This window comes from Phascolarctos cinereus, unplaced genomic scaffold, assembly GCF_003287225.1.
Source record: "Phascolarctos cinereus isolate Bilbo 61053 unplaced genomic scaffold, phaCin_HiC Scaffold_4;HRSCAF=312, whole genome shotgun sequence".
NCBI classification, from domain to species: domain Eukaryota; kingdom Metazoa; phylum Chordata; class Mammalia; order Diprotodontia; family Phascolarctidae; genus Phascolarctos; species Phascolarctos cinereus.
In genome coordinates, this window is record NW_027555847.1 from 640,247,613 (window position 1) to 640,391,791 (window position 144,179).

At 35.2% G+C, this 144,179-nt stretch overlaps 1 long non-coding RNA gene across 1 annotated transcript; it reads right to left on the reverse strand.

Annotated features, from left to right (window-relative positions):
• Positions 1-45,195: 45,195 nt before the first annotated feature.
• On the reverse strand, positions 45,196-118,264 carry LOC144456722 (uncharacterized). The gene is made up of 3 exons (XR_013485752.1): positions 118,096-118,264; positions 50,182-50,265; positions 45,196-46,116 (listed from the first exon to the last, which is right to left on the reverse strand). It is a non-coding gene; the product is annotated as an uncharacterized LOC144456722 (long non-coding RNA).
• Between the last annotated feature and the right edge of the window lie 25,915 nt (positions 118,265-144,179).

Below are 144,179 nucleotides of genomic sequence, written 5' to 3' on the forward strand. Positions count from 1 at the left end.
CTTGTCATGATTTGAGATGTGAGGTATCATTTTAATCCAATTTCTGTCAGATTGTCATTTAGTTTTTGTGTTTTTAAAAATCAAAATTTGAGTCTTTATCCAGGTAGCTGAGGTTGTTGGATTTGCTGAACACCAAGATAATGAGTTTATTTTATTAATCATGTTGTTACGTTATCTGTTTCACTCATCAACTTCTTTATTTTCTGACTAGTACTGAATTGTTTTGATGATTATTGATGATTATTGATATTTGTATAGTTTGAGACTAGTAAGGTTGGATCCATTTTTGGCCACATTTTTAAAGTAAAACTTTTTCTTAAGAATCTTGATCCTCCTTACCCTCCAGATGAGTTTCATAATTATTTTTTCCTCTAGGACTATAGAGTAATCTTTAGACAGTTAATTTCTGTGGCACTAAATACATTAATTTAGGTAGTATCATCATTCTTATTCTATCAGCTCAGTCTATCCATGAACAATTAATATTTCTCCTTTTATTTAATTCTACCTTTATTTCCTTAAACTGTATTCTGTAATTGCATTCCTATAGTTTTTGCATGTATCTTTGTAGCTAAATTCTGAAAGATTTCATACATTCTGTGATCATTTTAAGTGAAATTTATTTGTTGATCTCTCCCTGCTGGGTTGGATGAATAATATACCAAAAAAAAGTCATGATTTGTGTAGATATATTGTATTCCTTTCTATTTTGCTGCATTTACTACTTGTTTTTGATTAATTTTAGTTAACTTTGTCATTATACTTTGTAAAACTGATTATTAATTGCTTTTTGCTTATGCTTAGTCTATCATTTTTGGTATTTTCAATATAGTTAGCATTTCTAGCACTATATCAAACAGTAGATATGACAATGAATATTCTTTCTTTATCCTTGATTTTATTGGAAAGAACTCTAATTTATCTACATTACATATAATGCAAGATGTTGGCTTTTGATACATACTATTTACTGTGTTAGGGAATGGCTCATTTTCTTCTTGTACTTTAATGAGATTTGATGCTTTAGGGTCTACTTTCAGTTTACTTATTTTTGTTTTTAAATTATTATTAATCTTAGTAATCTTGATCATTTGACAATCGTTTTCAACAGACATGGATGCTATATTTTGTTAAGTGCTTTTTAATATTTTCTATTGATAGAATCATACAATTTTTAATTGTTTTTACTAATATGGTTAATTATACTTATTGTTTTCCTAATTTTAAATGGACCCTGCATTCCTGTTAAAAAACAAAAGCAAAAAAAAAAAATTAAAACAACATGGTCATAGAGCATAGCCTTAATGATACATTGCTGTACCCTCTTTTGGTTTAGGTATCAAGGACAAATTTGTACTAGAGAAGAAATTTAGTGTAACTCCTTATTTTTCCTATATTTTTGTGTAGTTTATACACTGGAATTAATTATTCTTTGATAAAACTTGCTTTTAAAATAATCAATTTCTATTCCTCATATCTGTTAGTTTGGGAGCTCTTTTAGGTTTAGTTAATTTCTTTTTCTGAGACAGTACTGTTTTAATTGTTTATTTCCCATCTGTTGATCTAGGAAATGTTGTGTGTGTGGTTTGTGTGTGTGTGTAACATATATGTATATGTATATACACATATACATATTCACATATCCATTTCATTAACTTGCTGATTTTATTGGCATATAGTTGGGCAAAATAGTTTCTAATAATATCCTACGTTTTTTCATTTGTTGGTTATTTTATTTATTTAAAACAAATTTTAGCTTAATTTATTAGTTCATTTTAAAATTTTATTAATCATTTTGATTTTTAGGAAATCTACTTCGGAGTGAAATTGGAGTTTCTTAAGTTGTTAATATTCTAGGTGTTTGTTACTGCTGCTCCTGGTGGTGGATACACAGTTCATTGATTTATTTCATTCTTTTGGTAATAAAAGTTTAGTGATATTAATTTTTCCTTAAGGATTACTTTTATTGTAACTCCCCAGAATGCTGTGCTGTCTTATTATTCTCATTAGCTTTAGTGAAATTATTTGCTTTCCTGTATTATTTTTATTATTATCTAATGATTTTCTGTTTTTTAACCCATTTTTAGGATTATCTCCAGCTAATTACTTTTTCAATAGTCATTTATTAATCATAATTTTATTACATCGTGGTCAGTAAATGATGTGTTCAATATTTCTACTTTCATGCATTAGTTCAGGATGTTTTGACTGTCCTAAATCATGGTCATTTTTTGTAAAAAGTACCATGCTTAGTTGTTCCTCTCTATTAATATTGAACAATTCCTAGTACTCTTTCACATCTAACATTGTAAATTTATTACAAAGGCTTACTTTTATTAATTCTTGCTTATTTTATGTTAGATATTTCTAGTTTAAATAGTGATACAAATAGTTCTCCTCATCTATTTTAGTTTTGCTATCTCCTTCCTATAACTTCCTATAACTGAATTTTTCCTTTACTGCCAATTATTGAAATTAATTGTCTATGGCACCCTTCAGTAAAATATACATTCTTTGTTTATTCCTTAATTAAGTCTATTTTTGTTGTTGCCTTACCTGAGGTATTGAATGTTTTACTTTTTTTTAAAGTCAGTTGAAGCATAACAGACTTTTCTTCAGCACCTTATTTAACCTTGTTTGCATCTTTATTTTTCAGGCTTATTTGTTGTAAACCACATATTTTTGTTATCTCTTCCCAAATCGAGGCTGCTTTCATTTTGATTTTATGGCTAAATTTATTTCATTCACATTGGATTCATAGTTCACAGTTTTGATAATAATAATTTTCCTCTATCCTATTCTCTTACAATTTTTTTTTTCCTGTCTTTGATCCCTGTTTCTCTTTATATAGAAGTGGCACATGGACAAGAAATGTACCCAGCCTCAAGGTGCCATGCTTAAGGAAAATAACTTCCACACTCTTGCCCCTTTTCTCTTCCCCTGACAGATCATGCTCATACATTTTTAATCTTTCCTTATTTTAAATCACTCTACCAATCCCCACTCCGAAATTAAGGTTTGTTTTTCTTATGGCTATTCCCTCCCCAGAGCTACCCTCTCTTATTCCTCCCTTTTCAGCCTTCCTCCTTCTTGTATCTTTGCTGAATCAAAGAGGGGTGTGTGTGTGTGTGTGTGTGTGTGTGTGTGTGTGTGAGAGAGAGAGAGACAGACAGAGAGAGAGACAGATAGAGAGAATAATTTTTTCTACCTACTTTTGAGCAGTTCAGATGAAAGTGAGGTAAAAGTGACACACTCCTCCATCCCTTATTCATTTGTATGGACATCTATTTTCATGGATCATATATGATTAGCTGCCCCTTCCCCCTTCCCATTTCTCCCTTTTTCCTTTCTAGTATATATTCCCACTTTCTTTACTTTATTAAGATCATGAAAACATGACAAAAATTCCTAAGGCCTTCCATCTTATTCAACTACAAATAGAGATTAACTGGCAGATAGAGATGAAATGATTTGCCCAAGGTCGTACAACTTGTTTGTGTCTGAGACCGTATTTGAACTTGTCTTCCTAAGTTAAGTCCAAAATCGTACCATGTAGCTGCTAACATAAATGTCTATTTTTATCTTTTGTTTGTTTGTTTGTTTCTAGCATTGTAGTTAGTTTTTCTGGGTGAATTATTCTTGGTTGTAAGCTTTATCTTTTCATTTTAGAATCTTGCATTCCATATTCTCTGCCACTTTTAATGGTAGCTGCTAAATCTTCCATGATCCTGCCATTCCTCAGTACTTAAAGTCTTTTTTTTTTTTTGCTGAATGTTTTTAGCTTTTTTTTTTCTTTGACAGTAGATTTGAATTTGAGCTATAGTGTTTGTAGAAATTTTCATTTCTGGGTTTTTTTCAGTAGGTAATTTTTCAATTTTTTTCAGTTTTACTTTTCTCTCTTCATTAAATATATCTGGTCTCTTTTCCTTCATTATCTATTTTTCAATTTTTTTCAGTGTTACTTTTCTCTGTTCATTAAACATGTCTAGTCACTTTTCTTTTATTATTTATTCAAATATTATAACCAGGATCTTTTTTAAGTCTTCGCTTTTAGATAGTCTAATGATTTTTTTTTTAAAGACTAGGTCTTTCCTTTTCATCTAGGTTGAAAATGTAGGGACTATGGAGGGTGTAGCCAAGATGGCGGAGTAAAAGCAGTAAATTACTTGAGCTCTTCCCCAAACCCCTCCAAATACCAGTAAAAAATGGCTCTAAACAAATTCTAAAGCAGCAGAACCCACTCAAAGACAAAGTGAAACAAATTTCCAGCCCAAGACAACCTGGATGGTTGATTGGAAATGTATACAGTGCTGGGCTGGGAGAGGAACACAGTTCAGTGTGGGTGCACTGGCCTCAGCGAACCTGGAGCAGGCCTCAGAGGACTGAATCACAGGCAGCTGTGGTGGTTTCCTGACTTTTCAACCCATGAATGCCAGAGACAACTTAGAAGGTCAGTAGGAAAAGTCTGTGTCTGCAGTGAGAGAGAAGAGAAGTCCCAGCCCCAGTCCCTAATCTTGGCTCTAGGGTATAGGGCTGCATCCTGAGCTTCTGGCCCACAGACTAAGGGGGAATCTAGTGGCTGATCAGAGGGGAATTGCAGGGATCTCTCTGCTAGTGCAGGATTCTCTTGTTTTGCCCATTCTTGGATCTGGGTCACAGTTCTGAGTAGCAGTCCTGGGGATAGGAGGAGGACTGGTGTGATGGAGCTTGTAGTGGTGGTAGAGATGGAATCCTCCTCACAATTCCAAGGCACAAAAGAGTGCTTGTGGTCACTCACAGACCAGAGTACAGGCAAGGAAAGGAGTAAATACCTTGCTCTTGATTGTACCACCTTGGAAAAACTGAAAATTTACAGGTCCCTAGAAGTTTTTCTGAAAACAGCTGCACAGAACCCCCGAAGCTTGGGACAGAACATTCTCCAAACTGGAAGCAGACCCCTGCCTTAACAAAGAGTTTATAATTCAAGTAATTGGCTGGGGTCATGAGCAAGCAGCACAAAAAGAGTCAGGCTATAGAATCTTACTTTGGTGACAAAGAAAATCAAAATATGCAACCAGAAGAAGACAACAAAGTCAAAGCTCCTACATCCAAAACCTCCAAGAAAAATATGAATTAGTCTGAGGCCATGGAAGAGCTCAGAAAGAATTTTGAGAAGCAAGAGAAGTAGAGGAAAAATTGAGAATGATGCAAAAAAATTATGAAAAACAAGTCAACAGCGTGACAACAGCCAAAAAGCCAATGAAGAGAATGGCTTAAAAAGCAAAATTGGCCAAATGGAAAAGGAAGTCCAACAGCTTACTGAAGGAAATACTTCCTTAAAAATTAGAATAGAGCAATTGAAAGCTAGTGACGTTATGAGAAATCAAGACACTGTAAAACAAATACAAAAGAATGAAAAAATAGAAGACAATGTGAAATATCTCATTGGAACTGACCTGGAAATTAGATCCAGGAGAGATAATTTAAAATTTATTGGACTATCTGAAAGCCATGATCAAAAAAAGAGCCTACATATCATCTTTCAACAAATTATCAAGGAAAACTGCCCTGATATTTTACAATCAGAAGGCAAAATAGAAATTGAAAGAATCCACTGATCACCTCCTGAAAGAGAACCCCACAGGAAAACTCCTAGGAATATTTTAGCCAAATTCTAGAGTTCCCAGGTCAAGGAGAAAATATTGCAAGCAGCCAGAAAGAAATAATTCAAGTATCATGGAAACACAATCAGGATAATGCAGGATTTAGCAGCTTCTTCATTAAAGGGCCATAGGGCTTGGAATATAATATTTTGGACGGTCAAGGAGGTAGGATTACAACCAAGAATCACCTACCCAGCAAAACTGAGCATAATCCTTCAGGGAAAAAAATGGATATTCAGTGAAATAGAGGACTTTCAAGTGTTCTTGATGAAAAGACCAGAGCTGAAGAGAAAATTTGACTTTCAAATACAGGACTCAAGTGGAACATGAAGAGGTAAACAGGAAAGAGAAATCATAAGAGACTTATTAAGATTGAACTGTTGACATTCTGCATGGAAAGATGATATTTATAACTCATGAGTCCTTTGTCAGGGTTAGAGTAGTTGGAGGGGAAAAATTACATGTATGTGTAGATAGATAGATGAAGAGAGAGAGAGAGAGAAAGAGAGAGAGAGAGAGAGACAGACAGACAGACAGATAGAGGGTGCGGGGCTAGTTGAAGATGAAGGGGTGATATTTGGAGAATAAAATAAAGGTGTGAGAGAGGATTATATGGAAAGAAGGAGAAAGGGAGAGGTAGAATGGGGTAAATTATCTCACATAAAACAGGCAAGAAAAGGCTTTTTAGTGGAGGGGAAACTGGGGAAGGTGAGAGGGAATGAGTGAATCTTATTCTCATCAGATTTGGCTTAAGGAGAGAATAACATACACACGCAATTGGGTATGGAAATCTATCTTATCCTACAGGAAAATGGGGGGGTAGGGGACAAGAAAGCAGGAGGATGATAGAGAGGAGGGCAGATTGGGGGAGAGAGTAATCAGAAGCAAACACTTCTGAGGAGGGACAGGGTCAAAAGAAACAATAGAACAAATGGGGTGTAGGATAGGATGAAGGGAAATGTGGTTAGTTTTTCACAACATGACTACTATGGAAGTGTTTTGCATGACTATACATATATAACCTATATTGAGTTGCTTGCCTTTTCAATGAGGGTGGGTGGGGAGGGAGAAAGGGAAAAAAATTGGAACCCAAAGTTTTAAAAACAAAAGTTAAAAAAAATTGTTTTCACATGCAACTGGGAAATAAGATATACAGGAAATGGAATATAGAAATCTATCCTGCCCTACAGGAAAATTGAAGGGAAAGGGGATAAGAGAAAGGGGGGAGAGATAGAAGGGAGGGAAGATTAGGAGAAGGGGTATTCAGAATGCATGCCATCTTGGGGTGAGGGCAGGGACTAGATGGGGAGAAAATTTGGAACTCAAGATCTTATGGAAGTGAACGTTGAAAACTAAAAATAAACAAATTAATTTAAAAAAAGATGAGATAGCAAAGAGTATTACTGCAATTTCCCTTTGTAGACCCCCATAATAGCTTCAGATACTGTGCATATCATACAAGAAAATCAATAGTATTTGAACCTCAACCCACAAATGGTATGAAATTATGGGATAAGAATATAAATGAAGTAGTTCAATATTAAAGATGAAACAGGTTTAGTAATCTGATCATTTTGTACCAACTTTTCTTGGCAGCTATGAAAAGGGACACATAATTTTAATGTAAAAAAGTACAAAATTATAATTCATGTTTCAATAATCCTACCTATTTCCTGTATAAATAAAAAGAAAATGTAAAGACTATACCTGGGCCCAACCCTACCATTGATCAGCCTGAGACCTTTGATGTGCTTTATTTCGCACCTGGGTCATTTTAAACCTCTTTAGCAACTAGGTGCTCCACCCCCACACACACTCCCAAATGCTCACCATATAGATGCCAAATTTAGTGCTGACACAAAGTAGGCATAGCACATAGCCACTCAGAGCTCCTGAGCTCAAATTCACCAGCCTTAGCCTCTGTAACAGTTGGGATTGCAAATACAAGATTTTACACATAGCTCCATTTGCTCATAAATGAATTCTCCTTCATCAGCTTTTCAGGTAATTTCTTTCTTATATGAGATATCTTACATATTCTTCTACATTAAAAAATCATTTGACATTCTTTTGATATTTCTTGTTGTCTCACGGAATCCTTAAATTCTGTTTTGTTCATTCTGATTTTTAAAGGGTCTATTATATTGTTACTGTTTTGCTCCCTTTTGCTAAGCTGTTAATTATTTTTTTAAGTCTTCCCTCTAATATTCTCATGTCTTTCCTCTTTCTTTCCTCTACCACTCAACTCTTTAAAACCCTCTTTATTTTTTTTCTATACATTTTTATTTATCATGTGGCCAGCTGTGCAATTTCCTTTGAGGCTTTGAATGTAAGTAATTTGGAATTATTCTCCTCTCCTGAGTTTGTGTCCTAAGCATCCCTGGCATCACAATAGTTGTTTTTGTTAGTTTGTTTATCTTTACTTCTATCCTTCTTACTAAATTGGGACTTTCATTAGGTTCTGTGTACTTCTGGTGGTCCTATTGTGGCCCTGCTTCAGGAAGCTGTAAATTTTCCACAAGTCCTAAGCAGTCAGATAAAGCACAATGTCTCATTCTTTTGTCTTTGATTCTTCTAATTCATTTTTTTTTTCACTTTGCAGCCTTAAGTTTGTGCAGCTAGGTGGCACCATAAATAGAGCACAAGGCCTGGAGTCAGGAAGACCTGAAATCAAATCTGGCTTCAGACATTTACTAGCAATATGACCCTGGGTAAATTTGCCTCATTTTCCTTATCTGTAGAATGAGCTGAAAAAGGTAATGGCAAATCACTCTACTATCTTTGCCAAGAAAACTCCAAATGGAGTCATAGAGAGTTGGACACTACTGAGATGACTGAACAGCAACAACAATGACTAGATTCTACTCAATGTCTGATACATAACTGATACTTAATAAATGTGTTATTTGTTAATTGATTCTTAACTTTGTCTTCATAAAATTATGTTATTTTAAGTATATTTTTACAGAGTTGTTATTGTTATGATTTGTGTATTATTTCCATTTCCTATTATGTCATATTATTTAGTGAGATAAAATACACAAATACAGTAGCTCTAACTGTAATTCATGATGAAATATACCATATTTGCTACACTGGTATATCTATTCCATTTTTCATCTATTTTCTGTTTACTCTCATGTTTCATTGATATGTGTTTTCAGTTATACATTTTAGATGGGATTTTTGCCAAGCTTTCTGCACATTCATTTTCAGTGCCTCTGATATTTACTTATATATTTATTTTTATTTATTAAACAAATCTGCTCTTTGTCGTCTTCCATCCCCCTTTCTAGTGTCCTGTAAATTAATACATATTATAAAGTTGTATTGCTTCTAGATGCCATATCCTTCTGCTTTGTAAATAAGTCAAATGTTTAATGGCTAAGGAAGTTTCTGGGTTATTTGGGCCTCCCTGTCGTGGAGGTTTTTAAATGAGTTAAACTTAGGCACTAAATGATTCTAATCAGGATTACTGTTGGACTCAATCTCATGTGTTTTATCATCCACAGCTTTTTTTTTAATAGGTCAGGTTGTATGTACTGTAATTGAATGCTGTGTCTTCTGATATTTAGCCTTTCTTCTAATGTTGGCTTGGTGTTGATTTTTCATATAAAAAGTAAATGGTCTAACAGAAAATTTATTGAGGTATTAGCATATTGCCTACTTCCTTTATCTATTGTCAGATAACCAGCTAAAACCAGCTCTGTCACCATGTTTTCATTGGAGGAGGGTTGCTCTCAAAGGAAGAATTCAATGTTAATTATACAAAGCTTCCCCACTTTAATAGACAACTTCTATTCCAATCCAGTCACAGGATTCTGAGCACCCTTTCCTACTTTGCTGCTACGAATTTACTGTGCAATGGTGAACCAAATATTTTGCTCATTATTATTATTATTCATATTTACATAGCCCTTCATGGTTCACAAAACACTTTCCTCATAATAAACCTCGGAGATGGTTATTACATATATTATATTCTTCATTTTAAAAGCACAGAATGTGAAGCTATAACAATAAGTAAGGTGCCCATGGTTACACAGCTAGTAATTGTCACAACCTAGTCTCTCATATCATTACTCTTTCTATCATAACTCGTTGTCACTAATTGTATATTAAGTAAATGTAATGTTTCAGAAGACTAACAAACAAAAATTGCTGTTTAAGGAAAGGCCTCTGTGGTAACTGTTTCAGCCACTTAAAAGAAAGTGGTTACTTTTCTGGTTACTGACTTCCCAAGTTGTCAAGTATCTGAGTTCTGAATGAATGGGGCATTTCTCTACATTTTAATGTGCATAGAATCCATTGTTCTTACAAACTTGCCATCCATCCATTTAACAAACAAACATTCACTATTTAAAATGTTTTTTGCTACTCCTGGGGGTAAGGGTATAGGATGGGTATAATTAGACATGGTATTTGCTAATGGAGATTACATTTTAGTGAAGAAGATAAGATGTGCACATATTATTTATCTCAAATATTTTAGTAGCCATGACGATATATGACAAATGCCAAAAATTATGAATGTCATATTATTTAAGAGGAAAAAAGTTCATTTCCAACCAGGAGATCAAGAAGAAGTTCCTGAAGAAAATGACACTTTAGCTGGGGTTTGAATCATGGAGTGGATTTTAATATGTGGAAACAGGAGCAAAGTGTTGTATGAAGCGGATAAGGTATTGAAGGCAGCAAATGATAAAAAAATGAGGATGGAAAAGTAAGGATGAATTTGGGCTCTAGTGTATACTCTAGATTGGAAGATAAATGAAGTCTGTAATTGGATGAAGTGTGTGCTAAGACTCTACTAGGTTGTGGAGGATCTTAGATTTATTGGGTAGGTAGAATGGGAATACATTGAAGTATTTTGAGTTGGGGTGGAGTGGGGTGGTATCATCAAAGCTATGTGTTAATGGGATAATTATAAGAGAGAGATGGGGAGAAAGGAGATATAGTAAGAGGCCATTACAATAATCTAGCAGAGGTGGTAAGGGCTTCAATTACTATGGCAGCTCATGGAAAGGAGGACTGATATTAAAGATAGATTATAAAAAGAAAATTAAAAGGACTTGGTCATCAATTGGGTATAATTTTGCTCACATATTTACTTTCTCATATTTTATCTCATTTTGATTTTCTCCACATGTTTTTATCTCTAGTATGTTGTGTTTTAGGAAGAAATAGTTATACTTTGGCCTAAATTTAAAAAGAGAAAAAAATATGAAAATCATAATGTTTTGTAAGCATCAGTCAGTTAGCATACTCAGTTCAGGCATGTCTGAAGTTTTAGGACCTTGGGCTTTTGCTGCAAATGCTCCCATGAGGAAAGGAAATGCTTCAGTCCCTTTGTGGCCACATAAGGAGCAGGCAGCTGAATCTGTGACCATTCTTCATCATTGCTATCACTTTAGTAGCAATATCAGAATCTTAGATTCTAACATCAACTGATTCTACAATATGATTCCCAACATATCTGATCCTGGTAACTACTTGGTGAAGAGGAACACAGATTCAGAGTCATTTACATTGATAAAATTTTTCTCCAGTATGGATTCATTTAGGTTCAGTAAGAATCAAATCCAACCGAAGTCTTTCCTACATTCATCACATTTGTAGGAATTCTCTTAAAGATATTTTATCTAATGTTGCTTAAGGATTACACTCGTATTGATGGTTTTCCCTTATTCACTACGTTCATAGGATTTATCATCATTATAAATGCTCTTATTTTGATCAAGACTTCTATGAAGACATCTTTCCAGGGTGATTAAACTGACTGAGCCACTAAAAGAGGCACAAAGAACACTCACAAGGGCATGGGAAACCAGCTGTAAGAAAGACATCACTTCCCCTTCCATTCATCAGAAGAAACCGTAGTCTGATGTCTCTGCCACAGTATACGCGCTCAGTTCTTTCACCTCTTGTGGAATGACAGGGGGCTCATTTCTCATTACCGTCAGGCTCCATTAGAAGAGAAAGAGTTGCTAGAGAAAAGAGTTGTTTGTAGGCCTATCTTTTGATTCTCAAACTCAAGGAACATTTGAATAACCTCCTAAACCATACTAGCCTGCTAAGCTGTGTGCCTATCTGCTAGCCTGTTACCCATATCCTTCCTCTTATTCTGTTGAATCCCTCCCTACTCTTTAAAATCCAACTTAAATGCCACCTCCTTCAGTATGTATTCCCTAATTCCCATTACAACCAATGTCCTTCTGACCTCAGACTTCTACACAGCACTTAATTTTTCACTATACACTATATAGCTTATGTAATAAATTATATATTATGGCTATCTACATATATGTCTTATCTATTCACTGCTACTAATCATAATAGCTAACATTTATATAATGACTACTGTGTTCCAGGCAGTATGCTAAGTTACTTTACAACTATTATTTCAGTTGCTCCTTATAATAATCCTGGGAGGTAGGAGCTATCATTATCCCCATTTTTACAAATGAGGCAACTGAAGCAAACAGAGTTTAGGTAACTTATACAAGGACACATAGCTGTGTGATTCAATATAGCATTAGAGTCTGGATTTGAACTCAGGTCTTCCTGAGACCAGGCTTATCCACCTTGCTGTCGTAAATTCCATGATTACAAGTTCAGTTTTATCTCACTTTGAACTTAGTATCTCTCTAAGCACCTAGGTCAGTGAACTGGATATATGGGGTAATTAATTAAATTTCTGGAGTTGAGTTACTTGAATTTTAAAGAAAATGTAACTCTACCTTCTGAAAGTTTTCTTTCATTTATGACTATTTTTTATAACTAAGAAAAAAAAGTGAAGTTTAATCTGATGTTTCAAAATCACAAGTTATTAAGAAGCTGCCTCCACAACAAGACAAAGGAACATATAATGCTGGAAAGCTTACTAATTTGCCATCAGTTTAAGAGAATAAACTTAATTAGCAGTGCAAATTAGCTGCCAAACCTTAATCTGTTGGCCCTGTAGATTTCTGGAGCTTTACTGTTGAGCAGTAGCTTCTGAGCATCAGTGTTATGCATTGAATTACAGAAGTCACTCTTTCATTAAGCACCTCTTACTTTAAGATGTTTTTAAAAAGCTGCTATTTTAACACAGAAGCAAATTAATAAATTTATTCATGAAAGTTAAATTTGTTCAAAATAAGTGTGCCACATTACATAAACAGATTCTAAAAATGCCAGGATGCTGAACAACCTTTTTTTTTTCCCTTTTTTTGTGCTAGATGTAATTTTTTTTTTTTATTTTGGTACAGGGAACAGAAATGCAGGTTAGAACCTTCCCTATAATTTATAGTCTTAAGAGAGTTGAGCAGAACACTCAGAGGTAAAGTGACTTACCCAAAGTAACATGCCAGGTCAGACTTAAACCTAGGTCTTCCTGTCTTCAAGGGTATCTTCTATCCACTAGATCATGCTAATTCTTATCAATGAAATTAATGATCATGACAATACTGGATTGTGATAATGATGATAGCTCATGTGTATGTAGCACTTCAAGCTTTTCAAAATACTTTTTCCTGGGAGTAACCTTGTGAGATTGGTAGTGTAAGTACCATTATTCTTGTTTTACAGGTGAAGAAACTTGGGCCCCAAAAGATAAAAGACAATCTCAAAATCACACAGGCTAAACAAGAGTTGAATCCTTGTCCTGTTACAACAAATCAAATCCTCTTTCCATTAAGGCATCCTGCTTCTCTTTGCAGTTACTGAATGTAAGTATAACTCTTTTCCTGGGGATAGGGAAGGGAAATAGACTTCCTTTTTAAATAAGTTTTTATGGATATCTTTTATTTTCACATGACCTAGATTTCCCCTTGTATTCTCCTTTACTCCTGACCCCTTAGAGCCAACTCTTAATTTTTTTTTTAAATCTTAATTTAATTTTTTGGTTACATTTTGAGTTCTAAACTGTTTCCCTTCCTCCTTACCCTTTACTAGAGAAGGCCACCATTTGTCACAGATTTACAAATACATGTAAAATCATACTATGCATACTTCTGTTTATCAGGTCTTTTCTGGAGGTGGATGGCATCTTAGGTCTTTATAACAGATCTCATTATTTATAGTGGTCAGAATAGCTTTGCTATTCACAATTATTCTTCAAAAAATATTGCTTTTACTGAGAACAACATTTTCTTGGTTCTGCTCATTTCACTTTTCATTATTTCATGCATGTTTTTCTAAAATCAACCAGCTCACCATTTCTTACAGCACAGTAGTATTCTATCTCAACCCTATACCACAATTTGTTTAGCCTCCTCCAATTGATGGGCATCCCTTCATTTTCCAGTTCTTTGCCACCACAAAGAGAGCTGTTAAAAATATTTTAGAACATGTGGGTACTTTTCCTTTTTCTATTATCACCTTGGGAAACAGACTTAATAATAGTATTGTTGGGTCAAAGGGTTTACGCAGTTTTATAATTCTGGGCATAATTCTAGATTGCTCTCCAAAAGGCTTAGATCAGTTCACAGTTCTACAAACAGTATATTAGCATCCCAATTTTTCCACATCCCTTCCAATGATTATAATTCTCCTCTTCTATGATTTTAGCCAATCTGGTAGGTGTGAAATGATATCTCAAAGTTGTTTTGATTTGCATTTCTATAATCAATGATTATTTATAGAATTTGTTTCATGTGGCTATATGTAGTTTTGATTTCTTTATCAAAAAACTTCCTGTTTTATATCCTTTCATGACATATTTTATAAATTTTATAAATTTATCTATATATTTGAGATATGAGACATATGTCTATAAAATTCATGGTTTTCTGCTTTCCTTATAATTGTGGCTATATTGGTTTTATTTGCATAAACCCTTTTTAATTTAATGCAATCAAAATTGTCAATTTTATATCTCACAATACTATCTCCTTTTTATTCATAAATTCTTCTCCTATCTATTAGTCTTATAGGTAATGTGTTCTATTTTCTTCTGATTTTCTATGATATCTCCCTTTATATCTAGGTCATGTATTTATTTGGACCTCTAGGTCATGTGTGTGATATTGGTCCATACCCAATTTCTGCCAGACTACTTTCCAGTTTTGTCAAAATTTTCTACCAAATAGTGCATTCTTATCCCAAAGGATTAAATTTTTACATTCAAATACAAGGTTACTATAGTCATTTAATACTGTGTATTGTATGTCTACTCTGTTCCACTGATTCACCTTTCTATTTCTTGACTAGTACTAGATATTTTTATAATTACTGCCTTATAATATAGTTTAATAATTGGTACTGCTAACCCTCCTTCCTTTACATTTTTTAAAAAAATAATTACTTTGATATTCTTGACTTTTTATTCTTCCAAATGAATTCACTATTATTTTAATAGCTCAATTAAATATTTTTGGTAATTTAATTGGGATTGCATTGAATTAATAGATTAGTTTAGGTAGAGTTCTTATTTTTATTGTATTGGCTGTATCCATCCATGAACAATTAGTATTTCTACAATTGTTTAAATCTGACTTGGTATAAAAATGTGTTTTATAATTATGTTCTTGTAGTCCCCGGGTTTGTCTTGGCAGGTATATTCCCAGATATTTTATAATGTCTAGAGTTATTTTTAAATGGGGTATCTCTTATCATCTCTTCTTATAGGATTTTGTTGGTGATATATAGAAATGCTGATGATTTGAGTGGGTTCATTTTATATCCAGCTACTCTGCTAAAATTATTATTTTCAACTATTTTTTTAGTTGAATCTCTAGGCTTTTCCAAGTATATTTCATATTGTCTACAAAAAGAGGTGGTTTTATTACCTCACTGAACATTCCGTTTCCTTCAATTTCTTTTTCTTCTCTTATTGCTATTGCTATCATTTCTAATACAATATTAAATAATATTGTCAATAATGGGCATCCTTGTTTCGCTCCTGATCTTATTGGGAAGGCATTAGTCTTGTGACCATTACAAATAATGCTTGTTGATGGTTTTAAGTAGATGGTGCTTATCATTTTAAGGAAAACAAATATTTATACCTATGTTTTCAAATGGTTTTAATAGGAAGGGAGTTGTATTTTATCAAAAGCTTTTTCTGCATCTAATCATATGATTTTGTTATTTTTGTCATAGACTTAATCAGTTAAGTTAATAGTTTTCCTTATGTTAGGCCATCTCTGTATTCCTGGTATAAATCCCACTTGGTCACAACCTATAATCTGTGTGATATATTTTTGTAGTATACTACCTAGTATTTAATTTAGGATTTTTGCATCCATATTCTTTAATGAGATTGGTCTATAATTTCCTTTCTCTATTTTTGCTTTTTCTGGTTTAGGTATCAGCACCATATTTGTTTTATAAAAGGAGTTTCTTCCTATCTTTATTTTTTCCTCGTATCCACTTAGTATTTATGACCAGATCTCCCACACCCCAGAAGGGTTTTCATTGGTCCTCATAATCAGATGTCCTACACTCTGCTTATCCAACATTTCATCACATTTCTTCCTTCCATACATTCTATGTATATGAAGTCAGGCTGAGGAATTAACCCCTTTAAACACCATCACCAACTCTACTACCAGCTCTATCATCTTCAACACAACCATCACCAAAATCAATGCAAACATGCATGCCTTATGCTTTCCACACTGCACCCCTTCTTAATCTGTCTCCCTAGAATGTCTTCTTTTCCTCAATTTGCCTATAAAATGGCTACCCATTATTCACAGATCAGCTCCAATACTACCAATATAATTCCAATACAATAGGGGAGGCTTCTCCTTGTTGCTTTATCATCAATCTAATGCACTTGTTTTAGATAGAAAGTTCTCTGTCTGTCTCTGTCTCTCTGTCTCTGTCCCTGTGTCTCTCTCTCTCTCTTTCTCTCTTCGAAATGGCTGTAGATATATGCCCATTATTTATGTGTCTATATAGCTGGTTGTTGTCTTTCGTTCTAGAAGAGGACCAAAATGGCATCACCATGCCAGAGTCCAAATGTGACGGATCAGATCAACACAAGCTCAGAATGTTCTACCACAGGTTATGCACAAATAGTCCATGTGAACATTTGGGGTAGATGTCTGTATATACGTGTACATGTATATATGCATGTGTGTATGTATGTGTATATGCATATCAGTTACTTGTGTAGACGTTACATTCCCCAATTGTGCTGTATGGCCCCTGAAGTTAGGGATCTTAGTTAAACTTGGACCTCACCCCAGTGCCTGTCACAGTCCTCCACATACTTAACCTCCACATACCTCCACATACTCCACAACTAAATATTTGGTTGTGTGGAATTGCATTATGGATCTCAACTGAATACCAGAAACATCATTCTCAAAAAGCTAGCTCTTCAGGCCTCTTCAAACCATTCCCCCCAAACAATACCTTAAGGGAAAATGTTCCCTTAAAATGATAAGTTGAATTGGGTATTATAGGGGTTGATGACAACAGTTTGACTGATCCCTGAAACCAGGAAGAGATTTCATAATTCTCCTATTGTCATAGTGTTGGTGACAGAGAAGATTCTATCATAATTATAGCGCAGTTGTTTTTTTTTTTATATATATAATGGGACCTCTCTGCCCATTATGGCATCTGAGACAGTCTCAGATTTGTGCTGAAAGGAACCGGGATGTACATCACTCCTGTCTGCACCATAGTTTTGTCCTTTTTGAAAAGAGGGTCTCACTGAAAGCCTGTCTTCCATTGCTGTCACTCTGGCTGCTGACGAGTGTTTGTAAGAAATGGCTCCCTAATGTATGTATGTGTACCTGTGTTATTCTTAGAATTTGTGAAAGTGAAAAGCGGAAAGCAGCTTTAGTGAGCATCTAGCCTAATTCCTTCGTTTGACAGATAAAAAGAATTTTTACTCAGAGGGGGTAAATAACTTTACTAAGATCACTCAGCTAATTAGTGTCATACTCATGGTAGAATTTGAGGGAACTTTACAACCCATCCAGTCCAACCTACAACCTATTGAAGGAATCTATTCTATAATACTTTTTGATAATTAGAAATTCAGTATGCCCTTGAACTTTCAATGACCTCAGTACTTCAGGAATCCAAGTCCATTATTGAATATCTCTAATTATAAGAAACTTCTCCTTAGATTGAGCTGAAATTCTCCTCCCTGTAACATCTACCTGTTTAATTCAGTTCAGTTTAATTTACTCCAATCTAATTCAATCCAATAAAAAGAACCACATTTGTTAGGCACTTACTACGTATACCTTTTATGTGTCCATTTGCCGTAGTTACAGTTGTTCTCTGAAGACAAGTATTTCTGATGCAATATTCCTTCTTCAAATGTTAAGACTGTTACATGCTAACAAAACTGCGTATTCCTTTTTTTTTTTTTTGCTTTTTAATGAGGCAATTGGGGTTAAGTGAGTTGCCCAGGGTCACACAACTGGTAAGTCTCAAGTGTCTGAGGCTAGATTTGAACTCAGGTCCTCCTGACTCCAAGGCCAGAGCTCTATACACTGGGTCACCTAGCTGCCCCAAAACCGCAGATTTTTTTTTTAGGCAATTGGGGTTAAGTGACTTGCCCAGGGATCTCAAGCAACAGCTAGTAAGTGTCAAGTGTTTGGTACGAGGCCAGATTTGAACTCAGGTCATACTGACTTCAGGGCCAGTGTTCTATCCACTGCTCCACCTAACTGCCCCCAAATTGCAGATTCTTAAAGATAGCTATCATGTGTTCCCTAAATCTCCTGTTTTCCAAGCAAAACATCCCTGCTTCCACCAACACCACCTCATATGACATTTATTTGACTTTCCCTTTCAGTTTCCATTGAACTTAGTCCTACTTATTAATGTGCTTTTTAAAAAAAAATGGCCATACTCCAAATGTAGCCTGACCAAAGCAGAGGACAGCAAGTCTATTAGCTCCTGCCTCTGGAAAGCACCTATATTAAGGTATCCTAATATTTTCCTGATATATATAATCCTAATAACAAAATCTTAATTTTCTTGTTGCTGTGACCCCCTTATATTGAGCTTGAAATCCTTTGCAAATGCTACTTATAATTAAACTCAATCCAGACAGGCAACATTGCAGCACACAAGTATAGAAACTCAAAAGGAACAAAATCCTGATGTAATTTTAAAACATCACCTGAAACCCACATGAACATGTTGTCATATGGCATGCCCTTTACCTGAAATTCTCTCCAACTCACTTTATCTGACTTCAGAGAAGGATCTCAGCTCGAAGATGAGTAATTTTTGATGCCTCATTCTGCTTTAATCCAAAGTCAATCAGATGCAAATCTTGTCAATTCTATGTGCACAATATCTTACCCTTCTATCCTATTCTCTCCATTCATATAGCTATGTCTTCTTACCTGGAATATTGCAATAACCTCAAAATTGGACCCCTTTTCCCATTCTCTCCCTCCTCAGTCCATCCTCTACAGAGATACCATCATAATCATCCCACAGTTCAAGTCCGATTATGTTATATACTTCCTCAAAAGTCATTAGTTTATTTCTCTTGCCTCTAGGATCAAATACAAGCTGTTCTGATTGGCATTTAAAGTCCTTAGCCTCTTTCCATCCTATTGTCCCAGACCCATTTCACATGGTTTCACTTCAGACATTTTTTTTTGTTCCAGTAAAACAGATTTCTTTGTTATGCTTTGAATTAAATATTTCACATTCTATCTCCAAGCCTCATGCCTTGAATGCATTTCCTCCTCCTCTCTGCTGCTTACACCTATAAGCTTCCTTCAAGGCTTCACTATGTCATCACCTCCTATGTGAAGTATTTGCCCCAATCAATCAATAAACAATCAGTTATTAAATAACCCTTTTATGTTAGGCTTTGTGCTAGGTGTCAGGGATATGAATTTTTAAAAAAAGTCACTCCAAAACAAAACTAAACAAAATAAAATCCCTCCTCTCCAGGTGCTTATATTCTATTGAGGAAGATTAATATAAGTCATATGTATATGCATATGTGTATATATATATATATATATGTATATGCATATACATATATAATACAATATATACACATATGTGTATAAACCTACAATAAACTCTTACATATAGAATAAAAACAAGAAAGTTGGGGAGAGTCTTTGTAGTTGGTAAGATGAGAGAAAGGTTCATATAGATGGTAGTGTTTCAGCCTGTCTTAAAGGAAGTGCAGATCTCTGAAACAGGTGCAGAGGGAATATATTCCAATTATGGGACCAAGTCAGTACAAAACCAGGGAGATCCGAAGTAAATATTATGACAAGCTAAGGTTTGTCCAGTTTAGCTGAATTATAGAGATTCTGGCTTTAATATATATGTATACACACACACACACACACACACACACACACACATATACATATATATATACACACACACATATATAAAACACACACATATGTATATATGTGTGTGTATATGTGTGTGTGTGTGTGTGTATATATATACATATATATATGTATATATATGTATATATATATATACATATATATGTATATTATATATACATATATATATATATATATATTTATATATATATATATATATATGTATAGGTATGTGTATATGGCCCTGTAATACATATGTATATAATTTTTGGATTTATATCACACTTAGTATCTACTATAGGATCTTACATGTAGAATGTCTTCAATATGGGATAAAAAAAATGTTTAACTGAACTAGAGAAAACAATCATAAAAACAATAACATCATGTCACAATGGGTATATATGCATGTTTCTATACACAAGCATACTTATATGGATATACAAGTATATGTACATATAATACATATGTACATATGCACATATATATATATAATTATATATATATATATATAGTATATTAATATAATTATATATTTATATTACGTTGTATATTATTATTATATATTACGTATATATAATATATATATATATTATATATATTATATATATATATATATATATATATATATATATATATATATGTATATATATATATATATATATATATATATATATATATATATATTATATATATATATATATATATATATACATATGTATACACAAACACATATGTATCAAAAGGAAAGCCTAAAATGGTGGTGTCAAACTCAAATAAAAATTGAACCATTTAAAGTGTCTACAAGGAAAGGTGCAGCTAGGGGGCACAGCAGGTAGGGCTCCATCCTTGTAGTCAGAAGGACATGAGTTCAAATCTGGTCTCAGACACTTGACACTTACTTTCTTTCTTAAGTGACCCTGGGCAAGTCACTTAACCTCAATTGCCTCACAAAAAAAAAAAAAAGAATAATTGAGGGCCACATAGAAACTTAGAAAACCACTTATTAAGATCATGTCTATTCTATCATTGTAAAATTTATTTTGTTAAATACTTCCACTTATCTTTTATTCAGATTTATCCACACTGAGGAGATTTGTGGACCAAAGTGCAGTTCATATATTTGATATCTCTGGCCTAAAGCAGAATTTTAAAATTGGTGATAGGTCTGCTTTCATTGAATAAATTAATTGAAGTAGATTATATGTGTATGTATTGAAGGAGACATGATAGTATGTGTGTTAATTTAATTGCAAAAGGTAATAAAAATAAGAGTCCAGAGATACTATGGTTGTAGGGAGGAATTGAAGCTTATAATCATAAAAGCTAGGCAAATCAGGAAATCTCTCTGCACATCAGTTGCCTCATGTATAAAATGAGAATAATGAAATCTTTCCATTCTACCTTGCAGCGTTGTTTTGAAAATTAAATTTTACATTTTATGAAAACACTTTGTTAAGTATATAATTCCATATAAATATAGGCCAAACAGTGACCTTGGGATATCAGAGTAGATAAAATATATTCATTTTCATGTAAGAAAATTTGGAGAAAAGTTTCTTCAGATTTTAAAGAATATCTTTTGAAAAATTAAAACAAACAACCCCCCCCAAATTTGGAAATCCTTGTTCATGTTGAACAGATAAATCAAGCATTATTGCAGGCATATTTTTTCAACGTCCTTCCTTCACAGGTGCAATAAGTGATAAATATTAATTACATATTAGAGCAGGAATTTTTAGCTCTACAAATGGAAACACTTCTTTATGCTGTAATTTTCCTCCATAAAATAGTTTCTACCACCTGATAATTACAATTTAGTTTACTTGAAACAAGCCAAATCTTGTGCTTTATCTCTCTATCCTTTTCAAATAAGAAAAAAATACTTCTTGCTTTATAAACAATTGGCTTTCAAATATAACAAGTAGCCAGTTCCATACTGTATCCCTCCATATCAGAAGGTTATGCATTCTCCATCAGCTGTTCTAGTTAGCAATCCTTATTTATTTATTTATTTATTTATTTTTACATACAGCTTGTACTCCTGGGTAGGTTTTCATGGAACTATCTATCCCTATATCTCTTCCCACCACTTCTTTTTTTTCCCCTCTCTTCTTTATTAGTTCACATCTGATTTTCTTATCTTTTCCCACTACGTCCCTACTTCCCCTCCCCCTTTTTCCATCTCATAATATAAAGGTGACTGCCAGTCTTTGAAGACTGTGCCAAGGGAGCACAATCTCTGGCAGGCAACATAAATTCAAAAGGTCTAAAGTATGGAAACAATGGAAGATTTAGGGGATCATGACCTCAGTCTTCAAGTACTTGAAGAATTTTCAAGACTAAAAAAGGAATAAATTTATTTTGCTGGTCTCTGAGACTAATGGGATGAACTTGCAAAGAAGTAGATTTTGATATATAGAAGGAAATCCAACAATTAGGATTTGGAAAATAAAATGGGTTGCCTTCTTAGGTAGTGAGATGAATTCATCATTGCTGGAAATTTTCACACAGCAGATACATTGCTAGTCATGGAGTCAAGAAGACTTGAATTCAAATCCAACCTCAGATACATACTAGTTGTCTGACCCTGGGCAAATCACTTAACCCATGGTTTTCTCATTTTTAAATGGAGAAAATAGGACAGAACCAAGAAGCAGAGAGAAGCCAGAAAGTTGCCTGAGCTCTCCCCACTTTCTCTAGGAAACAATGTTAAATCGAAACTCTAAACAGATTCCCAAGCAACAGTACATGCAAAAAGATGGAATGAAACAATTTTCTAGATTAAAATAACTTAGAAGGACACCAGGAAAGGACTTTCTCACTTGGATAAAAGGGGAAAGCAGCCCAGCATAGACGATGTCCAGACAAGTCAGCCAAAGGCTCTTAGCCACAGCTCAGATCAGCAACCAAGGCCTTTAGGTCCTGGCTCAGTAGGCCACTGGCATAGCAGGCCAGCTGTGAGGCCTCCAGGCCCAGCACCTAGGCAACAATAGGTGTGACTAAGCTGGCCCAGGCACCCCAGCACAGCTGCCAGCACCTAAAGCTTCAACACGTAAAACCAGTGACCAGACCCCAGGCCCCCAGCACAAGAAGCCCCAGGAGCACAGCTCAACTTTAAAAGTCATGAAATAAACCAACAACAACAAAAAAAAGAGCCTTAACTATAGAATGCTACTGTGGTGACAAAGGAAGATCAAAACACAAACTCAGAAGAGGAAAACATTATCAAAATGCCTACATGCAAAACCTCAAAGGGAAATATGAATTGATCTCAAGCCAAAAAAAAAAATCTTCTTGGAAGAGCTCAAAACAGGACTTTAAAAGTTAAATAAGAGAGTAGAAGAAAAATTGGGAAAAGAAATGAGAGGTATGTAAGAGAGTCAACAACTTAGAAAAAGGACAAAAATTGACTGAAGAAAACAATTAATTAAAAAAAATACAAATGGCTAAATAGAAAAAAAATCCACTGAGGAAAATCAACTCATTAAAAAGTAGAATTGACCAAATGGAAAGGTGATACAAAAGCTTACTCAAGAAAATAATTCCTTAAAAATAAGAATTGGGCAAGTGGAAGCTAATGACTCTACAAGACATCAAGAATAAGTCAAACAAAATCAAAAGAATGAAAAAATAGAAGAAAATGTAAAATACCTCATTGGAAAAAGAAGTGATCAGGAAAATAGATACAAAAAGATAATTTAAGAATTATTGGACTACATGAAAGCCACAATAAAAACAAAAGAGCCCTCACAGCATTTTTCAAGAAATTATCAAGGAAAAATACCTTGTTATCCTAGAACCAGCGGTAAAATAGCCATTGCAAGAATCCACCAATCACTTCCTGAAAGTGATCTCAAAATGAAAACTCCAAGGAAAGTTGTAGCCAAATTCCAGAATTATCAGGTCAAGGAGAAAATGCTGCAAGCAGCTAGAAAGAAACAATTCAAATACCAAGAAGTCACAGTCAGGATTACACAGGACTTAGCAGCTTCTACCTTAAAAGATTAGAGGGCTTGGAATATGGTATTCCAGAAGGCAAAAGAGCTTGGATTACAACAATCAACTACACAGCAAAACTGAGCATAATATTTCAGGGGAAAAGATGGAAATTCAATGAAATAGGAAAATTTCAAGCATTCCTGATGGAAAGATGAGAGCTGAATATAAAATTCAGTCATCAAATACAAGGCTCAAGAAAAGCATAAAAAGGTAAACAAGAAACAAACAAACAAAAAAAACATTTTATTCAATAAGGTTAAACAGTTTACATCCCTACACAGGAAGATACCTGTAACTCTTGAGAATTATATCTCTATTAGGACAGTTAGAAGGGGTATACATAGACAGAGGGTGTGAGTATAAGGTGTCTTTGATGTGATGATATAAAAAAGGGTTAAAAAAAAGGATTATACTGGGAGAAGAGAAAAAGGGGATGCAGAATGGAGTAAATTACAGCACATGAAGTGTCATAAAACACCTATTACAGTAGAGGGAAAGGGGGGAAGCATTATTTCAACCTTACTCTCATCAGATTTGGCTCAAAGAGGGAATAACATACACATTCAATTGGATATAGAAATTATCTTATCTTATAGGGAAATAGAGGAAAAGGGAAAGAAAAGGGAGAGGGGCTGATAAAAGAGAGGAAAATAGAAGGAGGCAGTGATCAGAAGCAAAACACTAATGAGGAAAGACAGGCTGAAAGAGAGAAAATTATAAAAAGGGAGGGAAAATAGGATGGAGGGAAATAAACAAGTTAATAACATTAACTATGAGTATGAACGGGACAAACTCTCCCATAAAACAGAAGTGGATAGCAAAGTGGATTAAAAATTAGAATCCTAGAATATGTTGTTTACAAGAAAGATATTTGAAGCAGAGAGATACACAAAGAGTAAAGGTAAAAGGCTGGAGTAGAATATATTATGCTTTAGCTGAAGTAAAAAAAAAACAGGGGTAGCAATCCTGATCTCAGACAAAGTAAATGCAAAAATAGATCTAAATGAAAAGAGATAAGGAAAGAAACTACATTTTGTTAAAAGGTACCATAGAAAATGAATTAATATTAATAGCAAACATATATGCATTGGTTGATACAGCATCCAAATCCTTAGAAGAGAAGCTAAGTGAGTTACAGGAATAAATGGACAGCAAAACTCTACTAGTGAGGAACCTCAGCTTCCCCCTTTCAGAACTAGATAAATCTAACCATGAAATAAACAAGAAAGAAGTTCAAGGAGGTGAACAGAATTTTAGAAAAGTTAGATATGATACACCCTGGAAAAAACTGAATGAAGGTAGGAAGTGGTACATTTTCTCAGTGGTTCACAGCAACTTCACAAAAAGTGACCATGTATTAGGGCATAAAAGCCTCACAATATAATGCAGAAAGGCAGAAATATTAAATGCATCCTTTTCAGATCATAATGCAATAAAAATTACATGTAATAAAGATCCATGGAAAGATAGACTAAAACTTAACTGGAAACTAAATAATCTAATTCTAAAGAGTGAGTCTCTCAACAACAAGTCATAGAAACAAAATATTTCTTCAAAGAGAATGACAATAATGAGGCAATGTACTAAAGTTATGGGATGCAGGCAAAGCAGTTCTTAGGGGAAATTTTATGTCTCTAGAGGCTTAACATGAATAAAATAGAGGAGATCAATGAATTGGGCATGCAACTAAAAAAGCTAGAAAAAGAACAAATTAAAAATCTCCAATTAAATAGCAAATTAGAAACACTGAAAACCAAAGGAGAGAGTAATAAAATAGAAAATAAGAAGACTATTGAACCAATAAATAAAACTAAGATCTGTTTTTATGGAAAAAAAACAATAGATAATCCTTTGGTTAATTTGATTTAAAAAAAAGAAAACCAAAATACCAGTACCAAAAATGAAAGAGTGAATTTACCACCAATGAAAAAGAAATTAAAACAATAATTAGGAGCTATTTTGCCAAACTATATGCCAATAAATCTCATAATCTAATTGAAATGGAGGAATGTTTATAAAAATATAAATTGCCCAGATTAACATAAGGGGAAATGAAATATTTAAATAACCCTATTTTAGAAAAAAAATATTTAACAAGCCAACAATGAACTCCCTAAAAAATAAACCCCGTGGCCAGTTAGATTTAAAAGTGAATTCTACCAAATATTTAAAGAACACGATTAATTCCAATACTATATAAACTATTTTGAAAAATAGGCATATAAGAGGTGCTACCAAATTATTTTTATGACACAAATATGCCACTGATACCTAAGCCAGGAAAAGCCAAAAGAAAGAAAATTTTATACCATTTTCCCTAATGAATATTGAGGTAAAAATTTTAAATAAATACTGGCTGAGACTGCAGCAATTTATCAGCATGATAATACATTATGACTAGCTAGGCTTTATACCAGGAATGCAGGACTGTTCAATATTAGGAAAACTACCAGCATAATTGACCATATCAGTGACAAATCTAACAGAAATCATACGATTATCTCAACAAATACAGATAAATGTTTTGACAAAATACAGCTCACATACCTATTAAAATACTAGAAAGCACAGGAATAAATGGAGTTTTCCTTGAAATGATAAGGAGTATCAATCTAAAACGATCAACAAACATTATATGTAATTGGAATAAGCTAGACATGTTCCCAATAAGATCAGGGATAAAATAAAGAATGCCCATTATCACCACTACTATTCAATATTCTACTAGAAATGTTAGCTTTAGCAACAAGAGAAGAAAAATAAATTGAAGGAATTAGACACCAAGGAAACAAAACTATCACTCTTTGCAAATGATATGATGGTCTAATTATTGAATCTTATATAATCAACTAAAATCTACTTGAAATAATTAATGACTTTAGAAAAGTTGCAAGATGTAAAATAAACCTCCATAAACCGTTGGCATTTCTATGTAATACTAACAATCTGAGTAGCAAGAGATAGAAAGAGAAATTCCATTCAAAATAACTATAGAGAATATAAAATATTTGGGAGTCTACTTGCCAAGAAAAACCCAGGAGTTATATGCACAGTTACAAAACACCTTTCATACAAAGTCAGATCTAAATAATTGGAAAAATATAAATTGCTCATGGGTAGGCTGAGTTAATATAATAAAAACTGAATCAAATTTATAAGAATTACAAGGCATTCCACAATTGATAAATTTTAAAAGGATAAGAACAGGCAGTTTTCAGATGAAGAAATTAAAGCTATCTATAGTCATATAAAAAAATGTTCTAAATCACTATTGATTAGAGAAATGCAAATTAAAAGAACTCTGAAGTACCAACTGATGCCTATCAGATTGACTAATATGACAAAAAGGAAAACGATAAATGTTGGAGAAGATGTGGGAAAGTTGGAACACTAATGCATTGTCGGTGAAGTTGTAAATGGATCCAATCATTCTGGAGAGCAACTTGGAACTACATCCAAAGGGCTATAAAATTATGTATACACTACTTTGATCCAGCAATACCAGAACTTGGTCTGTATCCTAAAGAGATCATAAAAAAGAGAAAAGGACCCACATGTTCAAAATATTTATAGTAACTCTTTTTGTGGTAGCAAAGAATTAGAAATTGAGGAGATGCTCATCAATTGGGGAATAGCTGAACGAGTTGTGACATATGAATGGAATGGAATACTATTGTACTATAAGAAATAATGAGCAGACAGATTTCTGAAAATCCTGGAAAGTCTTACATGAACTGATGCTGAGTGAAGTAAGCAGACCTAGGTACAAAGTAACAGCAACATTGTGTGATGATCAACTTTGATACACTTAGTTTTTCTCAACAAAACAATGATCTATGTTAATTCCAAAAGACTCATGATGGAAAATGCTAACTACATGCATAGAAAGAAGTATGGAGTCTGAATACAGATCAAAGCATACTATTTTCACTTTTTTTTCCTTTCTTGTGTTTTTTTCCCTTTTTGTTCTGATTCTTCTTTCACAACATGACTAATGTGGAAATATTTTAAATATGATTGTATATATATAACCCATATCAGATTGCTTGCTGTCTTGGGGAGAGGGGAAGGAAGGTAAGGAGGGAAAAAAAATTTGTATCTCAATCTTATGGTTGTCAAAGATAGTTTAAAACTACCTTTACATGTAATTGAAAATAAAATAAAATAAATAAAAAATTGTGAGGCTCAAATGCAATAATATTTGTAAAGCTCTTTGCACAATTAAAAGTTCCTTATAAATTATCATGATAATTATTTTTATTATTATTTAACAGTTGCAAGACTGTTCAACAAAAATATTGTCAAAGGGACTCCTGCTTCAGGTGGGTCTGGACTAGATAATTTCTAAGATAAATTTTCCTCTTAGGATTATATGATTTCTTTGAAGAGCCTTCTTCCTGCCTTCTTTTTTCCCTCTTTTTTTTTTGTCATTCCATTTGTGATCCAGAAACCATAAGCAACTGCAAATCCTTGCTCAGCAAAATTTTCTTTGAGAAATGAGTCCCAAAGGCACTTACTTCTAAAGACATTAAAAGTACCCGCAGACCCCAATGGAATCCTGTAAAGTCTTTGTCAACCTCCCCTTCTCTCCTCATTAAGCATTCTTTTCCTTGAGCTTTAACATTCAACCCAATTAAAGGTCATTTATGATTCACTTGGTTTTTTTCTGTTTTTTTTTCTCTTCATAATGGGTAACCTATTTACACCATTGTTCTTATGGGGAGACTGACTTCCGGTAATATCAACACTGAAAATTTATACATACACACATATACACATGTGTGAATATGCATATACATACACATACATGAATACATATATACAGACATAGACATATGCATGCATGCATTCACATACACACACACACACACACACACATATAACAGTCATCCATTCCACATCACAGGGGTTAGGGGCTTGCCACTCCCATCATCTGAAAAATCATAAAATTTTTTGGCCCTACCTTTGTACCAGAGAAGTCTAAATTATTATGGTATTAAAAGATGGAATATGTTGATATTACACAATACTATACATATCATTTATGTATTTGTGAGTTTCTAAACATTTTTTGTGTTGTCTGCTGGCCTTCACATGTTGTCTCTTGCTTCCACAAAACTCCCCCAAAATTCCCATTTAATTACTTATGCCGACATTTGATATATTAAAACTACAATGGCAAAAGTCACAATGTGGCAGGGATAGCTGTAGCTACAAATCTCATTTTGTGCATTTTCCCATTTGATCAATACAACAACCAATTCTGTGAGGTTAGAAATCACAAGGATTAGCATCCTTTTTTTATGGGAAAAAATTGCTAAACTTTGGAGATATTTATCAACTTCCAGGACACAATGACAAAGCTGGGATTTTAACTCAGATACAAATACTCCTTACACAATGCTCTTTCCATTAAACCTCAACAAATCATTGGCAGCTAGCTCACATATGAATCATAGGTTAGACAAGATAATACGTTTTGTTCATTTTGTCCAATCTATATTTGCAAATATGGAAAACCTGAGAGTTATAGGAACTAAATTATTTGTACATTAATGTTACACCCTGAGGTGATGATAAAGTCATTGGGCTATAGTCTTAAATCTAAAAGACACTGTAGAAGCCCATTTTAAAGATGAGAGAAGTTAGCCCCTCAGATGATAAGTAACTTTCTCACACAGGTGATGAATGTTAGATGCAAGACTAGAACCTCGTCTTCCTGGCTCCAAGGTAGGCTCTCTTTTTAATGTGTCATCGTGTCCCAATAAAGTCTAGTCAAAAATATTTGAAGAATGAAAGATACAGATATATAGCTCTAGTGATAATAACCAGCATTTATGTAATAGTGCTTTAGGGCTTACAAAGTGCTTTGCAAATATTATCTCATTTAATCTTCACTATATATATCTGGGAATGGTATATGTCATACATATTTAGTTTAAATACATTTATGCAAATATATTTAAATCTTGTCTTGAGCCATAACCATAATCCTACACATATTTCTGTTTGGACTGTGCAAGTCTTTGAGATGTTTGTAAAGTTGTCTCCTTATTTTATTTAACAGTTACTTTAAGGGCCTGAAAGAGTTAAGGAAGCTTCCAGAGATTCCACACCTACATCTGGGGAGTAGTACAATTGCTGAGGAGGAAAATCTAGTTTCATACATCTTCATCAAAACAAATACACATATATGGAGGCAATGAATCATGAATTACTCAGAGGGGGGAAAAATAACCTGAAAAAAAAATTCCCTATGGCATTTATTTCCTTTGAGTTCCTACTTTCTTTTTCTTCTGCTATGCAATCTAATTCATCTTTTGTATTTTATTATGGACTTCTGATAAGGCAAAATCCATTTTCCTTGTTTCTGCTGTCAGAAAGAGTTCCTGCCCTTTCCTTCTGACTCCTTTTTTTTTTAACTGAAAAGTTTCCTAATGCTTTTGAATTAATCCCAAGGCATGAGAGAAAGGGAAATGAAATTGGAAAAAGACAAAAAAAAAATGCTCATCAGCTTGGATGTAATGAAAACATCACTGGTCAAGGAGTCTGGAGACAAGGGTTTTCAGTCCTGTTTCTGTTAAGGTATGTGTCAGCATGACTAAATTACTTACTCTGTGCCACTTTAGGTTATTGTTGTTACTGTTATTTTTCAGTTAACAAAAATGTATTTTTTCTCCTCCTCCTCCTCCCCTTTAGTGGGGAGGAGGAGAAAAAAATGCCTTATAACAAAGGTATGTAGTCAAACACAACAAATTTCCACATTGACCATGTCCAAAAATGTGTGTAATTCTCCATCTTAATTCCATCATTTTGCTTGGCTCTCTTGACTCTCAAGAGGTAAGGTGTTCATCCTGGAGTCAGGAAGACCTGAATTCAAATCAGTCCTCAGACACTTACTAGCTGTGAGATCCTGGACAAGTAACTTAAGTTATGCCTCAGTTTCCTCAAGAGTAAAATAGCAATAATAACAGCACACAACTTGTAGGGGTCATTGTGAGGAGTACACAGTATCTTTAAATGCTGGACACATCATAGGCATTATATAATAAAAAGCTTATTCCATTCATTTTCTTTCTCTTCCCCTCCACTATGATATATGACTTTATAACATATCAAATTCTGTATTCCTTGTATTTTCCCCCTCCCCTCATTAGAATAAAAGCTCTTTGTGGTCAGGGAATGCGTAATTTTTCATCTGTGAATCACCGGCACCTGACATTTATTTACATCAAGTAGGTATTTATTGAATATTGGTTGATTTTGATCTTTATGTTCATTGGTCCTTTAAAGCATTAAAATTCAAATTTCAGTGGTTTGTTAGTAATATTATGTGTTCTAACATGTTATGTTCTAATATTCCTTATAACCCTGATAGTCTCTGATTCCATGTATCTACTTTTCCATTCCTCTTTGAAAATGAATACAGTTTTTGATTTTATAATGGAAAAATACCTAAGACTTTGAGTACATTTAAGCAACAGGCTTTGAGAATTGTATAACATGATATTATTCACATTTATAAATTAGAAGTACTAATAGAATGCACCTTTGAAAAAATCTTATTTCCCTACTGCATTGTACAAATTATATTCATCTTTTTTTTTGTTTGCTCGTTTGTTTTTTTTTCTGGAGACAATAATAAGACCATCTGCATCTAGAAACACATTAAGCTGGTAGAAACAAACAAAAAATGTATCACTGCTTGATTTATAACTTTTCATCCAATAATTAACCTGACTACAAGAAAAAGACAGATTTGCAAGCAAGGTCATTTGTTTGCCAGTGCAGAATAGCTGCCTCAAAGCTTGTACACACACACACACATACACACAATATGTATTACATATATACCTACATGTGTGAATATGTATGCATGTATATATACACATTCATGCATGTATATGTGTGTGTGTATGTCTTGACCCCAATTAACTCTGCTGTAGTGGAAAAAAGCAGTAGATTGAAAACTAGTCTGTAGATTTAGGCTTCAGCCTTAACTTTGTCCTGGCTCATTGTATGACATTGAATGATGACCAAAAAATGAAATAATAGTAATTTTGCCATTTTTCAAGAGCACTCTCATGATTTCTACACAGTCTTCCCTCTTTAGATCTCAGTTTCTTTATCCACATCAAGAAGGATGTGAAGCAAATAACCACAAAACATATCTTCTGAATTGGGATGTGTGGTTAATAAATTACTTACTAAACAAGTATATTTAGAGTCATCTAGGTGGTACAGCAAATAGAATGCTGGGCCGGGAGTCAGGAAGACCTGAGTTCAAATCTGACCTCAGGTACTTACCAGCTGTGCAACCCCACACAAGCTGCTTAATCTCTGTCACAGTTTCCTCACCTGTAAGATGGGGTTAATAACAGCACCAAATTCCCAGGGTTGTTGTTAGAATTTAATGAGACAGTATTTGTCATGCACCATGCACTTACTACCTCAATGCCTGGCACATAATAGGAACTTAAATTTCCTTTCTTTATTTCAATAATGTGCCTGAGAAAACAATGTGTGTGTGTGTGTGTGTGTGTGCGTGTGTGTGCACGTGTGTGCATGCGTACACTCTTTTGGGGACTGGGAGTGGAGGGCTTTCCTAATCCTTCTTAATCTTCATGCCTTCTCTCTAAGATCATCTCCGACTTACTCTCTATATGTCCTGATATACATATCTGTTTGTATGCTGTCTCTCTCATTAGATTATGAGCTCATTTAGAGAAAGGATTCTTTTATCTTTCTTTGTATTTTCAGTTCTTATCATGATGCCTGACACATTTGTAAGAGCTTTATAAATGCTACTTGACTGATTAGATGAAGATGCTATTTTTTCCAATTTTTGATTTTGAAATTGTTCATTCAATGTATCAATCTATTTTTTGTGCCTTGATAATTCAGCTTCTGCTGATGAGATAATCTTCTGTCTATGAACAGGGTATTTGATCTCTCCCTCTCTTTTCCGTTCTCTACAAAACAGCAATAATTCAAGTACAGCTCAGTTACTTCACCAAGATCTTGTTACCATATTTAAAGTTGAGAAACCAAAGACATTGAAAAACGAAGGCTAATCTTCCTTAGTCCAGAGGAAAGCAAAGAGGTTAATGTGAGTAAATAATCCATGGGGAAATCTGGCTTCCTCTCTTTAGAGAAAAAGAGGAGTTGGGGAAATTATGTATCTCATCCACTCTGTCCTGACAGCAGCCCTGTCACAATCACTTGCGCTGATTTTAGGTAAACTTCTTGGTCTGTCCTTCATAGCTCATAGCCTGCATCTCCTTCTTCAGATATTTTCTTAAATTTTCAACTAACTTGCTCAACCTCCTTTCAAATCTTCAGCTCTTTTCTCAAAGCTATGCGTGAAAATGCTGGACAGTCTACTTCACCATTGGTAACAGTTACTGCCTTCCTCAAGTCTTTATGATTTCCACTTGCTGGTATGGCTTGGGAACCACACTATGTAAAGAACAGTGGTTCTCCTTATTTCTGGCAGGATGGCCTTTAGAAACACCATAATACAATGGAAATCATAGTTCATTTGGAGACCTGGGTTTGAATAATAATTCTGTTCTTTGTTCTCTTTGTAATCACGGGCAAATCACTTAACTTTTGTGGACCTCAGTTTCTCTTCACAAAACAATGTTGGGGTTAGACTAGATGGCTTCTAAGGTCCCTTCCATTTCTGAATATGTGATCTTATGATTTTTTAACCTCCTTCTGTACTGTCTTGATTGGCTAGGTATGACAGCAAATGTCAACTAGATTGATCTACATTGAGTCTTTTGTTTATTTTTAGATAAATTAGAAAGCTGTTGACTAGTAGAGCCAGAAGTCCATCACTCTCTGTTGTTATCCAAATCACAGCTGCTTCCCATTCAGGAAAATGTGAAGATAAGCTAGAGTGAAGGGAGGAGACGCATTAAAGATATCAGATGGCTGTGTACCAGCATTCAAAAATGTGAAATTGTCTTCAGCTGACAGAATAAGGTAAATGCTCTTTGGTCAGGTTCAGAACTTTGCTTTGTTCCTGCATTATTGTTTCTGTCAATGCTCTTGAACATCAATATTCATTTACCACCCACAACTTTGCTGTATATATGGACATGGTCCTGAACTTCTGATACTTCATGGTTCTGGTTTAGTGTTTCCCTGTTGTTGACCTCATGTGGTACTTGAATCACAACCTGTGAGCCATCAATTAACAGCATTGAAAATTTCCAAAGTGCTTTGAGAAAATTTGAGCAATGGAAGATCATTTTTAATTAGGGAAAAAGGAATGATTCCCAGGGAAAATGACACTTGATCAAGGCTTTGAAGGAAGAAAAATATTTCAGTGGACAGGAATGAGGTTTCAGGTTTGAGATGATGAGGGTATAACCTGCACAGATGCTGTGGTAGAAGGGATTACGAGGGGAAAGCTCATATCCCTGTTTGGCTGGAACAAGCAGTATGTGAAGTAAAACACTGTGAAACAATGTTTGAGGAATACATTGTGGCATTTTAAAATCCAGGATAAGGAGCTTGTATTTTTCCCTATAGATAAGATGGACTCACCAAAGGTTTTTGAACAAGACAGTGTATGCTTTATAACTTTTGAAGATCTTCTGAAATCATCTTGACACTGATAAATCAGGTTTCTTGTAGTAAGGCAAATGTCCTCTCAGGTTACTAGAGATGTACTTGAATGGTTGGGTATGTCTAGTAAGGGTAGTAAGTATCTGAGGAAGAGTTTGAATTCAGGTTCTCCTAATTTGAAGTCTACTACTTAACCAGTGTGCCACCTAGTTGCCTAATCACAAATTATGATTCTCCAACCCTGGGAACTAGTTCATCTGAGCTTGGGTACGTGAACTCAACGACAGCATCCAGACCAGCTAGAAGTCTAGCTGGATACTTGGACGTGGATCTATGAGGGAGACTAAAGCTAGATTAGCTAGTCTTGAGACTAATTCCCTCTACTATACTACTGAAGTATATTGATCTTTTCTTAAGTCATTCTGCCTGATCTATTGCACTAATCAATTTATAAAACTTATTTGAGAGATAATGGATTTCTCTTCACTGGAAGTTTTCATGCAGCAATTGGGTAAACATGTCAGGAATGTGGTAGAGGGCATTCCTGATTCACATGCAAATTTGGCTGGCTGGCCTCTGAGGTACCTTCTGACTCTGAGGTTCTGTGATAGTATGTTTCTGCTAAGCTGGCCTGCTTGCTGTCACAAGGATGCATCTCATACTTGGGAGTTATTTTATTCATTGTTTTTGTGAACCCAATGTCTTGTACAGTGCCTGACACATAGAAAACAGTTAATATAAGCTTTTGGATAGATTGACGTTGTTCCTTTCTCCTGGAATCCCCTTCATCCTCAGACCTTACAGTTTTTCCATTGCCTTCCTTTAAGAATAGCTCAAATAACATTTCCTTCATAAAGGCTTCCCTAAGGGTACCTATCTTGACCTTCCTCCCATGACCTACTATAGGGCCTTGAATTTATAGAATTGTTGCATGTCCTTCATTTTCAAAGAGGACCAAAGACATCATGGGTGATATCTTGACTTGTGCATGAATTGGATTAAAGTGAGGCAGAGTTGCACAAAGTCATCAGCCCCACTCTCTCTTTAAAAGTCACTGAAGTCCAGTGGCAGGACAAAAGTCTAGAGGATAGGTGATGGCCTAGAATGCAGTGAATGACCTTGGCATCTTTGATGTCTGACCAAGATCTAAGTGCTCCACAGTGCCTGCTTCAGCTACCTTCATGGCTGTTGGAACAAATTGCTCTTATCCACCCATTCCACCAAGAGGATTTATGTGCTTGGGGTAGACACTTCATTAACTCACCATCAGGTTTGGGGCCCTGTCAGTTATGCTCACCTGGTTTAGCCTGTTTGTAACAAGGTTTACCAGGGTGTGGTTGCTGAGCATGCTATAGTTTCTTAGAGCCCTAGGTGAGAGTTGGATGACTGAAGGTACATCAGCAGGCCTGAAAGGGGCTTGGCAAGTCCTCATACCAGAGGTACAAATCCTCTATGAACACCCCGTACACCTTATACACTCCTGAGTATCCCTTAGGAGAATATAAGCTCCTCCAAGGCAGGTGCTCCTACACCCCATTACTTAGCTTAATACTTCAAATGTAGGAAGCACACTATTAATATTTATTGATTGTTGCCTGCTAAATAATCGTTGATGAGAACCAGAGTCTTGAATGAATCAGCAATATAAACTATAATGGAAATATTCATGATGGCAATGCGCAGGCTGCAGAACATTGAAAATAATGACTTCATGGGGAGTGATATAAAATATATTCTTGAAGGGATATATAGCTCCAAAATAGGTGGATTGCTCATACATTAAGAGAAATGGGCAACAGTTGGGCAGACCAAATGATGCTGACATATCAGAGTTACTAAAAGAAGAAGAAGAAATCCTCTAGTACATTAGATGGAGGTTCTATACAGAATTTATGTAAGATATGGATGACAATCACCTAGTTTGGGAAGTCATGGAAGGACTATAATATGTATCATTACAAAGAGAAGCTATACCGTGTAGATCTATCTAAATAACAATTCTTTCATCAATACTGAGTGGTTTCTAATTACCAGGAAAATCCGTAGTCTCCATTTTCCCATGCTACTCATATATCTGCTGGTTATTTTTATCTAATGGCAATAATTTGAAGGCTCTTTTATCTTAATTTAATACATGTAATCTCTGTTTATAACAGAGCCAGATGTATATTTTCAAGGGATATTTTAAAGAAAAGGCTCTTCCTTTTGTTAAACAAACAAGTTCCATATCCTTATTTTTAGAAATAGCAGCAACCCAGCAGTTGAACATCAGTAGTTAATGGGATGGGGAAGGCATGGACCACACTTTCTCTGGAATAACATAAAGTATCAACTTCTACATCATGTGTGGTCTTTCTTGTTATTCCATACCCCATTTGCTACTTTCCCCAAAAAAACTGGGGGTGGACAGTGTGGAAGGAGTACCTGACCTGGAGAGCTATCTTTTGCCACTGCTTATTTTTCTTACCTGATACAGCTTCAGTTACCCAGACATGAATCTGATCTCATGTGTCTGGCTAAATCACATATACTACTATTTAACTGACAGCTCCCCCTGCTTTATGGAATCTTCCTTGATCTCTCAGTTCTATGTTAATGTTTCATCTTAATACCTTGATATCTCAGTTCTAAGTTCTGTAAAATGAATAGGGTCGACTAAATGGCCTCTGAAATCCCTTCTAGCTCTAGAACTATAATCCTATGATATCTGGGAGTAGGATATGAGTATGTATGTATCTATCATCTGTCTGTCTATCTATCTATCTATCTATCTATCTATCTATCTATCTATCTATCTATCTATCTATCCCCAGCATCTATGACAGCTCTCTATAACACAGTAAATACTTAGTAAATGTTAATTAAGGTCAATTAAATTATTGGAGAAGTCAGTCCTATTGCAGAGAGGTAATAAATAAGATATTTAAACTGAAATCTCTCCATAAATAGAGGTTTGGAATTCATAGCTCTACCCTTCAATCAGGCTTTGGATGTAGAACTGGCAGCCAGGGGATAGGGCTTTAGATGCTCACATAATATGAGTGTCCTGTTCTCAAGTTAGCTTGAATATGCCGTATAGTTTTATCAATATCACTTGGTGCTGCTATTATCCCATTGCTAATTTCCACACTCCTCCATCAGATCTGTAGTCCTCTTCCTTTTGCTGGGTCACTAATATTATTTTGGTCATTTGTTACTATTCTTTCAGATAAGCTCCTACTGACAAACAAAAACAACAAACAAATTTTTATAGTACTTTCTGATTTGCAAAACAGTTTTTTTTCATTTGATCCTCAAAACAGCTCCATGAGGCAGCTTCTAATATTAACATACTTTACAAATAAAGAACTGCAACAGAGAAAAGTTATGCGACTTGCCCAGGGCCACGTGCTAATAAGCATATGAGGCTTGATTTAAACTCAAGACTTCCTGATTCTGAGTCCTGGATTTGCCATTTCTACTTGCCTTGGTCTATCTGCAAGATAGAGGTAATAACACTTTCATTTCTTCTCTCATAGAGTTGTTGTAAGGAAGCTAAAAAGTGCTATATAAGTGGGAAAGCGCTATAAATGTGAATTTACAATATAGTGAACTATAAATTAGTTGATTTATTCTCCTTCTGCTCTCACTGTGGGAGAAATTTTCCCAAATGATGAGTATATTTTGTTTTTAATCAGAGACAGAGCCAGGGGACCATCAAGATGGAAGCCTCCTTAATTATAGTTTTAGAGCCTGATTTTTTTTAAAACAATGTAATTATCTTAATAAATAACCATTATTTCCATGATGAATCATTTCATGAATAATTATACCACTAGAGAAACAAACAGATTAATGACCTGTTCCACAAAGGCAGAGCCCTCATACATCTAGATTTCTCTGTCAATTCCTGAAGTATGTAAGGGGTTTGATTGATGACCTGTTACCTTGCATTATGTCTTTGTGATTTGCATAGCACATCTCTTTATGCACAAAAGAAATAAAACAATAGGGTTACAGAATATTGGAATTGAGAGAGGCCTTAGAAGGCAGAATGTAAGAGCAGGATGAACCATAGAATCTTAGAGCTGGAAGGGATCTTGGAGACTATCTAGTCCAGAGGTAGAAAACCTGCAGCCTCAAGGCCACATATGGCCCTCTAGGTCCTGGAGTGCAGCCCTTTGACTGAATCCAAACTTCACAGGACGTATCCTTTAATTAAGAGGATTTGTTCTGTGAAGTTTGGATTCAGTCAAAGGGCCTAGAAGGCTACATGTGGCTTAAAGGCCACAATTTCCCCACCCATGATCTAGTCTAAGGTCTTTATTTTGAAGATAAGAAAAGAGAGATTAAGTGACTTGTCAATATTCATTCAATATTTATTGAACATCTATTAAATGACTTCTCTGTGCCAAGAACTGTGCTAGGAAAAGACAAAAAATAAAACAATTCTTGCCCTTGAAGACCTTAGATACTATTCTAGGAAAAGAATATGTTAAAAAAAAAGGGAATAGAAAATACATAAAATGTGTGTATGAGTGTGTTGAAAAGCAGAATTGGGTAATAGAGAAATGTGCTCAAAATTAAGAAGATCTAGCTTTTAGTCCTGAGTCTCAGCCTGAAGTATGTGGATGATTTCAGACAAGTTCCATAATCTTATAGTGACTTAGACCAGGTTATAAATTTCGAAGTTAAGTACTGGCTTGTGTTATTAGAGAGGTTTGCCTCATCTTGAGTTACTTGCAACAATGTAATAATAGGTCATCCACTCATCTTCCCCTTCCCCCTAAAAGGTGGAGGACGAAGAAAGAGAATTAGGAGGTAGCATTTGAGGTGAGCTCTTGAAGGAAGTTAGGGGTACAAAAAGAACACAGTGAAAGAGAGTATTCTAGAGACAGAGGATAGCCCATGCCAAAGCTTAAAGATGGGAGATATAATATAGTATATGGAAGATAGCACACAGGCCATTTTGGCTAGATTTTATAGTTGATTCAGTAGATTAGTAGCAGAGCTCCAGCTGGAATCCAGGCTTTCACTTCAAGCTCAGAGGTTACTTTACTTCAACAACTTAAAATAGTGTTCAGATGCCAAAGGCCTTTTAAAAACTGACCCCTTTATGTAAGGGTGAGATTTCTATGATATCCTCAGTGAATGTCAACATAGAAGGCCAGACTTCTCAACTGAATCAAGTGATGAAAGTTTGAAACTTACTTATTAGACATGAATACATCCTTAATTGACTGGGAGGAGTGAAGTGCTTTGATCATAAAATAAAGATAGATAATGTCACACACAGGAAATATCTTGTGATAAGCTGAAAATATCAAACATCTGGACCTATGTGCAATGCCAGTTCAGATTCAGGTAATCCAGTAGCAGACCAGAGTAGTGGTGAAATAATTTCAGCCAAATCCCTGAGAGGGACTAACTTGGAAGGAGAGGGACTAACTTGGAAGGAGAAAAGGTGAGGAAGAGCATCTCTGAGGACTCTATAAGTATGCCGACATTCAGATCCTCACCTAGAGCTATACCTAAATGGGGGTGGGGAGAGAGAGATACATGAGAAGTCCACAAAGGAGAAAATTGTTTTCAATAACTAGCAGCTGTGAGTTTATCTTTTGGACATGTGAATCCTCTTTAGATCACTCTACCCAAAGACCTTCCTGTTCAAGGGAACATATGTCCTCAGTATGAGGGGATGTTTCTCTCACAATTATCCAAAATAAACTTCCTTAATAAAAACTTTCTTTAAAAGTGTATTTGCCTCATCTGCCTGATGATCAGTGGAGTGAACTCTGCATAGGGGCTCATGGATGATAATATCAGAAAACCCCCTGGCCCTTAGAGGTCCCCCAAGAACACTGAAGGAAGAAGTAGTCAGTCACTACGTGATGCCCTTGTCTACCTATGTTAGAGGATGCAGGGAAGGTAGCCTCAGACAGTGTGTTACATTTATAGGAATTGAACAGTGAGGAATTTCTCAGTGGAAATCTCAGGGCTGTGTTGGGGAAACTGTTTTATATTTTATTTGTGATGGAAAGAGGGATAATTCTGTATTTATCATTATCATTGCTTTAATTTTATAATCAAGAGTTCTCGAGGAAAAGACTTCTCTCACATTATTATTTGTCATATAGTTTTCAGATTTTACAGCTAATAGTGAATCAGGCCCTTTTCCAAAATGAATTATGAGTCATAAACCTTTAGGGTAGCTATGGTGTTGCATTTTTGTGAAATCCATATTCGGAGTGGACATTTATTGGGTACATAACTATTATGAAGTGTTATCAGCATAGTGGTCTGTGGTTAGTTCACTTGCCAGCAATAAGGTTTAATTATCTCTTTTTCTGAAGAGATTTATTTTAGTTTTAGTCTTTTTAATCTCAGGTAAGCAAGGAATAATTTTTCAGTTAAAGTTACCAGGGTCATAAGGCTCAGTACAGAGATGTTAAGGGAAGTATAGATCTTGGTGAACTATACATATTAATATATAAATATTTAATAAATTTTTTATTGTTTTTTCAAAATGATTGTAAAGCAATTAGATGGCCTATAGGTTAAAACGGGCCCAATTCATCAAACCTTGTGATTATAGCATTGTGCATGATGACAGAGGTATTATTATTATTAGTTAATATTAATTGTACTATTATTTGTCCACTAAAGTTCCATTCTAATTCCTTATTGTGGCGTAGAAAGGCACAAATTGAAGAGGCATGCATTGACATTGATTATAGATTGCACAATTGTTGACTTGGAACAAGCCTACCTAAATTTAGCTATGCCTATCACCAAAGCCTAGCCCCTACATTTTTTGTAGCAACTCAAAAAGACCACCTATTAAGTTACACAGAGGACTTGTGATCTAAGTTGTGAGAAATATCAATGCCATTTAAATCATAGATCTTTTGAATCAATCATCAAATCACTAGTATTATTAGCAAGAGAGGTGATAAGTGATCATAGAGGCTTCAGAGTAGATCTTTAATAGAATAAAAATAATTTCCGGTATATTAGTAAATTTCTGGTCTTATCAATAGAGCTACACATTCTACCAATTCAGATTTCAACTTCTTAATTTGTGTAATTGTTATTCATGTTCTTTTTTAATTTTTTTTAATATTTTCTTTCCTTCAAAGTAGATCTATGAAGCACACTAGGACTTCCTATGATTCTTTAATGGTTTCAGAGGGATGCTAATATACTAGTCAGATTGCTTATCTGTTGTCTCTTACCTGACTGGCTCCACTCCTTTTCTGGCCATATGAGTCTTTAATGATATTGTTATGCTATTTCATTTGTGCATGTTATTAGGGATGACTTGGATATGAAATAAGAATAGTAAGAGGAGGAGGAAGAGCAGAAGGAGGAGTAGTGGTGGTAGTAGTAACAGTAGTATAGTAGTAGTAGTAGTAGTAGTAGTAGTAGTAGTAGTAGTAGTAAACTGGTGCCAGTGGATTTGTGAATAAAACAAAAACAAGAGAAATAAGGAAAAGACTGTACAGAACTTGAAATCTTTTGAGGTGTATAACAAGGTCCCAATTAGTATGAATAATAAATCCCCAAAAGTGTTTGAATATATTAAAACTCACTCTATTTTAAGTTAAAATATATAAGATATCATAATTGGTTCGAACCTAATGGAAATATGCAATATGAATTCTAATAATGCATCCAGTTCAGGAGATTCATGATTTAGTCTAATGGGAACCTAGGTGTGCAGCAGTAAATTTCCTAGCTTTAAGTGCTTTCTCCCCTTTCTCCCTAGTTTTTTCCCCCAAGTTTTATATATTACTTCAGCTCTTTTCCCTCTCTCTACTTCCCTAAACTCCAGACCCTACGTGTGGTTCTACCTACCTAGCAGCTAGTAAAGTCTTCAATTGTTAAGTGTCTGAAACTTTCTAAAGAAAACTTCTACTTCAAGGAATATCATCAGATATTTCAGACACGACTATGTTAGAATCCATAACATGTGCAATTAATTTTTTTACATCTTAAATACATTGAGTGGAAATACCAGGATAATTGTGATTGTTGGGAGATGTTCATCTCTGAAGGTGGGGTAGTTGGTTACCACATCTGCCCTAAGTACAACTCTGAAGACTGTTCACTGATTGCAGCTCTTTGACACCTATACTTGAAGAGATTCATGTAGAGTTTGTACAAAAATAATGCTAGCTAAAGTAATTAAGGGCATTATTGATCTGCCTACACTAGAAAACTTTTTACGTTTCAAAGACTAATTTCTTATAGAAATGCTACATTGAAGTAATATTCAATGGTATTCTCTTAGCTTTAATAGAGAGTTGGGGATAGAAACTGGACTTATGATTTCATTGGTATAGATCAAGCAGCTCCCTCTAATAATGAAATCACCATCTTCTCTACAACTTTTCTAATTTTAGAGAGTGTCTAGGTCATTAAAAATTTAAATGGCTTCCTTAGTGTAGTTAACCGAAAACAATATCAAAAGTTCATGAGATGTGTGTTTCAGCTGGATTTCTTACAAGAGAAAGGCATATGCATGTGAGAATTTGTGTGAAGACCAAGGAGCCCAGCAATGCAGGGAAAGCCAGGTATATAAGTTGCAAGGAGACAGGGTATTCAAAGGGAAGGGGAAATGGACTAATCCCTTCCTGAAGGGGAGGAGAAATTATGAATAAGTAAGAAGGCAAAAGCAGCATTCATTTACCTTGGGAACTGCTAAACTATGAAGATACACAGGTGTACTTATCTACAAGGGTCTCAGCTTCAGAAATAGTTTCTCAGCCTGGTGCAGACTGACTGGCACCTGTCTTGACTCCCAAGGACGCATGGGGACTCAAAAGGACACACACCAGCTTGTGGCGCAAACAAATTATGTTAGCTCAGAAGAGGCCTCATCCTTGACATATTTGGGGCCTCTTCCATATTCCAGATCCAGTATTTATGAAAAATGTGGCAACACAAAAAGATAAGTTCAGGGAATCCTGGGAGCTCCTCAATAGCGTCACATAGCAAGTAGACAGAAGAAGAACTTGAAAAGGGTCTTCCTGTTGCTAAGACAATTTCTCTATTCAGTATGTCACACTGTCTCTCAAATAATTAATATAAAGAAATATCTACTTGAAGAATACTTGTATATCTGTTATAGTAGAACTATATGTAGGCAATTCAATACTACATTGAATGGAGCACAGAACTTAGAGTACTGAAAACCTGGATTCAAAGTCATATCTCAGACATTTATTAGTAGTATGTGACCTGGGATGAAGCTGTTTACAAATGTTAACTACATTGGTAAAATGTAGATAATAGTACCACCAGCCTCCTAGAGTTGTTATGAGCAACAAACAAATTAACATATGCAATGTACTTTGCAAACTTAAAAGGCATATATAAATGCCAGATATCATTATAGAGAAAGTACATACAGATAAATTCCTCTCATTCAGATTTTTTGGAGGACTTGAAGATGACTCCAAGTTGTCAGGGCTAGGTAATTATAATATGGGCGTGGGCCTTAAACAGAATTAGGAAAGTTTAGAAGAAGGATTGATTTTGGAGGACAGATAATGAGTTCTGTTTTGGATATGTTGAATAGGAGATACCTATAGGAATATGGTTTTAAATGTCTGCTGGGCCATTCGTGATGTGTAATTGGAGCTTAGGTAAGAGACTGAGACTGGATATACGGATCTGGGAGTCCTCTATATAGAGGTAATAATTGAATCCATGAAAGGTAATGAAATCATCACAAAAGGGAGTTTAGAGAAATAAGTTCTTTTTAGAGAACTCCTTGGAAGCAATAAAGAAGAAGGAATTTGATGCAGATGAAAATATAAACATGCATATTGAAAAAATAAAGATCATGAGGTGTACAAGGACCTGGAAGGAAGCTTATGAAGAAATGTAGCCTCTCTAAGCAAACATTGGTACTCAGGAGGTAGAGGCAGGCAGAGATGCTGAAATGGAAATTGTGATGACAAAAAAAAGATCAACCTGTGGACTTTAGCCCAGCTACTACTACTGACAGCTATAGAAGAAGCAATGCAGTAGTAACCAAACAACATAGATATAATTCCAAAGTACTGAGTCATATGGACTGTTTAAGTTTGGTGAAGAAAACTGGCACCCGACAAAGAAAAGGTACAACCTCCTGAAAGGCAGCATGTGTCAACTCTGTTTTTCTACGGAGTAAAATAAAATCCTGTCCTATATATGATATATTGCTAACTTGAATGCTTTTAGAAGACCTTTTGAATTCTTTTGAGCAAAGTAAGACAAGACAGACACTGATGTTCCCGAGGCTTCTCTTGCTGGGAACATAAGCTAGAACTTGTCTTCCGTGGAACACAAGATGCTTTCATTAAGAATGTAAGGATTTCCATTTCAAGGTGGAAAGCATGAATAAGAGAGACACTCCCCCCAAAAATAAACCCAATTCCATCTTGTCAGAATCAGGCATGACAGATACATGAGCTACTCATAGACCAAATAATGTAATAAATTATTACTTCAAAAGATCCATGCTTTTCTTGTTTTGGTTTTACAGCTGAGGATCATCCCCCCCTCCATCTTTAGTAGAGTGGCTCCTTAATTTAGGGCCATGGTCTCCTCAAGAGCAATGAATGATTGCAAAGGATCTGTGGTTACTTCTGTGAACCAAATATTGTTATGTTTATTTGCATTTAGCTATAATAAAACATGTACTGCAACAATATAATAAATAAGCAAACACCTTCTCTAGATGGATTTAATATGCTTCATTCATATTTGCATTACTATTTTTCAAAGACATGTAGATGCTGCTATGATTCACACAATACAGATTTATTCATGAGTTGTTGAATCCAGAGAAACTTGTCAACTTTTTCCCCCACAAAAGATAATACCCATACAGCTGTTACCATGGCAGAGAGGGGAGATCTTAATTTGTTTAAGGAAAGAAAAAGAGTTTTACAAAGAGATACTCATACTTGAAAGTTGAGCAGAACCACTATTTTAGTAGATAATTTCCATAGATTTCTTTGGCCAGAAAAAAAAATACGTGTTGACCACTCAGGTAAAATATATAGTGGATTTCTCTGGGCTTAGGAAGAATGGTCCTCAGATAAAAGGCTATGGTTTGGATGAAACCTCCAGCATTTGGCTTCCCCAAGATTACCTCCATGCCAAGATGATGACCTCCTTATAATCCTTATAAATTCTAACTATCTTTTAAAGCCTAGCTAAAATGCCACCATGATCATGAAATATTTCCTCTTCTTCCCAGCCAGAAGTAATGATCCTCATCTAATTTCATAGCGCTCTATATTCTTGCATTTCTGTTTTCTGTTATATATTGTATGCTTTGAATTATATTTCTTGTAATGCATATCTTTTCAACATGGACTCTTTGTATCCATCAGCATATAGTACACTGGCTTACATATAACATGTCTAATAAACATTTGTTGAAGAAATGAATGAATAGTACATTTCTGTTTTTTTTTTCAGAAGTACGGTCTTTTGCCCTTACACTAGATATGTTAAGAGGCTTGACTATTGGGAGTTGCTCTTTCAATATTACTTAACTCAGGTGAGAGACAGCTTTAATAGCCGGTGGCACATTTTCTCCATCTCTTCTTCAGCCAGACACTTTTACAAGGGTTGAATGTAATCACCTGAGGCAAAGAAAGGAGCTTTCCTGGAGTTAATTACCACTTTAACATCAGAGAATAACCCTTGATACACTGCCAAATACAATTGTTGGGCCCAATTGAACTATGATGATATCTGGTTCCCAGACCCTCCTACCTGTAAGCATGGATTTAGAATCTCAATTGGTGTGGATAAAATTTAATGCAGCACAAAATATCTCTGAAGAAAAATGGTGCTATAAAACGTCCTTTTTGGTAGTGAGTCATTTTAGTGCAGGGCAGTATTTCCTAGGAGACAGGTCATTAAGGTTGTGCTTCACCCAGACTGTTGTTAAGCCCATTGTATCCCCTCTGGGGGATATGGGCTTGTGATTCCAAAGGATATTTCTGAGAAGCAGCCAAAGGACTGTGGGCGCCGGCTTTCTTTGGCTGTGGAAAGAATGTGGGGAGGGCTATAAGTAGGCTGTCTCTAGAATTAATAGACCATTGTGCATGGGGTGTGATTTTAGGAATACTCATCCACGGCCTGATGCAATCTTTGAAGATCCTTTGAGCTGTTCTGAATTTTTTTAAGGCATTATTTGAATGGAGCAAAAATCACACAGAATGATATGCATTAGTGAAAAGAATCACCAGAACAATAAGCTCATAGATATGATTTTTTGTATTTTTTTAAGATTAAATAAATCCTATGGTCTATATACAAAAAAAATTATAATTTAGTTTTTTGTAGTAGCAAATAAAATAGCAACAAAGTAGATTCTCATAAATTAGGGAATGAGTAAACAAATGTAGTACATGAATCCAATATAATGTTATTTTGTTCTTTAAGGAATAATGCAAAAAAATGCATTCAGAGAAGTATTGGAAGACATATATGAACATATATGAACATACATGAAGGAAAGTATGGAGAAACTATGGAGAAAGTCATTAGACTAAAGCTCTACTTACTACGTATGAATCTGGCACGTACTTATTTATATGCATGTTGTCACCCCTATTGTATTATTTGAGGGCAGTGACTTTCTTTTTCTTGGGGCAGGTTATTTTCTTGATTTCCCTAGCACTTAGCATAGTAATTAATAAATGCATAAATGCTTATTTATTGAAAATTATGAGAAATGGAATGCTATGAAATTATAATGACCGAAGTTGAACACAACAAATAGATATGAAAAGGCATTCACCCCCATCTCCGTAGTCTTTGAAGAGGTAAGGGACTATGTGTATAGGACCTCTCATGTAGCAATGGATTTTGTTGGCTAGTTTTCTTTATTTTTTTCTTCCTTTTCTTCCTTATTTATTTTAAGGGGTGACTTTCTGAAAGGTATTGGTTGCTGTTGGGTGGGTGGAGGGACAAAGTGGAAAATAAAACAAGATAACCATTTTTGAAAGAGAGAGAGAGAGGTCCAGTGATGCGGGCAAGATCCCATGGTCAGCGCATGAAAGAATATGGACTAGAACATGGTTACCCTCATCTCATGTTCTTTCTCAGTTATTTGAATAATCATCAAAATTATTTGAGTAATCAACATAAATATTTGCACTCTTGGTGATTTGTTTTGAAAGGTGTAGGGGGTGGAGTTAAAGAAACCATGAATACAAAAAAAAGTGTAGTCCTATTTCTTAGTTATTTTATTTCTGTAAACACCATATTCCCAGGTCAATTGTATGATTCCACATTGTCCTTTCTGTGTGAATCCCACATAACATATAGGACTGTACCTTGCATGTAGGAGGATTTTGATAGGTTTTTTGTTATATTTAGAACTGGAAGGGGTGTTAGAAATAATCTACTCCTTCGTCATTTAGCATACAGAAAAATGCTAACAATTGAATTTGCCCAATAGAATTACTGTAAGTAGCAAATTAGTTTATGAGGTAGTGTTTGGTAATGAGTACCCTGTCACTGGAGGTATTTTATGTGACTGAAGAGGACTACATATCAGTGCTTCTTGGCAATGTAGAAGCCATTGCTTTGGGATAATGGATTGGGATAATGGTGGCTAGATGGCCTCTAATGTTTATTTTCTCAGAGCATATGATAATATACATGTGACAGCATTCAGGAGAGATGATTGGCATGGAAAGCAAATGTTATAAAGTGTAATGTGTGCTTTAGTTTCATGATGGGTGGAGGGAATTATGAAACTATTACTAGTATGTAATTTATCATTATATGTTATGTAAATTTGATGCAGTTATTAAATGTAATTAACATTTGAAAACTAATTAATTATAATTATTTATACTTGCATAATTTAAATAATAATAAAACATATTAATAATGTCTTATTTTTGTTCCACTTTTCAATGGAGTGTTGTAACTGATTTATTATCCATCCTGGGTATCTAAACATATGATCCATCACCTTGGACTTCAAATTCCATTCTGTCCCTGTACTCATTCTGACCCTGCGGTCTTTTGACATACTGTCTCTGCTATTTGAAATGAATTCTCTCCCCAGCTCTACCTGTCACTTTGCCAGGATTCCTCCCCTTAACATATATCACATTCCCCTAATTATAATGTCTTTCCCTCTCTATTAGATTTTAAGCTCCTTGAGAGTAGTATCTCTTTTCCTATCTTTATATCTGTCTATAACATTATTTTATGCACTTATCATTATGTCCTTACCTTCACATTTATTGTTTATAAATATATTCTCTACCCATGCATTTATATTTACATCTTTGTATCCATATATTATAATATCTTGTATTGAGTATTCACTTAATACAAGTTTGTTTCCAAATACATAATTATAGTACATATATTTTAAAATGAAATTAATCTCAGATGTCATGTAATTCAGTATGTTCATTTTTACAGATAAACAGAATGAAGACTAGAGATATGGAAAGACCTGCCCAAGGTTATGCACCTATATGAGGATAAAGACTCACTCTAGCATTTCTGCAGTGCAGAGTAGTTGAAAGAACACCAAACTTTTGGTGAGAGACCTAAATACTTGTCCTTCCTCTGATATTTAATAGCTGGGAAACCCCAGGTAAAGTCAATGAACTTCCCTGAGATGGTCTCCTCATCTCTAATATGAAGATCATAATGCTGAGGAGGGAATATTTACCTATCAGGGTTTTTTGTGAAGCTTAAATGAATAAATACAGATAAAGTTCTTTGTAAAACAAAGTGCTATGTACTGGAAATACCGTCTGTTTTTGTTTTATTTGTAAGGGACTGAAATGTAAGTGTACATGTTCTGCATAATTTGCACACAAATGTGTTGGGGAAAAGGAAATCATATAATCCCAAGGACTCAAAGTAAATTAAAAAACAAATTTTTGTACCAGTTCATATTTTTTAAAACATGTTTTCATCAAACTGGTTTAAGTTTATTGTAACAATAGGATTCAGTTCATCTTGATCAATTTGAGATCCAGATAATTAGGACAACATATTGTGCTTTCGGGTTCGTGCTTTGGTTTAGTCTAAGTCACTGACTGCCATCTTCAAAGCACAAATTATTACTCCTCTTGATGAGAATCCAATGAGAAGAGCTACTATTGCTTTCTTCCAAGTGCAGAGGCATATTATAATAGAAAGCCATTGGGCTGGGAAATGGCAGAGGCTGATGTTCTAGGCCTATCTCTTTCTCCAACTGGATAGTTTACATTGTGAAATCAATTTGTTTATCCAGACCTCAGTTTTCTTACTTAATGAATAAAGATATTCTGTTAAGTCATGATGGATTGGATTGTTAGGTAGTGTAGCTATATTGGTCAAAGCTTTTATATTTGACCCTCAGATTCCATGTCTTAGTCCAAGGCTGTTAGAGTGAAAAACTAGGAAGTTGTATTAATGGATGGAGATTGCAGTAAGATGTCTTTCAATTGTGTAAGAAAGAATTTTCTAACAACTAAAGCTATTTAAAAAAATGGAATGGACTACCTTGAGAGATAGAGAATTTCTGTTATTTTACATCTTCAAACAAAAACAGAATGTTCATTTGGGTATACCACAGTGACAATCCCCACTCATATATTATTTCAGGAGGATGATCCCTGAAGTTGCTTCTAGCTCTGGGCATCTGTGATTCAAGAATGAACATTGCCTGTAGGACTCACCACTTTTATGAAGAAGCCTAGGGCTGTCATTTTCTTCTAAGGGATGGCTCCTCCTGTCAGGGAAGTCCTGAATAACCAGAGATCCTGGAAGAGGAAGTGTAAAAGTGTGGTAAGAAATCAGTTAGAGGATCTTGCAAAAGTCTCTAGTTTGCTCTGTCTCCACTTCTAGTAGCATCATCCAACTGTCTCTTTCTTCTAGAAACTTGGGGTCAAGAAGGAATGCCTGGTATGTTTCATGAAGCTTATTATGTATAAACTATAAGCTTTTCCTTTGCCATGCTATTGTATACTTAGTGTCTGGCAAACAACAAAAAAAATTAAGAAAAGAAGAGTATGGGAAATACAAAAAACAAATTCAGATAGGATATTTTCTGTATCTTTAAGTTTACTTTTTGTGTGCTTTTTGAGAATATGTACAACTGTACATATGTGTATGTATATATGTGTATATATATATGTAAGTATACATACATATATGCATGTGTGTATGTATATATATGTATATATATACACACATTTCTTTGTGTGTATATACACACACATAGGTATTTATATCATTTTATGCCACCTTTATTTACAAATGTTTCCTCCACCCTTTCTCTATGCAGGAAAACATCTTTGGTAAAGGAGAAAGAACACACACACACACAGATAGACAGACAGAGACAGAGACAAAGAGAAAGGATGGTGTAGCAAAATTATAAACATTAACTGAATCTAAAGCTATATGCAATAATTCTCACCCATAATTCTCCAATGCAGCAAAGAAGGTCATCTACTTGAGGGGCTACTTCATCATCATTATTATTAAGCGTTTAGATTCAATTGTTTTTCTTTTCCTTTCTATTCATGTTGTAGTCATTCTGTATATGTTTTTCCTGGTCCTGATTATTGTGCTTCATTATCAGTTTATATAAGTCATCCCATGCTTCTTTTAATTCTTTATTTTTCTTTCTGTTTCTTGCAATGGAGGAATAGTTCATTAAATGAATATTCCACAATTGGCTTAGCCATTCCTCAATCAATGGTCATCCACATTACTTTTAGTTCTTTCCTACAACAGAAAGTATAGCTTTGAACATTTTGGTATTGAGAGAAATGATTATTAATGACCAACGATTTGGAGAGATCCAGAATTTCCATCTTTTTCTAAAGTACTGATTTTTAAAAAGATCAGTTTCTCGAAGGACATTACTGATAATGAAATCGGACTAGTTCTTGTTCAAGAGAAGCCATTGTGTTCTGCTCAGACTTGGGTGGGGCATACATTCTTTGAATAGATTGCCCAAAGCTGTGGGTAATCTGGGTATAAAGACAGTGTCAATGTCCAAGGGTGGCATAATGTCACTCTCAGCCTCTCACTGTAGTATTCTTTCCTTCACTAATTGTTAATCAAGCAGAGTTGATTTTCACTCCTCTTCCAAAAGAACATATAAGCTCTGAGCCCACGGCCATGCTTGTCTTTGGTCTAAGAGAGGCAGCCAAATGACCATCCTTTTATTAATAAAGCCTTGTTAATCAAAGATTAAATTAAGTAGAACTATGTCTTGTGAACTTTTTTAATCACCATTATTATAAAAGAGACAATATTTTACCTCATCTTTAACTGACTTGGAATAAGTCAAAGATGGGTTATAGAAAAGTCAAAACTGATAAAAATGCAATGACAAAACATTTTTGTTTATCAAAAATGAAATATTAGATGAAAAATAAAACTATACGTATGTAAGCCAGCTCAACTGGATCTGGAAAGCTGATTGTTTAATTTTCAGTATGAATATTTACACCTCAGAAAGTATAAAACACTACAAAAAGCAGGGCATGATTATTATTTTGTTTATTGTAAATTTAATAAAGCAGTGGATAAAACATTAATAATATTCATCATAAGTTAATTAAACTTCAAAGCATTTCACGTACTTTTTTAAAAGAGTCAGTTATTAAACATTTACCATCATACCACTGGGTATGTGTGAAAATGCTTTGTGACTATAGAGTTCTCTACAGGCAAGGAATTGTCATTTTATGAAATTAATTTCTTATTGTGTTTATTATATGGGATTGTGTGCCCAAATAAAAGATAAACTATTTTTTTAAATTCCTGTAATTGAAGATAGAATTGAATAGCGTACTGAGTGTAGATCATAAACATAATTTTGAAGAAGTATGATAATGAAATCACTGGATTTTGAGAAAGGTGGTCTGGGTTTAAATAACACCTTGCCAATCATGCTACCCTGGGCAAGTTACATGTATGTGAGCTTCATTTCTCTCCAATGTAAAGGAAGGGTAACAATATAACTTCTCTTCCCCAGAGAGAAGCTTTGAAAATTGAATGAGATGATGGAGATAAAGTACTTTGTAATCACTAAGTATTCCATAAATGTGGGTTCTTACTGTATTTGTGTATAAAGAATGGAAAACTCTTATTTCATATGGCTGAGAATTCTATATCATACAATCACAGAATTTTAGTGCTGGGAATCTCAACTATAAAATGAATGATTTGGACTAAGGTCTTCTCTAAATTTTGAGCAAGAGAGAATATTAACATGTAGATTATTATAAATGGAAGGCAAGGTACTTCAGACATAGAATGTTAGGGACTTTGGGGGCAAGGTGGATGAAGAAGGGGAAATGAAAATTTCACTTACATGGAATTCTCCTGGGGTACAAGCTCCATTTATAAATGCATATTTGTGCCTGCTCTTTCACTTGTCTTTGAGGATTGCCTGGGGCAATGGCCGGGTTTAGCTACATAGTTAGAGTCAAAAAGACAAGATGTGTCCTAGGCAGGGCCTTGAACTGAGCTTTTCCAGACTATGAGACCTATTGTCAATTTACTACATTTCACTTCTTCTTATTAGAGACTTAGAATAAGCATTACTAAAATTGTAATGAAACTCAGCCTCTTTAATATAGAATGTTGAAACATTTGTATCAAAGATGCCCCCTTGTCAATCTGGTGAAGCCTACGAACCTCAGAATAATATATATGTGAGCAATTGACAATGTGTGACATACGGGTGTGTTTAATTCATAACTGAAGAAAAAGACAAATTTCAATTAGAGATTAGTTAATATAAAGATGTAATTTTAAAAAAATCTAAATTCATGGATCACCTGAAATATGTTCACGGACACTTTGTCTATGGACAAATTAGCCTGATGTAATCCAATACCCTACTTGATAAGATGAAGAAAGTGAGGCCTAGAGAGGTGAAAAGATAATGCATTAAGGTTTTGGTGCAATCAACATTTGAATGCAAGTTTCCTGCGAAACAAATTCCCATTTTGGACATATTGAACATATATGTATACACACACTTGTGCATCTATGTTGCATGTGTGTATATAAATAGCACACACCTATGTTTGCATGTAAACACATGTGTATACACATACACATGTTTACAGACACACACACAAAATACATATATTTATATATATATATATATATTTATTTATTTTCCATGTAGAATCTATCCTCCCCTTTTCAAGAGGTGGATAACATTTTTCATCATGGGCACTTCGAAATTATGATTGGTGATGGAATTTATTACATATAGCGTGATGTTTCTTAAAAAGAGAATACTTCTTGTGTCTTGGCATTTCCCTTTGCAAAACTGTAACACTACCTCTGCCTGATGATAGGTGCCCTTCTTCCTCTTTCTAGTGAGCTTCTGATGGATACGCAGTGGGCATCTAAAAGAGGGGCAAGAATAATCCTGCACACTTACTCCTCATTGTCCATCACTCTCTGATAGATGTCAACAGAAACGAAGTCCAGAGAAATCTCTCAGAAGTAAACACAGGCTTTGTCTTCTTGCAAAAGTTCTGTCTTCCTTCCTCACCCCAACAGGGAAATTTAGACTTCCCATCAAGGAACTTACAAGCCATTAGGAAAACTGTTTTTAGGGCATTAACAACCAGAGTTTCACAGATTAGTAATTAATTTTGAAAAATGAAATTATTGAAAGATTTTTTTGTATGAGGCATGTTTAGCTCCTGAAAGCTGCTGCTTTAAAAGTTAGCTAAGGTGGTGAAAGGGCATGCTTTGGCCCTTTTTCTTTGTCATAAAATGTCAGAGCAAAAGTGACCATAGAATACATAAGGTAAGAGCAGGATGGAACAATAAATATAGAATATTAACATATAGAATAATAATACCAGAAGTGAAAGGTGACATAGAACATTAGATGATAAAATGTTGCAACTAAAAAGGACTTGTAGAACTAGAATGTTAGAGCAGGAAGAACTCTTAGTGGCCTTCTAGTTTAATTAAATCTTTCATTTTACTGATCAAGAAAATGAGGTCCAAAGAGATTAAATTGATATGAACAAGATCCAGGTCTCCTGATATTCATTCAGTTCAGCATTCCTTCTATTATAGCATCTAGCTATCACTCTATTGTGTTTTGGAGGGGAAAGGGAATCAGAATGAAAATAAGATGATTTCTGTGTTGGGATTTTTTTTGAGAATGTTCATAATAGTACATCTGGATTTGAGTAAAATTTGAAGCCAGTTACTATCACAGTGAACTCCAAAGCAACTACACAATTAAAAACAAGTAAATTACTGAAATATATCAGTGCCCAATATGGCAAATAGTGATAGAGACCGTGGTTATTGGGTAAAGCTACACATGAATACCACTTATTCTGTGTCATAGACATTGGTTTGGTCATCCAACAGAAGGATCAGCTAGTGATCAAGATATATACTAAAAACTCTTGCTGATAAAATAATTCATTAATTAAACAGCAGCCCGCAGGTCTCTGCAGAAAGCAGAGGAATGAGCCAACATGTTATTTGGCATATCATCTCCTATGGATTCAATTATCATTTCTATGTTGATGATTCTAACATCTAATTATCCAACCTTTGGTTGACCTCTATTCTTGCATTTTCAAGTGCCTATTAGACATCTCAAACTGGGTGTTTCATTGTATTTTTCTTTAGGTGCAAAAATCCATAGCAAAATAGTCTGAACAATACTCTCTTCCTAAAACAATTACTTGTTAAGGAACATTAATTTCAAGGCTGTTTTCAAGCCATGGTAACTCCTTGGTCACTAGAAGTGTTTATTTATTTATTTATTTTCTGGCCTTGACTAGGTAGTGTGACTCCGAGGGCTCACTGGGTGAAAGGACAATGCAAGTGAAATATCTCACTCATGTCATGGTTTTCCTTAGCTCATCAACATCAACATCAACATCTCATCTTCCCCATGCTAGAGGAAATTTAAGCATGTGTATTTAGAATCGTTTAATCAGAATCATAAGAAACCATCAAGGTCATCTAGACCAATACCTTGCCAAATTCAGGAATCTCTTCTAAAACATTAATGAAAAGTAATCTTTAAAATGACTGGATAGTTATCTTCAAGTATCTCAAGAGCTAACATGAAGAAGAGAGATAATTACATTTATTCTTTTGGGCCTAGACCACAGAAGTATGAGCAGCGAAATGAAAGAGAGATTGCATCTGAGGAAAAATGTAAGGAAAAGCTTCTAAATCAGAAATATGTAAAATTTAATTCTGCTTAGAATATATTTATTAAATTTCACTACATACAGGATTCTGTGTGAGGGTTTAGAAATAAAATGATAATTTAAAAAAAAAACAATAAAGCCCTGCTCTTAAAGGATATCATACATTGGAATGTCTGAAAGTGGATTTGGCTACCTGCCATAGTAAGTACTGAATTCCTTGTGGGTAAACGTCTTTGGAAGAGGTGAGATGACTATCTTGTAAAGGGGATTTCTGATCACTTGTAGATTCTGTTTAAAGATCTCAGAAATCTCTTCCTCTTCTGACATTCAATGATTCTGTGTTCTATCCTCCCTTTCAACACCTCCAGATGAGAAACCCATGGCAATGTTATAGAGGTAGTTAGAATTCTCTTTCTTATCTGAATATATTAGAGATCATATTTTCCATTGGTACAGCTACAGTGTAGATGGCAAACTGTCTGTTGTTTGGACTTAGAAAAGTTAAGTAAATTGTCAAAGGCAGGATTTTGTATTGACCCATTCCCAACTCTCATTCCAGCACTCCATCTACTATGCCTTATGGATTCAAAATCTGTCTTTCTCTAAGACCCTCAGCATAGTCCATTCTTCCAAGTTCTTTCTTCCATGGAACATAAGAGAAATCCAATTATTCTATATCTAAGCCTTTCATGTATTTTAAGAGAATTTTTATGTTCCCTCTAAATTTTCCTTTCTTTCAAGTAAAGCTTCCATTGAATTATTTGAGAATTTGTCTCATTCTCATTTAAATTCTTAATTTGACATAAATTTCAATTCCATCAATAACTTCATCAGCCTTCACTGGGTAGATCACAAGATTTGATGTCAGCAACCCCTGAATTCAAAACTTGCCTCAGTTGCTTAGAAAGTGTTTGACCCAGGACAAGTTACTTAATCTCTAATAACTTATTGATCTATAAAATGATGGTAATAATAGCATGTTACTAACAAAGTTGTTCTTAGGATCAAGAGAGGTAGTATGTAAAATATTTTACAAACCCCAGATTGCTATTTAAGTATTGGTGATTGTTATTTCTGTTAGTGTTACTGTGGCCATCATTATCATCATGGACATCATCATCATCTTTGTTCTCCTGTGATGCAAAACACAAGACTAGATAAGATAAAAGAGTACAAATGTAATCTAATTAGTTCAGAGGACAGTAGACCTTACAATTTCTCAGTCTGTTTTCATTATACCAACTCACTATTTTTCTAGTAACAGGCATCCTTGAAATGATATGTTGAGGACTAATATTGAAAATATCAATTTCTCACTAATAGATTAAGCATAACTTTCCAAATAATGATAATAGCAATAATTACAGTGAGAGCCTTAATACCATATAAATGTTGAATTGGATCAGACTGCACAGGAGAATCCAATTTTCAATTTCTTCTGCCAAGAAAGAAACTGCAAACTGGTGGAGTTCAATATGTGACTGTAAGCTTAATGAGACAACTGATCATTGTCCTATAAAACAGATGCTGATGATGGTTCAAGACATCGTAATTAGCTCAGCACAGTAGGCTAACAATTGGTCTTTCCTGGACTTTTTACTCCTTTTCCTGCCTTCATAAACACTAAATCCACATCCCATAAGCACAAGTGACAAAATATAAATACTCTGTGTATGTTTAATGTTGTTCCCATAATCATACTGACTGGAAGCTTCATTTGAACAAGTCAGCACAATGCATCTGCCTGGCAATGTGATTAGCAGAGACCCTAGAGTATTATCCCGTGCATCACTCCACCTCACTAGACATCATTGACAGGTTTGTGTGTGAGTGCAAATGCTAGTCACAGCTGTTCTGGGAACTGGACAGGTATATGCTGCATTAGATAGAGGAACTTCCCAGATTAACCTGAATTTATACCACAAGGAATTGCTGGCTGCCTCACACAAGGAAAAAAAAAAGATAAAATAAAATAGTCAATGTAATTAAAGATACATGGTACTCCAGAGAGAATGAATAAAATTCAATGATAAAATGATAATATAGCTATAATTTCAGTGGTGTGAGTTCTGTCTGCACTGATGTAATTACAATTCCTCCATTAGTGAGTTTTCCCCCCTTAAATTCCTCTGCCCTCCCCAAACATATTTTCTGTTGGCCGGCCAACTTTCTGCTGAGGAAACATCCAAATATTTATCTATGCAAGTTCTCAGTCCATCACCGTGGCTCTGCTTCAAGCCATTCTATCTTAGTAAGATATACCAGAGATAAAGTTCCATTGACAAAGCCTTCAGAAACCAAGTAGTTACCCTCATGGATTGAAGATGAATTACATATTATTTTAATAGGATGCTGATAATGAGGGTGATGATAATAATAATAATTGTTATGTTATTAGCAACTCTTATTTCACTTCCTTATGATTATGATGTATTTATATGCATTATTTGCCTATCACCAACAAAACAGACTCCCCATTTTACAGATTAGTAATGGGCTTAAAGTGATTTGCCCAAGGTCCCATAGTCAGGACATGTACCCATATTCTTCTATTTCAAACTTTCACATTCTTTCACTTGACCATGACTTGTCTTGTAGAATTTTTAAGCTGCCCTCGTGTCCTACAACAATATCCTGTTTAAAAAGAAGGACCAACTAATAATGTGCTCTTGTAGATGACAGGCTAATGTTCAGTCTTTAAAGCTCCATCAATATGCTGTACACGTGAGAGGGTGGAGAGGAAATCTACTGGACTATGAAGGCAGGAGGGCAGCAGCCACTGCTAATATCCTTAGACATATTTGCCAACTTTCCCTCAACTCTTCAATTTCCTGCAGCCGGTAAATAAAATTGAGCAGAGCCAGAATGTCTGAATTGGTTCTGTTGTAAACTAGACCTTTATATTTAATTGCATGGGTGCTTGTCTTGGTAAGAGCAAAAGTGAAAAACAGGTAAGATATCTTCCTTGCAAAGAAGTATAGCTCATTGGATCCTTCTGCCTGGGTAGTATTGTCCTCTTTGTCTCTATGAATTAATAAATATGTGTAAATGTATGTGTACTCACATGCATGTGTGTGTGTGTTACAAAGGAAGCCTTTTTCTTCTAGCTGTTGTTAGAGATAGTACCCCTCCAGCTTTCAACCCTTCCCTCATATTTTCTTCTATTTTCTTAATTGTTTACAATTTGAGTTCCAGATTTTCTCCCTGTCTCCAGCCCCTCCCCAATTTTTGAGAAGGTAAGCAATATGATGTCCATTATATGTGAAGTCAATATTAATTGTTTACAATTGTATCCTGTAGTAAGTTGTAAGCTCCTTGAGGTCAGGGACTATTTTCCTTGCACAAATAGTGGGTACAGAAGATACCAGAAGGATAGGAGAATGATAGCATCGACATGATATCAGTGATAGTGACGTTCTGACCACTGCTTCTCAGTGCCACTTTGTTCTCTAGAACAATCCTGGGACATGTTAACAGTCCAGAGTTGCAAAACTGCTGTTACTGGAAATTTCAATCCAAAAATCTGTCTTAGGTCTGTTTTGCATGGTATGACTGAAGCAACTGATGCTCCAGGAATTCTGCTAATCCACTTGCCAGGAAAAGGGATCTCACTGATCTATTTAAGTGAAATTTCCAGTCAGAAGAGTTCTTCTTACTGTTGTGTTTTAATGCAAGGAGATAGAGCCTCAGGGATACAGTGAATAGAGTTGCATTACTTGATAATATTTTTGAAACATTCAGGCCTACCTAACACTTAGAAAATAATAGTGAGAAGGAATAAACAGTATTTTTATACAAAAAAATGAAAACACTGGACTCATATTTGGGGAGGGCCTGATACCAGGGCCTTATTAATTCAGGTTAGATATTGGGACAGAATCAGGCTCTCAGAAGTCATTGAACAGTAATCAAAAGGATGTTTACTAAGTCCAAATATAGTAAGAGCATGCAACAATGATAGAGAAGTACTTAATTTCAGTAGACACATTCATTGTCTCCATTTGGAAATTTGAAGGGTCTTTAGACATCCTTTGAGTTGTAAGAACACTACTCTATGTGAGTAAGACTTTTTATGACTTAGGTGACAAGGAAGTCATATCAGCATAGACAGTGACCAGTAAGAAGCTTTGTTAAGTCATATCTTGAGTGCCCTGTCACTAGGTGCCCTTGAGTGCCCCAGGCCCTACCCTTGGGCCAAAAATTTCTCAACTTTGTCACCGTTTAGTTACTAATATAGCCAATGAATAATGGGTAAGGAAGAGGAAAGAAGAGATTATTTTTCCTTTTAAAAATATTGATTTTCAACATTGATTTTATTTTGAGTTCCAAATTCTCTCCCTCTATCCTACTCTTACCCAACCCATTGAAAAGCAAGCAATATGATATTCACTATATACGTGAAGTCATGCAAAGCATAATTCCATATTAGCCGTGTTGCAAAAAAGCAAGAAAAATACAGTGAAAAAATTTATGCTTCAATCTGCACTCAGTTCATCAATTTTGTTCTTGATTGTGGGTAGCATTATTCATCATGAGTCCTTCAGAATTGTCGTGTGTCATTGTATTGATCAGAGTAGCTAAGTCTTTCATAGGTGATTATAATTACCCTATTATTGTTGCCATGTACATTGTTCTCCTGGTTCTGCTCACTTCACTTTGCATCAGTTCAAATAAATCTTCCTAGGATTTTCTAAAAACATTCCCTTTCTCACATCTGGAAAGCAAAATAGTATCCATCATAGTTATATATCACAACTTGTTCAGTTATTCTCCCATTGATAGGCACCAGGGGGAAAACTTTGAAAACAACTCTTATGTCCTTCTTATTTCTCCTACTCTCTAGGCCAAACATCCCCTGTTCTTTCAAGTAGTATGAGTTTGAGGCCCTTTAACCATTCTGAATGTCCTTTTCTTCATATTCATCCTGCTCTCCCTTCATCAATTACCTTTTGAAAATGTAATATCCCATGTTCCTAACATAGTCTGGCCGAGGAAGCACATAGTGAGACATTTGCCTTTCTGCTCTTAAACTCTTTGCCACAAATTTTACTTATTTTTAACTCTTATAATATACTACAGATTTTCTTAATTAAGTTAAACAAAACTTTATATGAGCAAAGTGTGCTCTAAATGCAGATAATACAAAAATATGAATAGAAAGTAGTTCTTGACCTCAAGCTTATAACTTACTACAGGATACAATTATAAACAATTAATATTGACTTCACATATAATGGATATCATAATGCTTACCTTCTCAATAACTTGGGATGGGCTGGAGGGAGGGAGAAAATCTGGAACTCAAATTGTAAACAACTAAAAAATAGAAGAAAATATGAGGAGAAAGAGAGTTGAAAACTGGAGGGGTGATATCTCTAACAATTTATGACAGGGACGCAATTCAGTTAAACTTGAGGATCTTTTGTCATAATAATGTTTTTAAGTGAAGAAAGTAAAATATATAGGATTACAAAGGAATACAATTATATTAGAATATAGATTATTATATATATTATTCATTATATTTTGTATTTAGAATATTAGAATACAGAATTAGAAAATAGTATTTTCAAAGTCACATTCTCCCAGATTAAGGATTCTTGGTGCTTTGATTTCCTACTGAAGTACCTACAATATTAGTGTACATTTCTTTCAATTCATTGGCAAGTTGAACAAAAAAGAAAAATGAAACAATAGTAGCAGCAGCAGAAACAATAACAAACAAAACAAAACATGTATGATTTCACCTCCCTGAACTTCAAACTCCTCATGTGTAATGTGTGCATAATAATATATGCAATCTCTAACATAGGTTTGCTATGGAGAAACCATCTTGCCCTTTTAAAGATGTTAGAGAAACTAGAACCATTAATATTATACCTAAATCATGTTAACCTACATTTAAAAGTTCACAGATTTATGGTTAATTATTATTGTCCCTACTTATACTCCATATATGCCTCTTCACCACCACCTACTAATTGTTCACTATGTACAGAAACTGTAGTGCAGTTAACCTTTTCTTCTGATGATCACAAATGAGACAGTTGCAAGTTTTGCAAGTATAAGACCTACAATGGAATCAAAATAAAGTATTTTTAGTTCAATTCAACAAATATTTACTAAGTGCCTATAAGACACCACACTAGTCTCTTAACGTATAAAGACAAAAATAGAACTGTTCTTGGCCTCAAAGATCTTACTTCCTACTGGATTGATGCAGCATACGAGGTAAGTAAATAGAAGCCACTTTTAGAGAGGACTGCAAAATGAGAGGGGGGTCAGAAATGTATCCTTATAGGAAATTAGATCTGATCTGAGCCAATCATTCTAAAAGGCAAAGGTGTGATGGGATGCCAAGTTTCTGAAAAGACCATGAAATCAGTTTGACTAGAATATAGCAAGTTTGAAAGGGAGATATTTGAAATAAGTCTGTAAAGGTCGGCGAAAATGCAAAGGGGAAAGGCTGTACAGGATGACTTGCACTTGGAAGAGCAACAATACATATGAATAAGTTGTTAAATATACTCAAGAAGAGTTAGCATGGCCTAGTGAATAAAAAGTTGTTCTTTCAGCAGGAAGACCTGAGTTTAAATCTTGTCTACCACATACTAATTGTGTGGCCATAAGAATCATATAAATTCTCTAAACTGATAGGTATTGGACTAGCTTATCTTTTAAATCCCTTCCTATTCCAAATCTGATGTTCCTATGAACTAAAATGAATGTAATAACAGTAGTGGTCACCCTATAGAGATTTTTATTGGCTAGTGCATCATGTGAGTGTTATTGCTAATTAGAGGACAAATGTTACTGTCTTATTTGTATTTGGGAAGCAGGGATTGTCCTCATATCAGTATCTTCATCCAGCTATCCTCTCCATATTTTTAAAATCTTTCTGTTTTCTTTTGTGTCCCCCATTTGGATGGAAGTTACATAAACTCCTTTTTTCCTTAAAGATTTATATTACCTTTATTTTGAATCACAGTTGTTGGAAAGAGCCATGGAAGAAGTAGACATTCTAGTACAGCACATCCAAGTAGTACCAGTCCTTGATTGGTGGTAGGGAAGAAATTTAGGAAAGTAATATTTAGTTGGGTGGTACATTTGTGCTATGGTCAGGTCCAAATGGCACTGTCACTCTTTAAAATTAATACTTTACCAACCTCAAGCATCTGTTATGTCTATGCATGTATGTGTTTTATATCAGAAAATTCTTAAGGTGTGCAGAGGAGGAAAACATTTCCCCTGCTTGGAGAAAAAAATGGAAAATGTCACACATTTTCATGTCATATGTCAAAGAATAATAGACTGTTAGAGCTAGAAGGAGTGTTAAAATTTAATGTGGTAGAACATACAATATCAAGACTGAAAATGACTTTGGCAAGTGACAGATCCAATCTCTTTATCTCACAGATAGTTCTTGCATTCTTATTGTTGAAGGTCTCACAATGACCCAGTGATAGCGCCAGGCTTCCAAAATAGATCATCTGACTCCCAGTCCAGTGTTGTATCATTAATGTGAAATAAAAGAGGTTTAAAGTGCTATGGTCCTGGTGTCCTGGGTCCTCAACATGTGCTTCACTTCCCAACTGGCTATCCCATTTAACTTCTCCATTTTCTCCAGAAACTCATCTTCCTACAAGAGCAAATCAATTCTGAAACTTCCATCTCCTTAGTATCTCTTGCACCTTGTGCTCCTCTCTCCCTTTGGTTGGAGAGGGTAGAGAGTAGATATTGGAGAACTCCACCCAGATTCTCTACTTAAGGAGGGGAACGAGGGCAGACACCTTCTCATTTCCCATCTGGCTGTGGGACTTGCTCTACTGGGTAGCCCCCCATTCCTCTCTTCCCTCATCACTTTTTAAAGTTTTATTTTTCATGCATTATCTTCCCCAATTAGATTGTGAGCTCTTTGAGACAAGGGATTGTCTTTTGCCTCTAATTTTGTCTCCAGTACTAAACATAATGCCTGGCAGATTGTAGGTGCTTGACTAACTCATTGCTTGTTCTGCTCTTTCATTTTCCCTGCTTCAGACCCATGATACTTTCTATATCCCTCCATTCATTGTTTTTGTTAAGGAAAATATAAAGGTATAGTAGATACTTCCTATTGAAGAAGCTATTATTGAGGACAGATGACAGGTTAGGGTTGCATCAAATTGTGTATATTATATGTACATATTGTATATACATATATGTGTGTATGCATGTATGTATATATGTGTATATATACATATGTGTGTGTGTGTGTGTGTGTATGTATACTTCTCACTTTATTGAAATAAATGGATCCAAGTATGATCACATCAATGTGGATGCTCCATATAATGTTACCGATAGTAACTCATTCATTCTTGAATATCCTATGAGAATTCTTTCACAAACTTAAAACAAGAGGTTCACCTAATATTCTCAGTGCCTTCATCATTTTCCCCTGATATTATAACACTACTAGTTAAGGATATAGCCTATCCACCTATCATTCCTTGACCTTACCCTGATATCACCCTATTTGTTTTCTTGGTCAAACATTTCTTTGGTGACATACTTACTCTGGTCCTTTTTCATTGTTCCTTATTTGTTGTGTTCTGCAATCTGCTCGTGCCTACCATTGGCCTCTCCCCATTGCCTTCTGAGTAACACATATGTTTCCTAATAAATATGAGAAAAAATAGTGTAGATATTTTAAAGCTACTACTCTCTGACCTATTTGAACAAATTGGTGATTATTAAAAATGTGTTGTGAATGGGATAAGTAACAGAATAGATTATAATAATTCTATACAGAAGCTTAAAAATGCAAATCAATTTTTACAGCAATGAAAACAAGATTATAAAAACCATCTTAGCATATCTTCATAGCTAAGAACAGATATATTAAAACCAAAGAAAATAATAGTTTGAAGATAAACTTATTTATAGCATAGTAGAGAGGATGATGGTGAAAGATTATGAGCAGAATTAATTCATAAAAAAGAGAAAAGCAATGGAAGAAAAAAAAATTTGAAGAAGTGCTATAAGACTCAACTAATCAAAATTATCCCAAAATCATTTAAGGATGCAGATGGAATGATTACAACAAATACAAAATAACTGAAAAGTTCTTTAATATATCTATGTCTACATCTGTGCATCTATATTTGTTTATATATATCTTTCTGTCTGTGTCTGTGTCTTTAACTATATCTAAGTAAGTTAAGATTGATCTAGATCTAGATAAATATGACCAATATCTAGAGACAGATATTTACATAAATATAGATATACATGTAGATATATATATATATATATAATAAATATCTTAAGATAGATCTACATCTACATATATACATAAATACATATAGACATATAAATATGTCCATATCTGACTATATATATCTAAATATATACATATATTACTATGAAGTTTAGTAGAGACATCAAACAAAATTTAACATCATAGTTAAATATATGCTTAAAGACTATATAGAACAAGATAAGAAACAGATGTATTTAAAAAAAATGTGTATGTAGCAGCAATTTTTTTTCTGAGACATTAAAATTTCCAGAATTCTGAGTGGCTGATTCGCAAGGTATATGAAGAAAGGGAAGATGTCAAAAGTAAGAAAAAATGTCTTAGAATGAATTAAAACTGAACAACAAAGTGATAAAATATAAAACTAACAACCTATATGTTTCCTTTCTAATCTATATACAATTTTTTTTCTCATCTAAAAACTCATCAAAGACAACCTTAATGAGAATAATAGTAAGAGATGAATAGGTTATTGTAAGTGATATTCCATAGTAGGTAACACCTTCCCTATCGCAAAATTGACAGAAAGATGAAGAAGACAACAAGATCCCACTTGGCTTATTGTTTGTTTAATAATAAAAATAAAGCTTTTAGTTTGGAAGAACAAACACTACCTTAAAAGTTCTTTTTCAATAAGACATAACCTAGATAAGTATCAACATTTTTGAAGGTTACAGAACAAAACCACTTTTTTTAATGTTTCAGTAAAGATAATATTCTTTAACAATAATCTGATCTTAATATCTAATGAGGCATTCATCAGAGAGATAGATATATGCTCACCAAAAGGGTTTTCTACCATTATGAAGGAGATTGAAGGAGAAGAACACTTTATAAAGGGAGTCTGTAGAAATTAGGTACTCCAGATTTTCCAAATCGTGCATGAAATCAGGTCTGGAGTCTTGCAGTATCTCCTTGACAAAATGGATAACCACTGCTCAGAATTTGGAAACAAATCATAAACAGAAGTACAAGTACATGAAGAATGCTTCCATTGTCCAGGTGGTAGCTTGCATTTACTTGGAAATTAAATATAACTCATTCATGGCAAATACAAAAGAGATCAGAACCAAAAATAATTTGTTTTTCTAAAAAGCAAAGAATAGGTTGGAAAGTCTTTGGTAAACTGTAAAGCCTTTTTAATAAGCCTAAACTTCTTCCCAAAACAAAGATGCTTCTATCATCATCATCATCTCATCATCATAATATGCTATGAGTGTTGAAGTATACCTATGAATCATAAATACCACAATTTACAAAAATTAAACATGAGTCAGGTTTATAAATATATGAGTATTTCTCAAACTCTGAAAAAGCATTCTTTTTAGTAATGGAATATTGACATAGAGAACCACAGATTCAGAATGCAGAGTGGAAAGACAGGTTGTCAGTCAACAATCATTTATTAAAGTTCAACTCTGTTCCAGGTATTCTGTGAAACCCTGGGGATGAAGAGAAAGTCAAAGGACAGTCGCTGACCTTTTTTTAGAATGCTCAAAATCCCGACCATATCTTTATATGTCACTAGCTTCCCTGCTTGGCTTGAATTCCACCATCATCATCATCATCATGCCCTCACTCCCCGTGTCCCACCCCAGGATAAGCTTGTTGCTAGGAGATTTACCAGAGTGGAGATTGCTCCAGTTTTTGGTGCCCATACATCATCAGTCCCCTCAGCTGCTTTTGGCCATTTAATTGTAGGACTGGAGTAAAGAGCAAAAAGCTCCTCTCATATCATCCTTTAGAGGGCTCAAAATCACAACCATCTCTTCATATGCCATCAGATGCTCTACTTGGTTTCAAGTCCACCATCATCAGGCCCTATGTAGGGTATCCTGTGGTGCCCCAAATTTCCTACCTCTCCTACTTTTCCTCTTCCTTTTGTATATTGTCTTACCCTGTTAAATTGTAAGCTCCTTGAGGGTAGGGGCTGTCTTTCTTTTTCTTAATTGTATCCCCAGCACCTAGCAGAGAGCCTGACACATAGTAGACAATTGATATTTATCATATCACATTGTATTTCATTGAGAAACAATATGTAAAGTTATAAATATACAAGATATATATATATATATATAGATATAGATATATATAGATATATATATAGTGTAAATTGGCTGTAATCTTAACAGAAAGGGACTAGCATTATGCATCATCAGAAAAAAAATACTTCTTGCAGAAGGTGGAATTTTTACTGACACTTGAAGCAAGCCAGGGAGGCCAGGAAGTAGGAGGGAGGGCATTTTAGGCAAGAGAGACAGCTAGTGAAAATTTACAGTCAGGAAACAGAGCATCTTGGGGAAGGAACAAGGGGGCCAATGTCATTCGATCGTGGAATATGTGAAGGGAAATAAATTCCAAGAGGACTGGAAAGGGAGGAAAAGGTCTTAAAAGTACAATTAGGCTAACCTCCTGTCCAGTGCAGAAACTGTCAGCACAACTTTCCTGTGGTTATCCTGTCTTTCCAGGAACAATATCAATAACACAGAACTCACTATCTAACAAAGAAGCCAATCTCAGTTTTTCATCAATATATTTTTTTACAATTTTTTTCCTTATATGAAACAGAAATGTGTGCCTTTGAGACTTCTACCCTGAGTTAAACAGCTATAAATCAAAAACAACCAAATCAACAGCTAGAGATCATCATGTTTTAATAAGATTGAGTTATGATGAAGATCTGATTATAATGTAAAAAATTATGCAAAGTAGTAAGGAACAAACATGATATGTGCTTATTGAATTAGACAGTGTAAATGATAAGTACTAGTAATAAAAAAGAATGTTCATTTCATATTCCTGGCATAATATGTTCATCATCTGGTTATTTATCATTCAAAATTATTGGAATATACTTCTCTGAATTTAATGTGCTAGATATATAAAAAAAACCACCTCATAAAGATAAGGCCAAGCCATTTACTTTCTCTAACTTCAGTTTCCCTATTTATTAAATATCCAAGTTGGCCTAGAATGATTTCTAAGGCAGTCCCTGCCTCAATAGACTACTTATTTTTGCACTATATATTTAGGGTCCATTTTTAGGTCATTATTATATGTTGTATATGAATCAATCAATCCGCAAACCATCAAGCATTTCTTAGATTGATTGATAAAAATTTATTAAGTGCCTATCATATGCCAGGCAATATGCTAAGCTCTGGAGACACAAAAAGAGGCAAGAATAATCCTTGCCTTCAAGGAGCTCACAATCTAATGGGTAAAATGATATGCAAACAAAAATATACAAAACAAACTTTTTACAGGATAAATAAGAAATAATTAACAGTGGGGAAGGCACTAGACTAAAGAGGGTATGGGAAAGGCTATTAGTAAAATGTGGGATTTTAGTTGGGATTTAAAGAAAGTCAAGGGAAGTCAGCAGTCAAAGCAGAAGAGAGAGAACATTTGAGGGATGAGGGCTGGGCTAGAGTAAATGCTTAGAGCTGAGAGATAAGAGTGATTTGTTTTGGAACAGCAAGAAAGGCCAGTGTCACTGGATGGAAGAGTATGTGGCAGGTTATAAAATAAATTTTAAAAACCTAAAAACTTAAAATTACAAAGTTAGGAGGGAGCTAGATTATGAAGGGCTTTGAATGGCAAACCAGATATTTTGCATTTAATGCTGGAGGCAATAGGAAATCACAGGAGTTTATTGAGTAGGGGAGTGATGTGACCATAACTGTTTTATAGAAAAGATATAAGCAGGGAGAGATTAAAGCCAGACAGATCCACCAGCAGGCTATTGCAATAGTCCAAGAGTGAGGTGATGAGGGCTTCATTAGAGTGGTAGCAATGTCAGAGAAGAGAATGTTATATGTTCAAGAGATGTTACTTAGGTAAAAATCAACATGCATTATTGAATACTTAGCATGTGCCAGTCTCTACAGTAAGGGCTGGGGATACAATAGCACATCTGAAACTGTCTCAGCCTCCAGGAGCTGATATTGTAAAGGCACAAACAATATACATGTGCTTGTATATGCACACATATGTGTTATGTGTATATATATGTGTATATATATATGTGTGTGTGTACATATGTGTGTACATATGCATATCTACATGTAAATACACCTATATATATGTGTATAAATATACATAAAACACACATACAAAGGAGATATAAAGTAACTTTAGAAGGGAAAGTACTTACAGCTAGAGGACCAGGAAATATCTCTTACAAATGGTAATGTCTGAAATGAGTCTTGGCAAGATCAAGGATTCCAAAAGTATGAGGTGATGAAGGAATTGTACTGCATGGGGGAAACAGAGTATGAAGATAGAGAGAGAGGAGATGGAGCCTCATGTATGAAGAGCAAGTAGGTCACTATATCTAGACCACGGTGTTCAAAGTAGAAATTAATGTGTAAGAAATAGGAGAACCATGTATGTATGTATGAATATGTATGGATATATATATGTATATATATACATATACATATATATACATGTATATATATACACAAATATATCCATGTTTAATTGTATCCTTCTGGGGGGGAGGAGTAGGAGAAAAGAACAAAGAAAAAGTGCACAGCAGAGAAGAAAAGAAAACTAACAAGGAAGCAAAGAAAAGATGGACAGCTCTCAACACAATGCATAGCATTTATTATATAGGCTTTCATGAAATGTAAATTTATTGCTATATATTTTGAATCCTCTCACATTCTGCTGTGCACATGACATATTTTTTTTCTTTCCTTCTTTTATATTTAAGTTTCAGTGTTTAAGTTCATAATGTGTTTCTTTTTCTTTTCTTATTGTATATTTAAGTTTCAGTAATATAAAAAAGGAAAAGAAAAGAAAAAAAGCAGGGAATATTTCAGGAGGAGATGAGGAATGGCAGTGTCAGAGACTTCCATGGAGGTCAAGAGGATAAGAACTGGAAAAAAGGATGTGAGATTTATTAATTAAGAGATCGTTCCTAACAATGGAGAAAGAAGGTTCAGCTGAATGATGACATCAGAAGCCAGATTGAAGAGGGTTCAGAAGAGAGGGACAAGGACGTAGAGGTACCAAATGTAATTGATGCTTCAATGGAATTTAGCTGAGCTCTAAGAGAGATAAAGGGTGATAGCTTGTGGAGAAGAAAGGCCCTACTTAAGCTTTTTTTCCCAAGAATTCTTTTTCTTCATTTGTTTAAGACAAATTTTCGAGCAATATGACACTAACCAGTAGATGGAGAGAAATTGAAGATTACAGTCATCTAGAATGATGGAGAATGGGGGTGAAGAGGAGAGTGTGGTGAAGAAGACAGAAAGGTACATGAAACTAGTAGGTTTGGCCTTTCTAAAGAAGACAGGTAATCTCTTCTTCAGAGATTGAAGTGAAGGAGGAGATAGAGGTCACAGGATATCTGAGAGGGGTCAGACAAGGAGAGATGGAAAAGAGAGAGTTTGTGGTAAATGTTCCAGGAAAATGTAAAAGAAACATAAGTAACTACTTGAAAGCTCCTGACAGTGCAATATCCAAACATTAATGATTATCTTTGAGTGTACTCATTTGAATATTTCCAAATCCATCTAACTGTAGTATCATCTCATCTGCATTGCTCCATTTTGTACAACAATAATATGAGATACCTTATGAATTACTTTGTTAAAATGTGCACACTCTATATCTACCACATCTCCCCCATATTCCAAAGTAGTAACCCTGTCAGAATAGGAAATAAGTTAATCTAACATGACACCACTTACTTTGTTTATCTATCCACCTCTTTAATAATTTCTAAACAGAAGAATCGTGGAGCGGTTGAATACGGAATTTGTAGGGGACATTGTCTTTGGTTCCAGGCCTCTGCACAGGTCAATCTTTAAAACACAAAGGGAATGACTGTCCCTAACTATCAAAAGTAGATCGTTTCATCATTGGTCAACTCTGATAGTTAGGAAGCTATTATACTGAGGGGAAATCTTTTCTACGACTTCCTTTCTTCATCTTATTCTCTCCTTGTGAGGCCACACAGAATAAGCCTTACTTTTGTGCTCGTATCAACTCTTAGATCATGATGACTTTCTTGATATGTGTTATTTGGTAATGACCTTGTCCCTTGGACCCAACATAGCCCTTTGTTTTGTATCTCTATTATACATGTATCACAAACTATTTTACCAAGGCCTATAGTTCTCTCTCTTTTTTAAAAAGTATACATTTATTTATCCTCCTAGAATATAAACTCTTTTAGGGACAGTGTCTTATGTCACTTTATCTCTCCTGGAGACTAGAACAGTGCATTGTAGACAATAGGTACATCTTTGTTGATTAATGGATTTTGTGAATGAATCATTTTTTAAAAAATAATAAACATTCATCACATATATTTGTTTGATTTAATTGCAATATGTGCCTCTTTATCCTCCAGAGTGCTGTGCAAATAATAGATGTTCAATAAATATTTGGTTCGTTGATCATACTTTTCTGCACCTCTGTATCCCTTACCACAATGCTTAGCATAGTAAATAATCACTGTTTGATTGAAACAAAGAGTACTTCATACATAATACCTGATTAATTGAAAAAATGTTTTCTTTCTAACAAACCAAGTAACTTCTTAAAATCAAATTCACCAATTCCTCCCGTGATATTGTAGGAAGAATGTTGGAACTAAAGTCAGAAGATCTGGTTTGGAAGTCTGTGTTTATACTACCTAAACATTGATAAGCAGGCCACTTAGCATCCTTCAGTTTGCATTTCCTCATCTGAAAATATGAGGGAGGTTGGTGAAGTATACTAGTTGGATTATATGTTATCCTCTCACTTGGAATAAAATGATAAAAATGTACTGCCTTAAAAATGCTAGCTTATGCCCCAAGCCTCTGTCTTTAATTTTTTTGAGGGGAGAAGGTGAATGGAAGAAGTTGCATTTTGCTTTGTTTAGATTTTTTTCTGCTAGCTCTTCCCTCGCATGTCTGGCTATAGAGAACACTTGGTAAAAGCCTAATAAATACTTATTCAGTGAATCTTGGAGAGCTTGTGAGTCAAGACACTTAGCAGATCCCAAAGGGCAATAAAGGTGCCAGGTGTTATTACAAGATTTACTTGTCTTTTTCAGATTATGATTTGTCGGCTTTTCTAGGAGAATAGGATTATTTAGGTCTGTCATTAGGGTCCTTTCTTCCTTTCTTTTTCTTTCCTTTTTTTTTCCTAACCTCCTTGATACTTCTACAACCATATGTTCTATGACATTCTTTTTAATTAGTGACAGATGGATGAAGAAATTTTAGATCCTAGACTTGATTTCATGCTGTTGTGGTATTTTTAAAGTGGCACAACATGCACAGTACTTGTCTCTTAATTTACTTTGGTTTCTCCTTAGTCTTTTCCTACCCCAGGTTTGTCACTCTATATTTCTGTGGTCAGCAGCCCTTCCAATTCAATTCATTGCACACAACAAAAGCCTTGTTCCTCCAATTTGAACCATGGACTGCACAGATGCTGAGACAGGATATGAAGATGAATGATACCCACTCCAAAGGAAACTTGAGATGCAGATAAATGTAACTACAATTTAGCACAGAACATGATGTGCCTTTCAAGACATAAAAGGGCTTTGAGTGATCACAGGAGGTGCCACTCATATCTAGTTGTAAGAGGGGGTCAGGCAGGTAGTTTCATGGAAAGGTGGCATTTAAGCTGGGTCAGGTAGGATGGGGAAGATTTGGGGAAGCTCCAATTTTGGAACAGGATATTCTGTATGGAATGAATAAAAGACCCCCCAAACATGTTCATTTTGACATAGGATTCCCATTCTTTCTCTGGGGAAATTATTTTATTCTGTCTAATCCTTGCCTCCCATTTTAGATGGCTTTGATATTTACTGTCAATTACAATATATCAACACACTGTTGTTCTATGAGTATATGAAAAACCTGTTAGTTAATGTTCATCACCAGTTTGCTGTACTTTTCTTTCTACTATGATTATAGATTGATTTCCAAGCAAGGACTTCAGTATTGCAAATATTGATGGTTATGTTCTTGGCTATGAGACAATTAGGTAGACTGAAGCAGGATTCAGGAAGTACTAAATTCAATTCTGGCCTCAGACATTTACTATCTCAGTGACCCTGGGCAAGTCAGTTAACTAGTTTGCCTCAGTTCCCTGAACTGTAAAATAGGGGTAATAATAGCATTTATCTTTCAGTGTTATTGTGAGGATAAAATGAGCTATTTGTGAGGTACTTGGCACAGTGCCTAGCACATAGGGAGTACTTAATAAATGCTACTTCCTTTCCTTCCTTCCTTCCTTCCTTCCTTCCTTCCTTTTCCTTCCTTCCTTCCTTCCTTCCTTCCTTCCTTCCTTCCTTCCTTCTTTCCTTTCTTCCTTCCTTCCTTCTTCTGCTGCTATTGTTGATGATATTATGCTAGCATTATTGCCATCAATGTTACTAACTCTGCTGCTGCCTTTAATATCACTACTACAAATACTCTATGGTCACTTCCACAGTTGTATTACAACCACTCCTGCTTTTCTACTAGCATTACTTCAAATGAAGTTTCCCATGTTGATATAATAATTATAGTTACAAATGTTGCTGAGGTTGCTATTATAACTAGAAATACTAATGCATATTCTGCAACCATCACAATTACTCTTGCTGTTGCTACTATTACTTCTACCATCACCACTGCTTTTACTATTGCTGCTACTACTACGTCATCATCATTGTCATTATTATCGCTATTATCATTATTATTACTGCTACAAAGCACCATACTGCTACCTCTACCAGCTACTGCTACTCTACTTTCTGATACTACTGTTGCTACTTTTTCTGTTGTTGCTAGTATTCTTATTTCCACTATAAATAATGCTATTTAATACTACTCCTACAACTACTATTACAAGTAGTTGTACTAATTTTTATACTAGTATTAATAATACAGCTTCTACTACTACTATAAGTCTTACTCAACTATGGATAATGCTACTGCAGAGTGCTATTTATATTACTATTACAATACCATAAATAGGGCTGCCAAGTTATACCATTCCAATACATCTGCTGCTAATTCTGCAAGTACCTCTACTATGAGTATTATTACTATATAGAGGCAACTGTACAGCATGGCAAAAAGATCACTGGACCTACAGTTATTAAGATCTGAGTTCAAATCCAGTCACAGATACTTTTTATCTATGTGACTATGGACAAATCTCTTAGTCGCTATCTGCCTGTCTCCTCTTTCGTAAAATACAATGAGAATAGCACCTATCTCCCAGTATGATTATAGGGATAAAATGAGATAATATCTGTATGGTGCTTTGTAATCTTTAAAGTATCATAGTAATGCTAGTTAATATTATTAATACCACTACTACTTTGCATAGCACTGCAAAGTCTGATAGTAATATTGTTTTTATGATAATAATACTGATAATAGGATATTAATCATAATATGATAGTAACAGTGACTAGTGTTACTAACACTTCAAACAGTGCAACCAGTTCTGATACCACTGCTATCGTCCTTACTGTTGTCATGATTACTACTATAGGTACTGCATCCAATGGTGATGGCCGTCACTGTTCCTATTAATACCACTATTATTACTCACATTACTATTTCTTTTGCTACTGCAAATTCTACAAATCTCCCCATTGCCATCAACCACTACAATAAAACTGTACCTGCTGCATATTTTGTTGCTGGTCCTCGTATTCCTAACAGGGTAAACTTCATCAGTGTCTGAGCTCTTTCTATTTATGTAGTTCATATCCCCTCTATCTTTAAGAAAACAGCTTTTATTTGTCCATTTTCCCTCCAACAATAACAACTTCTCAAAGTTATCACCTAGTTATTTATTTAGTGATCAGTGCCTATGAATTTTGCTAGATCAGTCTTCAGATGACAAATATGTCATCTGTCCATGACCCATATTCAAAGCTTTTCCCATTTATGGACCACAGTTAATAGTAGAACCTCAGAGCTGCTAGGATCACTTCCATTACTTCTATTTCAATATAAAGCCTTAGAGGAGGATTTTTATATGATATGGGAAAATGAATAAAGAAAGTAAATAGGAACCAAAAGGTCTAAACTCAATGTTTGGCTTATTGAATGACCCTGATCAAATCACTTAAACTTTTCAGGGTTTAATTTCCTCATTTTTTTTTTACCAAAATGGGTTGGCCTGGAAGTCCTTTAAAGTCCTTTCCAACTTACATTCTATGAGAAAACTATTACAGAACAGAGTATGATAGAATGATATATTTTTTTTTTTTGTAGTAAGAAGATCTTGGTTCAAATTTTTACTCTGCTACTTTCTACCCATGTGATTTTTAGGTAAGTCACTTAAGTTTGATGGGTGATAATTTCCTCACCTTAAAAATAAAAGAAATATGCCAGATTATATCTAAGGTCCCTTTCAGCTTAAATCTACGATTGTCCTGCTATTTAATATCTATGTGGTGAGTAATAATTTACAAAGCCCTTGACTTTCTTCATTTCATTTAATTCTGTTAGTTTGGTAGACAGTGCAATTTTTACCCATCAAACTTAATTGACTTACACAAAATCACATGGATAATAAGTAGCAGAGTCAAAATTTAAACCCAATTAATTTTTACAAAGACGTAATTACTGAAAAGACATATCTAGAACCAAAGTATAAAAAAATCCCTGCAAATTCAGGCACTTCTCTCAAATATTACTTTGGGCTTTAGGGAGAATGGGCTCAAATGTAAAGTAAATGATACAAAGCATTCACCATACCAATTTCATTTGCAAATGAAGCAAAATAAAATTAAAAAGAAATATGACTCATTTGTGACAAAACCCTATAAAGCATAGGCCTAAAAGTATATTTTAAAAATGTAATACACAAGTATCTATCTAAAAGTACATCTAGCATTATCTATGATGAGAAAACACCAGAAAATCTCCTAATAAAGATTAATGATGCAAAGATGTTCTCTTACCTAGCTGTAATATGACATAGTTCCAGAAAGGCTTGCAATAGCAATACTACAAATTGAAAAAAAAAAAGCATAAAAATTTACCAAAAGGATGCAAAAATTGTCTTTGCTGATGGCATGATAGTTTATTTAGAAAACCCTAGGGAATCAGCAAAGAAAATAATTGAAGCAATTAATACTTTTAGTATAATATCAGGTAATAAAGTAAAGCTGTAAACTTAATCGCATTTTATGCAGCCATTTAAAAAACACAAGAAGGAATAATAGAAAGGAAGTCCCAGTAAAAATTAAGACAAAAGATATAAAATACTTGAGGACAATCTGTCAAATCATACCCAAGAGCTTTGCAAATATAATTAGAAATTTCTCCTGAATAAAAAAAATCAATGAGTGAAAAATAAAAAATAAAAATGAAGGATGAAATGAAATAGTCGGAAAGATATTCAATACTAAAGGCTTAGGCATGCTAATATAATGAAAGTAACAATAATACTGGCATGCATTTATAAATTTAGTTCTTGCTGTAAACTAACAAGGGAATACTTTCTGAAGCTAGGCAAAATAATAGCAGAATTCACTAAATGAAGTTATATCTATCTATCTATCTATCTATCTATCTATCTATCTATCCATTCATCTATCTATCTATAATATCAAGGGAAATAAATGGGAAAACCAGGAATAAGGCAGAAAATAACACTTTCATATCTCAGTCTGTGTTAAAAAAATAAACAAACAATAATCATTGGCACTATTGATATTGGTTTAAAAAAAACAGACAAGTCAGTCAATGGAACAAACTGGACAAAAAGTAATCCAAAATTCTTAAACTCAATAACCCAAGATCTGATATAACCCCTAAAGAAATTACTTAGAAAATAACTTCCCATTTTTTAAGAGTTGCTGAGAAAATTAGAAAGCATTTGCTAGAAATTAGGTTTAGACCACACCTTATCCCATATACCAGAATAAACTCAAAATAGATAGCTGCATTTTAAATATCATACCATTAAAAATGGTGAGGGAGCTAGATACCAAACTATATACCTTGCACAGGCATATATCAGAAATGACTTCCTAATCCAAAGAAGATAGATATGATTATAAAATTAAAATAATTAATTTTTCTTGCATGATATTTAATAAAATATGAACCAATGTAGTGTGTGTGCATTAAGAAGAGAATTAAATTAGGAAAAGTGTAAATCAAAACAATTATGAAATTTAAACTACAAGCCAATTATTTTGGAAAGGTGATGAAAGATAATAGTAAATGTTGAAAGCAGTGTGGAAAGGCAGGTACTCCAATGTGCTGCTGGTAAATCTCTTGTTTCAAATGATCTGTTAAACAATTAACTATGAAAAAGAAAGTGTCCAAAATAGTTTTACCACTTGAATCCATTTTACTATTAGGCATATACTTCTAAGAGTTAATGACCCCCCCAAAAAAAAGCCCAATCTACACTAAAATATTTAATTTTCTTTTCAATAGTAGAAAAATAATTGGAAACAAATTAAATGCTCATTGATTAGGGAATGGCTAAACAATTTTTGGAATACTAATGTAATGAAATATTAGCTGTGGTAAAAATAAATTATGAATACAATTAATACAAAGGAAAATGGAAAGCATTACCCGAACTTTAAGCAAAATTGTGTAATGAGAACCAGGAAAACAATATATGCATATGAAAGGACTGGGAGGAAGGTATTAATTAAATGAATCAATAACCCAACCCCACTCAGAGCAGTTTAACTATCAAACATTCTTGATAACTTCATCAGGTGAGAAAAATCTCTATTTAATTATTCAATTAATCGTTAATCACCTCAGTCCACTTAAAGGAAGTATTTTAACCAACTGAAAATATTTCTAATAAATGAATAAACCAGTCAATGACACAGTATAAATGGAATGAAAAAGAACAACAAAACAATCTAAGGTGAAATCTATGCAAGTATAATGGTCAAGCTTGGTTACAAAGAAGAGATATGAGGAAGAAACTCTTCCTCACGCTTTTTTGGCAGTGGTGAGAAAGATTATGGGTAACACTGTATAAAATATTGGAATACTTCAATGTCATTTAGTTTTGCTGTTGCCCCCTCCCACACACACTTTTGTTGTTGTTGTTGTTACAGGTTATAGGTTCCAGGAAGATGAGGGGTAAGGTACACTCTGGGAAATGCAGTAAATGTGAAAAGAAATAAAAATATAAATGTGTAAACACACGTATACATATATACATAGCTATCCATAAGCACATACTGTGCATATAAGCAGTTGTACATCTATACACCTATGTGTGTACATGCAACATATGCATATTTGCTTATGTATACAGTGTGTACACATGTATGTGCAGACACATTGGTCTATATGTAACATGCGTGTTTATTTATGTGTGCATATATTGTACATGCATGTGTACATTGTATATCATATGCATGACATTTCCTCTCTCGTAGGTTACAATGCATACAAATGCATGCATACATGTTATATTTATATATATGAACACATGTAATGTGTTTGCATGAATATATACAACACATACATTGTACAATATATGCAATATATTTATGTATGTATAGTGTGTACATTTATGCATAATACATGTATACGTATATGAATATAAGTACACATACATATGCACATATATACATACACACAAACTTTGGAGGTCCAGTGATCTGTCTTGTATCCCACAGCAGCATAACTATTCAGTGCAAGAGCCTATACCAGAATCAAGATCTCTCTTTAGTATGTTAAGCATTTCCCCTCAATATGTTATGCTGCTTTTTACCTCTGGTAATAGGTAGAATAGTAATGATAATAATTCATATTATGTAACAAAAGCTAAAGTTTATGTAATATTTTAAGGTAGCAAAGCCCTTTAGAGTCAAATCCTCCCAACGATACTCTGAGGTAGTTGCTGTTCTGTCCTCCTTTTACAGATGACCTATTACAGGCTGCTGAGAGGTTAAATGATTTGTCCAGTTTCACAACGCTATTACATGCCTGAAGCAGGGTTTCAACCCAAGTATTCTTGGCACTTTATTATGACATTTAGAAGGGATATACATAGACAGAGGGGGTAAGTTTAAGTTGACCCATGTGTCTGCACATACATGTGTACACACTGTATACATAAACAAATATGCATTTGTTGCATGTACACAAATAGGTGTATAGATGTACAACTGCTTATATGCACAGTATGTGCTTATGGATAGCTATGTATAATATAGCACTTTATTCATTATACCACATACCATCACTCTGATGCTTTAAATTACTTGTCATATTAATGATAGCCACCATAGATGGCATCATCTGAGTATAATCCAGCAATCTATTAATCAATAAACATTTATTAAGTGTCTATTATATGTAAAAAAGAGGCAAAAGATAGTCCCTGCCTTAAAGGTGTAGAAAAATACATACATATATAGGCATATGCCTATATATGTATGTGAATATGTGTGTGTGTGTGTGTACACAGCTATATCTGTGTGTGTGTGTGTATGTGTGTGTGTGTGTGTGTGTGTGTGTGTGTGTAAACACAATAGAGTCAAAACACTAATTTTTTTGGGGGAGAGAATATGGAGATCAGGGAAACCTTCCTGTAAGAAATTTATCACTTGATCTAACTTAAAAGAAAGCAGGGCTTCTCAGATGTAGATGTGAGGAGGGAATACATTCTAGACAGGGGGTCAGCCAGGATGAAGACACAGACACAATTTAGGATGCTATGTATTCCAAAGACTGACTAAGCAAGCAAAGCTGGATGAAAGTACAAGGAGGGAAGTGAAATATAAGAAGGTAAGAAAAGCAGCAACTAGCCATGTTGTAAAGAGTCATTTGGACAATAAATATTTACTGCAGACTATGTGAACTGCGCAGTGCCAAGCACTGGAGGTACAAAGAAAGGTAAAAGCCCCTGCCCTGGAAGAGCTCAAAATTTAATGGGTTGAGGTGGGGAATAATTTGCAAATAACTATGTACAAACAACATGTATATAGGATTAATTGGAAATTGTAATAGGTCCAACTCTTTTTCTCCTGTGTCCACTCATTTATAAAAGGTTTGTGAAACTGTGCACCTTTAGAAATACTTTTGTAGCTTCCTTTTCAACAAACTGATATAGCAATAGCTGTGTGAGTCAGAGTTCCCAAGTTTTCTTATCTGCTATTTATCTATCTATATCTACATCTATATCATATATATGTATCTGTATCTATATATGTGTTACACATCTATATATGTAGACACACACAGGTATAGATAGATAGATAGATATAGATATGTCTATATCTTTTGACCACTGCCTCCCTCAGTCTACTCCCTTCTATCTGCCCCTCCCCTTTCTTTCCCTTTTCCCTTTCTACTTCTTCCCTTCCTTCTCTCCCCTCTTCCCTTTTCTTTCTTCTTTCCCCCTTCCCCTCCTACTGCTATATGGCAAGTTAGATTGCTATACCTAAGTATGTTATTCCTTCCTTGAGCCAAATCTGATGAGAGTAAAGTTCAAGCAATGCTCATCTCCCTCCCTTCTTTCCCTCTACTGTAATATGTCTTTGTGCCTCTTCGTGTGATGTAATTTACCCTTTTCTGCCTCCTCTTTTCCCATTACAAATTCTGTTTCACCACTTTATTAGTTTGGTTTTTTTATCATCACATCAATGTCAACTTAAACTTACCCTCTCTGTCTATATATATATATATCCCTTCTAAATGTCATAATGAAGATACAGTTCTCAAGAGTTACAAGTACCATCTTCCCATGTAGGGATGTGAACAGTTTACCCTTATTGAATAGTGTGTTTCTTTGTTTGTTTTTTTCCATTTCCTGTTTACCTTTTTATGCCTCTTGAGTCTTGTATTTGAAGATCAGATTTTCCATTGAGCTCTGGTCTTTCCATCAGGAAAGTCTGGAAGTCCCCTATTTCATTGAATATCCATCTCTTCCCCTGAAAGATTATGCTGGGTAGTTAATCCTTGGTTGTAATATAAGGAATGTATGGAATATCATATTCTAAGCTCTCCGATCTTTTAATGTAGAATCTGGAAGGTCCTGCATAATCCTGACTGTGATTCCATGATGTTTGAATTGTTTCTTTCTGGCCGCTTGCACAATTTTCTCCTTGAGCTGATAATTCTGGAATTTGGCTCTAATATTCCTTGGCATTTTCAATTTGGGATCTTTTTCAGGAGGTGATTGGTGGATTCTTTCAATGACTATTTTGCCCTCTGCTTCTAAAATATCAGGTTAGTCTTCCTTGATAATTTCTTGAAAGATGATGTCTAGGCTCTTTTTTTGATCATGGTTTTCAGGTAGGCCAATGATTCTTAAATTATCTCTCCTGGATCTATTTTTCCAGGTCAGTTGTTTTTCCAATGAGGTATTTTATATTTTCTTCTTTTTTTTTCATTCTTTTGATTTTGTTTGACTGATTCTTGATATCTCATAGAGTCATGAGGTTCCAATTGCCCAATTCTAATTGTTAATGAATGGTTTTCTTCTATTCGATTTTGTACCTCCTTTGCCATTTGGCCCATTTTACTTTTTAGGGAGTTCTCTTCAGTGAGTTTTAGTGCTTCCTTTTCCATTTGACCAATTCTAATTTTTAAGGAGTTGTTTTCTTCAGTGTACTCCCGCCCCCATTTTGTCTACTGTATTTTTAAAGGAATTGCTCAATTTTTCTTCTACCTCTCTTATTTGACTTGTAATATCCTTCTTGAGCTCTTCCAAGAAGGCTTTTTTGGCCTTGAGGCCAATTCATATTCCCCTCTGAGGTTTCAGATGTGGGTATATTGACAATGTTGTCCTCTCCTGAATTTGTGTTTTGATCTTCCCTGTCACCAAGATTCTTCTCTATGGTCATTGTTTTTCTATGTTGCTTTTTGCTCATGTTATTTGCCTTTTTTCTGTATTTTAAAGTTGATCTCTGCGTGTGGGGTATAGGGGGCACTGTTCCAGGCTTTTTGTGCTGGGGGTTAGGGACCTGGTTACTGGAATGATGAGGTGGGGCTTGCCACTGGCTTGCTGGGATGCATCCCTTCCTGTACTCATCCCCTTTAGCCACAGCAAGAGGGACCTTTCCTGAGCTAAAAAACTATTGTACCTCATCTTTCTACTGGCTGCACTAGTTCAAGATTTGTACTGGGGCAATAGCCTCTGGGTTTTTCAAGATCAATAAAGGAGGGTGAGAGCAATTTACTGCTTACTCTGCCATCTTGGTTCCCAGAAGTCAAAATGGTATGTCTATACCTGTGTGTGTGTGTGTGTGTGTGTGTGTGTGTGTGTGTGTGTGTGTAACATATATCAATATATAGTCTCAAAAGCAAATAAATTGGAAAAAGGAAGACAAGAAGCAAAACCCCTAGGTGGAGCTTCTTCAAAGAATCACCCTCTATCTCATGTTTTTTTAAATTTCTACCTTTATTATAAATATGTAGCCAGCAACAACCCTTTTTGGCCTTTGAGACACACCTTATCCAGATAATAATGACTGATGTATTTAATACATCTGAGAGTGATTTAACTCATTGTTGGCTCCAAATTCATTGATTTTCATCCCCTGCCTTCATTAATAAAATTGGCTACTTAAAAGGTATCAGCCACCATGGGTTTTCAATGAAATGTTGCCCTTACTGTGATATGATCAGCATCAGCAAGGTAAATTTTGGTAGGAGAGGGCATAGGAAAGAACCACTACCTGAACTGGGCACACGAATAGTTTAAGACATCATCTACCTTTTTAACTCCTAAAACACTTTCTTGAATTATGACTGAAAAAAATCACAGAGTAGGGGGACAGGAAGTAGTAAGGACCAGAATTGGATTAGAGATTTAAATAAGTTGGGTATTGGTGGCTTTGAATATACATACTTTTCCCCCTTAAATTTATTTAAACACTTATGGAATAGATATATGTAATGATGTTGGTGTTAGAATCAAAGATAATATTTGCTTTATAAAGTATAATATAAAGCTAACTGTATACACAGAGTAATATTATATAAGCAAATATAAGGTATACCACAGATAGAAAGCTCTAGAGCCATGAGAATATATGATATGACATCATTTATGATATTATGCTATGAGAAAATACTGGTTGAGAGAATTCCCATTGTTTGGCCATTGTTTGGTACCTTTTCAACCATTTAGTCTTACAGAATTGCCTAGAGTGACTTATCTAGAGTCACACAGCCAGTATATTTCAGAGGCTGAATTTGAATCCAGGTCTTCCTGGCTTCAAAATTGGCTCTCCAGCCATTATGTGTGGCTATGTCTTATGGGACCGCTTTAATTTCATAACTAGAATCATAGAATATAATAGCTGAAACAGAATGCAGAGGTGTGTTGGAGCTATTTGAACCAGGTCAGTCAGAAAATGCTGCATTTTATGACTTAATTTATTGTTTTGATGATTATCTACACTTAAGAAAGTGATATGGAAAATGTTAATAATTTAGATTAAACATAAGAGTGTCATACATACTCCCCCACCCCCAGAGATCTAGCTGTTAAACATTTGTCAAAACAACACAAGTTTATTCCCCCAAGAAAGAAACTGAGATCCAGTTAAAGTGATTTCTTTAAAGTCACACAAGCTAACACTGAAGTCCCAGGAGCTTTCCATTTTACTGTGATTCTTCTAGAGCTAAGAGTAGATCAGAGCATTAGAACTGGGTACAAAGGTCACTTCTCTCACTTGCTAATTGTGCTACCTTTAGTGAAGGCCCTTTGCTTTTTTTTGCACCCCAGTTTTCTCATTTGGAAAATGAGAATAACAGCCTATCTATTTGTTCATCTCACAGATTTGTGGCAACTAGCCATAAGAGGCTTGCGTATGTAAACTCCTTCAGAGCAACAAAGCAATATGGGGATATTAAATATTATTATATGAAAACTATGAAATTTAAAATAGAAATTAAACTTAATTTCTATACTTAAAATATACAGCACTCCAATAATGATTTAATGTATATCATAATAAGACTATATCACTATGCTAATTTATCTGTCCCATCTAAAAAAATATTTTTCTGATTTTTGAAGCAAATTTACTGAATTTACAAAGGTATCCATGGCATAGAGTAAATTAATTATTTTTTTAAGTACAATGAAATGAAATGGAATGATATTTATTATTATTTCTCATCTGTAAAATGGGGATGAGAATATTTTCAATGCATATTTCACTGAGGTGCTATGAAGCAACTGTTTTTCTTTTAAACTTAAAAACACTATAGAAATCCAAGCTTGTGCTAATATTTCTCTGAATGATTCTCTAAAGCTGTAATTTATTATATTGTTCTTAGATACATGTTCCAAATAATTCATTCTTTCATTCAATTCAGTTTTTATTTGATAAGAGCAAATATTCATCAAATGTCAGAAAAGACAATCCCTCCCATTCTCACATGTGTTTCTTCACAACTAATAGGTTTCTATAATTGGATTTAGCATTATGAAATGCTTCCTAGATATAAGGAATAGCGTATACGCTACTAGACAAAAGTAAGCAATCAATGTTCAATCTCTCTGCTGGCCTCTGGTACTAGTAAATGATCTATTCCTGCTGAGATCTTGATAGGTAACTGTTGTCTCTGGGCATCATAGAAGTTACTCCAGCAGCTGTAATGGCAGTTGTGGCAAAGGCTTCAAGAGATCATTGTGGGAGAGAGAGACAGAAGAAGAGAGAGGGGAGAGAGAGGGAGAGAGAGAGACAGACAGACAGACAGACAGACAGACAGACAGACAGAAAGAGACAGTGACAGAGAGAGACAGAGAGCAAGCCGTGGAAACAGTCACAGAGAGACAGAGATAGAATACTTACCATTCCCTAACCAGTCCATTTTCTATTACTACGTTTCAGAGCAGATATTGGACTAGAGAGATTACTAGAGAGATCCCTACCTTACAGTTACCTATTCCAATGAAATTAAAGTTTCTTCCACCTCCCCCCAAAATGTTTATGGGTTTCATTTCTCTTGCGGCATGCCAAAATCACAATAACTATTGACATTTATATAGGACTTTAAATTTTTCAAGATATTATAAATGTCATTTCATATGAGCCTCACAATAATCCGATACGGTATATAATACAGATATTTTCACCTCTCTTCATTGGGAAACTATATGGTCACATAATTAGTAAGTATCAGAGTTGGAATTTGAACTAAGTCTTCCTGACTTCAAATACAATACTCTGTACAACACACTATACTTTGTATTCTTTTTTTAAGTTAATTTATTTGTTTTTAGTTTTCAACATTCACTTACATAACATTTTGAGTTCCAAATTTTTTCCCCATCTTGTTCCTCCCCCCACCCCAAGATGGCAAGCATTCTGAATACCCCTTCCCCTAATCTGCTTTCCCTTCAATCTGTCCCCCTTCTCTTATCCCCTTTCCCTTCTATTTTCCTACAGGGCAGAATAGATTTCTTTATCCCATTGCCTGTATATCTCATTTCCCAGTAGCATGTGAAAACATTTTTTTAACATTTCTTTTTAAAATGTTGTTTTCCAAATTTTCTCTCTTCCTCTCTCCCCACCCACCCTCATTGAGAAGGCAAGCAACTCATTACCAGTTATACATTTGTAGTCATGCAAAACATTTCCATAGTAGTCATGTTATGAAAAACTAACTATATTTCCCTTCATGCTATCCTGCCCCCTGTTTATTCTGTTCTGTCTTTTGATCCTATCCCTCCTCAGAAGTATTTGCTTCTGATTACCCATCCCCCAATCTGTTCTCCCTCTATCATGCTCCTGCTCTCTTATCCCCTTCCCCCCTATTTTCTTGTAGGGTAAGATAGATTTCCATACCCAATTGAGTGTGTACATTATTCCCTCTTGCGCCAAATGCAATGAGAATAAGATTCATCCATTCCCTCTCACCTTCCCCTGTTTCCCCTCCACTGTAAAAGCCTTTTCTTGTCTGTTTTATGAGAGATAATTTACCCTATTCTATCTCTCCCTTTCTCCTTCTCCCAATATAATCCTCTCTCACCCCTTAATTTTATTCTCCAGATATTACCCCTTCATCTTCAACTCACCCTGTGCCCTCTACCTATCTATATATGTATGCATATATGTATATATGTATGTATGTATATGTATATATGTATGTGTGTGCACATATATACATACATACATATATACATACATATATATGTATATACATATATATATAATATATATAGAGAGAGAGAGAGAGAGAGAGAGAGAAGAGAGAGAGAGACATATAGACACACACACATACATATAATTGTTCCCCTCCAACTTCCCTAATACTGACAAAGGTCTTATGAGTTAAATATCATCTTTCCATGAAGGAATGTAAACATTTCAACTTTAATAAGTCTCTTATGATTTCTCTTTCCTGTTTACCTCTTCATGTTGTCTTGTATTTGAAAGTCAAATTTCTATTCAACTCTGGTCTTTTCATCAAGAATGCTTCAAAGTCTTCTATTTCACTGAATGACCATTTTTTCCCCTGAAGGATTATACTCAGTTTTTCTGGGTAGGTGATTCTTGGTTGTAATCCTATCTCCTTTGCCCTCTGGAATATTATATTCCATGCCCTCTAGTCCCTTAATGTAGAAGCTGCTAAATCGTGTGCTATCCTGATTATGTTTCCACAATACTTGAATTGTTTCTTTCTGGCTGCTTGCAATATTTTCTCCTTGACCTAGGAACTCTGGAATTTGGCTGCAATATTCCTAGGAGGTTTCCTTTAGGGATCTCTTTCAGGAGGTGATTGTGGATTCTTTCCATTTCTATTTTACCCTCTGGTTCTAGAATATCAGGGCAGTTTTCCTTGATAATTTCTTGAAAGTTGATGTCTAGGCTCTTTTCTAGATCATGGATTTCAGGTAGTCCAATAATTTTTAAGCTCTCTCTCCTGGATCTATTTTCAAGGTCAGTCATTTTTCCAAGGAGATATTTCATATTGGTTTTTTTTTTTTCATTCTTTTGGATTTGTTTTACAGTGTCTTAATTTCTCATAAAGTCCCTAACTTCCAAATATTCCATTCTAATTTTTAAGAATGTATTTTCTTCATTAAGCTTTTGGACTTCCTTTTCCATTTGCTCAATTTTGCTTTTTAGGGCATTCTTCTCCTTATTTGCTTTTCAATCCTCTTTTGCCATTTGGGTTAGTCTATTTTTTAAGATGTTATTTTCTTCAGTGTTCTTTTGGGTCTCCTTTAGCAAACTGTTGACTTGTTTTTCATGATTTTCTTGCATCACTCTCATGTTTCTTCCAAATTTTTCCTCTACTTATCTCATTTTGTTTTCAAAATCATTTTTGATCTCTTCCATGGCATAGGATTGATTCATATTTTTCTTGGAGGCTTTGGATATAGGAGCTTTGACTTTGTTGTCTTCTTCTGGTAGTATGTTTTAAACTTCTTGGTCACCAAAGAAAGATTCTATGGTCTGACTTTTTTTTTTACAGTTTGCTCATGTTCTCAGCCAGTTACCTTATTTTTAAACTCTTTGTTGAGGTAGAGGTATGCTTCCTGTGTGGAGAATATAATGTCCCAAGTTTCAGGGATTTTGTGCAGTTGTTTTCAGAGATACTTCTAGGGACCAGTAAATTTTTAGTTCCTCCAAGGTGGTATGACCAAGGGTGAGGTGTTTACTCCTTTCCTGCCCTGGACTCTGGTGTATGAGTAACCACAAGCACTCTTCTCTGACTTGGAACTATGAGGAAGATTCTCCCTGTACCACCATGCCCATTCTCCTCCTCACCTCAGTACCGCCACCTAGAACTGTGACCCCGATCCAAGCATGGCAAAGCAAAAGAATCTTGACTCAGCACCAGCAAAGAGATTCCTGCAATTCTCCTCTGAACAACCACTCAATTCTCCCTCAGTCTGTGGGCCAGGAGCTCCAGAAGCAGCCACCACTCTGGGACTAGGGCTGGGACCAAGCTTCTCTCTCACTGTGGTCACAGACCTTTCCTACTGACCTTCTAAGCTGTCTTTGGTGTTTGGGGGTTGAGAAGTCTGGAAACCACCAAAGCTGCCCATGATTCAGTCCCCTGAGGCCTGCTCCAAGTTCACTGAGGCCTGGTCTTTGCCTTCAGGGCCCAAGCTGAACTGAGCTCCTCTCCCAGCCTGGCACAATAGACAATTCCAATCAACCATCCAGGTTGTCTTAAATTGGAAATTTGTTTCACTCTGTCTTTTTGTGGGTGCTGCTGCTCTAGAATTTGATCAGAGCTATTTTTTACAGGTATTTGGAGGGGTCTGGGGGAGAGCTCAAGCAAGTCACTGCTTTTACTCTACCTTCTTGGCTCCACCCCTATACCTTGTACTCTTTTTTTTTTTGGTTAGGCAATGGGGTTAAGTGACTTGCCCAGAGTCACACAGTTAGTGCTATGTGTCTGAGGCTGGATTTGAACTCAGGTCCTCCTGAATCCAGGGCTGGTACTCTATCCACTGCACCACCTAGCTGCCCCCAATATCTTGTTCTCATAAGAGCCAAAAGATTTCAAAAGTGTGAGGTCATTTGTATACATATTTTGCTCTCTAAATAACTAGATAACTTGTTGCCTAGCTTCAACTAATTGCAAATCCCCTATTTGTAATGATCTTCTCCCTTGAATCTCTAATAGTAACTAGGACCTCTTCTCTTGTTATACTTCATATTGACATCATCAGCTCCCACTATAATCTTTATATAGATGACTCCCAGATCTATATATCTGGTCCTTGACCTCCATCCCTTCATCACTAACTACATATTAAAAATTTCAGACTAAGCAACATCCTGAATGAATATCTCAAATGTGACATGTCTAAAATGGAATTCATTTTTTTTTCCCAAAACCCACTACTTTTATTAAAGTCATTATTTCTTTTGCAGGTTATATGAGCATTTAAGCACCTTTTATGTGCCAAGCATTGTGCATCATTAACTCAATCATTAACTCAACATTATCCTTGACTTCCTGTTCTCTCTTATCCCAACCCACACAATCAGTTATAAAATCTTGCTGTGACTACTTCTAAACTCTTGCATCTGCTTAATTTTCTCACCTCATATAGTCACTGACCTAGTAGAGGTATTCCACACCCCTATCCTAGATTATTACAATTGTTCTCATTGCTTCTTCTCTCTTCAATCCATTCTATACACCAGATAGCTATCAAAATATTTTTCAATCAGCACATATTTTGACCATGTTATTCCCATTCTCAGTGAACTTTAGAGATTCCTTACTGCCTCTAGGATAAACTGTAATCTTCTCTTATTGGCTTTTAAAATCCTTTACTAGCTGGCCACATCCTATCTTCCAGGGTCTTAGTATACTACTCTCCTTCCAGAACTCTCCACTCTCATCAACTCTCTTCTCTATTGCTCATACAGGACATTCCATCTCCATGCCTTTGCACTGGATTACAATCCTTCCGCTCTTCCACCTGAAAGAGACTCTCCCTTCAATATTCAGCTTAAAGAATACCTTCTACATGAAACTTTTTCTGATCCCACCAAATGCTCATGACTCCATTCAAATACATACATACATATAGGTATATGTATATATGCATACACACATGCGTGTGTATATATATATATATATATATATACACACATATATATATTCATTCTCTTTTTATTTTTCTCAATATGCTCATAGATATTTCTGCTACCAGAGGTAGCTGGTTGCATAGTGACTAAAGCAAGGTGCAGAAGACCTAAGTTCAATATCATCCTCAGACACTTCCTAGCTGTGACCCTGAGCAAATCATATAACCTCTCTTTGCCTCAGTTTCCCTTCTTTAAAAAGGGAATAATAATAGCACCTACCTTACAAGGTTATTGTGAGGATCTAATGAGGTAATAATTGTAAAAAATGCTTGGTATAGAACCTCGCACATATCACTCACTCCATAATTGCTTCTCCACTTCCCCCCTTTCGTAAGAGAGTTAGCTGTTGAGAACAGAAACTATTTTATTCTTTTTTATTATGTTACTAGGAAATACCATATAGTAGGCTCTTAACATTTGTTTGCTTTTTATTTATTTATTTTGGCTAGGCAATGGGGTTAAGTGACTTGGCCAGGGTCACATAGCTAGTAGGTGTTATGTGTCTGAGGCCAAATTTGAACTCAGGTCCTCCTGAATCCAGGGCTGGTGCTCTATCCCCTGTGCCACCTAGCTGCTCCATTTATTTGCTTTTTAACTGTTGATTCATTATATCTTTCATATTCATTTCTTCACTTCAACACTTAGAATCACTAACTTTATCATTCAATATCCAAGTGTGACTATGGCCAAAAACTTCATTACTTTTTGCTCAACTTGTTGAAGAGGCTCTCCAAACAGGGTGGACCGTGACAAAAAAAAAAAAAACTGACAGTTTCTCCCTGAGTCATTTTTAGCCTGGTAAGACCAGGCCAAATGTGTATTCTGCTGTCAGAGTCTCCAAGTGATCTTGGGATTGCTTCCATGCCAGAATAAGGGATGGGAATAGGAATTACATGCTTAACTTGTATTATAGACATCTGGTTTTGTGTCTTATCCCCTTATGAGACACTGAGTATCATGATCCTAGCATTGAAATCGCTTCTCCCATCACAGTAGGCCTTAATAATGTTTATTGAACTGAATTGAATTGAAAGTGGGGAACAGAGGCTTGAGCAGAGAGTAAAGATTTCTTTGATTTACTGGAGCATACAATGTGATTCTGAGCTTCTGCACCTGTAATTATAGAGCAATTAGAAACAGCTAGTGGAGATTAGCAGTGAATAAAAGAACTGATAGGACACATTTCATTCTAATAAGGTATGGAAAAAGAAAAAAAAGTACTTGGAGTTTCATAGCTTGTATTTCATTTTATTTTTTGAGGGGAAACACTTTAGATCTATTAGATTCCCATAACACCTGGGCTGCTGTTGGTAGACCCCTTTCCAATTATCCCCATATGATACGGTTGCATTTGTACTTCACTCTCTCCCTTCCAACTCTATGTCATGTTCCACTTTTAGAATGTAAGTTCCTTGAAGTCAAAGACAGTCTTGCTTATGTTAATTTGTATCAAAAGCACTTATCACAATAGCTGCCACATAGTAAGATAAATAAGCATGCTTTTATTCGTTCATTCAATCAATCAACCAATCATTCATGTCCCTTTATGAGACACACTAGATGTCTCCCAATATAGAATATTTTGTAACTCAGATTCCATTTTTTGCTTTGTTTTGTTTTTTAATTTGGGTTGTGGCTGGACTGGTAGTATGACAAATCAAAATGAATCAATGAAAAAAAAATAATATGTGCTTACTATTTTCCAGACACTATGCTAATGAAAAATAAAGTAAATCTTTCACCTCAAGAAGCATACTTTCTAATAAGGGGAGACAAATATAGGAAACAGGTGGCTAGACAAGACTGTTCTAGTCTGGGAAATCACAGGAATATTGATTAGAGTCATAGGGCAGTCAATTGGCATCATAGCTAGAAGCAATGGCAGTGATGATTTGATTGTTGTTCCCAGAGCAAGAGAAAAGCTGTAAAGAAGAGTGAGGTATTTTTTTTTTAATCTTTCCATTCCATCCTTTATATCCCATTTCTGCAAATTCTTGCCCCTGCCCAGAGTGGAACCATCCCACAGTGTTTTGACAGGAGCAGAAGAGGTTGGGGCTATTTGGCCAAGGCTGGAATCCCCATGCTCTTCTGCCCAAAGCAAGGCAGGCTATGGGAGGGACAGTGTGCCACCCACTCACCCATCCCCATCAACAGAGCCATTCAAATCAGTCTCTCCCCAGAGTAAATGGCAGATAGTGCTGCTAGGTGTGATAGGGCCACAGGGAGGAGCCACGAAACCCCATCAGTATGTACAGAGAGATAGGAAAGGTAATGAATGAATGGATGAAGAGGGGAAGAGTTTAAAGATGAGTGGCTTATCTCTACGAAGGCACAGTCTCTGGAGAACAATTCAGATATTATAACAGCAGGGTAGCATGGGAAGAAGATGCCCACGATGAAGCATGATGAGGGGTGAGGGGCTGGCTAGATTTAGAGGTTATGTGACTTTGTGCTTATGTACAATAATCTGCTTGAGGCAGGGACTTTTTTCATTTTTCTCTATCTCCAGTGTTTAACATACTTCCTTCCAAAAAATAACAGTTACATCAAACTGTAAGGTTTACAAAACATTTCACAAACATCTCATTTTATCTTCACAACAACCTGAGGAGGTAGGTACAATTCTCATATCCATTTTATAGATAAAGAAATTGAAGCAAAGGTTATGCAAGTTGCCCAGAGTAATACAGTTAGTATGTATTTGAGGCTAGATTTAAAATCTAGTCTTCCTAACTCCAGGGCCAGCACTTTGTCTATATAGTCACTTTCTGATAATCAAGTCTTGATGATTGATAAATTAACACACTCACATAGCATGATGCCTGGCACATTATTGTTTTTGTTTAGTTGGTTAGTCATATCTGACTTCATGAACCTGTGGACCATATCAGGCCAATTATGTCCATTGAGTATTCTTAGAAAAGATGCTGGAGTAGTTTACCATTTCCTTCTCCAAAAGATCAAAGCAGACAAAGGTTAAGTGATTTACCCAGCGTCACATATCTGGTAAATATCTGACGCTGGGTTTGAACTCAGCTATTCCTGACTCCAGGGCCAGCATTCTATCCATTGAGCCATCTAGCTGCCCATCTGGTACAAAGCTGATGTTTAATAAATGTTTTTTGACTGACTCAGCAATCAGGACAATAGGTTTTGGAGGGAGTCCCAAAGAAAAGTGGCTTTTGATGTTCTAAGGAACAGTGTCTGTAAGGTATGTTAAAAGGTTCTAGTAGCAATAGAAACAGAAGCAACAGCAATAGTAGCATTGTGTAGAAAGAAAACAAGTCTCAAAATCAGGAAAACCTTGAGTTTGAGTTCCAGCCCCACCATTGTCTTTTTTATTTTGTCCTTCAGGATATTTGATTTTGGGTAAATCACTTCCCCTCTTTGATCTTCAATTTCCTTATGTATAAAAAGAGGCAATAATTCTTACACAAACTACCTCATGGGAAGGTTCCACCTCATATGGGAAAGACCAAATGAGAAAAGATGTTAAGGTCTCTGTGAAACATACAGTACCATACAAACAGACCCTTAATCACTGATATAGAGGTAACTTGGAATCAGAAAAATATGGGTTTCAATCACAGCTTTGGAAGTTACTAATCTTTGTGACCTTGGGCAAGTCACAACCTCCATAGAATTTCCTCGGGAAATTTCCTGTGCTATCCACTAGGTCACTAACAAGTTGTGAGTTAGGTTAGTGGAGATAGTTCCCACATCAGTAGTTCTCCACATTAATGAAATTTGCAGATATTCCAATGATCTTTGAAAGATCTTTACAGATCTTTGAACACAAAGTGTTCCACTAAACTAGAGACAAAACAAATGGGCCAATTTTCCAAAGACAGAAGTGAATGGGATCAAAACCACAGAGTAAAGATCTTGAGGCCAGACAAAATCCTAGAATGTGTGATAAAGAGATAATTAATGAATTTAACATCATATTGTCTCTATTCGGGCAGGGCCCATTAAGTAGTATACTGTTTAAAAAAATGAAGGAACTAGGACATAAAGATTGAACAACTTGCCCAGAATGACTAAGAGAAGCAGAAGCATGAAATGAATATGAAATAGAATCCAAACGTCTCAGTATTATTTACTAGATTATGGCAGCTGTGTGACCTTGGGAAAAATCACAACCCCTGCCTGCATCATCTTCCACTTGTGGAATAGTAGGGGTCTAGATTATCTGGTTTCTAGTAGTCCTTCCTGCTCTGGCGTTCTATTATTCTATCATACAATTTCTTTCCATGCAGAGGAGACACCACATGAAAAATTACACAAGTAAGAGAGTAGATTATATTATTGGTTATTTGGCTACAGCATATACTAGATGGGAGAATGTGCTGTGATACAGTACCGGGTATGTATACATATGGCAGCTAAGTGGCTCAGTGGATAGAGTGCCAGGCCTGGAGTCAGGAACACTGATCTTCCTGATTTGAAATTTGGCCTCCAGATATCTGAACCTTATGAAGTTTGAAAAGTTGTTAATCTTGAATGACCTGTTCAATTGGGAGGGAAGGACCAGGTGATAGAGAAAAGAAACTTGTTTGTGTCTCTCACATTCTCAAGAGTCTTTTACACCTATAGCTAGATTCAACCACCACTCAGATGATTTCCCTTGATCTAGCTTCATTTTATATGTTAACTTAAAATGTATTTGTTATTTCAGCCAATCAGAAAATATCTCCTGTGTGACTTTATCTGTCCTTTCCCAATGATCCAAGCACTTTATTCCTCTCAAATTGATTAGGACCTCATACCTACTTATACCTTTTATTTTTAAATTTTGTTTTACTGTTTCTTGATTTCATTGAAGTCATTAATTTAAACTTGTCCAATTCTAATTTTTAAGGAATTATTTTCTTCAGTGAACATTCGTACCTCCTTTTCCATTTAGCCAATTATACTTTTTAAGATATTTTCTTCAGTGAATTTTTGTACATTTTTTCCCCATTTTTGTGCTTCCCTTACCAAACTTTTGACTCTATTTTTAATAATTCTCTTGTGTCCCTCTCACTTTTTTTCTCAATTTTTATTCTCCTTATTTGATTTTTTAAATCCTTTTTGAGCTCTTCTAGGAATTCTGTTTGGGCCTGACACCAATCTACATTTTTCTTTGAGAATTCATATGTAATCTTTTTGACAGTTTTGTGCTTTTCTGAGTTCATGTTTTGATCTTCCCTGTCACCATAGCAACTTTATATAGTTGGTTTCTTTTTGTTTGCATGGTTTTTTTGTTTTGTTTTTATTCATTTCCAGCCTATTTCTTGACTTTTAATTTTATGTTAAAGTTGGGCTTTGCTCCTGATGTGGATGTGGCAATCTTTCCAGCTTCAAGTTTTTCCTGCTGCAGTCTTCAGAGCTAATTCTAAGCATAAGTAAATTTTCATTCTTTCAAGGCAATATGATCTAAGGAGATTTCTCCTGGACTGTAAGCACTCTTTCACACTCTGGACCTGTGACTAAGATCCCTGCTTCCCTGTGGCCACATCCTCTAGTGTTCTGGTGCCCCTCCTTAACCTGGGACTGTGACCTGGGTCTGTGAGCTGGATGTCCATATAGACAATACAACAGAGTCCTATACCCAGTGCCAGCACTTGGGCTAGGTGGGGCCTCACTGTTGCCTTGCTGTGGCAAAGCCTATTTCTGGTCACCTGCACTGGACTGTGTTACATTCTGACTTCAGTGACATACACTTTTCCTATCTAGCTACTAAGTTGTTTTGGGCTGGAAAATTGTTTCACCCCTTCCCTTTTGTCGGTTCTGCCATTTGAGAATTCATTTTAAAGCATTATTTTAAAGTTGTTTGGAGGGGACTTTGGAAGAACTGAAGAAAATTCCTGCCTCACTCCCCACTTCATCTCTGCCCCCTTATACTTTTTATTGTTTGGTTGATTTAATTGAGCTATCTAGTCCTTCAGTGATTAATTGGAAAGAATGTGGACCCTTACCCTTACAACAGTATAGTACAATAATTAGGAGGGATAGAAATTATGAAATAGGATAACATCTAGGAGGCTTTAAAATTGACCCAGATAGCTGGTAATGAGTGCCTATTCCAGTGTGTTGGAAGTCAGAAGAGAAAAGAAATATATAAAATAATATTCAAAGAAATAATGATTGTTATTTGTAACTATGAATCTGATTTTTAAAAAAGTTATGTTTATTATCTTGCTTAAGAAAATAAGGATTCACTTTAGAACCATTTCTATAAATTATTTTTACATATTTAAAAAAGCATATGGATTATCAGACTGTAGGAAGTCTATAGCTTATATGGTATTTTGTGTTGACACTTCTGATTTAAGACTGAAAATCCTGCTGTTTTGGAAATGCCCAATTGATATGTTGGACAACTAACAATAAATGCACATTTTTAACTAAAAAAAATAATTTGGAAACATGATTTTTGTAGAACACATCATTCTTTGATGAATCCAGATAAATAAGGGGTATGTGTGAGTGTGTGTGTGTGTATGCATGCACACATTCACATGTGCATATATGCACAATGCCCAAAGTAAGGTTTCAGGTTATAAATTCATACATTTTAAAGCTAGAATTCATGCTGGAGATTATTTTGTCCAATCTTCTCATGTTACAGTTAACAACTAATATTTCCATAACACTTAAAGGTTTTCAATGTGTTAATATCATTTAAATGTTACAACAACCCTGTGAGGTAGCTACTTAAGCAGTTATACATATATTTTATAATTGTGTTACATATTTTATAAATGGAGTTATATATTTCATATCTATATTTTATATAGATATTTTATAAATTGAGTTATATTTTTTATAAATGTGAAAGCTCAGGTTCAGATAAATTAAAATGACTTGCTCATTGTCACATGGCAAATTTCAGAAGTCTGATTTGAACCTATCTATTTAACTGTTTCTCAGATAAGGAAGCAGGAGCCTAGGGGAAAATGACCTTTAAAGGTCCTATAGTCACTTAGCTTATTGCATCACACTAAGGAGAAACACTCATGCCTGGTGAACTAAAGCTTTTGTCTTCCTACACCGTAAGTCTTCTGGGGGTAGATAAACTCACCCAGCAGAACAAAGAGTCATCATCCAGAGAATTGCCAAGCCATCCTGAAAATTGGAGATTTCCCTGGAGAAATTTTCTGCAGTAGAGAAATGAGGAGTTGCTAACGATTTCTAGTAGAAATTCAGTTTAGCTTTCTCATTGTTAGGTTAACTCTAAACAAAATGTACATTATTTTTTTTTTCTCTTTCAGGTCCGGCACAGACTAAGGTACTGGACTGTGTCTATGTCACCAACATCTTCAGGATGATGGAGTGGATGATTTGAATTCACTTGCCTAACAAGCATCCCACCATTCCTGCTGTTTAGAATATGGATTCTTAATTTTTATTTTTTTGGTCATGATTCCTTTTGGCAGTTTACTAAAACTTCTGAACACTTCTCAGAATAATGTATTTAAATAGAATTAAATAGCATTAAAATAAAATTGATTATACAAAAAAAATTAAAATAAGTCATATACCCTAGGTCAGAAACATTTGAGAACAGGAATCCAAAAGCCTGCAGATATTGTGCTGAATAAATAAAAAAAAAAAAAACTTCCTAAACTTGACACATCTCCTATGTCTAATCCCTCATCTCCATTAACATTCAAACTAGTGGTGTTCTATATGTATTTAGCAACTGACTAACAACACATCAACCATTTTTAAGTTAAATCTGTATTATTAACATTTTCCTATTACTCTTAAGTCTAGACAATCAAAACCTCAATAAATCAAATCCTTATTTCTGGAGGTTGCTGATTTCAAAGTTATAAATGTTCCCACAGAAAATTTAACAATTATCTTTCACCAGCTGGTTTAAGGTGACTCCAGAACACCCCTGATTCAAACTCTCTTCACCTTTCTGCTGAAATATTGTGTTAGCTTCCTAATTAGTCTGTTTCCATTCTTTCACCTCTTTAATGTAGTTTCTGCACAGCTGCCAAATTGATATTCTGAAAATTCAAATAATCCTATAGTACTTTTCTACTCACAAATTTTCAGTGGCTACTTATTCCTCCTTTGATAAAAGACACAATTTTTAAATTTGTCTTCGAAGCCCTTCATAATCTAGCTTCTACCTATCTCTCTGGCATCATTGTAGTTCACCCTTCCTTTTAGAAGAGGACCAATAGCATCCCAGGCGATGTCTTGACTTGAACGTAAATTGAATTTAAGCGAGGCAGAATTGCACAGTCATCAGCCTCACTCTCTTTTCCTGACTCATCCAATTCCAGTGGCAGGACAAAAGTCAAGACAAATGGTGATGGCCAAGGAAGCAGTACCAACATTTCTTTTTTTTATTTCCTATCACTCTCCTTCATTCAGTTTCAAGTGCAGTCAGAGGAGCCTCCTGGATGATCCTTCTACAGGACATAGTGGTCATGTATGTTTGAAAGGCACTTATTCCTTATCTCAGCCTCATAGATTTCCTATATTTCTTCAAAGTACTGGTCAAGTGATTCCTCCTATTGGAGCCATTTCCTGATGCCATCAGTTATTAGTGTTCTTACTGAAACTTCTTCACATTATTTTGTATAAACATTGTATTTTTATTTTTAACTCTGTAAATATTTTATACCCACCCCTCCTTCAACAATTAAATGTAAGCACCTTGAGGGCAGGAGTATTTTAATGCTTTCTTCGTAGGTCCAGTGGTAACACATGCCTTGCATGAAACAAATGCTTAATAAATACCTATTTGATTGATTGTTCCAATCTCTTAAAAAATCTTTTTTTTTTAAATTTTACATGAAGCACAGTGAAACTTCAGAGTTATTTTAACTTGGGTTTCACTTAGTATTATTGATTTGAAGTGGGTTTTCATACAGTCATTTGGGTTATAAATTTCCTTTTGAAAACTATTTGTTCATATCCATTGGAAAAAAAATGTCTACTGAGGAATGACTTATTCTATATTATATTTGTAAATCTTTCCTGTACATTCTTTATGTTCTTAAAAATCACTATTTTTTTTTTGGCTAGGCAATGGTGTTAAGTGACTTGCCCAGGGTCACACAGCTGCTATGTGTCTGAGGCTGGATTTCAACTCAGGTCCTCCTGAATCCAAGGCTGGTGCTCTATCCACTGCACCATCTAACTGCCCCCTTAAATCACTATTTTTACTTTTGTAATTTCATCCATCCTTTGTTGGCAAAAAATATTCTCCCCCTTGGTCTTTCTACAATTACGAAAAAAAATCTTATATATTTCTTTTTTGTTCTTTTTTTTTTTAAGTGTGACCTTTTATAGGTGTTACGTATGCATTTTGAGCTTATATACTGCACATGGTAAACAGTATTGGTCCAATCCTAGTTTCTGTCAAGTGTTTTCCAGTTACACTGAGCTTATCAAAAAGTAATTCTTTCCCCACTACTTTATGTTCTTGGTTTTGTTAAACTTGCAACTAATATTCACTCTTGTCTCTATTTCTTGATAATTTAAATTATTCTACATGAACTGTGAAGCAATGTTTGCTTTTTTTAAAAAAAACAAGAAACAAATAATTATGCTACCTCCAATTATTGAATAACTATCTTTTTCATGTTATCTATCTTTTACTTTAAATATAATATATGATACATATTCATTTAATATCGTTCTCAGTGGAGCAATGGATAGAGCACTGGGTCTGGGGTCAGGATGATTTGAGTTCAGATATAATCTCAGACACTAACTAATTGTGTGAATTTGGACAAGTCACTTAATCTCAGTTTTCTTAATTATAAAATGAAGGTCATAAGATCACTCACCTCACAGGGCAATGTAAGTTTCAAATTAGATGATATTTGTGAAGTTCTTAGCACAGTGCCTGCCACATAGCAGGTGGTAAGTAAATTCTTATTTCCTTACAATCCTCTTGGGGGAGAGGGAGGTAAGAGGAAAGAGCATTGCATACCTAAGACTCTTTTTTTGTTCGTTTTTGTTTGAAATAATCTGATCTGAGTCCCCACATAGCAATTACAGAAATTGCTGTCTTTATATAAATTATTTCCTTCCCACCCCTCCTCCTCCCCTACCCCACTTCCTCCTTCTTCTTCTTGTATTACTACTACTATTACTACTACTTCTTCTTTTTGTCTCTCACACATGCACTCTGTCTCTTGGTCTCTTTATCTCTCTGTCTCTCTGTTTCTGTCTTTCATCACACACACACACACACACACACACACACACACACACAGTCACATATCACACATACACTTCATTCCCCTTGTCTTTTGTTTGAGTGTAGTTTCTTTCCAGCACCAAATTCATCACTTCTTTTTGATGAGACATCATTTTAAAAAATACTCATTCACGTGTTTTACTTTATTCATTCTTTTTCTCTTCAATGATAGGTGTAGTTTATTTACTCTCTAGGTATTTCTCACATGTGTTATCTCTCTTTTGTTCTTTCATTTCTTTCCCACTTAATTTTGTTTCAATTCATTTAAAGAGAGAGAGAGAGAGAGAGAGAGAGAGAGAGAGAGAGAGAGAGAGAGAGAGCGAGAGCAAATAGTATGCTTTGATCTGCATTCTGATACCACAGTTCTTTTCCTGGATATGGACAGTATTTTCCAACACAAATCTTTAAGGCTTGTCTTAGATCCTTGCATCTCTAAGATCTAAGTCTATCAAAGTTAGTCATTGCACAATATTGCTGTTACTATGTACAATATCCTCCTGGTTCTGCTCACTTCAGCATCAGTTCATGTAAGTTTAGGTTTTTCTGAAGTCTGCTTGCTTGTCATTTCTTACAGCACTATGGTATTCCATTACATTCATATACCACAACTTGTTCAGCCATTCCCCAATTGATGGACACCTCTCAATTTCCAATTCTTTGCTGCTGTAAAAAGAGCTGCTATTAATGTTTTTGTACATGTGGGTCCTTTTCCCATTTTTATTATCTTTTTTGGGATGCAGGCCTAGTAGTGGTATTCCTGGATCAAAAGGTATGCACAGTTTTATAGCCCTTTGGGCATAGTTCCAAATGCTCTCCAGAACTGTTGGATCAGTTCACAACTGCATCAACAATGCATTGGTGTTCCAATTTTCCCATATCTTTCTCAACCTTTATAATTTTCATTTTCTGTCTTATTAGCCAATCTGATAAGTGTGAGATGGTACCTTAGAGTTGTTTTAATTTATATTTCTCTAATCAATAGTGATTTAGAGTATTTTTTCATATGACTATAGATAATTTTAATTTTTTCATCTGAAAACTACCTGTTCATATCCCTTGACTATTTATCAATTGGGAATATAAATTTGAGTCACTTCTCTATATATTTTAGAAATGAGGTATTTATCAGAAACACTGGCTATAATAATTGTTTCCCGGGGTTTTACTTTAATTCTAATCTTAGTTGTAATGACTTCGTGTAAAACCTTTTTAATTTAATGTAATCAAAATTATCTATTTTGCATTTCATAATGTTCTCTATCCCTAGTCTGGTCAAAATTCTTCCATTCTCCATAGATCTGACAGACAAACTCTTCCTTGTTATCCTAATTTGTTTATGGTTTCACCTTTTATGTTTAAATCATGTACCATTTTGATTTTAACTTGGTATAGGGTGTGAGATGTTGTTCTACGCCTAGTTTATGCTGTACTATTTTCCATTTCCCCCAGCAGTTTTTGTCAGACAGTAAGTTCTTAACCAAGAGGCTGTAGTTTTGGGATTTATCAAATAATATATTACAAAAGTCATTTACTACTATTTCTTGTGTACCTAATCTATTCCACTAATCCACTGCTCTTTCTTAGCCAGTACCAAATAGTTTTTGTGATTATCACTTTATAATACAGTTTTAGATTTGGTATGACTACGCTACCTTCCTTTGAATTTTTTTATTAATTCCCTTGAAATTCTTGACATTTTGTTCTTCCACATAAGTCATATTATTATTTCTTTCTAGCTCTGCAAAATAGTTCTTTGGTAGTTTGATTAGTATGGCATTGAATAAGTAAATTAATTTAGGTAGAATTGTAATTTTTATGATATCAGCTCAGCCGACCCATGAGTAAGTGATATTTGTTACTGTTGTTTAGATCTGAATTTATTTGGGTGAAAAGCATTTTGTAATTGTGTTCATATAGTCCATATAGTTCCTGGGTTTGTCTTGGCAAGCAGACTCCCAAATACTTTATATTGTCTATGGTTATTTTAAATGGAATTTCTCTATCTCTTGCTGCTGGGATTTGTTGGTAATATGTAGAAATACTGATGATTTATGTGGGTTTATTTTATATCCTGCAACTTTGCTAAAATTTTTACTTATTTCAAGTACCTTTTAGTTGATTATCTAGCATTTTCTAAGTATACCATCATATCATCTGCAAAGTGATAGTTTTGTTTCCTCACTGCCTATTCTAATTCCCTCAATTCCAATCTTGAATAATAATGGTGATAACAGACATCCTTGTTTCACCATTGATCTTATTGGAAAAGCTTCTAACTTATCTCCATCACATATAATGTTTGATGATAGTTTTAGATAAATAGCACTTAGCATTTTAAGGAAAACTCCATTTGTTCCTATGCTCTCTAGTGTGTTTATTTTCTCAAAAGCTTTTTCTGCATCTATTGAGATTATCATATAATTTCTGTTAGTTATGTTACTGATATGGTCAATTATGCTAATAGTTTTCCTAAAATCAAATCAGTCCTGCATTCCTGATATGAATCCCACCTTATCATAGTGTATTATCCTTCTGATAAATTGCTATAATCTCTTTATTAACATTTTATTTAAAAATTTTGCATCGATATTCATCAAGAAAATGGGTCTATAATTTTCTTTCTCTCTTTTAGCTCTTCTTGGTTCAAGAATCAGCACCATATTTCTGGCATAAAAGGAATTTTTTAGGACTCCATCTATTTTTCCAAATAGTTTATATAGTATTAGAATTAACTGCTCTTTAAATATTTGATAGAATTCACTTGGAAATCCAGCTGGCCTTGGAGATTTTTTCTTAGGCAGTTCATTGATGGGTTGTGCAATTTCTTTTTTCTAAAATGGGGCTATTTAAGTATGTTATTTTCTCTTCTGTTAATCTAGGCAATTTATATTTTTGAAAATATTCATCTTTTTCACTTAGATTATCAGATTTATTGATAAACAGTTGTGTAAAATAATTCCTAATGATTGTTTTATTTTCTGCTTCATTGGTGGTGAATTCACCCTTTTTTATTTTTGATATTGGTAATTTGGTTTTCCTATTTCTTTTCTTTAATCAAATCAACCAATGATTTATCTATTTTTTTCATAAAACCAAATTAGTTTTATTTATTAGTTCAATAGTTTTCTTACTTTCAATTTTATTGAACTTTTCTTTGAAATTCAGATTTTCTTATTTGGTATTTCATTGTGGATTTTTAATTTGTTCTTTTCCTAGATTTTTTTAGTTTCATGCTCAATTTGTTGATCTGCTTTTCTCTATTTTGTTCATATAAGCATTTAGAGATATAAAATTTCTCCTAAGAAGTGCTTTGGCTGCATCTCATAAATTTTGGTATATTGTCTCATTACTTCATTCTCTTTGATGAAATTATCCATTGTTTCTATGATTTCTTGTCTGACACACTTGTTCTTTAGGATTAGAATATTTAGTTTCCAATAATTTTTAATCTCTCTTTCCATGGTCTTTTATCATACATAATTTTTGTTGCACCATGATCTGAAAAGAATGCCTTTAATTGTGAGGTTTTTATGCCCTAATACACAGTAATTTTTTGTGTAGGTGCCATATACCACAGAGAAAAAGATATATTCCTTTCTATAACCATTCAATTTTCTTCAGAGCACTATCATATCTAACTTATCTAAAATTCTATTTACTTTCTTAACTTCTTTCTTGTGAATTTTGTGGTTAAATTTATCTAATTCTGAAAGGAAGAGGTTGAGGTTCCCCACTAGTATAGTTTTGCTCTCTATTTTGTCCTTTAACTCACTTAACTTCTCTAAATATTTGGGTGCTACATCACATGGTGCATGTATGTTCAATATTGATATTACTTCATTGTCTATGGTACCTTTTAGCAAAGTGTAGTTTCCTTCCTTATCTCTTTTAATTAGATCCATTTTTGCTGTTGCTTTGTCTGACATCAGGATTGCTACTCTTGCTTTTTAAATTTTTTAAAATTTATTTATTTTTAGTTTCCAACATTCACTTCCACAAGACTGAGTTCCAATTTTCCTCCCCATCTTGCCTCTCCCCCAAGATAGCATACATTCTGAATACCCTTTCCCCTAATCTGCCTCCCTCCTATCTCTCCCCACCTTCTCTTATCCCCTTCCCCTTCTATTTTCCTGTAGGGCAGGATAGATTTCTATACCCCAGTTCCTGTATTTCTTATTTCCCAGTTGCATGTGAAAACAATCTTTGACTTTTTTTTTAAAACTTTGGGTTCCAAATTTTCTTCCTTCAGCCCTCTCTACCCACCCTCATTGAAAAGGCAAGCAACAAGATACAGATTATACATGTGCAGCTTTGCAAAACACTTCCACAATAGTCATGTTGTAAAAAACTAACTATATTTCCCTTTATCCTATCCCACCCATTTATTCTATTCTCTCTTTTGACTCTGTCCCTCCTCAGAAGTGTTGGCTTCTGATTACCTCCTCTCCCAATCTGCCCTCCCCTTTATCACTCCCCTGCTCTCTTGTCCACTTCTCCCCCCATTTTCCTGTAGAGTAAGATAGATTTCCATACCCAATTGAGTATGTATGTTATTCCCACTTTAAGCCAAATCTGATGAAAATAAGATTCACTCATTCCTTCTCACCTTCCCCAGTTTCCTCTCCACTGTAAAAGCCTTTTCTTGTCTGTTTTATTTGAGATAATTTACCCCATTCTACCTCTCCCTTTCTCTTCCTAGTGTAATCCTCTCTCACCCTTAATTTTATTCTCCAGATATCATCCCTTCATCTTCAGTCCTCTGAGGCCTGCTCCAGGTTCATTGAGGCCTGTTTTGCCTGCACTCCCATGTCAAACTGCACTCTACTCCCTGCCGAGTGACATATACCTTTCATATCAACCATCCAGGCTGTCTTGGGCTGGAAATTTGTTTCATTCTGCCTTTTTGTGGGTTCTGCTGCTTTAGAATTTGTTTAGAGCCATTTTTACAGGTATTTGGAGGGATTTGGGGGAGAGTTTAAGCAAGTCACTGCTTTTACTCCACCATCTTCCAGTCATTTTTTTTCTTTAACTTCAGCTGAAGTATAATATATTCTGTTCCAGCCTTTTGCCTTTACTCTGTGTGTGTTTCTCTGCTTCACATGTCTTTCTTGTAAACAATATTTTGTAGGATTCTGATTTTTAATCTTGCCCCATGCTTCCTCACCAGTGTTTTGCTTCTGACAACTGATTCCCTCAATCTGTCCTTCCTGCTATCAGCCCTCACTCCCTTTTCTTTCCAATTTCCCCTCCTACTTCCCTATAGGGTAAGATAAATTTCTATACCCAACTGAGTGTGTAGGTTATTCCCTCTTTGAACTATATCTGATGAGAGTAAGGTTTAAACAATGCTCACCCTATTCCTTCTTTCCCTCTATTATATTAGGTTTTTTTGTATCTCTTCATGTGATGTAACTTGCCCTATTCTGCCTCCCCTTTTTCTCTTCTCCTAATACGATCCTTTTTTCACTCCTTAATTTTTTTTTATACATCATCACATCAGTTACCTTATAACCATACTATCTGTCTATGTATAACCTTTCTAATTGCCCTAATACAGATCCAGTTCTAAAAGATTACAAGTATCATCTTTCCATGGAGGGATGTAAAAAGTTTAACCTTACTGAATAACTTTTTTTCCCTCTCCTGTTTACCTTTTTCTGCTTCTCTTGAGTCTTGTATTTGAGGATCAAATTTTCTGTTCACATCTTTTTTTTTTTCTTCCAATCAGGAACATTTGAAAGTCCTCTATTTTACTGAGTGTCCAACTTTTCCCCTGAAAGATTATGCTCATTTTTCCTGGGTAAATTGACTCTTGGTTGTAATCAAGCTCTTTTGCCTTCCAGAATATAACAATCCAAGTCCCCTGATCCTTTAATGTAGAGGCTTCCAAATTCTGTGTAATCATGACTACAGCTCCTTTATGTTTGAATTTTTTTTTTCTTTCTGGCTTCTTGCAATATTTTCTCCTTTATCTAATAATGCTGGAATTTAGCTACAATATTTCTTGGAGTTCTCATTTTGGGATTTCTTTCAGGAAGTGATAGGTATATTCTTTCAATTACTGTTTTACCTTCTGGTTCTAGAATATAAGGGCAGGTTTTCTTGATAATTTCTTGAAAAATGCTGTCCAGGCGCGCTCTCTCTCTCTCTCTCTCTCTCTCTCTCTCTCTCGCTCTCTTGATCATGGCTTTCAGGTAGTCCAATAATTCTTAAATTATTTCTCCTGGATCTATGTTCTTTTTGCAGTGAGGTATTTCACAATTTATTCTATTGTTTTCATTCTTTTGTCTTTGTTTGACTGATTCTTGACGTCTCATAGAGTCATTAGCTTCCACTTACCCTATTCTAATTTTTAAGGAATTATTTTCTTGAGTTAGCTTTTGTCCCTCCTTTTCTGTTTTGACAATTATACTTTTTACGGAGTTCTTCTCTTCAGTGACTTTTTGTGCCTCCTTTTCCACTTGGTCAATTTTACTTTTTAAGGAGTTGTTTTCTCCAGTGGATTTTTTCCCCAAATTTGGCTTATTGTACTTTTTAAGAAATTATTTTCTTCAGTCAATTTTTGTACTTCCTTTTTCAAGCAGTTGACTCTCTTGCATACTTCTCATTTCTTTTCCCAAATTTTCTTCTACTTCTCTAATTTTATTTCTAAAATCCTTTTTGAGCTCTTCTAAGAAGGCTTTTTGTCTTGAGACTAATTCATATTCCTTTTTGAGGCTTCACATATATTTTGACATTGATGTTCTTTTCTGAGTTTGTTTGTATCTTCCCTGTCACCATAGCAGCTTTCTATGATCAAGTCTGTTTTCTTTACTTTTCTTTTCTTTTCTTTTCTTTTCTTTTCTTTTCTTTTCTTTTCTTTTCTTTTCTTTTCTTTTCTTTTCTTTTCTTTTCTTTCTTTTTTCTTTTCTTCTCTTTTCTTTTCTTTTCTTTTCTATCATTTTTAGTCTATTTCATGACTTCTAAAGTTGAGTCCTTCTCCTGGGACACAGGAGGCATTGTCCCAGGCTTTGTGTTTTGGGCCAAGGGTCTGGTCCCTGGATTTCTGTGCATGGGCCTCAGGTGCTAAAGGCTTGATCACTGCACTGGGGTGACCTGGCCTAGTCATGCCTGTTTTGCCCTCTGTCTCTGCCTACACTGGGCCTGGCGGCCTCACGGGTGGCCTGCTGTGTCACTGGCCTGCTGATCCAGGGCCAAAGGGCCTCAGGTATTGCTCTGTGCTGTTGCTAAGAGCCTGCTGTTAGCTTTTCCAGACACCATCCATACTAGGCTGCACTTTCCTTTTACCCAAGTGAGAGAGACCTTTCCTGAAGTCCTTCTAAGTTATCTTAAGCTAGAAAATTGTTTCACTCTTTTTTTGTAGGTTCTGTTGCTTGAAAATCTGTTTAGAGGCTTGATTAAATGTTCTTATCAGAGAGAAACTGGGGAGATTTCAGACGTCTTCCTAGCTATTCTCTATATCTTTGTTCTGCCTCTTTTGTTCTTTCAATGGCAAATAGAAAGTGAAACTTCTAAAAAATAAAGTCTTATTTCCTTAATTAATCAGTTCATTTTCATCCTATCAGTATCTGTTTAACTTTTCTAAACTTCTTTGATTTGATAAATTTCTATGTAAGATATCATGTTCATCTCTCCTTTCACTAGTTAAAATGAGTCTTTTTTTTATCATTTTCTGAAAATCCTTCCCCCCCTCATAACCACAAATGCATTTAGTGCTAGAAATTTTTGCTTAGTTTGTCAAGATACATAATTTGTATAAAATCTAATTTCTTTTTCTTTTGTATTTTTTCAATTTATTTTGTTCATTAGTAAAGCCTTCATGATTACGATTGTCAATAGGTGAAGAGCTTCTTCCTGACTATTGGTAACATTCTTTCTTTAATGTTGAAGTTTGCTGCATGATGGCACTATTTCTAAGTGAGTAAATTTAAGGTATCCTGATGATGGTGCAATTTAGTGTTTATTAGAGTGTCTTGTGCGTCCTTCATAATTTTCTTAACGATTTCTAAAAATGTGGTATCCAAGGATTTTTTTTTCCTTTTTATTCCCATCCCCCACTCCCACCCCCAACCAATAACATTCTGAGTTACAGAATCTTATAAGCTAAGTGGAAAATACTCCAAAGAACAACTAGTCAATTCCATTCCTAATAGCAAACAGCAAGGCATTAAATAACCATAAATCACCATGAAGAGATAACTTTAGAAGCTGTATATTTATCCCTTGAATCAATAAGAGACAAAGCAAGAAACTGGGTGAGGAATGATAAACCGTGACTCAATATAAATTTTAAAATTAAGCTCACTGAATCCTAGAGACAGACTCAAAGAGGAACGTAGCTTTTGATGGAATGAGAAGAACATGAACGGAGCTGGAGAAGGGGAAGCTAAAAGAAATGATATTGAGTAAGAAAAATGAATTGCAAGAAGCAATTAACAAAAAGAAAGGTGCTAGCACTTTGGAAGCAAGGATGTTTGAGCAAATTAGGAGCAAGACATTCTGGAAAGATGGAGTATTTCTGTAACCTTTGGAATACAGACCCCCAAGGAGGTAATCCTGTTTCTCCTTTATCCCATTGGACTCTCTCATAGAAGCCTAAAACCTTTCCCTCTATGTATATGGGAAATCTATTTGCTTTTCGTGTATATGTGTGTGTGTGTGTGTGTGTGTGTGTGTGTGTGTACGTGCATGCCCGTGTGTGTGCATCTGTGTATGTGTGTGTTGATGGAGGTAAACACAGTCACAGTAGAAGCAAATACATACACACACACACACACACACACACACACACACATATATATACATATATATATATATATATATATATATATATATATATATATATATATATTATATATATATTTTTTTTTTTTTTTTTTTTTTGCCAGAGACATTTTGTTTTTCGCCAGAAGCTCTGCCTCTGGCCAGAAGTTGAGACCTAACAAACAGGTGAAAAGAATTACACATTTCTACATCCTATGAAATTGCTTTTCAGAATACTGAAGGAATGTTTATGTAAGGACACCTATTTGACCAACAAGTCAATAGCAAGGAGAAAGAAAATTATGCATGGCTACAGGACCCTAACTCTGGCTCCCTACTCCCCAACTTTGATACTAGACATATAAACTATATATTTGATGAGATTGATAGTTCTATTACATGTATAGTTCTTTTCTCTTATGATTGACATAGGACATTACTGGACTCCATAGGCAAAGTAATGGTTTCCATCATATCTTCCATATCCAATAAATCCAATTATCATTTATTAAGCACCTATTATGTCCTAGGCACTGTGCTAAGCATTAAAAAATGCAGTTAGTTAAAAGAAAGACAGTCTTATATACTTGATAGCATGGAGCCTTAAAAGATTTTGGTACATTTTCACCTTTTCATAAAATATCATGCTGTACTTCAAAAGATAAAAGGACCTCCATAATGGCATGTCTTTAGCAAAAGATTTCAAGGAAAGGAAGAAGAAGAAGAAGAAGAAGAAGAAGAAGAAGAAGAAGAAGAAGAAGAAGAAGAAGAAGAAGAAGAAGAGGAAGAAGAAGAGGAAGAAGAAGAGGAAGAAGAAGAGGAATAAATAATGAATTTCTTTCAAGACTCTGTCTTAGGATATCCTAAACACTGAAACTTGTAAGTTCAATTTCCAGAAACTCTCTACCTAAGCTTTATATTTGCAATTATCACATAATTTGTTGATTTTTCTCCAGTGAATGTTTGCCAAATACTCCCCATCAAAGATTTCTTATGTATTAAATATTTATGACCAAGCTGTTACACCGAAAACTTGAGTATATACTTTACTTTTAGAATTAATTTATTTCTAATTTTTTAATGCAATGTAATTAGCTGAATTGCTCTTAGAATATAATCAGTTGTTATATATTTGAATAAGTTAATCATGTCTTTGTGGAAGTGTGACTGGTTTATAATTATCTCAGAGCCTGAAATTCACTGTTTATCTGAAAAGTAAGACTAAATCCAATTCCTAGTTAAGTAGACTGTGGGAAGGAATCATAAAATATGTCCTTATTTAGAAAGTTAATCCTGGTACTTTGAGTTCATAAGACTTCACATTATTTTTCTGCTTACTTTACAACAGAATTTTTATGGGCACCACATTTTAGGAATAACATCAGTGATGACTTAGTCCAGAGCAGGGTATGATGATGGGACCAGAGAACAGGCTGGACAAAGACTCACTGAAGGAACTGCTAGCTTAGCCTGGAGTAGAAAACCCTGACTTAGTGGTGTGCTCTCAAACATGTTGAAAGGTGTTTATGTGAATGAGAAATCAGAATTATTTTGCTTAGCTTCAGAAGAGAGGTATATTAACAATGGCTGCAAGTTCCAGAGAAACAAATTTCTGTTCAACTTAAGGAAAAAAGAAAGTGAAACTTCCTCGTAAATGTTGTTATTATTGTTGTTTAGTCATTTCAGTTGTTTCTGACTCTCTGACCCCAAGTGGGACTTTCTTGGCAAAGATGCCGGAGTGATTTGCCATTTCCTTCTACAGCTTATCTTCCAAATGAGGAAACTAAGGAAAACAGGGTTAAGTGACTTACCCAGGGTGACATGACTGGTAATTTTCTAAGGCCTGATATAAACTAAGGTCCTCCTGATTCTAGGCCCAGCTGTCTATCTACTGTACCACCTACCTGCACTCTTCCTATTAATTAAAGTTATCTAAAATCTTGAGTTGCTTCTAATTTCACAACCTATCTCCTATGTATCCCCTTCTTTCCACTCATACAATCAACACTCTAGTTTAGCCATTAATCACCTTTCCACTGTACTCTTGCCAAGCCTATTAATTGTTGCCTTTGCTTCAAGTCTCTTCCCACTTTAATAAATTTCTCACTCGTGTGCAAAGTGATTTTTCTAAAGCTTGATGTATCACACCAATCCCCCCCAAAGTAAACTCACATTATGTCTCCCTATTACATCCAGGAATAAATAAGACAATCTCTGGTGTTGAAATCCCATCAGGACACGACCCCTTCGTATTTTGCCAGACTTCCTTCACTTTATTCAATTCTACTTACCCTATAAACAAGCTATATTACTCTACTTCTTATCTCTGGCACATGACATGCCATCGCCCAACTCTGTGGCTTTGTTTTGGCTGATCTCCTTGCCTGGAATCCTCTCCCTCTACCTCCATGCTTTTTAAATCCCAAGGCTTCCTTCAAGACAGTTCCAATCCTTCATGGTGCAGATTTTTCTCAGATATTTAAGCCTTCATCCTTTTCTCTATTCTTGCCCAAAACAAAGAAGCAAACAAAATTCTTTGCAATCTACCCTTGAGTCATTGGTTGCCTGCATCTGACTCTTCATGACTCTGTGGATCCTGTCCATGGAGATTTCTTAGCAAAGATGCTCAAGTGATTTGCACATTTCCTTCTCAAGTAGATTAAGGCAGACAGAGGTTAAGTGATGTGCCCAGGGTTAAATAGCTACCAAGTGTCTGAAGCCAGGTTCGAACTCAGGTTTTTCTATCTCTGGGCCAAGGGCTCTATCCTTTGCACTACCTAGCTGCTTCTTGGACATCCAGACTGCTTCCTAGCTATTTCATGTAACTTCTCCAGTACCCACATTTTACTCCTCCTTCTTAGCTCCCCATTATGTTCTGTCTTCTCCCATTAGAATATAAAGTCCTTGAGGTCACTGTGTATCTTGCTTGCTTATACCTGAATCCCCAGAACTTACTACAATACCTGGCACATGTGCTCACTAAATGTGCTACCTACCTATCTACCTATGTAGGTGGAACAGTGGATAGAGAGCAGGGCCTGAAGTCAGAAAGACTTGAGTTCAAATCTAGCTTCAGATACATGCTAGTTGTATCACTTTGGGCAAGACACTCATCCTATGTTTACCTCAGTTTCTTCACCTGTAAAATGGAAATAATAACAGTACCTACCAGTGAGGCTCAAATTAGGTTAGAGTTATAAAGCTTGCACAAGTCACTTAAACTTAATTTGCCTCAGTTTCTTCAACTGTAAAATGGCAATAATAATAGTATCTACCTATGAGGCTCATAATATTTGTAATAATATTTGCAAAGTGCTTAGCATAATGCCTAGCATATGATAGGTTCTATATAAATGCTTGTTACCTTTGCCTATCTATTAATTTACACATCATCTTCTCCATTAAAATATATTTGACTTTTCTCAGTATCCAAAGTGCCTAGTATAGTAACTGGCCCATACTAAGTATTTGATAAGACAGCCAGGTAGCACAGTAGATTGAATGCCAGGCTAAAAGTCAAGAAGTTTGAATCTAGCCTGGCTGTATGAATCTAAGTATGTCACTTAACCTCTGTCAGTCTCAGGTTTTTTTTTGTTTGTTTTTGTTTTGTTTTTACTGATAAAATGGGAATAATAATAGCATGTACCTGCAGGGTTGTTGAGAGGATAAAATGGGATAATATTTGTAAAATGCTTTGCAATCTTTAAAGTGCAATATAAATGCTAGCTATTATTATTATAAATGTTTATGCACTATGCTTCAGTACATTATGTGTTCCCCATCAATGGAGGTTTTGTGACCACAAAATACTGAGGGAATATGTATGGTATAAATAGAAGAAGGGAATAATGCTGATGTATAGGTTTGATTATGTGACTTCTGCCATCACTTGAAACTCCAAGAAGGGGCCAGGATTCCCAAGATTCCCTTGGAAAGCAAATGAAAAAGATTTATTAGGTTAATAAGCTTGGGTCTATAATAATGTGGCTATTTTCTATATTACAGCTATATGGACAGATCTACACAGGAAACATAAAGTGGGCAATTAAGTCAATGCTGATTTGTCAATCACTCTAGCAGTGGGAACACTCTACCAGTGTTTTGAACTTTCTACAGTAAAACAATAACCAATGTTCATAAAGATGGGGTGGCATCCCTCCAAAATCATGTAGTACCTCCTTAATCAAAAAATATGTCATGGGGTTATTATTATTGTGATGGTATTATTCTTAATAGTGACATTATATTTATTTTCTCTCTTGAAACTCACAACAATCCTGTGAGGAAATTGTTATAATTATCATCATTTTACAAATGAGAGAACTGAAACTTAGGTAAAGTCACTTTCTCAGTCAAACCATGATTAAGTGCCTAAGACAGAATAAAAACCCAATCAATTGGATAATGGCTGAACAAGTTGTGGTATACAGTTGTGATGGAATACTACTATGTTATAAGAAATGATAAGCTCAATAATTTTTTAAAAACATGGAAAGACTTGCACAAAATAATGAAGAGTGAAATGAACAGAACCAAGAGAACATCATATACAGTAACAGCAATACTGTTAAGAACACCTTTGAGCGAATAAATTATTTTGGGTATTACAAATACCCAAATTAACTATAAAGGACACATGGAGAAAGATGCTATCTGCATCCAGAGAAAGAACTGATAAATAGAAGCATGTATGGAATAATTTTACATATGTATAGATCTATTTGTGTCTAATTGTAGCTATCTCTAGGGTGAGGGGAGGGGTGGGAAGAAAAAAAATACATTTATATGGTTTTGTTGTATATTTCAAAGGAATATCAAGCTGTGCATTGTAGGTGTGTCGTTTCCTGTGTAATTATCTTTTTTATTGTACTCTGTTGTGGAAATGCTTGTTTTATTCCATAAATTAAAAGTAAAATTTAAAAAAAAAACCTATCCTAATGCTAGCTCTAGTTTGCATTTTTTTTTATTAAGAAAGGGTAGTAAGTTCCTTATAATTATAAATATTTGAGCCAACTGTATGACTGCTTATTTTGTTTGTCAAAAAGGAGTTTCATGCTTCAGTTATAAGTTGTAATGTTAACTCTGGAAACTTTTACTACCCCTATATTCTCTGAGTTATACGCTAAATCCTTAAAAATTAGGAATACACACATACATACACACACACACATACACATATAAAATTCATTCATTCAGAAACATTTTTAATCTATTATGAAAATGACCTTGTGCTTTTTAATTCAAGGAACAATTAATGAAAAATTCTTTATTACAAACACACACACACACACACACACACACACACACACACATAACTGGACATAGCACATAGGAGATGTTTCACAAGCACTTACTGAATTGAAGTGATATGAAAGGAAGTCCTAGAATCCCAGGAGCATGGGATCATAGATTGAAAGTTAGGACCACCTCAGAGATTATCAAGTCCAGTTATCTCATCTGAAGGATAAAAAACTAAGGGAGGTCAAGAACACACTGGAGATTGAGTGATTTATTCAAGTAAATGTCATTGAATTGGAGTTCAGGGAATCTATTACCCAGAGGAATGCAAGGAATGCAGAGTTCTTTGTGGTAGGATGGTGTAATAGAAAAGAAGTTAGGAGACTCCTATATATTCCTGCCTTTGTTATCAACTATCTCTTTGACCTGGAGCAAATCAGATTAATTCTCAGTTTCCCCATTTTTTAAACAGAAAGAATACTCTTAGTCCCTCAGGATTATTTGGAAGATAAAAGAAAGAATGTATATGCAGGGACTGAGCAAAAAAGATATTAAATGAAAGAATGGTCTTATTATTTTAGATGCTGATAGTCACCTAGGATACCTTCCTCAATAAATGAGAAGAAACTACCTCCCCAACTTCCTTGAGGGTCTCCTGTCAGCATGGTTTATTGCAGGAGTTTGTGTTTGCAGATTCATTCAGAACTCCTTGCCACCATATCCTTGCATTTGACTCCTCTGCCTGAAATATACACTGCAGAGCTGTAGTAACAACCAAGCCAGGCCAGGTTCCCATTAAATTGCAGACTGACTTGTTAGGCACAGTGGAAGCTTTACTTCATGATGCTTTCCTTCCTTCTTCCCTTTTTTTATTTTAGCATGCTTTTTGTCACTTTCAATTATATTTATTTTCCCCATCACGCCATCCTTGTTTCAGAAGGCAAAAGGCATGCTGACATCTGCTGCTAATTCTGCAACTTCTCAGATCAGTTCTGAGAAGGAGCAGGCTCACTTCAGGCAATGACCCACATCAGCACCATTTCATCATTCTTTTTGAACTCCCCATGACTCTTCAGAGGAAGAGTCCTCTGGCTAAAGAATAATCTAGGCCTGGGACTCGAGAGGAACTTTCAAGATTTTTATTTTTTTATAGCTATCCAGCAATCTAAGTATCTTAATGATGTGAAGAGGAATTTGAGAATTTGAATCATAATATATTGGCTTTACTTTAGTGCTTTAAAGTTTGCAAACTTCTTGATGTGGGTTGTTACATTTCATCTTCAATAGGAGTCTATAAAGTAGGTCTTAAAGGTATTTTTATCCCCATTTTACAGATGAAGAAACTGAAAATCAAAGTTAAACATTTAGCTAACATCATATGGTTAGTAAATGACAGAGGAAGAAGTCAAATCAATCTTTCCTGGTCCCAGACACCAAACTTGTTCCATTACATGGTATTGCCACATACAAAAATAGATATACACTTGCATGTATATGACATGGTATATCATGAATGCATTTCAGGTATATGTATATAGGTCTATGATATGTGTGTATTTGCCTATGAATACATATACATAATTAAATTTGTATAAAATGTTATAGTTTACAAGATACTCTATCCATTTTCTAATTTTATCCTACATATTGATGAGCTAAAAAGAAAACATACTAAACCCAGACCAAAGAGGAAAAGACTAAGGAGTGGAGAGGGTCAGTGATTTGCCAGAAGTCACACAGACCTGCTAAGTGAAAGAGCTGAACGTTGAACCATGGCTTGTGATTCCAAATCCAGTACTCTTTCTACCATATTATTATGCTATATATTAAGAAGTGTGTGTACATGTTAACATGCACACACATATTAGACAGATAAATCTATTGAACACTAGTATTTTGTTAAAATACTAAAAGGAAAAAAAAGATATCTATATTACTTACCTCCACTGGCTGTTAGTTAATAATCATTTATTAAACAGCTAATATGTGCAAAGATATGTACTATGCTAAGTATTAGCGATAAAAATATGAAACAGTAAGCAGATCCCTAACTTTGAGACTAAGAATTTTATGATCTAATGGAGGAAGAGAACCCACAAAAGGGACCTGAAAAGTGGTGAGGAGAAAAAGAAAGAGGAGGAAATGATGAAGAACCAAAGTAGTTCAGTGGGGTAAGAATTGAAGAGATGACTGCCCTGAGGGGAGTCTTTAAATGGAGGTTTGGGGGGAAGCTCTTACCCCACTTTCCATTCAGAGGGGTCACAGTAGTCAACGGTAGGGATGAGATAGGAGTACTAAGTTTGAGCTGATCTTGCAGGAGGATAAGTTCTTATCACTCCTAAACCCTTTACAATTTGGCTTCTGATATTATCAGTCAATTGAAACTGCTCCCTACTAAAGTTATCAAGGATTTCTGAAGTCCTAATCTTATCATGGTTATTTCTCAGTCTTCATCCTTCTGGAATTTGTTGTTGTATTTAACTCTGTTAACCAACCTCTGTTCTTGGACAAACACTCTTTTGCATATTTTCATAACACAGCTCTCCTCTGGTTCTCTTCCTACCTGTCTTGCCACACCTCAGTCTTCTTTGATCAATCATAACCCATATCATACTGCTCCACTCCCCCCACCAGGGCTCTATCCTGGATCTTCATCTCTTCTCACTCTTTATTCCATCATTATTCTCTCATTTAGCAACTTCATTATCATCTCTATGCAAATTACTATCGGATTTATTTATTTATTTAGCCATTATTAGCTCCAAATTCATATTAACTAGTGTCTATTAGACATTCTAAAAATGTATGTAGACCTTTCAAACTCAGTATGTCCCAAACAGAACTCATTATGTCCCTGTTACCCCTCTTTCTGAATGCCTGTATTTTCTATAGAGGGCACCACCATTTTACTCATCTTACAGGTTTGAAATCTCAGAATTTTCTACAATTCCTTACTCTTCTTCACTACACAAATTCAATCAGTTGCTACATCTTATATTCCTATCACCACATTTCTCACATGCATCCCCCTCTCCTGACTTGTACAACTACCAAGTTAGTTCAGGGTTTCATTTCTTCTCATCTAGACCACTTCTGTGACTTCCTAATTGGTGCCCTGCTTCAAATTTCTCCATACTCAAATCCATCATCTACAAAGTCACCAAAGCGATTTGCCCGAAGTCCAGACCTTATGTCACTCCTCTCTTCAATAAACTTCCCTATAACTTCTAGGATAAAATCTAAAAATACTCCATTTGTCTTTAAAACCCTTTAAACCTTTCCCCAATCCACCTTTTCAGCAGTCTCATACACTGTACTTCTTATTATATTCTGAAGTATAGCTAAACTGGCTAGAAAACAATAAGTTGCTTCTCTTTTAGGTTATATTAAGCTGTAGGTTTTTATTTTAGCCTAAAAGTAATGTCAAAACCACAATTAACAATGCTTCATATTTAGACTTAAAATTCTGTAATTCATTAAGGTATTCAAAACCCATTTCCTACAACCAGAGGTGTGCTGGAGTCAGCTCTAACCTTCTTCCAAGCAATTGCCAAATTTTCAATGTGGGTATTTACATCTCAGAAAATGGCACCACAAGATAAATTAGTCTTGATTTATTGTTTGTTGACTGTCTAGACTTAAGAAAGTGCTAATAATGCATATTAAATACATTTATTTATTTTTGGTAAGTTTTTAAGTTTATTTTAAACTTAAATATAAAAAAAGAAAAAAATTGCTAGGTATACAGTAGAGTATGAGAGGATTCAATATAAAACAATAAATTTCCATTTCAAGAAAACCTATAATAAATAGTACACATGTTTTCAAAGCTGTCCAGCTTTTCTTTGCATACTTGTAGGTTTTCTTTTGTTGTCTGCTGTACACTTTCTACTTTATTTTTCCCTTCCCCCTTCCAGAAGGCTACAATTAAATGTGTGTGTATGTGTGTGTGTTTATGTATGTGTGTATGTACACATACATACATAGATGTCTATGCATACATATATACATAGACAGAATCCTTTGCTTACTCATTTTCATTTGTTTTATTTTGTTTTTAGCAGGTATTAGTTTACTCAAGTTCTAGTCTGAAGTATGGGGAATGATGCCCCAAGCCTCAGGTCCTTCTTATGTTACTTTCTGAGATCTGTCCCAGGCTCAACCTTGGACTCTCCCCTCTACTCCTAAGCCACAGCTAGAGCCCATTGGTCATGATGTTCTGTAAATGCTCTTGATTCTGCAGTGCCTCAGATGGCTAGGAATACAACTGTTCTCTCTGCCCTGGAACTGAACCCAGGGTTTCTGCTCTCTTGCAAGTGCCCACAGGCAGCAGCGTCCCCACCCCTCTGCTGCTGTACTCACCCGGTGTATGCTAGTTCCTTCTCCCGATCAGTTGCACCCCAGTCTAGTCAGTACAGTGGTTCTTGGCTTTCCTCGACCATGGAAGGTTCTTCAACTTTCTACTTCTCTGCCTCAGACCACCAAACTGTCTGGGAGATGAAAGTTTCTAAGACTGAGGCTGTTTCCCAAACCCAGCTGCCCCCCATCCTACCCCTCCCCCCTGCAGGAAGTTCCTTGATTCCACAGAGTTGGCCCTGGAGGTGTTTGCACTTCACTCTTACCTAACCTCCCCCGAGGTCAGGTCTTTCCTGGCGTCTTCTTAGGTTGTCTTAGGAGAACAAATGCTTTGCCCTGACTGTTGTTTATTTCTGCTGCTCTACATTCCCTCTGGGGCAACATTGGAGGAAATTTGGAGAGCTGAAAGTTTTCTGACCTATTCCTCCACCTTCCCAGAATCCTCTCCCTGCAAATTAAATTTTTAAAAACATATTCACATACCCCCCAAAGATCCTGATTGTTAAACATTCACTAGCACACCCTCATTTTCCTTTATAAACATTTGTTGAGTTCAACAGGATTGAAGTAGAAGGCTCAGAAAATAAAAGTATCACAAGACTGACTGTAGTCATACAGTATAATGTAATAAGTAATTACAACAATAATAAAATAACTGGCTTTTATGTAGAACTTTAAGGTTTGCTAAGTGCTTTATATCCATTATCAAATTTGATCCCTACAATACCTCTGTTGCTGCGCTATGTTTTTTTGTACAACACATTCTTTCCTCACCCCAATAGTTCTTCAAACATTATCATATAAACTCTTCCACTATTTCTGGATGGAGTGCGTCAATTTACTGCTCTCTGGCCCAACTCAACATCCCTGTAATTTTCTTGACCAAAATGTCCCTTGATGATTGCCACTCTCTTAACTGTGTTACTTTCCCTATTCTAATATCAGCTCCCTGAGGTCAGAGACTTTCATTGCTTTTTTATTTGGGTTTCCAGAAATCAGCACAGTTTCGGACATGTAGGATTTAATTTAAAAAAAAGAAGAACTTTTACAATTTAATAAATCCTTTAATTTTTTTCATTCAATTATTCATTAATTTATCCCTATATTAGATATGGCACTAAAATAATATAAAATTAATGTATAATTAAAAAGTCAGTGTTTCCAAATGACAGAGGCATAAAAAATAATATATTTTGAATCAATATAAGGAAGAACTTGACACACTTGGCATAGTGCTTTTCTGATACCTAGCATAAAAATAGAATGGATGCTAGGCCGTGTAATAGAAAGTTACAATAAATGATTGTTGCATTGAATAATAATAATAATAATAATAATAATAATAATAATAATAATGATCATTTATATAGTGTTTTGCAAATCCTGAAGGACTAGATAAATGATGATAAGAATGAGCAATAAGCAGCTTTTGAGAGGTAATGAGCTTCTTAGAAAACTAGCTAGCTGAGCAGTAGCTGGGTCAGATGCCAACATATTGAGAAATTATTAAGGTGGATCCATTGATTCATGGAAAAATCAATAAAAATAAAATAAACCAACCAACCAACCAATCAAAAGTAAAAAAAAAGAATTTGGAAAAAAAACCGCTCCGGGGGGGGGGGAAATTTACTATAAGAATCAACAATATGATGCTTTTTAGGTTATCTTGGAATTCTTGTTTGGTGAGTTATTTCATCAATCTATTTATTTCTAACTAATCTATGTATTTAAACATTTATGTTTATACTTACATATTCTATGTATAGCAGGTAACTATTGATACATGAGTATCAATAGATACATAGAATAGTTTATTACATGTATAGTTTATATATATGGTTTTAAATAAACTATAAAATACATATAGCCTTTAATAAAGACTCCTACACATGTATACATATGTGTATTTGTATTCACTTGTAAGATATGTGTATATATAAATAGGTATGCTGCACGTGTGTATAGATATAGATATATATATACATATATATACATATATATATAGAATTTAAGTTTATATAAGTATGTGTGTATAGTTGAATTGATTAATTATTTCTACATATCCTCAATAAGGCAGTGTCTGGGAACTATTCATACAACTCCCATGGTAGAGATTTAATTATTTCTTAAATTGACTCATTCCTCATTCATATAACTGTCAGCAAATTTGATACTACATGTAAACTGTTTGTAAAGATATTTTATTAATTATTATTAATCATATCACTGAGGCAGCTAGTTGGCACAGTGGAGAGAGTATCAGGACTAGAGTTGGGAATACTCATCTTCCTTAGTTGAAGTCTGGCTTCAGATACTTTCCAGCTGTGTGACCCTGGGCAAGTAACTTAATCCTGTTTGCCTCAGTTCCTCATCTATAAAAATAAGCAGGAGAAGGAAATGGCAATCTATTCTAGTATCTTTGCCAAGAAAACTCCAAATGAGGTCACAGAGTCAGACATGACATGACTGAAACAACTGAATGACAATGACAACAATAATAATGTTTAATTCAAGAATCTTATAATAGCACTTACTATTTCAAATCCTAGTGATGTGGTTTAGGGGTTCAGGGGGTCCTGGGACCCCAAAATCACAACACACTGGTCCTGTCTATAAGAATTCAACCAAGCCTTCTTTCAGCCAAAGACGAGGTTTATTAGAACATCTCATATTAGGCAGACCATTAACGAGTCTGAATATTAGTAAGCTATGGCTAGATTTTAAGAAGTCCAGCAGTGGCTAGATTTTAAGAATCCTAGGAGTGCTAGATTTTAGGAATCTGAGCAGTGGCTAGATTATAAGAATCTGAACATTGGCTGGATTTTAAGAATCTAAGCATCTTAATGGAGACAAGACGGACCTTATATATAGAAAGACTGTGGGAGGGACCTAGGAGTGGCCAGTAAATTGGGGTGAACAGAATTCCTGGGACCTAGACCTCCTGGCCAAAGGAGAAAGGAGCCTAGTTAGGATTAAGTGTGGGAAATGGCCAGGGGCCATGGGGAGGTAAGACAAGGGAGGGAAGATTGGGTGTAGCCACAGTGAAAGGCCAGTTGATGGGATTATAGCCTCAGGGGAAAGCCAGAGATTTTTGTCCACGTGGGAAAATCCAGGGTTTTTCCTTTCTGGGGTCTAGATCCCAACCCCATCATTAGCATCCAAATCCAGTCAAATCTAGTCCTTGTGGTTGGTGTGTATGGGTATATTTCTGTGTCTGCATATACATACATGTATACACATGCATACAGATAGTCATGAATATTTCTCAAGTACAATATTCTTAAATCCTAGCATTCAAATCTAGTCTTTGTGCTAGATAGGTATAGGGGAGTGTGTGTCTGTGTGTCTGTGTTTATGTGTGTATGTGCATGCACACATATATGTACGTTTCTTGATCTCTTGAATTTTCAGGTCCGGTATTTTTTCTGACATTTCCTACTGATCCTCCCCCCCCCATTTAATATCTAATGCTAACTGATGCAATCGTTTCTTTGCATGCATTTGTTGAATAAAAAATAAATAGAAATCAACAAACATAGTCCTTTCAAAATAAAAGAAACAAGACTGTGACAGGAAGAGCATTACTGTGAAAAAACACCAAATATGGAATTAGAGGAGCCTCTCTCTGAGTCCTGACTCTGGCTACATTTCTTGTGTGACCCTAGGAAAGTCACTGCTCCTCTCTGTACTTCTCTGGTTTCTCATTTGTGAGTCTGGGATAAAAATCCCTATACCATCTCCCTCTCAGGCTCTTTGTGAAGAAAGTGCTTTGTAAATTCTAAAATGTGGTAGAAATGTGAGTCATTTTTACAGCATTCAGGAATGAATTCCTTAAGATAATTCTTTCCCTATACGAAGGTGATTAAACACCTAAATGTTTTAGTAGCTCTTTGCTTTTTAAATATTTGTGAGTGTGATATTTTCTGCATATTGGGAAGGGCAATAAATGCCCAATAGCTTCTTTCCCATCTGGAAAATCTCAGTACAGCAATTAATACATCTTCCTAATACTTGTGGGGAAATGTTGTCTGAGGCAATATTTGCTTATTTATCTACTCTGTAGACTTTTAAAACCTTGCCCTTTTCTTAAACAGCCTCAGGGCACATGTACAATAAAGGATTCCATTAATTAAAATGCAGCAACTGCATTAATTAAACATTAGAATAAGATGAGGAAGGGAAAAAAGTAGCCATTTGACAACTTTGCTTCACTAATAAAGGTAAAAAAAATCTATCTGATATCTTTCCCACAATTAAATTGATTATGTGGGAAATCCCAAAAGCCTATCCCCTCCTACAAAGATAGGTGGAGGTCCCAGTCCCCCTAAGGGACTGAGAAGTGTTACCTGTACCTGGAAGTAATAAACCAGGATAGTCTCTCATATTGAGGCAGCGTTAGTGCTATGGTGCCTGAGTTCAAATCTAGTCTCAGACACTTACTAGCTATGCCATTCTGGATACGTCACTTAACCTTTGTTTGCCTCATTTGCCTCACCTGTAAAATGGAGATAATAAAAGAATCTAGTGGGGCTGTTGTGAGTAACAAAGGAGATAATATTAGTATTACATAATAAGTGTTTAGCAGACTGTCTGGCATATACTAGGTATTACATATATGTTTATTCACTTCTTCTCCCCTGGAGCTGGTCTTAAACAGGAAATACTACAACATAATGCACAACAGAACATAAAATGTAGGGCCTGGCTATGACATTGAAGATAATCTCCAATCTCTTCAATTTACAGAAGTTTTACTCCATTGTAAATGTGAATTTTTTTTAATGTATTATACATTCTTCTACTCTCTTAAATAGAAGATATTCAAAATAAGTGAATCATGTTAATGACTCAGAGTCATAATTATAAGGACAGCCATAAATAGAGCAATGGGGCTTTGCTCCAGGTCATCTGAATCAAATTAAGAGGGCACTGGATTTTGAGGTCATTGGCAGCACCTGCAATCTTTGTCAACAGAGATTAGCACCTAGTTAAGAGAAAAATTAGCTAAAAAAGGTGGCTTTCCAGTGAAAGCCTATTACCAGTTCACTGCCATATTGTCAGAAGGTCTTCAGTGAAATGCCCCAGGGATTTATGCCTGGTCTTTTGCTGTTTATACTTTATAGCAATGACTAGGATAAAGGCATAGGTGCTATATATAACAACAATGTTTTGCTTTGTTTTTCAAATGACTAAAAGGTGACAAGGATAACTATCACAGAGGATGAATGGCTAGGTGGGGCAGTGGATAGAGTGCTGGGCCTCGAGTCAGGAAGACCTGAGTTCAGATTTGATCTCCAGCACTTACTATCTGTTTTACCCTAGGCAAGTCACTTAACCTTGTTTGTTTCAGTTCCTAGTTTGTAAAATGAGTTGGGGAAGAAAATGGCAAATCATTCTAGTATTTTTGCCAAGAAAACCACCAAAATTTGAATACAATTAAAATAACTAAACAAAACATCACACAGATGACAGTATCAGGATTCTGAAAAGGAGTTTGATGGGCTAGATTATTGAGAGGGTAATCCTAACCCTAATCCTAAACAGAATAAAATGAAATCAAAATGATATCAATGAAAAATCTTACAGTTAGAATCTAGAATGTTTTTTTTTTCATAAATGTAACATATGGAGGTGTGGTCAGACAGCACTTGGTATGAAAAAGACTATGTTTTAAGGAACTGTAATCTTAATATGAGTCAATAATATGATATGATACTACAGGGTTTTGATCTTGTGCTCCATTAAAGGTGGCATAGCTTCTGAGAATAGGGAAGTAATATTCCTTCTGTGCTCCCAAAATCATAGAATCACAGAATCTGAGGGTTGTAAAGGACTCCAGAGGTCTTTACATCCCAAATGTGAAAGGAACCCAACTTACAACTTATCAATAAGTGGTCATTTTGTTTCTGTCTATAGGTGTCTGAGACAGAAAACTCAATGGCTCTTTGCGTAGCCTATTCCATTTGGGGGCAGCTCTAATTGTTAAGGTTTTGTTTGTTTGCTTGTTTGTTTTTGTTTTTGTTTTCTCTTGACATCGAGAATAAATTTGCCTCTTTAAAAGGCCCACCCATTGTTCTTGGTTTTGCCCTCTGGGGACATGCAAAAAAAATCCTTTCTCATCACAGATCTTCATGATAGTCTGATAGTGCTAACCTGCTTTCTTCCCAAAGTACTGTGATTTAGTCTTCTCCAAGCTAATTTAGCCCAGTTTTTTCAACTAAACATATGACACGGATTCGATGCCCTTCAAGATGATGGTTTGCATTTTCTAGATATTCTTTAGCTTATAAGTGCCCATAAACTATGGTACACAGAATTAAATCTAATAACCTTGATGCGATTTGATGTACAATGAGACTATCACATAGAGATTGACTATAATGAGACTACCACATTGTCCTATTCATGGAAGCTATGTGTGTCTCTTCTTAATATGGCCCAAGATTACATTAGGGTTTGTTTTTGGTTTTTTGTTTTTGTTTTTGTTTTTTTTAGAATCACACTGCTGATTCATGTCGAACTTTTTGTCCATTAACACTACTCCAGATCTTCTTCAAAAACAGCTAATGTTTACTCTTGCTTCTTCCATCTCACACTTATCAATATACTTTCGTTTTCTGACTTGTCATTTAGCATGTTAGCAGTCCTTCACAGCTTTGCACCATCTGCAAATGTGATAAGCATAAAATTTACACCTTTATCCAGGTCATTATTTTTGTTTTTAAGTTAAGGAACACAAGAACAATCACAGATCCCTGAGATCCTTCGTGGAAATTTCCTGCTACATTGACCTGGAAGTGTTGAGGTCTAGGGGTTTAAGAGTGCTGGGATCTCAAAATCAGAAAATGAGGGTTCTGCCTAAAAGAATTCTACCCAAGCCTTCTTTCAGCCAAAGACAAAGTTTATTAGAACATCTGTCATATTGGGCAGACTCTTAAGGAGTATGAACATTAGTGAGCTATTGGCTGGATTATAAGAATCTGAGCAGTGGCTAGATTTTAAGAATCTGAGCACCTTAATGGAAACAAGATGGACCTTATATACAGAAAGACTGGGAGAGATCTAGGAGTGGCCAAATAGTCTGCAGGGACTGTGAGGGAATAGAATACCAGGGACTTGGACCACATGGCCAAGGGAGAATGGAGCCTAGCTAGGATTAAGGGTGGAAAGTGGATGAGGGTCATAGGGAGGTAAGATAATGGAGGGCTAGGCTAGGTTAAGGGTAACAGAGAATTGGGAGATTGGGCATAGTCACAATGAAAGGCCAGTTGATAGGATTATGGCCTCAGGTGAATGCCAGAGCTTTGGCCATGTGGGAAAGTCCGGGGTTTTTCCTTTTTGGGGTCCAGATCCCATCCTCATCAGAAACATTAACAAATATTCTTTTATTGTGGTTATCTAAATAGTTCTGAATCCACTAATTGTATCATCATTTAATCCATATCTTTGCATCTTCTTAACAAGAATAATTCAAGATATTTTATCAAAGGTTTTCTAAAATCTCTGTAAACTATATCTATAACATTTCTCCCATCTCCTAGTATAGTCCTTCTATTTTTTTTAAAAAATGGAAATTAGGTCATGGCCTATTTTTGATGAAGCCATAAGCACTTTCTAGATGTTTGCCAATTATCTCTTTTATCATTTGTTCCTAGCAATCATCTGTTTACAAGCTATATTTTGGAGACTCTTCCCTTATTTGGGAAACAAGACAATATTTGTGTTCTCCAATTATTATGCCTTGTTCATTTTCTTTGGTCTTTGGGATACCGTTGACCATTGAATTTCCCTCATAACTACCATGGTTTGTACGTAGTTGTTTACATGCTGTTTCCTCTGTTAGACTGTGAGGTCCTCAAGGATAGAAATTATCTTTTGTCTTTCTTTGGAGTTTCAGCACCTAGCACAGTGCCTGCCACATGTTTGGTTTATTGATTGAATGACTAACTTTCCCAAAGTCATACAAGAAGTGTCAAAGCTAGGATTAGAAACCAGTTCTTTTGATTCCAAATCTAACTTGTCTAGTTATTTTCAAGGTCATCTAAAATTGTTACCATGTACATGGTTCTATAGAGGTATGGCTTTAAAGATGTGTTTTTACATTTCAAAAGAAATGCATTTTCACTGGGGTAGGGACTCTAAACTCTTTTGGTTCATCCCTCCTTAGGAAGATTGATGGCTTCTCAGCTCCTAAGGACTCTATCACTTTAATGCTTAATTCAAGGCAGATGTCTGAGTGGTATAACACACTGTAATCCAAAATTCCAAATTCAATGAGTAGTCTCAGGTCTTAGTAGGTTTCTTCAGTAAAGGTTTTCTAGTCATAGTTAGATGGTCACTTTTCAAGGGTGTAATGGTGAGGACTTCTGTCAGGTTGGATATGATGGGTTCTTATCTCATTGTAATTCTAAGAGTTTTTCTAGTTGTATCTTTATTTAGAGACATTGGCATGATAGGACTACAAATTTAAAGCTAGATGGTACCTTAGAAACTACCTAGTCCAATCATTTCATTCAACAGTTGAAAACCCATGACCAAGAGTGGTTAACTGACTTGTCCAAGATCACAAAGCTGAGAATTATTTGAACCAGATATTTTATTATTTCAATCCCAGATATGTTAAAGAACTATTAAGTGACTAGAAGAGGGCATACTCAAAGAATGCTTCTCAGTCTTAGAAAATAATTATCAAAGGAGGTTTTTTTATTTTTTGTTTTGTTTTCTTTTTGTAATAATTGTGCAATCTTCAAAGTGAACAACCTACATTTGGGTGAACAAGGAGTATGTTTGCTGTAGGGAAAAAAAGATCTTAATGTTTTATACTCTGTGATACAGTGAAAAAAAGTATTGAATTTTTACTCATAGGACTCGATTTAAAATCCGGCTTGGGCTACTTACTACCTGTTTGATATAATTTGATATTGTCACCATTTTGGTTTTCAGTTTCTTTTTCTGTAAAATAGGAGTGGGTGGGACTAGATGATGGTCTCTAAAATTTCTACTCCAAATTTTGATGCAAAGTATCTTTACAGACATGAAAAATGAAGACTGTTCTTGTCTTACCCACAATTAATTTTATTCCTTCACTGAAGCTGTCATAAGAACATAGATTTAGAACTCTAAGGGACCTATGAGGTCATGAAGTCCCGTTATTTTACAGATTCCAAGAGAGGTCAAGTGATTTGTCCTGAGTAGCACAGGTTATAAATGGCTGAGACAAGTTTTGAAGCTAGGTTTAGTGGCTTAAAAGTTCAAAATCCGGTGTTCTATCCATTAAACAACAGTGCCTCTCCTTCTTAAGCCTCTCTTTTCTTTTCCATGTTGCCAATAGTTCACTTGCTAGGGCATGTTCTATAGCCTATTCTATTCATTCCTTTAAAAAATTCAACTTGATAAAATATTTTGAAGAGAAGTGTTCCAGTTGATAGAGACAGTAAGAGATTCAGAAGGCAATTTTAGTCATAACATAGCCTACTGTCCTTACATTAATTATTGGAGCATCACAAATAGCCTTCATCTGTATATCCTCAAAAAAGGACTTGTTCAAATCACATTGCCTCCACAAAGTCTTTTTCTGGCTGTTAATAATATATCCTTTCTCTGAGTTACTATGTCATTTATTGTGAAGGCAGTTATGGAAGTAACACTTTGTAGTGAGAAAATCACAGAACTTAGATACTTAGTTTTGGTCCCAGTTTTAATACTCATATGGGACATCACAAAGTCACTTAACCTGGAGAAGAAGAAAACCTCAAACTAATTAAATTTATAGTTGAAAAAGAAATGAAAGTTCTTAATATCATAGCTAAAATAACTAGGTTACAAAGTTAAGCTACTAGATATTAATCACAAGATCAATTACCTATGCCAATTGACTCGAACATACTAGAATATAATAATAATAAATAGTAATAATAACTAACATTTATACAGCACTTACTTATGTGCCAAGCACTATACAAAGAACTTTGCAATTACTATCTCATTTCATCCTCACAATAGCCCTGGAATGTAGGATCTATTATTATCTCCATTTTTACAGATGAAGAAACCAATGCAAACAGAGGTTAAGGGGCTTGCCCAGGGTCGCATAGCTAATAACTGTCTGTGACCAGATTTGAACTCAGTTCTTTCTGACTCCTGATCTAGCACTCTATCTACTATGTCAGCTAGCTACTTCAGTAAACACACATTTATTAGGCACTTAGTATGTGCTAATCAAGGAGATAATTACTGGAAGTAAAAATGTAGACAAAAGAGATAATAGGCAAATAACTTTGTACGTGCAAGACTATATATGTATATGTGTATATACTTATATACACATACAAACACACACACTGTATATATCTTTTGAGCCACACCTGGGGGAAGGTACTAAGGTACTAGCTGTAGGAAGAAAGTAGACTAGGAAAGGCCTCCTGCAAAGGGAGAAATTTGAGCTGAGTCTTGAAGGAAGCTGGGAAATCAAAGAGGAAGAAAATTCCAGGCATGGGTATCAGCAAGTTTTTATCATCCTTTTCACTGGAATTGGGATACGGGGTGCTGGAGGAACAGCAAGAAGGCTAATCTAGCTAGACTAGACAGTACTATGGAAAGGATTAAATGGAAAGAGGAATGGAAATGTAGGAAAGGACCAGGTTATGAAGGGCTGTAAAAGGCAAACAATTCTCAATTTGATCCTAGAACTGATAGGAAGCCACTGGAGATTAGTAAGTCAGGAGTGGCATGGCCAAACTTGTGTTTTAGAAAGGTCATATTAGCTGAATGGGGAATGGACAGAACTGGAGAATTACTTGAGACAGAAAAACTAACCAACAGATCAGTGCAAAATTTCAGTTCTGAAATGATGATGATTTGTACCAGGGTGATGCCCATGTAAGTGGAGAAAACTGGAGGTAGATGAGAAATGTTGCAAGCCTTCACAACAGATGGGATGTATGTAGTGAGTACAAATGAGTAGTTAAGGATGACTCCTATATGTTTAAAGCATGAGGAATTTTGAAGATGGTGCTGCTTTCAACAATGATAGGGAAGTTTGGAAGACACAATGGCTTTGAGGTAAAGATACTAAATTCCCTTTTAGACACAATGAGTGTTAGATGTCTGCAGTTTGAGATCTCTAATAGGGAACTGTTGATTCTATAGGGATGGATAGATAGAAAGATAGATAAATAGACATATGGTTTAGATAAAGATATAGGTATAGATATGCCATTAGCTCTATCTATTCATATAATTGGTGGGAACTCTCGCATCCATCAAATTGTAGGACCATTTGGTCAATTGATTAGTGGTTATAATAGATTTGACTCCAAAACCATAGGATAGCATGGCTTAGTTAATTTGTTATGATAGCCTTTAAGCTTTAGCTTTGTTCATTGTAAAAATGGGTTTCTAATCATTGTCCTGCCTGCCTTATATGATATACAGTAAAGGTGAAATGTCATCCCAGATATAAAATTTCTTTATCGTTTAAAGAGATAAAGATTAGTGTCTACCACAAAATGCTGGTCTCGACTATAGACAGTTTTCTATTGTTGCCCAATATGCCCATTGGGTTAGTTTTGTTCCACCAACAGTGGCTAAGCAAAAGTTGACTCAAAATAGGGTCCATTCAGTAGCTTTTCACTTTTTCCACCCACGTAAACGAAACTGATCAAAGGTACTATCCAACTCAAATACCTGAGGTTCTAGGAATCTGTCTCAATGCAGTGATTTCACAGCGTCTCCCCATAGAAGTGATGCAGACTTTGAGAACCTCTAACCTTGCTTAAGCTATATGGGCTCTAGAGAACATAAAATAACAGAGACACAGGAGAGGCATAACATTCCATCAGCCTCATGGGTATCTATTATAGAAGGGTCAGGCTTGAGGATAAGAACCATCATTACAGAAAAGATAACATGGAAAAAGCAAGAGGAACTAAGCACCTGAGATTAAATTATACCTCAAATATTTACCAACTTTGTGATCTTGGACTAGTTGCTTAACATCTCAGCCTTCAGTGTCCTCATCTGTAAAATGGGCTAATAATAGATTGTTAGGAGGCTGCTGTGAGTTTATAAAGCTTATGGTTCTACATGATGCTAGCTATTAGCTGTTGAAAGCTAACAGAAGTGGGGGGAAAAGGGCAAGCCATCTAAATTAAGGCTATTCCAAAGAATCAATGCTTCTTCCTAACAAAAGAAATTGAGTCAAAAATTGATAACAAAGTTATTATGATACAATAGGTTCTATGAAATCCCCTGAAGTAATAATGTAATAATTCAAAGAACTCTAGAAAAGTTCAGAAGAACAGTAAAGGTAGCTAGCTATGTAGCTAGATAGATAGCTAGATAGACAAATTATAAATACATAAGGATATGATGTAGGAAGAAATTAATATCTTGAAAGGAAAGCATTAGAACAAGTGACAGAGCTTGTCAATACATTCCTGGAATACAAAATGACAGTATTATTAGCAAAAATAAAATGACAGGAGGAAATCAAACAAATTCGAAGACAAGAACACTGGAATAATACAAAATAATTCTATAAAATATGGATGTAGAATTGCAATTATTAAAGAAATAAAATAAGCAGGTTTTCTAGATGTGAGCTTAAAAAATACTAAAAATCATACTTAAGGATAGCATACAGGAAAATCGCTCTGAAATATCAGGAACAAATGACTATGTGTCAATTGTGAGAATTCATAGAACACCAAAAGGAAGAATCCTAATCCAACCTGAGAATTACACATTCAAAAACAAATAGAGGCAACAAGACATGATAAGACTTTTACCAGCTTAAGAACTATCAGACTCTTAAAGAATAATGAAAAATTGCTCCTGTTTAAAAGAAATCAAAGAGAAAAGTAGAACATGATCTTCTAATAGAAACCAGAAAAAATACTTTCCCCCTCAATTTGACATCCTGTAAAACTTATTCCCATCATCATTTTTTTTAAACAGGAAGTTTCATCAAAAGTAACTTGAGGTGAGCATGGTATTCATCATGAGAATTCATCAAACAAAGAAAGAGAAATAGGTTTAGACAGCAAAGAAAGACTAAAATGAAAGTAAAAGTTTCGTGAATCTACAGCTAGAACAGCCTATGAATGTAGGGTATTGGAGTCTTTTGTTTGTTTTGATTTTCTCTAGAAAATAAAAGCAAAATTACACATTGCCTGAGGGGGAATATTTGGGGACAAAAACATGTGCTATTTAGTGTTGTGAGATGGCATGATGCATGTGAAAATATTAAGCAAATAGGAATGCACTGTTTAAATGGGGGGAAATTGTGTTATATAATTCTTATGGAAAATAAAAAAGTCTTATTTTGGGAGATCTCCTGCCTGCCCATCTTAAATTCTTTTTCTTTCCCCTACCACAACCCTAGACACCAATGCTTTCCCACTAAAGCATACACTAAAGACTGTAGAGATGAATGAACAGCCAGAGAGAGAGAGAGAGAGAGAGAGAGAGAGTTTCTGGGTAATTAATAATTAATTTATTAATCAGGCTAGCTGATAATCAATAAATTGATGGTCAGTGGTTTCTCTTGGTAACCAAGGGCACCTAATGGAGACACTGAATGCCTTCAATATTTTTAGAACAAGGAATGCCCCTGACAGGAGAAATCAACCCTGATTGGTGAATAATCAGGGAGTGGATATATTAATGAGGAGGTGGGCTAAAAGTGTTCAGCTCCTCCTGCTGAGACTGTGGCTTGATTATGCAATTCAGCTACCTCCAGCCATGTGGACAATGGAATCCATCTCTATCCAGACCACTCTGGTTAGTTTTCTCCTTCATGTGCTGGTTTACCCTAAACTCCAATGGAGGGGTGCAAGGACATGGGCTTACTGCTTAAAGGCTGGAATTCACCTAGATTATATTCTGTTTATACTATGAACAAAAAGGTTTCCTAGTTGGGTGAGTGCTGCCCAAGATCAAGGAGCATCTACCCTGAGTATTAGACCAAGCCCATTTATTAGCCTTATCCTTCAGAGACCAGCTGAATGACTTACAGAGGTCATCCCTGAACGAGGAAATAGAGAGGAAAAATCTTAGTCTGAATTTAACAATTAGTTATTAATATAATTGAAAAATAACAATTTCTTTAAACTCTCTTTCCTGAATGTGAGTATATCCAGGTGCCAATGATATCTTTTCCATTCTCTCAACCACTTTCACTCACTCATTATTCCATTCATTACTATTTTCAGCAGAATGTAAATTCTGGAAGTTCTAAAGCTGATTTACATTTTTGTATCCCCAGTGCCTTGCACATACCAAACATTCATTAAATACTTGTTCACAGAACAGGGTAAATATTTATCATGAATACAGCATTGAGTTAACAGTTCTCTCAGTATTGGTAATGGAGGAGTGATATATGATAGTCATCTGTGTCACCTGTGTTGGAGAGAGATGAAAGACAACCCTATCACCACATTTCTAATGTTTCATGCAGGACGTTGTTGAGTATGAAGGGTTTGAGGCAATAAAGTAATGAAACAATATTTATGAATTAGAAGAGAGAGGTCTAAGTGTCAAAAAACTTTCTAGTATATATTTTGAATTACTACTATTATTACTTCTCCACTAACATTTTAATATGAAACCTCATCGTGTTGTAGAGATAACCTATATTCTCAAAGGCTGACAGTAGAGTATATATGCTTACAAATCCTTCTAATGTAGAACAGTATCTACTACTGTCCCAGTTATAGAATGTGTGCCTTACCTATGGACCAGTTTAGTTAAATTGAGAAAGATTATTATTTGTACTTACTACTGGAAGAGGACCAATGACATCATGATGTTGATGGTGACATCATGATATTGATGGTATCATCATGAAGTCAAGGTACAGTGTGTTCAACTGTAGTTGATCAGTTCAATATAAGCTTGGAAGTTTCAAGCACAGGGAAAAATAATCCATTTGAATATTTCAGATGGACATGTCTCTAGATTTGAGCATCTTATGTTTCCTTCATGCTGCTGAGAATCTGCTTTACTCATAGAGCAAAGCACCTTTTTTTTTAATTTTGCTAGGCCATGGGATTAAGTGACTTGCCCAGGGTCACACAGCTAGTAAGTGTCAAGTGTCTGTGGCCAGATTTAACCTCATTTCCTCCTGACTCCAGGGTTGGTGCTATATCCACTGTGCCACCTAGCTGCCCCTCACAGCACCTTTTTTTTAAGAAAGATTATTCACTGCTGACTGAACAAGGGTAAATTTTTCAGTGATAGCAACTTCTGCAGACTGTCTACTAAGGTACAGAAGTGTTGTTATATAGCTATAACTATTTTCAAAGTTTAGGATTAGGTAGTCACAGAATGTCAGAGGAGGAAGGGATTTCAGAATCTCTGCCACAACTTACTCAAAGGACATCCCCATCTCTGCTTGATGATATCTGCTTAAGGGGAATCTAACAGTTCCTGAAGCAGCTCATTCACCTTTTGGAAAGTTCTAATCTTAAGAAGCATCCCTAAAGAAGAAATTACAGATCCTCAAGATACTAAAGAAGAATTTTTGTTATTTTCCATCAATATTTTAATCATTATTTGACAAATTCCTCTTTTAGTAATTTTTCAACATAAAGGGTAGCAAGGCAATGAATCCCAGGAAGAAAAGAGTCCACTCAAACTTATCTCCATTTGGGATTTTCTTCCTCTTCTCCATAACCTTACTTTCCAGCTTTCTAAAGACCTGCCAGTTTGATGACCTCCAGATTTTCCCACTGATCTTAAAGTAACCTGGTGTGTATGCCCTCTTAATCTTAGATTGTTCAAAGACAGCCAATGTCCTTAAAGTAAGGACTGAACTATCAATGTAGGGGAAGATAAACAAAGAAACCACATCTCTATAGCACTCTATGAATAATTCACATAACTGCAGTGACCCACAAATTCTTCTTTAATATGAGGACAAATAGTACCTCCACTACTTACAAGCACCTAGGTGGTGCAGTAGATAGAAGGCTGGGCCTGGAGTCAGAAAGAACTGAGTTCAAATTCTGCCTCAGACACTGACTAGTCATGTGACTCAGGGCAAGTCATTTAATCTCTTTTTGCTTTAGTCTTCTCACCTATAAAATAGTTGTAAGAACAGCACCTACCTCACAGGGCTGTCATGAGACACAAATGAGCTAATATTTTCAAATTCTTAGTATGAAACCTGGCACATAGTAAGTTCTATAAATGTGTTTATTCCCTTAGCAATCTCACGGGATTACTAAAACTTTAAATGACGATAGGCATTACTATCCTATCTCTCTTCCCTTCTCTGCTGTCAGGAATCACATCTTTATGTCAGCAATTCAGCACTCATCAGGCTAAGCTTAAGAATGACAATTATCCTGTGCAGTTTTGTTAATTTACACTAACACAAAAGCCCATCGTGAATGATAATGTCCTAAAAATTAATAAGTGATGAAAGCAAGAATGCAAGGTCATAGAATATATACTTGGCTCATATGTTTTGACAAATGTACTTGAGTAATTATTTATGACTTATTATCATTCATTAGTAACAAAAGAATTTCTCTAACCATCATTTAAGTCTTCTGAACAATTCCAGAAGACAGAACCATAGTGCAATTCTTAGTGTCTACAGAACTGCAAAGTTACATCATGAAATTTTGTTTATTAAAAAAAAAAGTTTAAATCTTAGATTGAGGTTGCATCTCCTCATGGATTTTAGATAAAGGAATAGAGGCAATGTGGTATGGTAGAGATGATAATGCAATTGTAGTCAGAACCTATGGGTGGGTGATGGAGACAATTCCTAGTTTCATGATTGTGGACAAGTCATTAAGTTCTGAGTCAGTTTCCTCAACTGTAAAATGGAAGTCACAATCATATTCTACCGATCTTACATGGTTGCTATGAATGAAGTAGTTTAAAAAAACTTTAAAGTACTATAGAATTATATACCATAATTGCTATGGATTATATTAATAAAAAAGTAATAGAATTAAAGGTCTGAAAAAGGTATTAGAGATTAGTTAATTCCCTCATTGTATAGGTAATATTAAGGATATGTCTAAAATACTTTAAGATTTACAAAGCACTCATTTACCTCCATTTACAAAGCCTCACAATAGGCTGGTGTGCTGGTCTCTGGGATTTTTATCTCAATTTTCCAAATGAGGAAACTGAGGCTCAGAGAGTGAATTGTGTGTGGTCCAGCAGCTTTTGAGTGACAGAAACAAGATTCAAACCAAGGTTCCCTGATTCCCATCCTAGTAATTGCTCCACCCTACTCCTCTGGTCTTCATGATTGGGAAAATGAGATACAAAGGGTAACAGGACTGGGATAAGATCGTATAGCTATCTTGGTCAAATGGGGACTAGAATTTGGTCTCCTGAATGCTTGACCAATGTCCTTTGCATTACACAGGAAAGAAGCTATAGTGTATTGGTTAGAAAACTGAATTTGGAGTCAGAAGATATGGATTTGGAGACTGGCTCTGCCACTAACTAGCAGTGTGAACTGTGTAAATCTTGGCCAACCACCTAGGTTCTCTGTGACTCAGTTTCTCATGTGCAAAGTGAGAATAATAATATAAAACTACCTATCACACATTACTTCAAAGCACATTTTAAATGTCTTTATCTCATGCTTATCATGTATTTTTGTTATTATTATGATCTTACTTTCTAATCTTTTCTTTTTCTCCAGGTTCTTTTACTCTCAATCTTTTCTCAGCCTATTCTCCTGAATTGCCTATATTCTCCCCCCTTCCCAGTCTTGGCTCCATGGTGAACAAATTTACCTGTACGTTATCCTCAAATCTCAAATCCCTTGCACCCTACTCCTATTCATGGTCCTTCCTTCTGAACCACTATCCTGGATTCCCTTTGTCATCCGTCTTCTTCATTTCTAGTCATATTTGCTAAATAAAGCTGGGGGAAGTCATGAAACTATGCTGATTGATCCCACTACAAAATTTTGTTATCTAACCTCAGCTAGGAGCAGCTAGTTGATGAGGTGGATAGAGGACAAGGCTTGGAGTCAGGAAGACCTGAATTCAAATTAGGCCTCAGACACATACTAGTTGTTTGATCTTGCACAAGTCACTTAACCCTGTTTGCCTCAATTTCCTTATCTGTAAAAGGAGCTGGAGAAGGAAGTGGCAAACTATTCCAGTACCTTTGCCAAGAAAACCCAAAATGGGGTCAGAGACAGGACAGAAATGGCTGAACAACAACAACATAACCTCAACTAAGCCCTCCCTACTAAGGGTCAATCCTTCTAGAACTCCCTATTCCCCCTAACTGTAGCAGTAACTGTTCTAAGCCTTCTCATCTCTTGTCAGGCCTCATCCCTGCCCTTTCCCCAAGTTTATCTCATACTTCAACAACAGTAACAAGAACAATGAAAGAGACTATCTGTTGAGATCTCCTTATTTACCCCTTCTCCATCTTTCACTATTTTCTCCTTCACTCTGTTCTCTGATGAAGAGGTGACCCCTCTTTCCTAGTCAAGGATAACCCTTTTATATAATCCTTAAACCTATTTCTTTCCTCTTTTCCATTAGATTTATCCTACAATCATCCCTATTCTCTCTCTAATCTTCAATCTCTTCCTGTCTACCAACTTTCCTTTTACTTGTCGAACGCTTCTTCACAGTCTCTTTTGTTGCATCTTTATCTAGGCCTTTCCTGTGAGTAAAGGGTATTTCCCAAGTTCTGTCCTAGGCCCCATACTATTTTTCTTCAATATTATTTTGCTTGGTGATCTCATCAGCTCCCATAGATTCAATTATCATCTCTCTGTAGATGGTTCTTAGATATATTCATCCATTTGTAACCTAGCTCTAGACCTCTAGTTTCACCTCTTCAATTTCATACTGGACATCTCAAACTAGATATCCAGTAGACACCTAAACCCAAACCTGAATTTATTATACTTCTCCAAAAATCTCTCCTCAATTGGCCCTCCTTATAGGCACCCATGCTCACAATACAGAGTGCCATTCTCCACTCTTCCCTCTTTCAACTCCCCGTAAATAAACTGTTGTCTAGTCCTGTTGATTCCACCTTTGCAATATCTACTGGATTTTCTGTCACTGCTATTACCTGATGCAGGCAGACCCACATCAGCTCAAGCCTGGAATATTACAATAACATGCTGGTCACCCTCCCTGTTTCAGTTCACTCTCCACTCCAGTCCAGCCTTCTCTTATAGTCGTCAAACTGACCTTCTCAAAGCATGTTTGACCATATCATTCCAGTATTCAATAAATGCCAGTGGCTCCTTATTATCTCCAGGATAAAATCTAAAATCTGTTTAGTTTTAAAAAGCCTGGTCCTTTTCTACATTTCTGATCTTCCTTCACTTCATTCCTCTCTGTATAATAAAAGAGCTAGTGACTCCGGAATTCTTTTCCCGTCCTGGAAAAAAGACATTCCATCTCTCAGCTCCATGAATTTTCACATGCTATCCCATTGGCTGGAATTATCTTCTTCTTCACCTCCATGTCTTAGTTCCATGGCTTTCTTCAAGTTCTAGCCAGTCTCACCTTCTTCAAACAACCTTTACCAGTTCACCCTAATATTAGTCCCTTCTCTCTGAAATTATATCCAATTTGCCCTTTACATAACTTTGTGTTTAACTTGTATTAGATGCTCTTAGAGCATGTCCTTTCTCATTAGACTCTTAAGTTCCTTGTCAATAGGGATGGTTTTTGTCTTTCTTTTTAGCACCAGCTATTAGCATGTTTCTTGATATATAATAGTCTCTTAGTAAATGCTTGCTGACTTGTTGACTTCATTTCTTCCTCTGATATGTCCTTTCAATGATGCTTGGTTTATCTTTATGCATGGATCCAATGCTTTCACATCTCTCATCCAAATCTTTTTTTCATTTTCTATAGCTAACCTGTTAACATTTAAACTCTTGTCTACCATTCTTCATCCATCTCTTCCCACCCCTACAGCCTTCACATGCTTCTCCTCACATACTCTATGTTCAGCAGATACATAACTGTTGTACTTTATGTGATGCATATCAGAATTTACCTAATTCTATGCCTCAAGGTTCTCAAACTTTCTCAGTTGATGGTGCCTTTAGTGACTCAGTATTTTTCCCCCCACAGAGAACCTTAGGCCAGAAGAAATACCTGATAATTCCATTCCTTAAGTAGTTGATGTCCAAACAAAAATTTATTGTTCATTTAAAAATACATATGACATGTAAATTGAAAGAAAATGTCATAGTGTGTATTTCATTCCTAACCACAGTTGCTTAGTAATGGGATATATGCACCTCTTGAGCATTGTTCAGCTCCTCTAACCTCAGAATCAAGTTGAACACCACCACTCATTTCTTGTTTCACATTGATTTTCATTTGGTACTTGTGATTTTTATCTCAGCAACCACTAAAAACTCAGTTTTGAAAAGATATGAGGTCACAAATGAGAAATGGAATGCATTATGATTTAATGGGGACACTATGTAGTACCTCTCAGAATTTGTTCAACAAATCAGTGTGACTTGTAGATGCTGAATATGAATATCCTGTGAGTTCCACAGCTTGGAAACTTTGTGTTATACTATTTCTTCTACCTGGAATAGACCATAGTCTGCGATATTTTAAAGATCTACTGATCTTTCAAATCCAGCTGAATAGTTATCTTCTCTATGAAAACTTTACTCTCTCCTTCCCACCCAATAAGAAATTGCTTTTCCTTTCTCTGACTTCCCATCAAACTGTGTGCTTTTTATCATATGTAGTCTGTGATATAGTAATTAAATAGTTCATCTAATCAAAAAATTACTGAGTTGGAAAGAGATTATTTAGTCTACTTTCACCTGAAGTATGAATCTGTAGTGTCACCCTCTCTACCACATTCCACTTAATGGTCATATAACATTTGCCTGAAGACCTTTTGTGATGGGGAACTCACTATCTGCTGAAACAGGAGATTTCTTTATGAAGCTGTTCTAAATTGCAAGGAAGTGTTTCCTTCTATCAAGTTAAAATTTGTCTCCAAGTAATTTCTACTCATTGGACTTACTTCTGTCCTCTAGGGCAGAGAAGAACAGGTCTGTCCCCTCTTTCAAACGACAATCTTTAAAATTTCACCAAAAGGAATATTAACTGTCATTTTTTTCACTTGGTTTTCCCAATTGCTTCTACTGATATTTATATGACTTAGTGTCTAGTCTGTTCATCATCCTAGTCTGCTTTTCTGTGTGAGTTCTAAGTTTTTCTATCTGTCCTTAGTACTTAACAGCATTTGTCCTTCGAAATTTTCTGGCCAAAATCACAATGTACTCTGGGCATACTGGGAAGGAAGGAAGAAAATAAACATTTTTTAAGCACTTACTATGTGCTGGGCACTTTATTAACAACAACACTGGGAGGTAAGTGTTATGAATATCCATCTTTTAGTTAAGGAAACTGAGGCTGAGAGGGATTAATGGACTTACTCAGGGTCACACAGCTAAGAAGTATCTGAGGTCACATTTGAACTCAGGTTTTCCTGATGCCAGGCCCATGCTTTATCCACTGTACTACTTAGCTGCCACAACATAGACACTTGAAGGATGATGATGTGACCTCATCTGGCCTGATTATACACAGAAACATTTGTAGGTAGCAGAAGGGTACAATAAGACAGATTGGGCCAAGAATTATTATCTTTAAGCAATATAATTCAGCAAAATTTTTATTCAAGAAGGGAGAACTACTTTTCCAGCATCTAACTATTGAGAGTTTTCTTTCCTGGATCTCATTTTATTTTAAAATATAAAATTCTTGCTTTTCTAATATAGTTACTTCAGAAATTCATCCAAAACTGCAATGTCAAGCACTAATGTGGCTCAAGGGAATGGGCTGAGAGAAGCATTGGGTAGTCAGCTAATTAACTAGTTACATATTAGTTGCACTGACTAATTGCCCCAAATCAATTAGCCAATTGGAAAAATCAATGATATCTTCAAAGGAGGCACAAGGGAATAGCAGTGAATTTTTTTTCTTTTCAAATTACTAGAATCTTTTGCACAGGAAAGAAAATGCCAGCTAATGTGAAATTAAGTAAGTGTTGGTGTAATAACAAAGGAAGTTAAACTATTATTTTTCTCATCTGAAACAGGTTTTTTTCTTTTTTCCTTCCTTCCTTTCTTTTCTTTTTCTTTTCTTTTCTTTTTTTTTTTTTGGAACCACATCCTACTCTATAGGTCTAAAGTCTCAGTTTTACTTCATAGTCCCCATCTGACATTCCTAGAATTTCAACATGACTTCATGGGGTGACCCATTCACAAGACATAGAATGCCCACTTTTCTTACATTCATATGGAGTTTTAAGATTTGTAGAATGTTTTGCTGACAAGAGGTCTGTGAGGTAGTTGTAGTACTTGTCACTATCATTATTTTATGGATGAGTAAGATGAGATTCATGGGTTTTAAATGACTTGCCCAAGGTCACAGAAATTGTAATTATCACATAATCTCCTATTTAGAAGTCATTCCAGATGTCTCTCCAGGTCCAAGTCATATGTAAATAAACTTTTCCACTACAATGTTTCTGACAAGTAGTTAACTATCCAGCTTTTGATTGAAGACTTCTGTAGGAAGCCAACACTTTCCAAGGCAATCCGTACTTTGGGTTAACTAAAATTGTTAAGACTTTATTTACATCATGCCCAAATCTAGCTCTCTGCAATTTCAATCCATGCTACTTTGAGTTCTGCCCTCTACAGGCAATTAGAAAAATTCTAACCCTTTCTACATATGAAAACCTTTCAAATGCTCAAAGACAGCCATAATCCTCCTCACCTCTAGCCACCATCAATTGTGTGTTATATTACTAAGGGTGAATATTCACAGTTCCTTCAAGTGTACTTACAATGTTCTGATGTAAAGGCCAACCTGATTTCCTTTATCTGGAAACTTGGGAATTCCAAGATTTAATATCAAATGACAGTTATGGCTGCAAGAGGGACAGTCTAGTATATACATTGAGGGGAGGACAGATAACATACCATAACCTTCCTCTTGAATCCATGTGTTGGAGTAAATAATATGAATAACTAACATCAGCTAGGAGGACTCAAAGCCATTGCTGTTTCCATTTCCATGTAGAAAACCCTCAGTGATTTGGAGAGGATGACACATACAGCTTCCTTTTCACATACTCTGTGTTACAACTGGACTGTATCTTAGGAACTCCTCAGCCTTGTCTACTCCGTTCCTGACTCCAGGAAGCAGTGGAGTAGAAGATTTGGAGTGCTTTTGTTAGAATGACTGGGCTTGAGTTTGAACCATGGCTACACCATTTATTACTCATGGGATGTTGGACAAGTCATCTAATCTCTGTGGGACTTCATTTCCTCATTTGTAAAATTTGGGAGTTGCTTCCATCTCTGCATCTATCGACTTTTGACTGTTTAATATGTGAGAAAGTGAGAGAATAATGATGGGGAAGGGAGAGAGAAAAGCAGGAGAGATATAAGGAGTTTCAGTCTGATTACTGTCCCAGGACAGGAGGTGAAAAACCATCTGTGTATTTTTTTGGGGGGTGTATTATGAGTGATAAGAATACAGTCTTATGTTTTGGGGCCTGCAAGGCATAGTGGAGCATTTGAGTTTATAATCATTCAGTAACCAATGAAAACAACTTAGGTCTGGAGTATATTTCTAAACCTGAGTTTAATAAGTGGAGGGAGGTGGAAAATAGTCTGTGGAAACATGGTCCAGAAGGTGATTTTCCAAGTGAGGAGAATGGAGATGCACAGTAGCAAAGCAGCTGACAAGATGTCCAGGATAGATGGCATGGCCCATGGTATGGGGTTGGCTAGCTAGAGTGCCTGAGATAAACTGACACCTGAACTCAGGACTCATTGAATTCTAGCTTGATGTTCATTCCTTTATACCACCCTACCTTCTATTATGGTGATGTTGAAAGAAATAAATATTAAAAATGAAAGGCCAGACTTCAATATTACATTCATTCTTCTCTTAGATATGAGAGTCCTTGACCATTGGGAGGTGAGTCTGCCAATCAACACAGCAATTTTGCTTCACTTTTACTTCTACCTTATAAGAGTCCTTATGATTCCTCAGGGTATGGTAGGAATCATTAACATTTTCTTTAAAAGTTCAGTCTAGTACCTATTAACTCTGGCCTTCTCACCTTAGGTGAAATGTCAAGGACCATTTCACAGAAGCTTGAAGTTTAAGTCACAGGGATAAAAACAAGAGATAAAGATGAAAATTGAAACAAAGTCTTCAGTCATTGCTCTGAGTGGAAATAAATGAACTTTTATTAAGTTTTCCCACAGGCTCTAATTGGACACTAGGATATTGAGTTCCTCCTTAGGGGCTACATTTTCAGAATTCAACATGTCTAAAGATCAGTCCTTCTGTTCAAGCAGCAGAGGTTCCAGGAGAATCCCCAGGAAATACATTCTTATAAATTTCCCAGTCAAATGTTAATAACATTGGAAGTCTTGGTTATAGCTTACATGCTTTCTTAAATCAACACTCCTTTGATTTGATCCTCCCTGACAAGGGAAAGGAGAAAGAAAAGTATATGAACATTCTTGGCAACTCAGATATCTTCATATATAAGATGGAATGGTCACTTGCTTGACTGATTGATTGCTAGGATGATAAAATCTAGGATTCAAGATGTGGAAGTCATCAAGTTAAGTAACCTAGTCTAACTCTTGTCTAAAGAGTAAAGATAGTATCTGTACTTTAAGACTTGCTGGAGAACAGATTGGTTTTTTTTGGGGGGGTGGGGAGATTTTTCAGTGCTATATAAATGGAAGTCATCACCTTCCCCCACCATTATTATCATCATCATTATCAATATCATCATCGTGATCATATTGCTCACATTAAGCAAATTCTACACACAGAAAGATAAGGCATCTTCCTATAATGATAGGAGTTACATTGTGTCCTAGATAGTGCAATAAACTTGCAATTAAGAAAACCAGAGTTTGAATCATGACTCAGACACTTTACCAGATAACTTAATTCTTGTCAAATTACTTAAGTTTTCTGAGACTCAGTTTTCTTGCCCATAAAATGAGGATGATAATATGACCTGTCTTTCAGGATTGTTGTCAGGATCAAGTTACGCGTATGTGTCTATGTATATATAGATGTGTGTATGCACACACATCTATACATATATGCATACGTTATACATACAACATACATATATATAATACATTTATACACATGCAAACAAATGTACACATGCACATGCATGTACATGTTCATACATACAGAACATTTTAAACCTTAAAGTATTAAATAAGTATAAGCTATCTGTGATTATTTTAAAGAAAAAAAAAACAAAGAAGCAAACAAAAGATGCCTTGCCCAAAATGTCTTCTTCATTGGCATTCCTGAATGTTCCTGAAATGAACATTTTTGTACGGTCTGTTTTATACATGTTCATAGTGGTAGAAGTAGTAATAAAGTATAGATGTTACAAGAAAATAGATTTGACTGGCCATTAAGAGGAATTTTCTAATAATTGGAGCTGTCAAAAATGTAGATGTGAGTCCATCTATCACTGGAAATGTTCAATCAGAGGACAAATGACAAGAGGTTTTTGATAGGGAGGTTGAGAAGGCATAGATCAGTAATAGTGGGCACTTACCAGAAAGGTACACCTATGTGAGATAGCAAAGAAATCCCCAAGATTCCTGACCCTTTCCTAACATGTTGACACATTGCTATAAGTCCTGGCATAAAAGTAATTTTCCAGATCTTTCAGTACCAGCTTCATAATATGGAAGGGATTCAGACTAGGGTTACAGAACCACATTGCCTCCTTTAAAACTCCTATTACTAACTTCTATTACTAACTGCCGGGCCTGATTACAGATGTCGCATTTCTACCCAATGCTACTGCCTTAATGCTCCAAGCAGAACAAACAGGCAAACAAAAATCTCTCTCTAATGTGACTACCCTTCAAATACTTGAAGAAATGTTTTAGTTCCCCTAGTTGCAATTCCAAGTCCTAAAATAAATATTTGAATAATTAACTTATCAATTTATTTTTGGTGATGATGATGATGATGATGATGATGGTTTATATACTTTGAGAATAAAATGTTGCCTTT